This window comes from Ursus arctos, unplaced genomic scaffold (genome assembly GCF_023065955.2).
Source record: "Ursus arctos isolate Adak ecotype North America unplaced genomic scaffold, UrsArc2.0 scaffold_25, whole genome shotgun sequence".
Lineage (NCBI taxonomy): Eukaryota > Metazoa > Chordata > Mammalia > Carnivora > Ursidae > Ursus > Ursus arctos.
In genome coordinates this window covers 21,731,823-21,875,177 of record NW_026622930.1, presented here as the reverse complement: position 1 = coordinate 21,875,177, position 143,355 = coordinate 21,731,823, and the positions used below count along the sequence as shown (strand labels likewise).

Below are 143,355 nucleotides of genomic sequence, written 5' to 3'. Positions count from 1 at the left end.
TACATTCCTAATCATGTTAGAGGTCAGGCCCTGCTGACACAGAGGTCAGAAGGATGTCATGGAATGGGTAGAGGTACTGAGACCCAACAGGGTTGGGTTGGAACCCCAGCTACTAGGACTCTCACCATGTACGGGCAAATGTCACAGTCTCTCTGAAATTTGGCCTCCTCATCTGAAAAATATGACACCTTAATGACCTTGCCTTGCAAGGTAGTTTGGGGAAAAAGTGAAATAAAGTGTTTTAATTGTGACTGATACAGAGTAAGGGCTCAACAAAGTAAGCTTCTTTATTCTGAGTCCTTTGCTATTCTGTATACAGTAACTGCCTTCTAGAATTAGAAATCCTGCACTAAATTCTACACTATTAAGAAGACTTAGTTGTTGTCAAACAATGTTGGCAAGTCACGACAAATCGTAATAGACAAACTAGTCTTTTTCTGGTCATACTTTGATTGCAAGCATGACTGCAACTGGTAAGTATGTGGCATTGAAATATGGTAGCATGCATCTGTCTGACAGCACATTTTAAGCAAGTGGCCAGAAGTTGGGGTATGTAAAGGGAGTCTAGATTTGAGAACACTTGCCAGAGAAATTCCCAAATAATGGTTCATGTGGTAGACTGATCAAGACCTAAGTGGCATTTGCTCAGACACATTGGTTAGAGTCCATCAACAGAAATACTTTTTCACTGTCGTTCCATGAGGAAATGTTGAGACTACACCATCTCTTTTCAATGTGTTTAACTTTGGCCCTAGGCTTTGGAATATAAAAAGCTTAGTTCAGATCTTGGATCTGAATCCTTGGTCTATCCTTTACTAGCTGTGAAACTTTGAGTAAGGTGTGCAGTGACTCTAGTTTCATCTGTGAAATTGAAATGATATTGTCCTCCACTTAGTGCTATTCTATAATTAAATGAGCTGATGTGAATGTAAGTGCCTTCTTATAAGCACAGTGCCTGGCCCATAGCCCTCAAACAATGATAGCTAATATTGCCTTTTTAATCATTGGATATTGTCCTAGGAAAAAACAAGACAAAATTCCTTCTAAAAGTTTAGAAAGGATATATATTGGCGAGCCCCAGAGCAATGACTTTACTCTGTCACCTAAAATCATAATTGTTTTTATTCCCCTAGAGTTCAAATCACATTAGATTCTTTGAGCTCTTCTTGAGTGTTCCACCAGAAATGTGCATACCCCTGTAAAACCCATTATTTTAATCAACTCCTTCAGTATAGGGTGCATAAGAAAGATTCGAATGGTAGCCTGTTCCAGACCTCAAAGGACAGTATTCCATCCCTTCCAAATTACAGAGTTATCATGGCCTTAGACACCCTTTCAAAACCCTATGTTGGCTTTCCTGCCATAAACTTACTAAATATCACTATTTAGTATATAATCCAAGAACCACTTTAAGCATTTACTCTTTTGATAATTCAACCAACACTTACTGTACCATCCAATCTACTATTGGGTGCTGTTACTTTGTTTCAGTGAAGGCAGACAATGGATGTAAGCCTTTTGTCTGGTATAGATCTCTATGGCCTAAAGTTCTCTTCACTCTATTCAAGTTGAAATTTGATCTTTCTCCAAAGATATCCGAGCCCGGTACTTGTCCCAGTTCAATTAAAATGTTGACAATTCTGCTTGAAATTGGTTTGATTATTAATGTACTTATTGGACATTGACTAAATGATGACTGTATCTTAAATTGAGAGACTTAAGGAATTTACAACATACTAAAAGAATACAAATAATCATAGTGAATAAAGTTAGCTGCCAAAAAGTACAAACTACATTCTTTGGGGGTTCAGAAGAAATTACTTAAGGGGGGGCTTCAGAGAGGAGGTGATAGTTCAGGTAAAACTTGGAAAACTGGTAAGCAGAGATCAGGGCTACATGCCATTCCAAGCAAAGCACTGAAATGGAAGCAAGGAGGATTAAAACCATAATTTGGATGGATCACAGACTGTGAATAAAGTGTATTAGGGATGGTATGACTCAAGTTTTTTGAATTTTGTTAATGACAGGGAAGAATAATGAAAGGATGTTGAGAGGCTCTCAAGGTCAAGGGCTAGTTGCTGAGTACAGAGGACACAAGCATGTTTGAAGAGAAAGGTAATAACTGATACATTCTCAGAGAATGTAAAGGATAATTAGATCAAGTTTGCATATAGAGATATTACTCTGAACAAAACAAGGGAAGAGTATTCTTCTGATACAACAACAAAGGAGAGAGTGGGATAAACAAAACTGACATTTCAGTGCAGGTGACAGAAGTAGCAGCAAGTACAGTCAGCCTCAATGTTCAAGATGAGGTCAAAGTCACCTAACAGGAGACTGTGAGCACAGGCAGAAGTCTGCTGATAACCCTGTTAGGAAGACGGCTAATAAAAGTATCAGTCAGAGGTCAACTGTCATTATCTGGTATTAAAAGTAATACTTTATATTTTTGCTACGTTTCTTTTTTATGTCCTGCCTTGTAGTCTAATCTTGTGTTTCCAAATTTAGAGTTCTTTCAATTATGTAATGCTTTCTCTAGAGAAGCAAGCCATTTTGTACTTTTTTTTTCCAGAAGCATTTGGAGTGGAAGCTAAGGAAGAGGATGATAGGATGCTGTGTGTAACCTACTCGGGCTGCCACAACAAAATATTAAAAGCTGGGCGGTTTACCCAACAGAAATTTCTTTCTCACAGTTCTGGAGGCTGGGAGTCCCAGATCAAGATCTGGTAGGGTTTGTTTTCTTATGAGGGTTTTCTTGGCTTGTAGACAGCAGCCTTCTAAATCTGTCCTTTTGTCTACGCACATGCTGCGAGGCGCAGGGGAGAGAGATCTTCCTCTTCTTATAAGCCCCAGTCCCTTGGATCAGGATCCTACCCTTCTGACCTCATTTAACTTCACCTCCTAAAGATCCTTCCTCCAAATGCAGTCATTTGGGAGGTGGGGGGAGTTAGGCTTCAACATACGAATTTGGGGGGGGGGACACAATTCAGTCCATCACAGACGTACGTGGTATTAGGAATTAGTAAGATGAAGATTTCAAGAGCTCAAAGGATTAAAGGAACCCAGAAGCGACTCTAGCCTTGTTGAAGTGCCTGCACGGGCAAGGTAGAAGTGCGGATAAACCCAGGAGAGACTAAACCACAGGAGCAGGAGAATCACAGGACTGGGTGCCGGGATTGGGAAGCAGTGTTAGGGGTGTCTAAGAGAGAGGCCGTAGGAGACAGGCATAGCTAATGGGAACCCAGGCTTAGATTTGGAGGTGCATTAAGGGAATCGTGTGAGCCTCAAGAGGCTGTGAGGTTTTGCAGTGGGTATTAGGTCCATGGGTTCTCCGGTCAGAATCCCACGGCTTGTATTCTAGTGCTATAACTTGAGATAAATTATTTGGTCTACCTAAGACTCAGCTTTCATACCTATAAAAGGAAATTATAATTACCTGTCTTGTAAGTTTGTCAGGAAAGGCTGAATAAAAGAATTCATGTAAAATGCTTAACTTACGCCTGGCACATAGTAAACCTTAATCAATGTCAATCATTATTACAGTTTGGCTTTGTTACCTGACTCAAGCTGGATCGAAATTAGCGACTACCCGCATGGCTATCCAGCACCACAAAGGGCATACAAATCTAGAAATCAGGCAATCACCCTATTTCCCTAAGTCTTTCATTTTCCAAGAAAATACAAAATTCAGTTGCCTGCTCACTAGCAAAGCTTTCCCTTCACTGCCAGGCGTTCTCTGCTTCCAGGCTGCAGCTTGGATCGTGAGCCCATGCCAGCTTGCACCCTGGGACTGCCACTCCTCTCCTGCATTTCTAGCTCCCAGCTTTCCTGTACGTGGCAGCTGGTCAATCAAACACTGGGAAGCCAAGACACCTTCAGGAAACCTTATACCCCTTTACTGAAATGCATTATTTTGGTTTTGTTTTTAATTTGGCTTTTTATTGTGCTCAAGAGAATAGTATAATAAACCCCCATTTATCTATCATCTGACTTCAAGCAATATTAATATTTTGCTGTTCTTGTTTTATCTATGCCCATCTTCCCATGAAAGAATATCTTTTAATACTACACGGTGTTAAACAAACAAACAAACAAAAAAGGGCATTGAAGGAGTAGTTATTATTGGGTCTCTTGACCTGAGTCTTGTTCTTAATCAATGTGTTTCAGAGTACCTTTCTGATGGACAATGGCATGATTCCAGTTCTTTATTCAATGACAGCATAAAAGAGCAGATTAACTGCTAAGTAGACTCTTCATCGTTTAATGAGATCGCCTGAAAACTGAAAGGATTTTTCAGCTTGTGCTGTGTATTTCAATTCAACTGTGCTCACTTTCTGAAATGAATAAGAACGTCTATGGATTATATACAGTTGCTCTATCTTTTGTGAAATGTAACATCCTGGAACAGAATCTATGTTCTCCTTCAAGGGAGTGGGTGACGGAGAATACTACCCACTGGCACGTGTGGAAGCCAAGAAATACCCCATTTACCTCTACAACTGTCATCGCACATCTACTAGCGTATTTCCCTAGGGTTATATTCATGTATTTGCAATAAGTATAACTACACTGAATTTGCATGAGTCTACATAGAAGAGAGAGTTCACTAAGCACATTTCCAAGTTAAGATACTATTACGGCTGCACTGTCTGTTGATAATGGTGATTTTCTCTCTTTTGCTCGCACTCACCTGTAATTTTTGACCTACGATTTTCATCATAAAAGTATCATGAAAGAAAGAGAGAGTCAGAGAGAATGTTATTTATAGACTATTTGAAAGTATATTCTTCTCTGTCACAAAGTCATAGTAAGTCTTAGGGAAAATGGTTAGAACCACACAGACTTTGCTGCTTGGTTTCATGGGGCATGATGAAAAGTAGAATAATAGGTTTCAATAAGTAAACAATTTTCCTGTACCTACTCCGTGCTTAGCAGTTTGCCCCATTTCATTTACTTATTTATTTGAAGGGGGAGAACCTAGCAGAGCGCATAAATATTCTTCTTAGAACAACAGCAACATGAAGGTCGTCTAGATTTGCATGAAAGGAAAATCAGGCAGGTGAGGAGTGGGTGGAAGGTAACTTAAATTAAGGGTGCTATTAAAATCAAGAAAACTGTGATTTCTTTAGTGTTATGGTATTGTTTTCAATGTTCGTACGTCACCCAGGTACACGTGCTTATGTGCATGCATGGATATGAGTAACCAGATCTGTTTTGATGTCAAATTTGAAATGGGAAAACTAGGATAGCTACTCTTGATAGTCCAAACAAGGAAGGAAGGAAAGTGGGCAAGGGGAGGAGAACAGAGCAGAAGAGTTGCACTTTGGTTCCCGTTTGCGGTCTCTCTCTCTTCTTTCCCCCTCTGCTGTCCACTCCCCCTTCTCCCTCTTCATCCCAGAAAAGTGTCTGATATTAATAAGCTCTGCCTTTACACCCACACCCCCCCACACCCACCTCCACACACATACTCCACACCCACACACACCTTGTACTTCTTTTGTAAAAAAAAGAAGAAAAAATTTGGTGCTTACACTTTTATAGTTCTAAACCGTAAAATGTTTTAGCTATTGAGCTAGTCTTTTGTGCTGCCCTCGATGTGCATTTTCCTTGTTCTCTTTTAAATTAAAATTAAATTTAAAACTTCCTTAAACACTGATATCATGAGCATCATTTCCCTAAAATATATTGTAAAACCACAAGTCCCATGTCTATGTATTTGGACAGAACTTTTGTGACTTCCTCACTAGGCAGGTGACAAGCTACAAATTTGCCAACATATATACACGCCAGAGCAACAGCTGTTTTGTTTTGATGAATTCTAATTTTTCCAGCTTTATTGAGATACAACGGACATACAGCATGGTAGTTTAAGATGTGCAAGGTGCTGATTTGAGGCACGTGATGTATACAAAATGATTACTAGAATACGGTTAGTTAACACACCCATCCCCTGCATATTTAATTTTTTTGTGTGGTGAGAACACTTAAGATTTACTTTCTTAGAAGCTTTCAAGTATATAATACAGTACTATTAACAAAGTCATCATGCTGTACATTAGATCCCCAGAACACACCCATCATACAAGTATAAGTTTATACCATGGGACCAACATCTTCCATTTCTGCCACCACCCCACCTCTGGCAACCGCCCATCTACTGTTTCTAGGAGTCAGTTTTTAGATTCCACGTGTGAGACCATACGGTATTTGTCCTTTTCTGTATGATTTACTTCACTTTGCATAATGCCCTCAAAGTTACTGAGGCATCTGACGTGAGGTGAGATCAGAAGATGGGTCCAGAATTAGAACGTCTAAAATAACGAAGGTGTGAGGATTCGCAAGATAGCAATGGAGGACGACCCTAGGCTCCTCTCATTCCACAAACATAACACAACTATCATATTTTCCTAATACCCCAGAAATCGGACCTGAAAATGGACAGAACTCCACAACTAAAGGGAGAGAAGAGGCCACACTGAAGAAGACTGTATTCTAAATATAATCTACTCATTTTTATCCACTTCTAGCTCACAATAAAACCAGCTCTCCACCTTTCCTACTTGCTAGACAAAATGGATTAGAAAGTGAATCTCATGTTAATCTTGCTGGAGACTAGACAGTGTAACCTGTACATTCAGCTACACAGACTTCTGGACTTTTGACTGTATCTAAGGAGGGTATTTTGCAAATATTAAGCCAGTGAATTTCATGATGTTCCTTTAAAAAAAAATAAGTCCCCTCCCCTTCCCTGAGGTTTAGCTTTTCAATTCCCTGATGATTAATAATATTGAGCATTTTGTCATTTACTTGTTGGCCACATGTCTTTGAAAAAATGTCTATTCAGGTCCTTTATTTTTCACACTACATTTTTTACGTTAAACATTTTTACATTCAGATTGTTTTCTTGCTATTGGTTTAGAAGACTTCCTTATTGATTTTGGATATTAACCCCTTATGAGTTTGCAAATATTTTCTCCCACTCTGTAGGCTGACTTTTCATTTTGTTGATTGTTTCTTTTCCTATGTAGAGGTTTTCAGTTTGATGTAATCCTACCTGTTGATTTTTGTTTCTGTTGCTTGCACTTTTGGTGTCATATTCAGAAAAGCATCATCAATACAAACGTCAAGGAGTTTTTCTCCTACGTTTTATTCTAGGAGTTTTATGGCTTCAGGTCTTACATTTAAATCTTTAATCCATTTCAAGTTAATATTTGTAAGTAGTGTAAGTTAAGGGTCCAATTTCATCCTCTGGTATGTGAATATCCAGTTATCCTGGCACCATTTACTGAAGAATCTATCCTTTCCTCAATGAGTATTTTTGGCTCTTTTGTCAAATATTAGCTGAACACATATGTGTGCGTATATTTATAGGCTTTCTATTTTGTTCTGTTGGTCTCTGTGTCTGTTTTTATGTTAGTGCCATACTGTTTTGATTACTATAACTTGGTAAAAATTAGTTTGAAATCAGGAAGTGTGAAACCTCCAGCTTTGTTCTTTTTCAAGATCACGTGGCTTCAGAGTTTTTGGTCATTCCATTTGAACTTTAGGATTGTTTTCTCTATTTCTGTGAAAAATGACTTAATTTTGATAGGGATTGTATTGAATCTATAAATGGCTTTGAGTAGTATAGACATTTTAAGAATATTAAACACTTCTGATACATGAACATGGTGTATCTTTCCATTTATCTGTGTCATCAATTTCTTTCATCAATATCTTATGGTTTTTGGTGTACATATCTTTCACCTCCTTGGTTACATTGATTCCTAAGTATTTTATTCTTTTTGATGCTATTGTAAACGGGACTGTTTTATTTCTTTTAGAGATAGTTTATTAATGTATAGAAACAGAACTGATTTTTATATGTTGATTTTGTAGCCTGAAGCAATAATTCATTTATTACTTCTGACAGTTTTTTGATGGAATCTTTAAGAGTTTTCTATACATAGATCATGTCATTTACAGACAGTGTCATTTTACTTCTTCCTTTCTGATTTGGATGACTTTTATTTCTTTTCCTTGCCTAACTGCTCTGGCTAAGACTTCCATTACTATGTTAAAAAGGAGTTATGTGAGTACTTTGTCTCAGCACGTTGTCTTTTTTCTGACCTTCCAAGAAAAAAATTTCAACCTTCACTATGAATATGATGTTAACTCTGGGCTTGTCATGTATGACCATTCATATGTTGACATATATTCCTTCTACACCTACTTTGTTGATTCATGATGATATGTATGATGATATCATGAAAGTATGTTGAATTTTGTCAAATGTTTTTTCTACATCTATAGGGATGATCATAGGATTTTTGTTCCCCATTTTACTAATGCGGCGTATCACATTTATTGATTTGTGTATGTTGAAACATCCTTGAAAACCAGGGTTGGGGCGCCTGGGTGGCTCAGTGGTTAAGCATCTGCCTTCGGCTCAGGGCGTGATCCCGGCGTTATGGGATCGAGGCCCACATCAGGCTCCTCCGCTGGGAGCCTGCTTCTTCCTCTCCCACTCCCCATGCTTGTGTTCTTCTCTCTCTGGCTGTCTCTCTCTGTCAAATAAATAAATAAAATCTAAAAAAAAAATAGGGTTAAATCTCACTTGATCTCTGGCTGTTTTCTTGTTCTTTTCTTCTTTTATTCCTCTCTCGCTGTCTTCCTTTGTGAACTGATGTTTTTCCGTAGTGGTATGCTTTGATTCACTTCTGTTTATCCTTTGTGTAGCTACTATAGTTTTTTGTTTTATAGTTATCACGAGATTTACGTAGAACATCTTAGAGCTAAAACCGTCTATTTTATTTTTTTTTTTTTAAAGATTTTATTTATTTATTCGACAGAGATAGAGACAGCCAGCGAGAGAGGGAACACAAGCAGGGGGAGTGGGAGAGGAAGAAGCAGGCTCATAGCGGAGGAGCCTGATGTGGGGCTCGATCCCAGAACGCCGGGATCACGCCCTGAGCCGAAGGCAGACGCTCAACCGCTGTGCCACCCAGGCGCCCCTAAAACCGTCTATTTTAAGCTGACAACAATTCAGCTTTAATCACATACAAAACTACTTTTAATCACATTTCATGTTTTTGATGTCACAGTTTACATCTTTTTATAGTATATCCATTAATTATTTCAGCTATGGTTATTTTTAATACTTTTATCATTTAACCTTTATATTAGAATTAAGACATTAACACAACACCATATTACAGTATTGGAGTATTTTAAATTTGACTATATCCTTACCTTTATCAGTGTTTTATGTTTTGGAATGTTTTCATGTCACTAATTAGCATTTTATATCTCAGCTTGAAGAACTTTCAGCATTTCTTGAAAGGTCTAGTGGTGATGAAATCTCTCAATTTTGGTTTTTTTGTGTTTTTGTTTTTTTTTTTTTTTTTTTTTTTTTTTTTTTTTCTGGGAAGGTCTTTTTCTCACTTTCATTTGTAAAGGACAACTTCGCCAAGTAAAAAATTTTTGCTTGGCAGTTTCTTTCAGCAGATCTGAATCTATCACCCCAAGTTCTCCTGGCCTGCAAGGTTTCTGATGAGAAACCCTCACTGATTGTGAGAGTTCTCTTGATAGAAAAGCATCTTTTTTTCTCTTGTTGCTTTTAAAATTATTTTTCTTTAGTTTTAGACTGTTTTATTATGTCTTAGAGAAGATCTTTCTTGAGCTGAAACTTTCCAGGGATCTATGAGCTTCATGCACTTGGACGCTCAAATCTCGCTCTAGATTTGGGAAGTTCTTCGCCGTTATTTCCTCAAATGATCTTTCTGCCCCTGCCCCTTTTTCACTCTCTTCTCCTCTCAGATTCTAATATATGTATTGTTTCTTTTAATGGTATCCTATAAATCAGAAGATTTCTTCATTTTTTTTTCCTTTTTACTCTTCTGACTGGATAATTTCACATCATCACTCTTCAAGTTCACATTCTTCCTTGTCCTTGGTCAAGTCTGCTATTGCAGCTTTCTATTGAATTCTTTAGTCATTGTATCTTCAGCTCTAGGATTACTTTTTTTTTTAATTGTCCAACTTCTCATTCTGTTTGTGCATTGTTTTCCTAATTTCATTTAGCTGTGTATCTGTGTCTTGTTGTCATCATTGAATTTCTCTACGAGTCTTATTCTGAATTCTTTATCAGACAGAGCATAGATCATTTCTTTAGGGTCAGTTAGTGGAGTTTTATTAGTTTTCTTTTGTGGTGGTAAGTTTACCTGATTCTTTGTGCTCCTTGTGTTCTTGCGTAGGTAGCCACACAACTGAGGAAGCAGTTTCTTCTTCCAGGCTTTCTCAGCATTTGAGTGGGGTTGCTGACTTGTTTTCTTGCTGTGGCTTTAGTTGTAGAAGTGCTGCCCAGCTTCCTAGCATTTCTGGCCTTATTTCATGGTTTGGTGGGGCTGGAAACCATGCTTGGCAGTTGGGAAGGGCCAATGACTTGCTTCCCTGCATGTGTGGGTCTCTAGACTGCACTGTGCGGTTGGGACAAACTGCCAGCTGGGGACCCAAAGTGAGCAGATCTGGTGACTGAGCTTTCTGGCCAGAAGGAGCCACCAGCAGGGCAGAACCACTGGAGGGGCTCTCCAGTCATGCACTACAGCCAAGAGGAACATGGTTGGCCAAGATCCACAAGCATATTGCTGTGAGACTTCCTTCCACGTCTCTGGCTGGTTCCTGCAGTGACCTATGTGAGGCAGTCCCTAAATGAGCCTCCCAGATAGTGTCCCAGCATAGTGGAGAAGCTGAGTGTCCACCTTCAGCTCTCCTTTTCCCACCAGAGACACTCTAGACCCAGAGTAACCCCCTTAGCATGGTGCTGCACTGGCCTGGGGTAGGGGTGATGCAAAGTGAAACCACTATTCTTAGCCTTCTAATGTAGATTTTTTTCAGTTTTTATAGTCCAAAGGGGATACTTCAGCTTCACCCGTGGGTTCTTAGATCTTCACAAACGTGTCTTTTCTATGGATAGCTGCGAGTTTCTCTTTCTCTGAAGGGGACTAAAGTCAAGAACCACCTGTTCCACCATGTTCCTGACATCACTTCAGGTAGTAGCTTTTATAACTAAACAGGATAGTGCTATGTAGCAATAGCTGGCAAGCGTGTGTTATTAAGAACACCAGGTCTAGGTAAGTTAATGGTCTGTGAAAAAGAAAAATGAAGTTGGACCACTCCTTGACCATAGTTAACACTGAGAGCAGTAATTCTTGCATTTTTCGATTTAAGGATTTTACAGGCCAGCCCTACATTGACATGTGACTTTGATTACTTCCATCACATACATCTGTTGAGATGGGACTGTTGGGTTATTTAAGTCAACTTTGTGAAGCTCTGAAAGACAGATTCCAGAAAACTATACCCTCACCAAAAAGCCATCTGCATGTACACCAGCTAGGGAAAATTTCTGCAGCCCAATGCTCAGATGAAAGAGGGTTTTCAAGGGCCTCAGTTAACAAGGCCTCCAGTTACCTGGCCGGTGGGCATTCAAGTGTTGGCTTGGCAGGCAGGTGCTGGATGACACACAGAAGGAGCCCTGAGAGGCTGTTTCCCCTTATACCATCTCAAAGTTTGGATTTTCAATTTATTTTTTAAAAGCAGATACACAGTAAACATTGGAATGTGAGTTTTATGCTAAATACATTTTGGTTTCAGAGCAGTTATCTCTTGCTGCCAGAATAGCCCTAAGGATTAAGATGGTTTATTGGGATCAAATGCCTGGGAGATTTATTATAGTGCAGACTGTTTACTCATTCCCATTAAAATGCCAATTATGCTTATTTCTTTGCCTCTCTCTCCTCCACCTCCTTTATTCCCTTCTCCAAAACCCATACTCTATTATTTTATTTTCCAACTTTAAGATGAATCTACTTAGATTTTTATTCTTTATTAAAATTGAGTCCTTGGAAGCTCTCTGACTTTACAGGGGCCTGGGAGTGGCAATGGCATATATGTAGCTCACTAAGGTCCTGGGAACACTGAGTCCCTGGTTAGCAACCCAGAGCAAAAAAAAAAAAAAAAAGTATATTCAGGGACTGTCTCTGGTGACTGGAGAAAAGGGTGCACATTTGGAATTATTGTTGTGAAAGATCACAAGCACCCTGGCTATAATTATCTACAACTTAGAGCTATGTACAAGCAAAGAGAATTTACCACCAGATATATTCTTTACTTGGACAAAAACGGAGATTGTCTATTTCATAGCCAAATTCTATGTAAAACGTTCAACAGAGCAGGTGAGTTTGTACACAATATATCAGCTCTCAAGAAAATAGACACGAGACAGCAGAAAATATGATCATTTAAATAAGAAAGCGACAGCCAGGAAATAATCCTGGAGGGCTTGATAATGCACCTATATGTATAAGAAAGTCCATTAGGTATGCAGAATGATTTTATGAAAATGACAGTGGGCCAGGTAAATGTTTGATATACCATAATAACTTCATCTTGAATACTTAGTGACTACTACAATGCCTGGGATGTACGAGATGCCCAATAAACTTCTGTTGAAGAAACAATGGAATATAGCTCACCTGATACTCATTGGCTGTGCCAATATATTGCTATGATTTTTTTTTCCTGGTACATTTCCCCCCCCCCTTTTTTTGCTTGGAAAGATCTAGACCAGCCATTGTCCAACTTAGGCATGTACAAGAATCACCTGGAGGGCTCTTTACAACACAGATTGCTGGGCCCTGCTCCTCGAGTTTCTGATTCAAGAGGTGTGGGGAGAGGTCTGAGAAGTTGCATTTCTAACATGCAAAAATGATGCTGGAATGCTGGTGCATGAACACGTTTTGAGAACTACTGTAGCCAATAAAGTGATGAAAGAGTAATTATACACTTGAGGACACAAAAGTGCTCAACTCTGCTAATTTAGAAAGCATGACTTCCATCTATTCAACAGCAGTTACTGTCTGCTGCTAAGGTTTCTACTACAGTTGCAAGACGAAGGGTCCTCATGCTTTCTGTCTGAATGTGGAAGCCAAGATTCAATAGGGAAATATGGGAGGAACACATGGTGACCCACGAAAAAAAACATGCAGAGAATTTTTGCAACTTAGAGATAACTCTGTAAATAGTAAAGACCCATTTTATTTAGAAGAATCTAAAACTTAAATTTACATGAGAAACATTTGAAAATCATTCCCCTGCACACTTGCCTTCTGATTGATCCCACTTTCTAAGCTTAAAGGTTGAAACTAATTAAATTAAAAGAAAAAAAAAACCTGATTAGAAGGCTTTAGTTGCCTGATAGCTCAGGTGCCTCCATACTTAAAAATTCTTTGAGCCTGATTGATTATTTCAATCCCTATTAATAGGGTAGAGCCAAGGAAGCTGATCTACTATAAGCAAATGATAGAACAGAACACCGCAAAAGTACTCTGCACTGAGCACTCCCTGTTTGTCAAACTCTCTGCTAACCTCTTTATATACATTATTTCATTCGCTCTTCAAAACAATCCTTTGAGATCAGCATGGTTTCTCTTCCCATGTTACTGAGAAAAGTCAGGTGTAGAGAGTTTAAGTGACTTGCCCATGTTCACGCTTCTTACTGGGACCAGAACTTGATCCTTTCCTGACCCAAGAACTGGAAATATGTAAGTCAAGTTCCAAACAGGCCATGGTAGAGGAACCACTATTAACAGTAACAGTGCCAACCATTATTATAGCAATTGAGAGTAGTAGTCCTAAAAAGTCCTATGACAAAGTTATCTCTAGCCTCATTTTATGTTTGAGAAAACCTAGGGAAGTTAAGCAGTGTGCCTGAGGCTATATAATTAGCAAGAGATCAACTAAGGTTTATAGATTCTAAAGCCCATGTTGTTTATAGATCACCACCAAACCCTAATATCAAGCAGTCCCCTTCCTAGGCTCTTTAGTGATAATCCACAAGACAAAAATGCATTGGTTCCCCACTGACAGCAGAATACCGCTGTGACAAGCACCTTACATAGAATGTCAAACTTCGATGTGCATGTCCACAGGTTTACTGGGTAAGGGCATGTTTATTTTTATAAATGCTTTTATTTGTATCAAAGCAATATATACACACAGCTTAATAGGATGAATAATCGCTTTATAACCAGTAACAGCAGCCCCGCTCCCGCTTTTCCTCCCCTCCACTCTCATCCTGGTTGCCAGAGGGAGCCACTTCTCTTAGCTCTTTCACTGGGTATTTGCCTCTGCATTTCTAAATACAGCATGCAGCTATCTTTTGATTCACGGATTTGAAACATTCACTGACTCCCTAATGTGGGCCTATAGGGTTTTTCTCTCTTACACAAATTCTTTCCCCTTTTCACTTTTTCAATGTAGTTTTACATTTTGATTAAATATTATTTGGCATTTTCATGACTATGACTACATAAATATTCTCTGCTAAGTAGTATATGATTACTTTTAGTTTTCTCTGTAATTTTTTTGTTTAGTGTATGATTACTTTTAGTTTTCTATATAATTTTTTTGTATAACGTTTCGCTTATTTTAGAATTAACAACCTTTAATCCTTTCCATTTACTTGGGTTCATTTGGACCTTAGCTAAATCTTCTCAGTTCCATTAATGGCCTTTAAAGGTGATTTTCCAGACAAAGTTTTACATCACCAACTCTGTCCAATAATCTACTAGGGTGGGTTTTTTTTTTTTTTTTGATGTTTTGTTTTTAGTAAATCTTGGATACATTCCTGCCAGAATTCTCTGTTTTCTTGCTCCAACCTGAACTAGCTGCTCCTTTGTTATCAACTTGCTAGTTTTCTCATTCTTTTCTGTGGTGGATTTTCTATTTGCCGGGGTCCCTATCTTTCTCCTACTTACTTTATTCCCCTGTCAAGTTAAGCACATCCTCTAGTACCTTCCTCCAAAAGGATGCATGGTATGTAATCTTCGAGATTTTGCATCCCTGAAAAAGTTTGTATTCAAATTATTGGTGGTTTTGATAAGAGTATAGAAACCTATGTAGAAAATCCTTTTTCCTAAGAATTATATTCCACCATGGTCTTCTAGCTTCCGTGTTGCTGTTGGGTAGAACCATGCCATTTTGGTTCCCTGTCCTCTGCGTGTGATCTGGTTTTTCGGAATCTTCTCTTTATCTCTGCAATTTGAAATGCCATGATGACATGCTTTGGTGGCTGCTGCTGGGTCAACTACAATATGAACCTGACAATTTTGTCAGAGGGGAAAATAGAAATTATATTCTCCAGAATTTATCAAAAGAATTCTCACCCCACCCTTTTTTGACCAGCATTCGTACAATGCACATGCCTGTGAGTGAGACAGAGAGGGAGATAGAGACTGAGAGAGAGTTACTACTTGTACAAATGGTCACGTAATTTAACAAGAAGCTAATGCACAAATTCAACTTGAATAAATATTACATGCTTCCTCTTTGCAAGGCCCTTTGCAAGACACAGTTCCTCCCTTCAGGGTGCTTGGTATCTACTGTGGCAAGATGTGATAAGAACTTAAAACCAGAAGAGAAAATTTATAATGGCCTTATTAGAAAAGTGGGACAGAGCTTCAAGGGAAAATTAAGTAATTTCAGATAAGGAGCTGGGAAATATGCTAAGAATGAGGGGGTGTTTGGCAAGTTAGGAATATGAGGAGAGTGATAAAGATAGGTAAGGGAGGTAATATTTCAGGGGGGCTGAAGTCTGAGTGGTTAGTAGAAGTAGGAGAGGCATTTGTTTATAGGCAAGCGTAGGTGAAAGGCATAACGACGAGAAAATGAAAGACAAATCCAAGAATAACAAGTTGGCTGGATCCTAGCTGACGCATGGAGAAATTTGGGACTAAAGTCTGGCAAGCTTTGGTTACAAACTCATTTTTTAGGGATAATTTATTTCAATAATTTTTTTTCTCATTTACCAATTCATATTCACTGACTAAATACTGTGAACCAGCCCCTGTGCTGGGTGCTAGAGAAAATCTGAAAGAGATATGGTTCCTGACCTCAAGCAATTAACTACTGCATATGAAGACATGTTGTGTTGCACTTGTGTTTGTACCTACATTATACAAATGAAGTATGACTGAGATATACAGGGATCTTTAGGAGAACAGAGAAAGTAGAATCTAGGTTGCCTGGGGTCTTCAGAAAAGGCCAAAGAGAGGTGATGGCACGGAGAAGAATCAAACGAGGTATGCAAGTATGAGCGGAGCATTCCAGGCAGAGGAAACCACACCCTCAAAGCACAGAGATGAGAGAGAACATGGCATGTTCATTCATTTATTCATGCATGCTACAAATTTTATTGAATACTAATTATGTACCAGCCACCGTACTAGCCATGCTAGGGAAACTACTGATCTGTATTAACATAGAGTATGATGGTGTCCTTGTGAGGTTGTTACCTTCATGAGAGTAAAAATTAGATCGGTCTTATTTGTTGTTGGGCCTAGTACTTAGTATTTGTACAATAAAGATATGTAGAAACATGGTAATGGATGTCCCCAGGGAAGAGGAGAGCTACAAGTTGATAGATTCATGAGAGGTTTTGAGAAATATGAATAGATTATGCTGATTGAAACTAAGAGGATGGGGAACCTGGGTGGCTCAGTCAGTTAATCACCTGACTTCAGCTCAGGTCATGACCCCACGGTACTGGGATCTAGCCCCACATTGGGCTCCCTGCTCAGCAGGGAGCCTGCTTCTCCCTCTCCCTGCTGCTCCACCTGTTTGTGTTCTCTCCCCCCGCCACCCTGTGTGTCAAATAAATATCTTTTAAAAAATTTAAAACTAGGAGTATGGACAAAATTGTTCAAAATTTACTTTATACCTATATAAAAAGAATAACAGGTAAAGAACCGAATACATGGGAATTCAACATTTCTGCACAAAAGAAAGAGAGCACTATCATTAAAAAGAGTGGGTTTCTACCATGCCAGAGGCAAGTTTTATGTATTTCCACTCCATCTACATTCTAACTGGTAACATCAAACCTCTTGTGTTTGAAGAATTCTGTTAAGTGCCTCCTTCTAAAAACCTCAGTGCTTCCTCTCCCCTAGCCCTTGACCACTTGGTTCTACAAGTCGGCATCAACAAAAAAACCGAAAAACACAACCAAAAACAAAAACTGTCCCTGGAATTTGGCATTTCTACTTTGCCTTTTTTTTTTAAGATTTTTATTTCTTTATTCGACAGAGATAGAGACAGCCAGCGAGAGAGGGAACACAAGCAGGGGGAGTGGGAGAGGAAGAAGCAGGCTCATAGCGGAGGAGCCTGATGCAGGGCTCCATCCCAGAACGCTGGGATCACGCCCTGAGCCGAAGGCAGACGCTTAACGACCGAGCCACCCAGGCGCCCCTCTACTTTGCCTTTTTTAGTCATTAAATCTTAACTCGGATCATCCTTTAGACTCCTAGGCCTATGGACCTCATGAAATACAAAGTGATCTCTATGGAATATAGAGAATATAACCGTAGTCTCAGCCACTCCACCCGTATCACCAACAAGACAACCTCATTCTCTCTCAGGGGAGTCTTTTGACACTGGGAAGGAGAGGCCACATAAGCAACAGGTCAACCACTTTTAAAACATTATCACCAAAGCCTTAGGGAGGGCAGAAGCTTTAAGGAGGGAGAAGTTTCTTCTATGAAATGTATCAGAGTAGATAAGACCTGAGAAGTATATAAAATTCTAGGTATAAAGGCAAGGCAAAGTTCTTACACTCAAGAGACTTGCGGTCTTTTAAGGGACACCACTCTCTATAGAGAAATACTTAAGAGTTCCCGTACCACGCCTAGTGGAATGAGTAAATGCCCGTGCCACACATTCTCTCACTTCTGTTTCTTTGAATTGGGTTTGACAGCTAGGAGGTCACTGATGACCCAAATAAGAAAAGTGCCCCGTAGTAATAGAAACACAAGTCTAACAGCAGGAACTGAGGCTGCAACGAAAGGAGGTAGAGAAAATGGGCCAAAACAACTTATACTATTGTGGGAAGATCATGGTTTTACAAAACTGGCTTTCTTGATGGTATACACTTGAAAATTAAAATCAGAGTGCCCCGTGGTTTTATAATGAGGTAAGATTCTCCATATTTTCTACCCCCAAAGGACATACAAGACAAGTAGTTAGTCTGCTGGTACTCAGTAGCCTGAAAGCTAGTAAAGGACAAGGACCAGATTTTATTTATCATTAGATTTCCTGCTCTCAGCTCAGAGTTTGGTACATACTAGGTGCTCAGTTAATATTCATTAAATAAATTAATGTATAAAGAACACATAAATGATGTGCTAGCAAATTCTGCTTATCCTAGAGTATAACCAAGACAAGAGGCGTTAAAGAGTAACAGTAAAAGGTGGAAGTTGGATAAAATATATCACTTTGCCACATTTCATACATGGCGGCATTTATGAAACTATGTGAACTGTTGGTGATAAACGATTGAACCAGCAAATAAATGGATGAAACATTAGACAGAAAATAATTCAATATATGTATAACCTTTTGAATTGGATTATTTTAATGGTCAAAGGACCCTGCCGTTGTTGGTGTGCTTGCTTTGTCTATTCGTGGGTGTTTTTATTGGCCTATTACCTGCAACCATTTGCCAAGTGTTTCTGGGTGAATTTAGCAGAACTGACTGTAAGCCATCAAAAAAAAAAAAAAAAAAAAAAAGGAAGGTAATTGATTTCCAAAGACCACCAGCTTTCTACTTCTTATTTTTATTATTCAGAAGAAAGTGGGGAACATGGTCTCATCCCCTGGTCACCATTTGGAGACACAATCAGTAAGTGCTGCCATTGCTGTGTAGAAGCGGGAACAGATTGCCATGATTCCCTAACTTGGGTGGAAAGTAGTGCATGCATCATACATCGTGTAATTTGCTTTTTTGGCTCTTAAAGTGACTGGTACTGTGAGCTACATCATATCGTTTTCCCTCTGTTGCGTGTAAGAGTGCATAATCCTGGGTCTTCTGTTTCCCAGCTGACAGCGTGGGGCATTATCCCTCACCTGAAGTTTTCTTTTCTCAGCTCCTCCTTCTAAAAAGAAAAATGGTAGTAACCTGTCCCTATGGCCATGTCACCATTTTGCCTTCTTTGCAGAAGAGAATGCTCTGAAATAAGTATCAAAAAAGGGGATTTATCGCATTTTTTTAAAATGACAAAACCTGTCATATGGACTATAGCAAGAGATAAAAACTTCTTCTACACTGTCCCTTATAATTTATTTATGAGAGCAGCCAACACTCCATCCTGGGACCAAGACACAAGCAACGGCTAGCCCTGTAAAGAATCAAAATCATTTGCAGGATGGACAGGCATTTCTTTCCCATGCAAATATCCATTTCGTATTCTAAAATATCGTAATGGTTTTAGGTAAATGTATTCGCAAGATCAGGAAATATATATATATATTTTTTAAGATTTTATTTATTTATTTGACAGACAGAGAGCCAGCCAGCGAGAGAGGGAACACAAGCAGGGGGAGTGGGAGAGGAAGAAGCAGGCTCCTAGCGGAGGAGCCTGACGTGGGGCTCGATCCCAGAACACCGGGATCACGCCCTGAGCCGAAGGCAGACGCTTAACTGCTATGCCACCCAGGTGCCCCAGGAAATATATTCTTAATTGGAGTTAGTTGTTATCAGTTGGTAACTGGCTCAATTTGGCTCAGCTGCAGCACGCATCTAGGGCCACTGGTAACACGTATCAAAACCTGTGGGCTTCCTCACTGATAATCACGCTACAACTTCTGGCACCTTGGTGGAAACATTAGACGCTTATGTGTACAATGGGCTCACATTCCCAGAAGATGCAGGATAGTATTCCATTTACCTGAAATGCTACCTGCCTGACTGAACTATACAGTTATGGCTGCACCAATAGAAGCAGAAATTCTAGGAAATAACTATTTTCAGAACAGGGTTAGTTATTCTGTCAGCAGTTTAACAAGGTTATTAAGAAAGAGTCTTCCAGAAAAATGGCCAAAAAATTCCAAGTTGGGACATTGAGTCACTTTTTAAATTTAAGAGGGTTGGGTAAAAAAGAAGAAATTGAACAAAAATGAGTATGCATAGGGATACTTTTAAAGTAAGTGTAAAACAGAAAGGACAAAGTAGGTTCTATTTAATTCTTAAGAATTTCCAAGGCATTAAAAAAAAAGCCTCCTTGAAGAAAATTATGGCATGTAATTTTATTTTCCCTTTATTTGTATAAAAATCTATTTTATATTTCCTTTATATTACGCAGTGTACAGTTTCATGAAAATGGGATATTATTTTCCCACAAATTTTTACCTGTTCCCATTTTTAAACCTAATTTAAGTTTTCTGTTCCCGTAGCTAAAGTTGGACACCATGTGGATTATGGCAGGGGAGCAGGAAATAAGAAAGAAGATGTATTAACGGGGAACTTTGATTTACTAAGAGTGGGACGTCATGAGATCTGCTGTCTTTTCAAGGTGAGCAAAAGGTACCTTACCTGACATGAGGCAGGATGCCAACCACAGGATTACATCCACTATCCCAAGTTATGGGAATATTTTTATAGGTAGTTTATTTTTATTTACATTATTGACATGCTTGTTTTTAAGGTGATATGTGTAGAAAGCTCTAATAGGAATTCTAGTGTTTTTCATTATTTTAGGTCAATCAATTTTTTGGACTGAAGGTTGAAGTCTCCACACCCCTCAACCCCTGAGGGCTAAGGATCTATTTGTGTTTCTTTGATCTTAACTGCTTTCAACCTTCCTCCTCTCAAATAGCCTTGATGAGTTTCCATGTTTTGTCTTGGTGAACTTTTCCTGTATTTTCCTTCCATTTGCCCTCTCCAATCCAACTTCCTTAAAAAAAAAAAAAAAAGTGCTGTCAGAAATGAAAGCTTTGCACCACTGGGGCCTCACTGAATTCAGAAAGCAATGACTGGGGGCGCCTGGGTGGCACAGTGGTTAAGCGTCTGCCTTTGGCTCAGGGCGCGATCCTGGCGTTCTGGGATCGAGCCCCACATCAGACTCCTCCGCTATGAGCCTGCTTCTTCCTCTCCCACTGCCCCTGCTTGTGTTCCCTCTCTCGCTGGCTGTCTCTATCTCTGTCGAATAAATAAATAAATCTTAAAAAAAAAAAAAAAAAAGCAATGACTGATTCTTATACTTGTTCACTACATTCTAATCCCAATTTAGGGCAACTCATTCTACAATTTTATGACTGGCTGATAGTATCTCATGAATAACAATGAAAGAATAACCTATCACTGCAGACTCTCTGACAAAGTGGTGATATGTAAATGCAAAGATAATTGCCATTTGGAAATGAAGGCTCTCTCTCTCTCTCTCTCTCTCTCTCTCATTTTTTTTGGTAAACACAATCAGTTGAAAATAAAAACTAGTCAAGATACATGCATTCTACTGCTGGCATTTTTAAAGGTTGGCTTCAATTTGATTAGTGCAAAACGGATTTGACCCAAGAAGTCTTAGAGAGTTTTATTGATACATAGAAAAAAAAAGGTAAAAGTAACAAGACCCCTACTTAAAAATTAGCAATATACATTAGATGTAAGAGGATATCTAATAAAGGAGATAGGAACATATGCAGTTAGAGATTCAAGGATCAATTGTACTTTTAATTACTCAGCACATCAGGAACCTGATCTCAATTATCCAGACCATGTAGGCAAGTCCTAATTCTTACAGCAAAAATGATCTGGGTAGTTGGAATAATTAAAAATCACAGATAATCCCAAACCCTTATGACAATGATTCCTTAAAGTCTCCTCCCTTAGAGAAATGGTGTTATAAAAGCTACAAATCGTTACAAAACTGTCTGGCTTATGTCTCCTGCCCTTTGATTATCCCACTACAATCTCTTGGGAAGGCCCATCCAAAGCAGTGAAAAAGCCCAGAGTCAGGAAAGAAGAGGAAAGGGACAGAGCCTCAAGGAGAAGCCGTCGACCCCCCAACAGACTCAATATAAAGCACAAGACTCTCAGTGGTAAACCTATCCTGGAGAATAACTGAAAGTAGGATTCACATCATTCTGTTGAAAATAGCAGTGAGCAGTCAACCTACGGGAGAGGGTGTGTGCAGAGCCAAGTGGCAATGCCCCAACTAGAACATGAATTTTTTCTTTTAGATTTTATTTATTTATTTATTTGAGAGAGAGAGAGAGAGAGAGAGAGCGAGCACGAGCTGGGGAGGGTCAGAGGGAGAGGGAGAAGCGGGATCCCCACTGAGCAGGTAGCCCAAAGCAAAGTGGGGCTCGGTCCTGGGATGCTGGGATCATAACCTGAGTCGAAGGCAGACACCCAACCAGCGGAGCCACCCAGGAGCATGAATACCTTCTAGTTTGGTAACCATGTAGAGAGACAATGTTCTAGATATTATTTTTTCCTTATTTTCTACCCTCTTCTATTAGCCTCAGTAATACCAGCATGTAAGACTCTGTTACACTCAGGTCAGGGAGAATGCAACACTCTTTTACTTTACCTTTTTCTCATTGTTATTTTTTACTGGCACACCTGACGCCTTATCAGTCCCAACTTGGGCTGAGCCATAATCTGTAACAGACCAGTTTTCTAACTTCAGATTTACTTCAAACTTCAGATTCAATGAGTTTCTTGATAAATCATTACTTTTTTCTTCAAAACTTCATTTTACAAAATCTGGATAAATGTCTGCCAGTTCCTGTCTTCATGCTCTCCAACAAGAATCTAGAAGATTCTAAGCAGGCATCATCATTCTCTTTCTTTCTTTCAGCCGTCTGTCAAAATCAATGTATGCACCTGGCAGTAATTTTCATCAGGATGTTACAAATACATTTCCCATAATGGTAGATGAAATCATGCTTAGGGGTGCCAAAGGAACACAGTGACTCATAGACAATTGACTCAGGAGGGGTTTTCTTTTCTCAGAGGCATTCTCTTCGACCAAGCATGCAGTTTGTAGGAGAAGTAGGTGTAGATAGCACACCTGGAGTAGTGAGGAAAGAAGGAGTATAGACCTAACTACTGAGATAATCAGCTGAGTCAATCCGGGCAATCAATATGTAACAAATACTACAATCTCATTGTTGATGAATTCTGGCAAATACCCTTCCTTCCTTCCTTCTTTCCTTCCTTCCTTCCTTCCTTCCTTCCTTCCTTCCTTCCTTCCTTCCTTCCTTCCAAAAGTTATTCTTACACACTATCCCAAATACCGTGAGAAGTGCTCATAAAATAAGATGAGCTGGAGATTACACTCCAGTGGGAAAATCACACAACTATTAAAGTCAAAACAAGAAAATCAAGGTAAAATTGGTATATCCAGAAGTCAGTTATAACTAATTTAGTTTAGGGTCTGGGTGGTAGTCAAGGGAGACTTTCTAAGGAAGTGACTTCCAAGTGTGAGCTGCAGGATGAATAAGCATTAACCAGACAATGGCACAGTAGGGAGGAGGTGGGAAGGCAAGCAATAGGAGCTCTCAGGTAGAGAAAAATGGATATAGAGAGGAATCCTCAAAGAGCATGTCTCCTTTAAGGAACAGAAATGAGTTTGGTCAAATTGGAGGACAGAATGCAAAGAAAGAAAATGAGGAGTGATAAGAATACAGATGTAGACAGGAATCAGGTCTTGAATATTCTTATAAGCTATGTGTTGATAGTATAAAACCTCAGGCCATACAATTCAGACATGAAAGCTCAATTTTACTTTAACCCAACTTAACTTTTGATTTTGAGCACATTGTAATAAAGATTGACTAGCTATTTACCAAATCTGTTTCCCATTCCTCTTAGACATGTGGCTAGACAATGTTTTCCTGTCTCCCTTGCAATTAGCTGTGGCCATGTGTCTGAGGTCTGACCAACAGAATGAAAGAAGATTCTTTTAAGCTTGGCCAGTAAAAACCTCCTGCAGAGTTCTCTACTCTCTCTCTTCCACTGTCAGACCACTGGATATCAGTGCCCAAGGTGATCTTGTAAGCCATGGAAAAGAACAGCACTCCTCCCTCCCCCATGCATACGTACACACACACATACCACCACGTTCAGTGGATGTTGTAAGGAACATGTTCCTATTGTACTAAGTCTTTGAGATTCTGATGTTCGTCTATCACACCAGTAATTCTCAAAATGTAATTCTGAGAGGACAGCAGTAGCATCACCTTAGAAGTGGTAAGAAATGCAAATTTTTGAGCCCTACCCCAGATCTACCTGCCGAATCAGAAACTCTGGAGGTAGGGCCAGCGATCTGTGATTTATAAGCCTTCCAGGTAGTTCTGGTATGATTTAAAAGTGCAGAACATGCTTCCATCATTTTACATTACCTTAACCCATTCCACCCTGTGACAGAGTCAAGTTCAGTTAATTCAGAGGAGTCAATCAGTGCAGCATTTCCTTTGTCATTCAACTCACATACATTATTAAGGCGTGAGATGGGGTCCATCTGACCCTTAGTTATTAGCCTTTATTCACCTGCAGTGTCCTTCACAATTTGTGTGTGTGTGTGTGTGTGTGTGTGTGTGTGTATTTTTGACTGGTTCTCATTGTTTTTCCGTGATGATTGCTACTTTGTCTTCCTTATGCCGGCCTCTTCAGCTTGGGCCTCCAGCTACCTTTGCATCCTGTCCACGCAAGCAGACCTTCATACTCCCTTTAAGGAAATCCAAATTTCCACGTAGCTGTCTCTCCTACCCTTCCTATGCTGTGCCAGGAGAGGAGAACTCTTTAAGATTTCAACTTCCTCGGGCTTTCCTGGGGTCTTAGTAACAAGTGTTCTGTACTCTACATTTCATTCTCTTTCTCAAGCCAGACTCATCAAGTGGAAGGGCGGGAGTGGGACTTGGTTTTAGGGACAAAAAGCATAATTTAAATGTAGAGCTTCCTTTTTAACTATCTCTGCAAATCTCCCTTCTCTGGCCTGTTATGGGACTAAGAACACTGGCTCTTAAATATGGTTGTTTTGTGCATTTTGCTAAAACTGTTCTTTATGCTATCAAATTTGTGTCCTAGGTTTTTTTTTTTAAGTTTTTTTATGTTCGTTCTTATCTTTATCTGACACATCCATGATTCTCTCAACTTCCTAATAAAGAAGTTATTCTCATGAATTTTTCAGATTTCGCAGTTCAAAAAGCTTAGATACACTTCTGAATATGCCTTATTCCACTAATCTTTTCAATTTCTCCATGATTTCTATTGAATTTCCCACAAGTAAAATTCTTTTCCTTCATGAATATAGTATGTATTAATGGACATTTATCTTGGGACTTTTCTATTTTTCCATTATATTATTGTGGTAAGAACATGTAACATGCTGCACTCAACAACTTTTTAAGTGTGCAATATATTATTGGTGACTGTAAGTACAATATTGTACAACAGAGTTCCAGAACTTTTTCATCTTGCTTAACTCAAACTTTTTGCCTGTTAATTAGTAATTCCCTATTTCCCCCCTCCCTCTAGCCCCTGACAACCATCATCCTACTCTTTGATTCCATGGACTGAACTATTTTCAGTACCTCATATAATTGGAATCATATGGTATTTGTCTTTCTATGGCTGGCTTATTTCACTTAACATAATGTCTTCAAATTTCACCCATGTTGTCTCATATTGCAAAATTTCCTTCTTTTTAAGGCTGAATAATGTTCCATTATATCTATATACTGGCTTTTCATTACTCTTTCATCCACTGATGGGCATTTAGGTTGTTTCTACATCTTGGCTATTTTGTGTAGTGCTGCAGTGAACATGGGGGTACAAATATCTCTTTGAAATATTAATTTCATTTCCTTGGATATAAACCCAGAAGTGGAATTGCAGGGTCATATGTACTTTTTAAAATTTTTTTAAAAGATTTTTTTTATTTACTTGGCAGCGAGAGAGAGCACAAGCAGGGGGAGTGGCAGGCAGAGTGAGAAGCAGAGTCCCTGCTGAGCAAGGAGCCCAATGCGGACTTGATCCCAGGACGCTGGGATCATGACCTGAGCCAAAGGCAGACACTTAACCAAGTGAGCCACCCACGTGTTCCTGTACTTCTCTTTTTAATTTTTAAAGGATCCTCCATACTGTTTTCCATAGTGGCTGTACCAATTTATATTCCCATCAACAGTGTGAAAGGGTTTCAATTTTTCTACATCCTCACCAACACTTATCTTTATTCTTTTTAATAACAGCCCTTCTAACAGATGCAAGTTGATATCTCACTATGATTTTGATTTGTATCTGCCTGAGGATTAGTGGTATGGAAGACCTTTTCATATACCTGTTGTAGGTCTTCCTCTGAGAAATGGCTCCTCCCAGGTCTCTTGGAGGATGGGGCTGGTCAAACTGGGCTGGAGCTGAGTCCATAAAGGGAACGGGGATGCTTTGGGTCTGTAACTGGAATTATGTTCAGCAAGCCTGTTACCTGGGTGTGGGGCTGCTTTCTCAAAGCAGTTCTCCTTAATCTTGGACTTTATGGGGATTTCACAACCTCCCACCTGGATCCCCAAGCTCCCATAAAGGCCCTTTTGTTGACGGATGTCTGCCAGATTGTTGCTTGTGTTGAGGGATGTGAGCTGGGGACCTTTTATTTCATCACCTTTGCTGGTATCACCCTCCCCCTGCAGCATTTTTTACAGAAATAGAAAAAACAATTCTGCAATTCATATGGAAACAAAAAAGACTACATATAGATAAATCAATCCTATGTCTTAGTTTTAGTAATGTGAAAAGATACCTAAAAGAAAGAAGATGAAAAGATAAGCAATAAGCTGGAAGAGCACACCTGTAATACCTAGAGCCACAGAGAAGATCATATATATATACACACATATCTTTGTATGTAATATATTACATATATCTTGCTAATAAATAGAAAAAAATTTAAATATATATATTTGTATATAATATATGACATATATCTTGCTAATCAATAGAAAAAATCTTGAATATGTATTTACTTGTATATGTATATCAATATGTAACTTACTAATCAGTAGAAAAAAACGTATCAGTAGAAAAACGGAGGGAAAAGCAGAAACAGCTATGAACAGAGGGAAAATAGACATATGGCTAATCAATGTACTAAACCACATTAGTGCTTTGGAGAAGAAAATCAAGGCCATAAAGATAAGCAAATCAAGACCATACAAGATACAATTTGATTCCATTTAATGGGTACAGATAAAAAAACCGGACAACTCCAGAACAGATCAACAGGATTCCTTATACAGAGCTCACTAAAGCCATGAGTCAAACATTTTAGCATTATCTATAAGGATTGCATATCTAATAAAGTTGTCCTAGCAGTTCCACTCCTTCTTACCTAAGAGTAAGTAGATGCAAGTTATTGGTAAGGTAAGGTTTTGGTTCTTCGACGGTATTAGGTCAAAAATAAAACAAAACAAATGAGGGCCTTGTATGACACATTGATAGTATTTCATAAACCAAGGATCATGACTCATTTAATTCCAAGCATATAAGGTCCTTAAAAAAAAGAAAAATAATCTTTAGGCTTTTACAAATCAAAAGTCTGGTTTCTGAAACAGATGAGATTTATTTTTAATTATGTTATTATTATTATTATTGGTGGTGGCATTCTTGTTGTTATTTACTACTCTTACCAGCTTTACTTGCCTGAGGCATTAATGGATTCCATGGAGTAAAAGAAAATCATGACTGGGAGCAAAACAAGCATTTGGTTAATATATGAAAATATTATATCATGATTAATGATGAGATGGTTAGATTCATACCATCAAGGGCTTTTCATTTACGCAGCATTATAGGGTTTTTGTGAACCATCTGGAATCTTTTTTTTTTTAAGATTTTATTTATTTATGTGACAGAGAGACAGCCAGCGAGAGAGGGAACACAGCAGGGGAGAGGGAGAGGAAGAAGCAGGCTCCCAGCAGAGGAGCCTGATGTGGGGCTCGATCCCAGAACGCCGGGATCACGCCCTGAGCCGAAGGCAGACGCTTAACGACTGCGCTACCCAGGTGCCCCATGGAATCTTAATACATTAACATAGTCCATATTTTTCAAAAAGTCTGATTTAGAAAGATCAACCTGATTGGCTACTTTCTAGTCATTTACCTTGAGACAAAGCCATTATTCCCATCCATGTATAAAGCACAAATATGCACTATTTACTCCACTTCCTAAGGAGCATTCTAAGAGGAAGGGAATTTTCATCTTTCAAATAAAGCTGGTGTGTTGTTGAAGAGTGTCAGTAAAAGAGAAACCTGATACCTAAGCAATTTTATTTTTAAGATTTCATTTATTCATTTGAGAGAGAGAGAGGCAGAGAGAGCACAAGCAGGGGGAGAGGCAGAGGGAGAGGGAGAAACAGACTTCCCGCTGATCTGGGAGCCTGATATAGGGCTCAATCCCAGGACCTGGAAATCACGACCTGAGCCAAAGGTAGATGTTTAACCATCTGAGCCACCCAAGTACCCCCCTAAACAACTTTCTGGGAAGGAAGGCCCTTTATAACAAAATGACTGGGTTAAAAAAAAAAAAAAAAAAACTTTCCCATTCCAAAGCATCATTGGTGGGTCCCATTGCAGTTCTCATCAACAACATGAAACACATCCTTAAAATATAAGTTAGTCCTTATAATAAAGGATATTTTTTTGCATGTTTTTGAAGCATGAAAGCAATTTAAGATCAGTTTTTCAAAGTGGAAAATAGAGAAATTATAGAAATAGAGGAAATAGAACTAGAAGAAACATTCTGACATCATAACCCCTTGACAACCATTATGTAATGAACGTGATTTTGAGATAGACAATTAAAAAATCATCTTCATCGGTAAAACGCTGGCTATATTAATTTAAATTATTGAAGCTGATTATAAGTAATGTACCCTTAAGTCATAGACAAAAAGAAGTAATATGAAGTTCTAAATAAGTGGGTTTTTTTAAGATTTTATTTTTAAGTAATTTCTACACCCAATGTAAGGTGCAAACTCACAACCCAGAGATCAAGAGTTGCTTGCTCTCCTGACTGAGCCAGCCAGGGATCTCTTAAATAAGTTTTTAAAAGTGAATGGTTGGGGTGTCTGGGTGGCTCAGTCAGTGGAACCTCCGACTCTTGATTTCAACTCAGGACATGATCTGAGGGTCATGGGATCCAGGCCCATATCTTTGGGCTCCATACTCAGTCTGCTGGAGATTTTCTCTCTCCCTCTTCCCCTCCCCCTGCTTGTGCTCTCTCTCCCTCCCTCCCTCTCTCTCTAAAAAAATAAAATCTTTATTTTTTAATTTTTTTAAAGATTTTATTTATTTATTTGACAGAGAGAGAGAGAGCAAGAGAGGGAACACAAGCAGAGGGAGCGGGAGAGAGAGAATCAGGCTTCCCGCTGAGCAGGGAGCCCGACGTGGGGCTCGATCCCAGGACCCTGAGATCATGACCTGAGCTGAAGGCAGGTGCTTAATGAATGAGCCACCCAGACACCCCTAAAGAAATCTTTAAAACAAAAAGTGAATGGCTATCTGTGTAATAAATGCATATTATACTTAATATGCTTTAAATAAAGGCCCAATTTGTGCTTTGTGGGTTTTTATTTTTTGTTTTAGAAATAAGTTCTTTACATGAAAAGAAATTGCCTCTAGTTATGAATAACTATAGTTAACAAATTAAGCATCCAATTGTTTGTATCATTATTTATAATATTAAATAAAATGGAAAACATATTTAACAGCAGGGAATTATTTAACTTATGTTACATCATTAAAATAATGCAATTAAAATAATGATTTGCCTTTGCAGTACTTGTTTAAATCATTTTAAAGACGTTAAAATTCATGTGTATAACAATGTATCTATGAGCAAAAGCTTATGACATGATATTAAGTTTAAAAAGATATAAAACAAAAAATAAAAAATAGACATGATATTAAGTTTAAAAAGATATAAAACAAAAAAGTATATAAAAAAAATAAAAATTGGTGACAATTAGGTACAGCCACGGTTAGTGAAACAAAGACTGGAAGGCAAGTGCATCATGTGTCATTATTGCCATGTTTCCATGTTGGAACAGCAGGTGGTACTTTTCTCTATTACCAACATTTTTAATAAAAATTACAATGATTATTATAATAAGCATCCCTTGTGGGAAAATTTTTGTTCATATCATTCGTCATTACCTTACCACAAATCCTATAAATAGATGTGTTAGATCAAAGAACATTCCCAAAACTTCTTATCTAGTGCCAATTGCCATCCAAAAATATACAAGTATACAGTCCAGCAAGAAGTAAATAAAGATGCCCCATTGTAATTTTTAAAAAGAGAGAATAATGAAGCAAACCATCAATATTTGAGCCTCCTTTTTTCCAAATGCGGTTCTAAGGTCCATTGTGTTTTATGATTACTATAGAAAATACGCAAAGAAGTTGAGAAGAAATCATTGTCATGTGCTTCTGCTTTTCAGCGTGATAACAAGTGCATTTGGAAATTTCCCATTTTCTCTGATTAGGAAGCTTTGTAGAGATCCCCAGGAAATATAGTCCCATTAGTTTATGTAGTCAAGGCAAAAAAAAGCCGTGACTGCTCTGAGTGAGACCATTCTTCAATTACCCCCTTGAGGACCACTTCCAATCTCTGTGGGCTAGGTAAAGGAAGTAATTTATGTCTGGATTTTTCTCCCTTTGGAGAACAGTTTTTACTTTTATTCAGTTCTGTTTGTCTGGTTTTCCCATGCTAATGTTTAAATACTTTATGGACTTTAGCCAAATCCTTAGTTAAATCTTTTTTTTTTTTTTAAGATTTTATTTACTTATTTGAGAGAGAGAGCATGAGCAAGGGGGAAGGGCAGAGGAAGAGGGAGAAGCAGACTGCCTGCTGAGCAGAGAGCCCAAGAGGGGACTAGATTCCAGGACCCTGGGATCATGACCTGAGCTGAAGGCAGATGCTTAACTGACTGAGGTGCCCCTTAGTTAAATCTTTTAATAAACTGTAGGATTTTAAAACATTTAATCACACTATAATTACTTTTCATCTAGTCATTCTGTAAATCCTAGGATAACGGCAGAATACTTATTCAAAATGATGTATACAGCGTTATTTTATTTAATTTTTTTGTTTCATTGTAAATTGCAATACTTTGCTTTGGACACCCTTGCCTGAAATTTTCTGTAACTGAAACACTAATAAAATGTAAAGTTTAAGGAGACATAATTAAGTCTAGAACCAGGATACCCAGATTTGACTCTATGAAGCTCCAGTTCCTTCATCTAACTTGAGGATAATAATAGTAACTGCCTCTAGGGTTTTTAGGAGTTTGAACAAGATAACTTAGTGTAGAACATGTACACCTTTCTATACATCACTAAGTAGGTGCCAGGTACTAGTTCATTTACCAACATCACCACCATCATTAAACCTGTATAGTTTAATGAGTAGGTCTCAAATTAATGAGTAGGTCTCAAATACTGGAGAGTGGTTTTAAATGAAGATTCTTGGACTTCATGCCTAAAGATTCTGATTTAGTATGTGGGGCCGGGGCCAGATGATTCTGATGTAAGCGGTCAACTGACTACATTTGAAACTTCTGACTTGTAGCTACTCTAGGGACGCCTGGGTGGCTCAGTCGGGTAAGTGTCTGCCTTCAGCTCAGTTCATGATCCCAGGGTTCTGGGATCAAGTCCCGTGTTGGGCTCCCTGCTCAGTATGGAGTCTGCTTCTCCCTCTCCTGCCATTCTCTCTCTCTGACAAATAAATAAAATCTAAAAAAAAAAAAAAAAAAAAAAAAAAAAAAGAATTAAATTGACATGAGACAGATTAGTAGGAGAAAATAAAATTTAATTTTGTAGGTACAGGGAATGCCCACAGACATAAGTTTCCAAAGACAGGCAAAATGAAGTACATATGTTATCCTCATCCAAAAAAGGGAGAGGGATCTGGGACTTCAAGGAGAAAGAAAGCAATTCATGGGAAGATGAAAAAGTGTGTTTGGTAGACAAATGTTTGCTGAGCCATACATAATCAATGGGACAAAGAGAGGAATTTTAACAAAGGGAATTTGCTGAATTCATATTATACTGTAGTTATCTATGGTGATAGCTCCCTTCCTAGAGCAGGTCCTTTATCTAAATTCTTTTAGGCAATTATGGGAAGGTCAAAGTATCTTCCTGAGTCTTTTGGACCTTGATTGTCTTCAGCCTGAAGCATAATCTGCATGCCAAACTGGCACATTGTGGGTACCTCCCCCTTGGCCGATACAGGGGTCAAGGTAAGGAACTTAACTCTCTTACTTTTTTCTTTTTTTTAAGTTCAAACACGTGGAAATGGAAACAACCAGGAAAACTGTTTCAAAAGGGCAACTTGTTTCCAAATGGATTATCCCATCTTTGATGTGAATAACTATTGATAATGTATCAAATAGTACATGTCTTTAGGGAGAGATAGCCCTCTTGCTTTCCTCCTGATGCTTTCCTTCTGGGGAATTTCATTGCTCTGTGAAATCACAAGTGGGGGGTGGATTGGAACAGAAAAGAGAAGTGGACCCAGAGCGGAATAGCATCAGGAAGCACCAAAACCATGGTCGAGATTGGAATACTGATGCTGCATGGCCTCCGAACATTCTCTGGCTTCATCACTTCAACCCACCGTGCTTACTTTCTCATCTGTAAAATAGGGAACTAATAGTATCTGCCTTATAGCATTGTTGTAAAAATTAAATGATGGGACTTTGAAATAAGATGACTAAAGTTAAAGTGCATTTTAATTAATCATCTTTGTTCAGCTGTCTTCCTCCCTAAAGGTTGGCCGTCATTGATCAAATAATGTATCCTGTCTCTGCCCTCCCCAGCCAAAGATGCTGCATATGATACAGAATACGAATTATAAAAGGAAACATGGAACACTGGTCAAGCAAAATGTATTGCTCTGCCTGCAATTTCCCCTTCTGTACTCCAGATATTAAAAACTAATTCTCTCAGTTATTCATTGCTGGCAGAGATGATTAATTTAATCTTTATAGATAAAGTAAAATGTTTGGACGAAAGGAGCAAATACTCTGCTGAGGCTAATTGTAAGGCACATTCGGGTGAATAATTCATTGTGTGCAGTATAATAATATCATAGATGGTTAGCCAAGAACAAACATCAATTTTATAAAGAGAATTAAACTAAAACCAAGTCCGTTTGGCAGCAGAAAATGAATATAGTCCTTACAGCCAATATGGACCTCATTTTGGTAGATCCTACCAGGGCCCAGGCAGATTCCATTATTACCACTTTATGATAGCCTTTCATGTGTGCCTTCATTTCTCAGTACTGATTCTTCACTTCAGTAAAATATTTAGAGTATCACCTGGTATTTAGAAATATGTTAGAATAAGACAGACATTGGAAAAATCCCACACTGCTACTAAATGTGGTGGCTGTGCGTGTGACTTAACCTCCACGAGCTTTCAGTTTCTTGCCACAAAACTGGGGAAAACAAACATTGGGTTGTGATGAGGATAATATGAGATTTATTTAAAGCATCATTTAAGGGGAGACTGGGTGGCTCAGTCGGTTAAGCATCTGCAGTCAGCTCAGGTCCTGATCTCAGGGTCCTGAGATCTAGTCCCATGTCAAGCCCTACGTGGGGCTCCCTGCTCAATGGGGAATCTGCTTGTCCCTCTGACCCTCCCCCTACTGGTGCACAACATGCAAGCTCTCTCTCTTTCTCAAATAAATAAAAATCTTAAAAAAAAAAAAGCACTTAATATAGTGCTGGGCTATGGCAAATACTTGATCAGGGAGAAATATGGAGACATGTAATAAGTGTACATGTGCATATCTATTAAAGTACATATGCATATTATAAATATTTCTGTTTATCCTCCTACCATCCAGCTATCTTCCCTTTTGCCCCCCAGCTGTGCTCATTTCTGTCTTTTTTCAAGGTATTTTCCTTTCCTCCGCACATTTTATAATCCTCATCAACAAATACAAGAAGAAAACAGATGGAAAGATTCTTTTCCTCATTAGTAGTTAAAAATGCAAATTATAGCACCCTGGAAATGAGGATTAAAAAAAAAAGATAACACAAGCTGATGTGGCTAAGATAAGCTAGTTCCTTACTAACAATACTTTACAATCTTTTTGTAAAGCAGTATTTCAAAAGTAAGAGCCATAAATGTGCTCTTAGCCAGCATCCCTTGTCTTCTTTAAAAGTATATCCAAAAGAAACAATCTGCCAGAAGCAAAAATTTAGTGACACAATTAATATCTTCATGGGTAAATCTAAGATAGCAAAATTTTAAAACAAATACCCCAAATGGAAGGCTGAATAATTTATGGCACAACCAGATGATGGAATGTTACATGACAATTACAAATATAAAACATGTGAGGGGCTCCTGGGTTGCTCAGTCCTTAAGCATTGGCCTTCAGCTCAGGGCGTGATCCCAGCGTTCTGGGATCGAGCCCCACATCAGGCTCCCTGCTCCGCTGGGAGCCTGCTTCTTTCTCTCCCACTCCCCTTGCTTGTGTTCCCTCTCTCGCTGGCTGTCTCTCTCTCTGTCAAATAAATAAATAAAATCTTTAAAAGTATATATATATATATAAAACATGTGAAAACATGGAAAATATTTATGACAATGTAAATATAAATGCTGAATAAACTGTATATCAAGATTATGACTATTTCAAGTGTGCTTTGTGGAAGTTAAAGCAAAACATGAGCTTTCAATGAGGTAGAACTAGCAATTTTTGTGATGACAATTTTTTGGAATTTTTTTTTAAAGATGGAATTTTTTTTTTAAAGATGGAATTTTTTTTTTATCTTGGCTTTTTCTTCTTGAAAAATGAAGATCCAAGTCTGATCTACTGTGCAACAGCTTCCCGATGAACTAAAGTCGTACACATTTTCTTCCCTTTTTCAAAATAATACAATGCCATTTAGTTGTAGTTCTTATTCTGATCTTTACATAGCTTATTTTTCTCACTTCCACTTACTTCCCCCTTGTTCATTTCTTCCCAGAAAGCCTTTAAACCTTTTCAAGACAGAGCTGGGGTAATTACAAATATCTCGTAATACCTAGCCCAGACCAGGAATTCAGTACAGCTAAGATAAATTGAAGAGACTTGCCCACAAATATTAATGAATCACAGAAGTATTACCATACAGTTAGATAAAATTGCTTTATCAATTTGGGAACTGGTTAACCAAACCGTAATGCTTCTGAGGCACCGTCATGCGGTTCCTAATACAGGCTATGGATATGGAAAGGCACTTGGGGCTTGTTTCTCTTGATCCCTTCAAGGTTCACCTTCTTGTCTTTGTTGAAGTTCTGGGGTCACTAACAGCACTGCCTTCTGCTGCTGCTTTTTCTGTCCTGGACTCTTCCAGATGTGTTCATTTCCTCAATTTTCCCCAAACGCCTTTCGTACAATCCATTTGCATGTGTGTCAAACTCACTAAAGATTTAACAAAATAGACCCACACACGATGGGAACTTCTGAAAATGGAATATTAGATACTCCTGGTCGCAGTCAGGGTCTCGTGAGGGAAAGCAGAAAGCACACTAGACATTGAAACAGAGAGGACTTCACGTAGGGAATTAACTGAACAGGCCCCGGAGGTGAGCAAGCAGATGTGCAAATGAACACTGGCCTGTTGACAGTATGTATGACAAAAGAACTCTCACCCTTGACCTCTGTAGGAGCCAGCCCAGAATGGTCAGAACTTGACCAATGACCACCGGCTTCCCCATTTTTTTTATCCACCATCCATCCCCCACTCCCGCCGTCTCTGCCAACTTTGGGGAGCATATCCCCAAGCCAAATATGCTCTCCAAATCAGTCACATGATACCCTGCCTCTAGCTAGCCTGCCTCCAAGATTCCCCATTGCAACAACCCCCAGTCAGAGAACACCTGAAGCTTTCCCTTTTTCACTATAAAGATTGTCCACTTTTGCAGTCTCTGGCAACTGCAAGGGATGGTGGCTGACTCCCTTGCTCTGGCAAGCTTTGGGTAAATAGCTTCTGTTTTTTCTCATTTGTTCTTTGTTAATTTCCACAGTGGCATAAAAAAGGAGGTCACACTGAGGAATTAATACAAAGTTAATAATCACTGCAAGCCATTACCACCCCTAGTGTTGGAAACAAAAAAGGGAGATCTTAGAACCTAGAAGCTCAGACCCCACACAGTTGGGAGGGACCCTTGAGGAAGGGGTTACCCTCTGGCTGATGTCCGCAAATCAGGGTCTTGGGGAGGGCGTGGCTTCTGGCTGAGGCTGAGGCTGAGCCCTCTGAGGAAAGGCGGCTACCCTTCCAGTGCTGGCACATCGATGAGAGTACAATGACGCTGGTCCTGGAAATGCCAGAATATAGAGACTGAAGCTGACGGCTGCAGCTTGAATGAAGTCCTTTGTCAGGAGGATGGTTATAGAAACAGCAAATGGCTCCAGTGACAGAAGAGCAAGCAAAGAGAAAGGAGCAAGTCCCCAGACTCATTGTGGAGAAACTAACAAAGGCAAATGTACTTTGCAGCATCCAAGCGTCAGCACAGCAAAGCAGCGCACAGAAGGGCAGCAAAGGAGAAAGACCACCACCTAATAATTAACACTCTCTGTCCTTAAAAGAATTTTAGCCATCCACGCTACCCAAAGCCATTATTTTGCTTTTTCTTCCTTTGTTTTCTTCTCATTCCTTCCTGAATTATCTTTATTTCCTCCAACCTCACAAGCAATGTGACTCTCTCTCTTACATTGTATCCTTCTAAACTGTGTCCTGGGAGGCTCAATGTTTGCACCCTAAATCAGCCAATGGAGGCGTTTTGCTTTACAAAAAGCTGTTGGCTCTAGAGGAAAATTATACCACTCCCCTGGGGGACAGAAGCAGCTGCCGCCAGTTGGGACTTCTAAAAGCCTTTTTGTCCTTGTTTACTTTGGTATGCATGTTTCCACACTATCTGTGCAGGACATGCAGGCAGATGCTAGGGTCCCTGCAAAGGAAGTTTCTAGGAGGTAGGTATTTTGCAGTGTCTCACTGCAGGAGAATGCATGTTAACACAGGTGAGGGCATGAAGATTCAGCGGCTACTGAGGGTAAACGTAGGTAGGTATAAGGAATGAAGTCAAAGTAGGGAAACTCAGAGTCCATACCTGCAGAAGAAAGTTTTCTTCTGTTAACTTTTCAAAGTAATATAATTTGCAAAAATAACACGTGTTTGTCGTCAACAACAAAACAAAACAGCATATTGGTATGTAAGGAAATTTCCACCTCCAGGGTATACCCACTTTACAGCTTCGCGTGTATTTTTTTTTTATAAGTTTTATTTTGTTATATTAATCACCATACAGTACATCCCCAGTTTTTTGATGCAATGTTCCATGATTCATTATTTGCATATAACACCCAGTGCACCATGCAATATGTGCCCTCCTTAATACCCATCACCCCCCTATCCCAATCCCCCACCCCTCTCCCCTTGTGTGTATTCTTTGCACCTTTTTTTTTTTTTTTATCAATGGGTAGTCCCTCAACTCAGCCCTTGGGGGAGCTCGCCCGCACAGCCTGCAGATTGGACCTGCCACAAGCCTGGGGCTTTACCCTAACCCTATGTCGACTTCGGAGGGGCCCCTTCCCCAGGGGCCTGGCTCCAAAGCCCCACGGATTGGGGACATCTGAGCCGGGACCACAGGACTCAGCCTGCCACCCAGCAGGAAACCTTGCCTTTTGGGGCACTGCAAAGGATTCAGGGCAGGAGAAATCGGAGGGCCCCCCTGAGCCCCTCCCGCCGAACCCCGACTTTCAGCACACTCCCCGGACCCAAACCTGGAGGCTGATGCTCACCCTCACCCGAGCCTTCAACTCAGCCCTCCGGGGAGCTCCCCGCTCAGCCTGCAGATTGGACCTGCCAGGCTCCTGGGGCCTAACCCTAACCCTTGCGCATTGAGGCGTGCACTCTCCGGCTGCCAGCGGCCTTTCCACCGTCACGTGAGCAAGCCTCCGCTGCCGGTGTCCTGAAGGATGAGAGACCACGCGCAGCGGGCCACCCTAACCCTCCCTGCCGGTCCAGCAGAGTTCAGGCCATGTGCATGAGGTCATTCTAGACGAGCCTCAGCTGGGTCAGAACAACTTCCAAACCCCTCCGCTGAATCATGGGAACTAAGGATGTTTTAAGTAACTGAGTTTTGGTGAAATGGTTTGTTGCACATTATAAATTAGCTCATAAAGACGGTAAGATAGAACTATATAGATATAAATAGGTCTGTATTTCTTTATATAAATAACCCAGAGTTAAAAATATTTTTATTCATATTTACTTGAGTCGTATATGATTACGTTCTTTAAAAAATCACAAGACTACTCATGAGGTGAGAGAATCCCTCTCATCAGTAGCCACCATCCAAGTCATCCGTGGGTATGTGATCACCTGATCTATTCCTGCTTCGTGAATTAGAAACGAGAAAATCTTTACTTTCTTCACTTTTTACTTTATTCACTCAACAGTGTAGCTTGGAAATATCCCCATCCCGGTGAGCATACGTCTATTCCTACACACGCACGTGTGTATCACACTGCTTTACTACCTCGATCTTTAGAATTTGAAATCTGTTCAATCAAGTTGCTTTCAGTTTATTCTTTTACAAAACTGCCTTTACCTTTTTTTTCACATTTATCCTTTCACTTGAATTTTATTTGAAGATTTTTTTTTAAAGATTTTATTTATTTATTCGACAGAGATAGAGACACAGCCAGCGAGAGAGGGAACACAAGCAGGGGGAGTGGGAGAGGAAGAAGCAGGCTCACAGCGGAAGAGCCTGATGTGGGGCTCGATCCCATAACGCCGGGATCACGCCCTGAGCCGAAGGCAGACGCCTAACCGCTGTGCCACCCAGGCGCCCCTGATTTTTTTTAAAAAATAATCTCTATACCCAAACTGGGGCTCGAACTTACATCCTGGAGATCAAGAGTCACATGCTCCCACCGACTAAGCCAGCCGGGTACCCCTCTTTTGCTTGAATTTTAGATTCATCTGGTCAAGAAGGATGAAACATCTTGTGGGGAATTCTGGGGGATTACATTGAATTTAATAAGTTTGAAAGAACTAACAACTTTATTGTATTACATCTTCCCACGAACAAACATGTTGTATTTCTCTTCTACTCAGGTCTTTCCATCACCTTCAGCAAAATTTTATAGTTTTCTATATGTTATTATACATTTACTTCTAGACCCTTTCCTTATTGCTTTATATATTGTGTTTCCATCAGAAGAAGGATCTTTAAGTCTATTATATTCCACTGGTACGTAGGAGAGCTCTAGATTGGTTTTTATAGTTTTTATTTATTTATTTTTTATCAGGCCACAATACTGAACTTTCTTATTTATTCTAGGAAAACTAAGACAATCAAATGACAAACTATATAGGTAATCTTATCACTTGTAAATCATGGTTTTACCTCTCCCTTTCAGTATGTCTACTTCGTATTCTTTTTCTTATTTTATTAATTTGGAACTCCAATGTACAGTATGAAAGATATTAGCAGGCATCTTTATCTAGTTCCTGACTTTGATGGGAATGCTTCTAGTAACTCACCATTGATCACGATATTTGCTGTAGGTTACTGGTAGAAATTTCAAATCAAATTGGAGTTGTTTTTTAGTTCTCATTTTCTCGTTTTTTTTTTTTTAATAAAGAATGGGTGTTGAATATCATCAAATGCTTTTTCATTATCTATTGAGATCATCATACAGCTTTCCTTCTTATTTATGAGCCGAATTATCATAATAAATTCTAATATTAAACTACTCTTGCATTTCTGAAATAAATGCTAATTATGTTGTATTATTTTCTAAAACACTGCTATGCTTTATTAGTAGCATTTTTTTTAGATATCATGCTTCTGTTCACAAATTAAATTTTTCAGTAGCTTTATTTTCTTATTCTCTCCTTATCTACATTTGATAACAGGTAACAGCTGACCCTTGAACAACATGGGTTTGAACTGCAAGGGTCCATTTACATGTGGATTTTTTTTTTGATACAGTACTGTGAATGTATTTTCTCTTCTTTATTATGTTCTCATTTTCTTTTCCCTAGCTTACTTTATTGTAAGAATACAGTATATAATACGTATAGCCTACAAAATATGTCAATTAACTGTTTATGTTATTGGTAAGACTTTTGGTCCATAGTAGGCTATTCCTGGTTAAAGTTTTGGAGAGTCAAAAGTTACGTACGGATTTTCAGGTGCATGTGGGGTCAGCACCTCTAACTCTCATGCTGTTCAAGGGTCAACTGTAATACCAGCTTGGTGGTGTAAGAGTTGCAAATGAGATCTGTAGGTATAAGGTACTGTGTTTCTTTGTGCCTGTTTATATGTGTGTGTTTTCTTCTGCCAATGACATATCTATATTAAATTCGTGCAAATTCTTCTCTCCTCATCTATCTCCCTATCCAGCATCTCTCTCTCTCTCTCTCTCGTATATTCATCTATATATCTACTATTGTCTCCTCTGAGTAATTTTGATTCTTATCTTCTAAAATAGGTGCTGAAATGTTTAGCTGCATCTTCAGTGACTCTCATTTTTTCTTATGTTTTCCTCAGCTTTTTGAGAGAGCATCTGAAAATGGTAGTGAATACTTCCATAGCTCTTTATTTACGGGCACTGTTCTTAGTGCTTTACATGTATTAACTCAATTCAATCCTCATAACCACCTAGTTCTGGTAGAACATGATAAACTATATTCGTTGGGATTGATTTGGGGGAACAAAAACACCCCAGATATTTCAGCAGAGAGAACTTACAAAGGGGATTGGTTAAGCAAGTATCAGAACACTGAAAAAGCAAACAGAACAATGAGGTAACGTAGAGGAATATGGAAGTAATTGTGGCAGAAAGTGGCTGCTACCTGTAAGTGTGGGGAAATTCATGAAAGATTTTCAGAACCTAGAAACTCCATAGAATTGGAATATGGAACTCTGAGCAGAAGGTGTTACTGTAGGTCACGTTGGCAGAGGAGGGGTCTCTTGGAGATGAGGCAATGCCCACCGTGTGGATACTGGGGAGGGAGGGTGAAGAAGCCTGCTTTGGGAAGCCAAAGGAAGGTAGAGACTGGAAGCTACCGCTATTGCTGGGATTACCTCCTACTGTTAGGACCATGGTCGCCGTAACTCCAAGCAAACAGGAAGATCCTCCCTCTGCCTCCAGCATCTTAGTTGTGCTTTTGTGCTCTCTGTGGGCATAACTTTACAGTCAATAAAGTGACAAAGGAGAAATAAGTTTACAAATTCCTAGCCCCAGTTTCATAAAGAAAAGTATTGTAGGATATGTTTGGAGTTCAAAGAAAACAGCTTAATAACAAGCACAAAAAATTTAAATGATTTTTCCAATGTCACACAGCCAGTAGGTACAAACCTAATATTCAAAACCAGGCCATCTGTCTCCAGAGTCTGTGCTCTTAACCACCACATGATGTTGCCTCTCCAACTATTTAAATTCCAGAAAATTCCTTGGTTCTAGCTTACTAGTTTCTCTTGAACTATGGCCTTTCTTTTGTTCAACCCAACTACTGAGTGTTTGAAATGAGAGTTTTGTTTATTTTTAATTTTTTTAAATTTTATTGTGGTAGGAACACTTAACATGAGATTTATGTTCTTAAATTTTTAAGTGTTGTTAATTACAGGCATAATGTTGTACAGTAGATCTCTAGAAGTTGTTCATCGTCTATAATTGCAACTTTATACTCATCTATAGCAACTCCCCATTTCCCCTTCCCTCCAGCCCCTGAAGCCACCGTGCTATGTTCTGCTTCTCTGAGTTTGACCACTTTAGATAGCTTATATAAGTAAATCATGAAGTGTTTGTCCTTCTGTGGCTGGTTTATTCTACTTAACATAATGTCCTCAAGGTTCATCCAAGTTATCACATATGCCTTTTCCTTACGCATTCATCCACCAATGGGCATTTAAGTTGTCTCCACATCTTGGCTATTTGTGAATAGTGCTGCAATGAACATGGGAGTGCTAATATCTCTTTGAGATCATGATTTCAGTTCTTTTGGATAAATACCCAGAATTGAGATTGCTGGATCATCTGGTAATTTTATTTTTATTTTTTTTAAAGATTTTATTTATTTGTTTAAGGGAGAGAGAGACAGAGAGAGCAAGAACAAGTGGGGGGAGGGGCAGAGGGAGAAGCAGACTCCCCGCTGAGCAGGGAGCCTCATGTGGGACTGGATCCCAGGACTTTGGGATCATGACCTGAGCCAAAGGCAGATGCTTACCCAACTGAGCCACCCAGGCACCCTATTTTAATTTTTTTGAAGAACTTCCGTACTATTTTCCATAACAGCTGCACCATTTTATATTCTTATCAACAGTGTGCAGGTTTCCGTTTTTTCCATATTCTTGCCAACAATGAAGACAGTTTGAATTTCCATTATATATTAGGTTAATTTTATTATGGGTTAAATATCTTCTTACATTTTTTAGGATGTAAATTATATTTACTCTAAACTTTCTGTTACACTTATTCTTCTAAGTCTCTGTCTTCATGATTAAGTTAATCTTTTATTGAGGAACAACAAAGTATTGGTTTTCCTCAAATGACTGATGACTTTTTTTCCCTAAAACTAGGCCATTTTAATGTTTTGGGTTTTTTTTTTTTTTTTTTTTTTTTACAATAGAATAAATAGTATTATTGTTGATTGCAGACATGTAAGGCTGTTGGGTAGTATTCAGAAACATCATGGTAATGCTGGTTTTCTTGATTGACGTGTAGTCTTCAATAATTATAAGGAGTTACTTGTATGAAATTGACTCAAACCATAGGACCACATTTATGCATCCATCATTTTCAGGACTGCTGGTAACCCGTGGGCATATCTTCTCCAAATACTTTGCCTCCTTGCGTCACTGTGTCACAAGGCCCAACTTGCTGATATTCACCTCAATGACGGTTCCTTTGGTAATGACATTCAAAGTTGGGTATCGTGGGGATAGGAGACTCTTCTTTACACCAAGTATTGGTAGGCAAAATGCACCATTCAATTCAGGATGAGTTACATGGGCTTTTTGAAACATAAGCCCAGCCACAGATGTCTACAGCCATACCACCCTGAACACACCTGATCTTGAAACATAAGCCCATTGGCTTAATGAATCTTTCATACTTAGGTGGTTTTTCAGTAAAGCCATCTCCAACACAGCAGACTTTAGTAACCATCCTCTTCCATATTTTCTTCTTTCTCTTTCCTGTTCGAATAACTTTTAATACTTCTCTTTCTTCCCATGCAGGAACTTTGGGCAGAAATTTCCTGCTTTCATTTTTTTGTTTTTATTCAATCATTTCTTTAAGATTTTATTTATTTATTTTTGAGAGAGAGTGGGAGAGAGAGCACACGCACACGCGTGCATGAGTTGTGGGGAGGGTCAGAAGGAGAAGCAGACTCCCTGCTGATCAGGGATCCTCATATGTGACTCGATCCCAGGGCCCTGGGATCATAACCTGAGCTGAAGGCAGATGCTTAACCAACTGAGCCACCCAGGTGCCCCTGTTTAATCATTTTGGAAAGTACCTTAGCTCAGGACTGTCCCTCTTTGTCCAGTAGATATGCAGGTACTGCTCCTTGTGGAGTCTTTTTATCATTCTTTTGTTTGGTGTTTCTCTTTTCATAATCTTGATAGTCTTTTTCATTTGTATTTTCTTAGCATGGCACTGTTTGTGGTAGAGCTTAGCATTCAGACCAATCACCTTTTTGCCTTCGAACATTTGTGAGCCTCTTGACCTTCCTTCTTTCTCTTTTTCTCGTGGTAATCCATATGATATCCATAGTGCTTATGGTGTAGATGTAACTCAATACCTCTTTTTTTATGGCATGGTGACAACCACCAAGCCACCAGGTGCAGTTGCCAGGCACAAAGAACCTCTCAAGTTTTGGGTCTCAGAGACATATGAGCTGACTCCATACCACCCTCAACAGGAAAGAGACACTTCTAAGAGGACCAGTTCTAGAAAAAAAGCATGATGTGATTGGTGACTATTGGTGTGCTCTCATCTCTACGGCTGAAATACTTTGCTGGATTGACTGTCCACTTATGGCGAGAGGTGAGATGAACTGCTGTGGCCAGGGACCGAGCAGGTTTCATTCAGAGTAGAGAGGCTCGGGATATTCCACTGGTGCAATATGTAGCTTTTAGTGTTATCCCATTTCCATCATCCCAAGTTGTCACAGCCTGACAGCCTCCCACCCTCATAGCAACTGAGTCTGAAACCCCTACGGTTGCTCTCTGGCCTGAAAAGGTGTGTTATTCAGAAGCTGTCCTGCTTGATTCCCTCTCCTGATTACCAGTTGGTTACTCTTAGGACCACTCTTGAACTTAGGATCCACTGCCCTTGAGTATGAAGCTCCCTTGGTACTGCTCCCAACTTTTCTAGAAGAAAAATATGTTCTATGTCTTGGGAACTTTCATTCTTCTCATTTCCCACCTTTCAAGAATTTTTTATATGTTATGATCCATTAAGAATTCTCCTTCTTGATTTACATACAAGATGTGAATTTTAAAAATAAAATACATGATCATTTCTAGAGATTCTTTTATGATATAGAGTAGCTAAAGTGGTGCTAAGTCTACCATCTAGAAGGAAATTTTATATCTTTTTTTATAAAGATGGGATTCTGCTATTCATAATATTTTGGAAATTTTTTAATGAGTCAATTAAAACACATTTCCATGAAAGTAGATATCTGGCATTTTAAGGTAGCAATAGTGTTCTAGATATGAATATACCCCATAGACATTCCCCTGTGATGATCATTTTTGTTTCTTTTCAATTCTTACTGTTACAGAAAATACTGCAATAAATATGTCATATACTTTTGAAATTATTTCTATAGAATAGAATTTTCAATGTAGATTTATAGTCAATTAGGAATATTCATGGGATGTGGTTTTCAAAGGAAGAGATCACTCTTTCTTCTCCATGTGTTAGCCTCCATTTGCATTAGCTCAAGGTTCTTATCATTCTGGCTATTTCAGTCCAGGGAGTTGAGGAACAGGCCCATCATGCATAGGTATTCCCATTTAGTCAGAGCAATAGCACCAGGAGAGAGGAGGGCATTCAAAAACATGGAGAAGCATGATGCAAAAGAGAAAGCATCACTCATGAATTCCCAGAATGTTAAAAGGAGCCTACAATATCTAGTGATAAATAAATGAAAACACTTTTAATTAAAATGTTTACTAAACAATATGCAGAAAAATAACATGTCCTGAAGTCAAACAACTCATTTCTAAAAATTATCAGAAGCTTAACACACACCAAGAAACACTTAATCCTTTCCAGCAAAGACATCTTTCCTTCATATCCTAAATCCTTTTTCTCAATAGACTCAAATCCAATATCTGTCTTCATTGCACTTTTAAACATCTTCTTACCTGTTCTGGACTTCTTTCCAACAACTAACACTTTCAAGTTTGGTTCTTTTCTTTTATCCTCAAGTATATAAACTCCAAAATGTCTGTGTCGGAACAAACATCTGGTAGACCTACCAGAATAACCCCAGGTACAAAAGTTATTAATCTGAAATGAGCTGATGCATAGCAGATGACCAAGATATCACTAGAATTTACTAGAAATGTGTGCTCCATGCATGACTTGTTATTTTTTCTAGAAATTATAAGAAAGCACAGACTGGACATACACACACACACACACAAATACACACACACATACACACACACACACAGGAAAGAAAAGAGAAGGGAAAAGAAAAAGAAACAATCACTGTGGCAGACCGTGTTTCAAAAATTGTCCACATCTTTGTGTTTCCAGTTCTACAATTGTCTAACACTGACATTTCTTCCATCAGAATGTGGAGTCTAATTTTCACCCCTTGAATGTAGCCTTTGTGACTGCCCAGTAAGTAGAATGCAAAGGAAGACACGCTGTGTGACTTTTGATGCTAGGACATAAAAGGTGATATAGCTTCCATCTGGCTCTTTCTCTGGGACACTCACTTTTGGATCCCAGCCACCAAATTTGGAGGAATCCCAGGTTTCATGAGGAGGCCACGTGTAGGTGATCTGGTTGACAGTCCTAGATCAAGTCCTAGCTGAGAGCCATTATCAATCACCAGGCACGCAAGTGAACAGCCTTCAGATGATTCTAGTCCCTAGCCTGCCTTCGTAGTATCTTCCAGATGAGGCTTCGTCAGTATGGATCAGTGACAAGCCATCTCTACTGTGCTCTATTCAAGTTCCTGACCCATAGAGAATCTGTAACAAATGGCTGTTTTTGCCATTAAATTTGGGGAAATCATGGAAAAACCACTCTCACCCTTAGAAAAATAGAAAACTTGCCTTGAGTTATTGAAATAAATATATATGGGAGGATATATGTTTAAAAGATCAGGTTTGAAAAGGGCTGAACACACTCACACCCTTCCATCACCAATGCTAGTTCTAGTGTAGAATTAATTCTTTTACTAGATATACGAATCAATATTGATGGATCTCAAAAGTTTCAGGTGGACACCTTTTCCTGTCCTTCGGCATTTTCTCTGCTGTGTAGCTGAAAATGTTTAAAATTGCAGTAGATTCTCCTAATGTTTAATCGAACATTGCCCTTCCTATGTTTTAAGGCATTGTCTCTAAGGCTCCTATCTAATGTCAGCCTTGACCCTCCTATTGCCTACTATATACTCTGCTCTACACACTTCATTTCTCTTCCTTGGCACCTGCATTCTCTGACTCTTAGGTTTGGTCGAGTTGGATGAGAATTAATAATTTACTCATTTGGAAGAAATTGAGAAGTTTATTATTTAGCAAGTGTATTTCAGAATGCCTTAGGCTCACCTATTAATGATTCCTTCTCCATTAGCTCGTAAACAACAAACAAACAAACACAAAACAACAACAACAACAACAAAACCAAACCCAACAGCAACAACCAAAAACCAAACCCAAAACCAACCAGTAAAAGTTTTACCCAAGCCACCCTATTAGGTCACCTCTGCAAAGAGAAATCAAATTGGCTAAGACCTGGTTTTGTTTTTAGTTTTACTGAGCAAGAATCTTTTCCTGAACTAAAACCTTGATGCAACAGCTGATGGGAAATTTTATCTCTTTCTGATGATGTGCAAAATAGTCATACAGTTGAGTGTGAGTCTTCTATTCAATCAAAGATTAAAGCCCACATTCATTTATGGTATCTCCATTCTGTTTTGGTGATGAAATTTAGTGTTTTAAAAAAATTTGCACTGCAGCCCGTCCTAACACAATTGCTATCTGCCTACTTTATAACCTACACCATACCATTTATGGATAAAATCATGAAATTTCACAGAGAATTAATTTAATGTTCTCAGAGGAATTTTCCATATCTGTTTTTCCTTTAATTACCCAATATGGCTGTGTGAATAAGGCGGGGAAAAGACGTGGGAAACTAGATTCTATTCCATTGCTGGGATTTGATCTAAAGCAGCTAAGAGACATTCCTTTTTCAGGTTCCTCAGATGGAAAATGTTGGTCCTTTATTTTCCTAGGTGAGGCGTAAGTAATAGGATGCTGCTGTGGATTTGAAGATGAGTATGTTACAGAGGTGTTAGAATCAAATAATAATTTGCAAGTGTATTAAATAGTCTAGTATTACTTTTAAGTCACAAACTCATAAATTAGAATTGCCAAAAGTGATTTAAAATGGGACATTGATACACTCTACCCATTCTATTTTAAAAGCCAGACATTTTTACTGCTACAGCTAATTTGTTTATGAGCCTGGGTGTCTATGTATGTATACATGTGTATTTCATAAAATGAAACAAAAGACCAAAGAGGAATTGCATGCAAATAAGAAAAACCTTTGACCCTGAGGCCATTAATAACTTTCCCTCTAGTCCCCTTCAGGATTTTTCCTTCAGATTATTCAGAGCTGAGAGGATGTGACAGAACCCACCCATACAGGATGTTACACCTGCTTTTTCTGCCCCTTTAGTGGCTTATCATAAGCTTCTTTCCTCAAGCAGACTTCTTTTTGGCAGTTTCCAACATTTTTCCTGCCATTGTGACACAACTCTGTATTTAAGATACCTCTGAACACAGTAAACAAAGCTAGAACATCTTCATTCATTATGAGCTAAAATATAAGTGTGCTTATATAAAATGTATTTTTGTGTTTATTTTGGTTTAAACTAGGCTCCTCTGATACTGGGTTGAGCTTCATATCCTAGCCCATGAAAAGAATTTTCAAGAGGCATTTATTAGGCAATTAATCTAGTGCTTTCTAGTCATTGTGATAGAATTTTTGAAGTGGCCATAATTTTTTTCTTCCTCTTTATGGACCACTGCAAAATATCGTCCACCCAGTCAACGCTTAACTGTGATCTATGGTGTGTGACCAAATCTATTGGAGAAAATATCTGTTCTTTTTCAAAAAATAAGTGCATGCAGATTTTGGAGATAATTAGTTTGTACTCCACAGTCACAGTTATTTTTATTTTAAAGACCTTAGGATATTATTCTCAGACCATTCAGGGGACAAGTCATTCCGGTCCATTTCCCTGTAACAGCAATAACCACCATTAGTACTACTATCATCACTCTTTTTCTGTGGCTATCTACCAGATGTCAGACACTGTTCTACATGTTAAATGTATGTTATCTTCTTAAACCTTGTGAAGTAGACATTACCCTTATTTTACAACAAAGAAATCATAGTCACCATGCATAGTGGAAATAGCAAAATTATTGGTGTCAGACAGACTTAAACTCATTCTCTGCCACTTCAGAGCTGTCTTAGGATTAAGTCATGGGCTGTTTTTTTTTAATCTTCCAGTCTTCCTGTAATAAAAGATAAAAATGTTTGGTTTGAAGGAACCATGAAGCAAAAAGCAAATGAAAGAAAAATGAAAAGCAAAAAACAAAACAAGCAACCAAAAACAGATTTTTCCCTTCAGGTGTCTAAACTGTTGTAAAAATGACCACCACTTATGTTAGCTTCTGATTTTTTCCCCTTGAATTTTAAGAAATCAGTCATTCTCACGGATATGCTGAGGCTTTTAAGTTACCAAGGAGTGAATTTTATGTGTGTGCTTTTATATGTGTATTTAAATTCTAAATTGCCTAAAAGTATGATTTTTTGTCCTCATTTTAAGCTTTCAAGAAATTATGATTGAATCTCTGGTTAATCAAGAGTTCTGCTCATTTCAGTTTAAATCATTCTCTTATTGAAAAAAAAACCTAATAACTGGATTGAGGTTGATTTTAAGTTATCATGTCTCTTAGCACCCTTCCTTTTCAAATGAAGTTCTGTTAGCTTTTTCACTGACACCTTTGAACCAAGACATTTAACTGACACTAATCCAAATAGTAGAAAGAGAGACACTGTGGGGTGTTTTGAAATCTCAGCTATGGGAAAACAATATGCATATCCAGTCTTCCAGGATTAATGCACGGTCTGAAAGACGCCAGTCCAGATGTGCAATGGTCTTTGGTGAGATTTAAAGCCTTCATCTGGCCCAGGGTATGAGGAATTTTTGAAGCTTCCTCTGGGCAAAAGTATATACAGTAAAATACCACCTCTATCTGCCCACAACAGCTTCCTCACCTTCTAATTTGGCCAGGTCTCTGTGATATCCTTTGTCCAAAACAGATGAACTGTGTATTGATGGGTACTAAATAGCTTATCCTACCAAAGAGTCTTCCTTTTCATCTTCTAGTCTCAGATGATCATAGTAATCCAGGGAGAACATTATTTTGTGCGGAGGTGTCTTTTTCTTCTGAACACTTCAAAGTGAAACTATCATTAAACCTGAGTGGCAGTCATTATTTGCCTCCAAAACCCAAGTGAACAGATGAGTGGTGACTGTCTAAATGGCAAAGGGCTTAACCACTGACAGAATTCTAAACCTGGATTCTGAACCTATCTTTTGTCATGAGGACAATGAAAGGGAGACAGATTTTATACTAGGGAGGGTCAGCGGGAGAGAGATGTTCTCCAATGGTGGTCAGGGTCTATCAGTTCAAACATACTCAACGCACATTTGTTTAATGCCTACCATGTGCACTGTTGTCCATGAGCCATGTCACTCTCTGGGAACTCTTCCCTCAGAGGAGACAATAGCCCCACACTCATGAGCAAGTTCTTAACAGCTATGACCTGAAAGGATGGAAGTGTGGTTTCACACTAAAGTTTTCCAACTGGAATTAAATGCTCGAAAGGGCATGGGAGTCAGAGGCACAGCTAATCCCACATCCTACAGACAGATACAGAAGCCTTAATTAGAAAGACTTTACTAGAAACATGACTCACCCTAGTTTGAAATGTCTCAAAGGGAAATGTTCACAATTTTCCACGGAAGCCCAAATTCACGATCTGTTAGAAGTTGTTATCCTCCTGTTTCCTTGCATTTAAAGGAGAATATTTTTCTTTCTCTTTTTGATTCTTTCACCTCCTGTTATTTCCTCCTAACATAATGCTTACTCTATTCCATTATCATTTCCATGTGATTGTGGTTTGGAAGTTGATACCTAACGATTTCTAAGGAGTTGGCCAAGTACCCTTGGAAGGTGCCTTGATGATTATCTCAGATCCACAAAAATGTCTGCACTTTATGTCACATACAAATTAAAAGTAAATACATTTTTGAAGTATAAAACATAAGGCTGAAAAATCCATATTTAAATAACCCTGGGTGAGTCTTTTTTTGCACTCATTTCTTTAAAATAATTCCCTTAATAAAATTCAGGTAAATTAAGGCACCAAGGTTGTCCGGCACTTGGATCATTAATTATCTGCCTTCCTTTGCTTTATCATAAAAGACAGGCTTTGCCTTGGTTTTCTTTCCTTTGTCTGTTTAAAAAATGCTTTGCCTGCATACCTTTGACACATTGCATTTCACATCCTGCTTAGCCTTTGCTGGTCAAGAGAGCTTGGATCTTCTTTTTTAGAAAGTCCATTTGGTTAGAGACAAATTATATGAAATGATTAGTAAAGGTGGCCTTGGGTGATGACCATGTGCTCGTACTGTTAATGTGCATGCTCTTCAGCCCAGTATAAATTAATTTTTAATATATTAATAAAAACATTGGTTCCTTAGGGCAGAGATCCATCTCCCTTCTTCCCTCTTCCTCTCTCTCTCTATCTTCCATGGTGCCTAGTAGAGTGCTGTATACTTTGTGACCGCACTGAGGAATGGGTGCTGGCATACTTTGAAGACATAGTAATATAATAATAATAAAACCTTCTATTTTCTTTTCCAGTTTCCTATCTAAACTCTGTATCTTTCTATCAATCACTCTTATGGTTCCCCTCAGCTCCCTTCATTTCAATTGTATTCTTCCCGTAAGAAAATGAACAAACCAATGTCAATTTTCAGGTGGCAATCTCATGCATTTCCATGGCTTTATTTACTACATATGCAGGTGACAGCCCACTCATTCCATCAGTCACAGAGGTAAATTCCCATGAGTCCCTAAGATGCCTCAATTTATTATCCCTGGACTATTCCCTTTGAGAGATTTATCAAAGAAAGGGTGTTTCAGAGAAACCTAACAATCCTTGCATTGAGGTTCACTCAATCATTCAGACAGTCTAAGGAATCACATTTGTGAAGCCTCCTGATGCATAAAATAATGCAAAGAGAGGAATAAAGCTCACACTGAACTTGCACTAGTGCGAAAGCCATGAATGGTAGTGATTAAAAATGCAGACCTTGGATTCAGTCAGTCTGGATTCAAATCACAGCCCACCAATTACTGACTGTGTGATGAGGGCCAGGTCCTGAATCTCGGTTTCCTCATGAAGAGAAGTAAGAATATCTACCTCATAGGACTGCTGAGAAGATCAAATGAGATAATGGTTGTAAATGGGAGACCTAGTGAAACGTCTGGAATATGTTGCATTTTCCTAAAGCTGTAACTATAGTTATTCCTAAAGGCTGCAAAATGGTCAATCTCATTATGAGGAGGTTTGTCATTTCAGTTCCACAGATTCCTTTAGTTAAATCACATTTTTCAAAATATCTCTATTGAACATGGTAGGGAGCACGTATTATCAGACATCAGCAGTGCTGTCTTGCCATCTGCAGCATTATCAAGGGGCAGGGAAGCCATCTCATCACATTGTGAATTTGGCAGAAGGATTAAAAATGTATATAGCTTGAATCATAGGCTATGTGTTAATTAGTATAAAAGTGAAAGGAGTACTTGATTTTAAGTTCAACTTGAAATTTTCAATTTATTTCTCAGTTCAGTAGAACAGTGATATTAATGGCTAGGATTAATGGAGTGATACTCTGTGCCAGGTACTAGATTCCCTAGCACAAATATTTCTCAATTTAGGGGAATGCTCTGCAGGGTCCCTGGGACAATAATCCTTGGGTAGGCAATAATTATCTTGCTTTCTCCTCAAATGAATCAAAATTCAAATCAAGTTCTCCTTTGACTTTGGATATGCCAACATCTGGCAGCTACTTTGACATCTATGTCTCACCAGGCCATTTATAACTCCCTGATTTTCTCTTCATTCTGAAGGCTGCTTTTTCATGAATTCCTCACCAATGTATAAAAGCCTTAAAGTTCAGTGCTTTTTCACAGTCAGATGAAAAGTTCCAGGGACCAGTTGTGTTACGATGATGGGTCATTTGCAACATCACTAGGATATTCCTTATTGCCCAGTTTTTAATTTATTCAATGATAAAGCAGAGGACAGTTAAAACTGTTAACATGGAATGTTATATCTGAAAAACCTATAAATAGGTTAACTAAGGGGCTACGCAGGCCTGAAAGCAGTAATTTCATGGTAGGAAGAATGCCTGAAGGTCTTATCTCAAATTCTGATGACGCAGCGGATCTAGACACTAGCATTTTATAGTAATGCCTGAACTGACAAACATTAACCAGAAATCATTGCCCATGATACAGGTGGCGATCTATCATGATAAATGTCAGTATGGGGAAGACTTTAAAAGCCAAAAAACAAAAAGGATCAGACACAAAGCTCATCCAATTGGACTTTGCTCTCTAGAGAAATTGTAAGTTCAGATTATAATTGGGTGATCTCTGCTCTTTATAAATTCACAAAAAGTTCCCTAGCTCTGGGTGGTACTGTTTATGGCCCCGAATGATTACGTATCATATCCCCTTAGGAGAGGCAATATTTGCATGACAAAAAGATTTCTGGATTCTAAATGATTGGCCCGTGTAGCCCATGTATTTCAAGCTATATTCAAATCAGTAAAATTTCAACTCCAATGATGGAATTGGATCCATCCTTTGTGATCAGTATTAACAAAATTTAACTCTCAAGTTTATTATTTTTGTTTTGCAAATAATAATGATCTTTCAGGGGCGCCTGGGTGGCACAGCGGTTAAGCGTCTGCCTTCGGCTCAGGGCGTGATCCCGGCGTTATGGGATCGAGCCCCACATCAGGCTCCTCCGCTATGAGCCTGCTTCTTCCTCTCCCACTCCCCCTGCTTGTGTTCCCTCTCTCGCTGGCTGTCTCTATCTCTGTCGAATAAATAAATAAAATCTTAAAAAAATAAATAAATAAATAAATAATGATCTTTCAAATCGGAAAGCTAATCAAAAGAAACCAAGCAGAATATTATCATTTTAGATCTAATATCCTTGATTCTACCAATGATATGATAGAAATCTCCTATTAATGTGTTTTTAAAACATAAAACTTAAGTACAACACTCCACTGATTAAAAAGATACGGGGTCTCTTGTGCCAGAAATGAAGACTAAATCATCAGCAAAATACAAAATCTTTCAAAATGACCCCAACTTAACTTTCTAATCTTTCCCCTACCATTCCTACTCATCTCCAAATGTATACCTAAACCATAGTTACAAAGACCTATTGCAGTTTCTCCAATGTGTCATAGACATTTATCTGTTTCTTGCACTTAAATGACCCACTTCCCTTCTCTGCGTGAACAATTCCAAATCAGCCTTCAAACTGCAGCTCAACTACAGCTCACAGAGCTGGTTGCCTCTTCCTCAGTCTGTGCACAATCTATCAGAGCATCTGCCACATCATGCTGGCCTCTGACCACATCACGCAGAGTGATAAACTCTATTTTGCCTTTGCATTTGCAGCACTCAGAATGTCATTTAGGAGTCAGTGGACAATAAATAATATATTTTTTTTTCTGAATGAATCATTCCCATGGCTGCTGCGTATATCTGTGCAGGTTGTGTATGACATAACTCTAGGGGCCAAAATTCAGATAGATTATGATGTGAACAGGAGCCCTGCAGTTGTGAAGTGCATATCATGACAACAAGAGGCAGACTCAGACATTCAAGCTCAAAGTTTTATACTCCCTCATGCTACATGTTAGTGTTTTGTGCTACTCACACCCTCTTCCATCAGTTTCCAAATCGTGATAAGTCAGGATAAGCTAGGTTTTGCTGTAGTAACAAGCAGTCCCAAAATCTCATTTATTTGACACAAGTGACTCACAGTACATGTCCGATACAGGTTGGCAGAGGAATTCTCCTCAATATTGTCTTTCAGAGAACCAGACTGACAGAGGTTAGATCTTGACACATGCTCATGATCACTGAGACTAAAATCAGAATATGGCAGATCAGGTGCTGGCTCTTTGAGCTTCTGTTTAGACGTGGCACATATCATTTCCAATCACATCTCAGAGGCCAAAGAAAATCATGTAGCCATACCTAATTTCTAAGGGGGCAAAGAAAATGCAATTTTACCACATGCTCTAAAGAAGGGGAAATATACTCATAAATAGGAATATCTCCTATTTCTACTTCATTTGTCTGGTTTACCTCCTTCCTACCTTATCCCTGGACTACTACTGTCACCTCCCTGCTTTCTTTTTCTTTCTTCATCTTGCCCTCAGCCCTTCTCTCCATCAGTGACAGATCGATCTTAAAATAAACTCCTTCTTATTTCTTTCAAGAAGAAATTTTTAATTAAAAACCTTTAGTGATTCCCCCACTGATTACCAAAGTAGGCCCCAATTTATTCATCTAATTCCTCCTCTTTCATTCATTCCATGAACAACTTTTGAGTTCTTAATGGGAATCGGACACCACATGGGACACTGAGGAACAAAAAAAAGATAGTTCCTGGACTTAACAGTGCTTACAGGCAGACACAAAGGGGAAAATGAGGGTATTTCAGAGTGATGCTGTAGTGGTAGAGCTCAGGGGTAAGATCAAGAAGGAAATAACTTTGATTGGAACTCAGTAAAGGCATCTCTGAGGGGGAGATGCCTAAATTGGTTCTTGGATTTTGAATACATGTTTTATAGGCAAATAGAGTTGGGGATGGGTGAATTGGGGAGGGGTGAAGGCCGAGGGAAGAACATGGATAAAGACAGAGGCATGAAAATTTTTTGTGTTAGAAATGTAAATAGTTATGTAGGCTAGAAGAGAAGGAGCTCATGTGGTAGGATGGGAGTAGTTCTGAGGGGTTGGAAGTACACTTGGAAAGAGAGATTGAAGTCAGTTGAGAAATGGAGGAGGCTTAAAGTTGGTTTTAAGGAGTTTGGCCTTTGTCCTTTGGGAAAGGTAGAATAACTACCTTTTAAGGTACCTGTTTTAAGCAGAAAATGATGTGATCTGCTTTGCACTGAAGGTTCACTCTAGTGGTAGTACGAATGAAGAAGTGGAAAGCAGGGAAAATCTATTTTGGGGTGACTTTTACTGACTATGGTGATTAATTTTATGTGTCAACTTGCCTGGGCCATGGGGTGCCCAGATATTTGGTCAAACTTGTTCTGGGTGTTTCTGTGAAGGTGTTTTGGATAAGATTAACATTTAAATTAGTAGACTTTGAGCAAGGCAGAGGAGCCTCATCCAGTCAGTTGAAGGCCTGAATAGAATAAAAAGACTGGTCTCCCCTGAGCAAGGGAGAATTCTCCAGCAGACTGCCTTCAGACTTCATCTGCAACATCAGTTTTTTCCTGGTTCTAGAGCAGACCACCTTTGGACTCAACTGGAACTTTGGCTCGCCTGGGTCTCCACCCTGCCAGCCCACCCTGCAGATTGTTGACTTGCTAGCCTCCATAACAGTGTGAACCAATACTTTATAACAAATCTCTTTCCCTCCCTCTCTTTCCCTCTTCCTCCTCTCTCTCTCTACCTCCTCTCTTGCTGTCTCTGTCTCTCTTTGTCTTTCTGTCTCTCTCTCTCTCGGTTCTGTTTCTCTGGAGAACCCTGACTAATACAAATGTTGGTACTGAGAGCGGCTCTGTAAGAACAGAATCTTAAGGCTGAATTTTCTGAGTTGATTCTAGGGCTTCTAGAATTGGCTTTTTAATCTGATTAGATTTAAAGACATTAATGACTCTATTTTAAGTAGTAAATAGAACACTAATAGTCCATGGTGTGATCTGGCAATAGTACTACGCAAAATATCACCAATGTGATAATCATCACAGGCTAGAGGTAAGAATCTGTGTGGCCATGTATATAATACTTGGACATATTTGTCAAAGTAACAATCTTTCTTTTTTTTTTTTTAAGATTTTATTTATTTATTTATTTATTTTAGAAAGGGTGTGGGGAGGGAGAGGGAGAGAGAGAAATCCAAGTAGACTCTGCACTGAGCCCGGATCCCTACTTGGGGCTCAATTTCACAACCGTGAGATCATGACCTGAGCTGAAACCAAGAGTCGATGCCCAACGGACTGAGCCACCCAGATGCCCCTCAAAGTAACAATCTTAAATGCTTAGCATTTACCAACTCAGGAAATAGCCTAAGAAATGTTAATTGCCTTGCCCAAGGCACCAAAACTTAAAGTGAAGGAGATGTGTCTTGAACTCACATTTGCTGTTGTAGTATCTGGTATTTTCACCCATTACTCCAAAACTGAAGGGAAACCTTGACTTCAGTCCAAGGACTTTACATTTGAATTACAATTTGCAGTTCTCTGGAAAGAGCTTGGCATTTTTCAGGATGATCATAATGCAGATGCTGACTAATGATTTATTAACAACGGAGGTGGACATAATCTGATGGGATTAATCAGGTGTGGGTCAAGTTGCCCCAAAAGTAATTTCCATAAACTACACAGAGAACCTAATTATGTAAATCACTCCAGAGATCCCCAACTGACCTTCTTGACAAGAACTAACCAACAGTAATGAGTGGAGAGAAAAAAAAATATTGAAAACTGGATCATTTCCTCAGATAAATCCAGAGTTGACTACAATGCTTCTTGAATTTGAGAGCTGTAGTTGCTGACTGGGGGCTGAGTGCTGATTCAAATTCCCTGAATGGGACTTATAGATTCACTAGGAAGGAAACCAGAGATGTTTTCTATTTCTGTATGACCTAGCTTTATATTTATTAAAACTTGAAATGTTTCTCAAAGTGATGGTAAACAAACCTCTTTAACTGGCAAGAAAAAAAATCACTCGGTATTTTCTAATCAAGGAGGATTAAAAGGCTGTGAAACTATATCCAATGTACAAATGTTGTAATTACGATAAATATTTGTCCTTTCTGTTTTTACTACAAACTCAAAAATCCTAGAGTCTGTGTTTGGCACATGCAGGAGATTACAGCCATCTGCTGAGAGACAAAGCTGTCAATTATAAAACAATCTGGCTTTCCATTTCATTCCATTTCCAGGTTAAATGTGGCCCAGCTGAGGTAGGATCTTACTGTTATTACTATTAAAATTGAGAAGTTCTTGATGCCCTCTGCCCTGTGACCCTATTCTCAAGATCCCCAGAAATTTGCGAATCTCTGAACTTAGAGTTTCAGACTCAAGGCCAGCATATCTTGTGCAGGCCATTTAATAAGGTGGACCACACTAAGGGAAGGCTATGAGATTTTTATCTAATTTGAATACAAAATGATGGTTTCGTTCAATTAAAATGTACTTTAGGCTAAGGAGAGAAATTATGGCGAACAGAAACAGCAAAATGGAGCTAAGACTGTTGTCTGTCAGCTGGACTGGTGAACATTTAAAGGGTAGCTTTGAGGTTAATAAATAATAATAAAACAATGAAACATGGGGGGGCACCTGGCTGGCTCAGTCAGAGCATGTGACTCATGAGTTTAAACACCACAGTGGGTGTAGAGATTACTAAAAAAAATCAATAAGCTTTAAAAACACATGCACACACACACACAATGAGGGGGGCCTGGATGGCTCAGTCGGTTAAGTGTCTGACTCATGGTTTTGACTCAGGTCATGATCTCATGGGTCCTGGTCCAGCCCTGTGTTGGGCTCTGTGCTCAGTGGGGAGTCTGCTCGAGATTCTCTCCCTCTGCCCCTCTCTCTCACACTCTAAGATAAATAAATAAATCTTAAAAAAAAAAAACAACCCACACACACAGAATGAAACATGGAAAGCAGATGGCCAGTTTAATACCTTAGGACTCAGCAACATTGAGGAGGGACAATTCAAAACCATAACAGAGACATTTTAGTGGAAGAGGCAGTGGCGCTAAAATTGTGGCCATTAAACACCTAATGGAAATGAGTTAGCCTTTGTTTTGGCCAGATTCCATATTAGAAAAGTCACTCTGCTTTCTTGAATTTTCCTGCAGTTTTACTGGAAACAGTTATCTTGTGTTTTGTCTTAGACAGTTAAATTGCCTTTTAAAGACTGTTCAGAAACTCTTCTATTCTTCAGCAGCAGTGGAGGAAGAATTGGCTTTTAAACAGACACCTAAGAGTAGAGAATAACCATTTTCCCACCTAGATCTGAGTGTGGGTCAGGCCTGAGGACACTTCCAGGGACCATTGAGAGCTTATATTAAGGCTCTGTTTATGTAATGCTAATCATAGTGTTTTCTGGAAGAGTTCTTCCTCAAGGCTGTTAGTGACCAGGGGGAAGTGAAAATGAATTTGAATTTTCTCAAGTGCATGATTCCTCCCCTCCATTCAATTTAACAACCATAGTTTGCATTTCATAACAATGACCTAATCTTGGGTCAATAATTTCACCTACTGACTCTTGAAATCAAGGCAAAAGAAAAAAAAAAGACTATCTTTTATAACTGAAGAGCCCACTGAAACATAATTCATAAATCTAATGCTTCTCAGTTAAATATAAAAATGCTCACCTAAAAGGATTCAGTTTAAAGCAAATTGGGTAACAATGAGGGCCTCTGGCTCTAGCCCGCAAAAGCAAATTTGGCCTCCCGGTTTCAGGGAGAAGGTTAAGTTGGATTTCAAAGTTACCTTCCACTTTCCAGCTGGCTCTGTCCTCCCATCTGGTGACTGCTTCTCCTAGCAGCATCCTCAATGTCAGCATTTCATTTTCACTTCTCTGCGCCTCTTGTACTCAGCCTTCAACATTGTGTGTCCTGGGTCTCATTCTGTCAAGTGGATTAAATGTTAACCCCATGGTAAAGAACAACGGACTAACTTTACTGTCTAGTACAGCTGTTCTGAGCTTTCAGTGTCAACACATCACAATCAACTGTGAGGTTTGTTATAATTAATTTAATACCTATACACAGACTCCTCTACTTAAAGACTTTCAACTTCAGACTCTTATAGAAATAAATATAATTTCATTATAAAATTGTCAACTTTTCTTTCCTTGACAAATGGTAACATAGGGGGATCCTGCAGGTAGGTGTTGAAGGGGGATTGGGATACGCCACCCCAAAATATGCCATTTTGACATAAGGATTACCTTGAGTTGAAGGCAATTGAGAACCAACAGATGCAGAAAGAGTTCTCTGCCCTTCCCCGTTATCTGCCTAAAAGCAGAACATAAATTTCCCTTTGTGAAGTTGACCCCATTTTACCAGGAAGAGAAGAGTGACTGTCACCTGGATAGAGAGCCAACACCACGGTGAGTTTGTACAAACAAACCTTACTAAAATAACTCTTATCTCCCATCAGCCGCCTGGTATATTTCTAGTCCCTTCCCATAAATTATTGTCCTTTGAAGCCCCAACTTTCTTTCCTTTGTTGAAGTGGCGGATAAGCCCCCGAGTCTAACCATTTTTTTGACTGTCACTTTTCGTTCTTTATTTTAAAAGATTTTATTTAGTTAGTTAGAGAGAATGGCAGGGGGGACAGAGGAAGAGAGAGAAAGAATCTCCAGCAGACTCCCCGTTGAGTGGAAAGAAGCCCAATGCAGGGCTTGATCTCACAACCTTGAGATCATGACCTGAGCCAAAATCAAGAGTCAGATGCTTAGCTGACTGAGCGACCCAGGTGCTCCTTGACAGTTCATGTCACCTTGACATGAACTCCTGAGCATATAACTATTAACAAAAATTCTGTGCTTTTTCTCCCCTTGAGCTATCTTTTGTTAAATTCACAGACCCCCAAAACTGAATGTAAGAGGTAGAGGAAGAGATTTTCCTCTCCAACAGTGGTCAGAAGTTAAGTCTCAACACTGTGTGCCTAAGGTTGATACAGAAGAAGGACAGGAATATGTCTGAGACTATAAATCCTACATGTAGTAAAGGTACTGCCGATGGGAATTTTTCTGGGGACCATGGATGTTGGTTCATACTCAAGACAATGTGCATCTGCACATTCTCAAGGTCAATGGTAAGAAGGAAAATGAAGATACCCAATGGAGTTCATGGAGTTTATTAGTGACATATGTGACACCTACTGCTTGTTCTATTTTCCTCTCTTTTATTCATAATTTGAATTTTTTATTCATAATGAATTTTTAAATTTATAACCCTTACTTCCTTATCAGCTCTGATTTCATTCAGGATAGCAGTGATAAACAGTTCAGGCCAATTAAAAGAACTTACCACCTTACACCTCCCCGAAACTAGGGGATTACGTGGCCCAGGTGTGACTAGTGAGGGATGGGAGGTCTCCAAGTGGAGATTTTGAGAACAATGTTATTTTCCTGTCAAAAGGGACAAACTCAGCCTGTATGAATCTTTTGCTATTTACTCTTCTCTTTTCCTCTTGCTGGAATATAGATGCAATATCTGAAGTGCAGAAGCCATCTTACAATCATGAAGTTAAAAGACATAGGCTAAGAATGGCAGACCAAGAGGTAGAAGGAGCCTAGCTTTTGATGACTTCCTAAAACAACTGCCCCCATTTTGGACTGCCTACCTCTGGAGTTCCAGTCATGTGAGAAAAATCTGTTTAAGCCACAGTTGAGGTTTCTGTTGTATGAAGCCATCCCAATTCTAGGTGACGTAAATGGCTCCAACAGATTTTAATATTGATAAAAAAGTGGTCTATTGGGAGGAAATGCTTGAAAGGTTATACTTTAAAACTTTGAGGACTAGCTCAGACTTCTATACAGGAGAGTGTATTGGTTGAGCAGGTTAAATTTCTTTCTGCAGCTGTAGATTTGCAAAGAGAGATGAATAAAAGGACTTACACACAGACATTTTTGGCTGTGCACTTTCTTTGCCAAGGAGCTAGCATTAGTAAATTATTTCTCTTTATGTAAGTTAAAATGCACTGAATATTATTCCTACAACATGCCTCCTTCCCTCACTTGCGCATTGAAGCTCCCTGCTAGCGGACCTCTCGTACTCCTGAAATCAGACACAGCCTGGACACACCCTGGGACTTTGTCCTCTGTGAGAATCTCCTTTGCTATATTTGTCCAGGGAACTCTTTAAAAACTGCTGGAATAACACATGTAGCTATGATTAGTTAGCGAGATTAACACACTGATTTTAATGATCCTTTCTGAAAATGCAAAATCTTAACCCAACAGAGTCCTGTACGAGAATGAGAAGGTGGGTATTTGGAGAATTGGGCCCTTTGAAGCATTCCTCAAAATTGGTTCCACATCCATGGGTAAGCCTCTTCTAGAACATGAATGCTAGGTGGAGGAAAGGTGGCGGAAAAGAGGGGAGAGAAGAAAGACATGGCCTCCATCACAGTACTTTGCCTATGCCTCTCAGTAGATCCGTTTGCACAACAATCATTCCTTGGGGTTCCTTCCACCAGATAAAGATTCCATGATTGGGTTTGTGATTTGCAAAGCTCCCTGGCTGCCTCATTCTCACTGGAGGGACCAAACGAATCAATCAGCATCACTTTCCCAAGGCTCTGTTTGTAATCAAAAGGGCCAAAGGTTTTCTTGTTTATAATTAGAAAAACATCCTGCTAGAACTAGATCCACACAAAAGGCATGCCAGCATCACGCATCCTCATCCCAACATCCAACTCATAAAGAATACGCTCTCTGTGTTGTGCAGAGTGGTGCTCAGCAGCTGGTTAATAGCACAGCAACTGTACACAGGACTGAAAAGCAAAGGCAAATACCAGATTTGATGGAACCCGCAGGGAAAATTTCAGGTGGCATAATGTAATTACCTGAGTTGGGCTATTGAGGTTAAATAACACCTAGGCTCTCTTATCTAAAAGTCTCTAGGATCTCTACCAGCCATAAATGACTTGGATCTTGGTTTTATAACCCAGTAGTGGAAAGGGAGGCAATTCTCCAGAACACAGCAGTCTCTTGTTGGAAGCCCTGTTCCTCATCCGGCACCACCTGTGCGTCCCCTTGGCCGCCCCCCAGCACAAGGCGCCGATGCCGCCAAAGCCACTGAGCCTGTGAGAGTGGCCAGAAACACAGCAGAAGGTGTTGGCTTCCTGGCCTCTCGTCGAGGCCATCTGGACTCTCTAACACACCTGTTTGGGAGGGTTTCCGTAGCTTGGTTTACAAACGTTTAAGCGCCGCTCACAATGTTCCGGTCCAGTGCTGATCATTCGCCTTTACTTTTTGGGATGTTAATTATGCAAGAAGATCATTTCTGTGCCCATTTTACTCCTCCGTTATAAACTTTAGATGGCAAAATGTGCTTCTCAGTATTTTTTTTTAGTGGCATGAACAGATGTAAAAGTGTTTTCAATTCCTTAATAAAGGTGACATTAGGCCAGATTTGATATTACACTAAGTCCCACATAACATTTAAAAATGAGTTTTTTCAACCATAAAATTACTAATTGATCTGTCTTGTAAAAAGATAAAGGAAATGAATGCCTATTTGAGTTTCATTTCTGTCAGGCTCCCGATTCCTTATTTTATGTAGCGCAAAATGAATTTTAATGAAGCAGCCTCCAAATTTCAAAATATGCCATTACCCTTCTGAAGTAATTGGCATATTTGACTGCTTTTTCCTTTCTTAGAGTCTGTCTGACTTTCTAATCTTAAAGTCAATGTTCCATTCAACATGTTCTTCTGCATGCCATCTGAAAGAAGTAAGTTAAAACAAGAGGAGGGACTATACCAGAAAGAATTCATTCATTGAGCCACTCAACAAATATTTATGGAGCTCCTGCTGTAGGTCAGGCACTGTTCCAGGTGCTGCAGAGAGAGCGAGGCTTAAGTGAAAATCCCTGCTCATGGAGTTTCCATGTCAGTGGAGTGAGACAGTATGATAGACACACAAATATATAATATTCAGGCGATCTGCACTATGAAGAACAGTGAATATTAATGTGTAGAAAGGGACAAAATGGAGAGTCTGTAGATGCTGTTTTTTTTATAGGGGAAACCCAGATGAGCCTCTTTAGGAAAACGGCATTTGAGCAGAGACCCAAATGAAGTTAAGAGTGGGAGCTGTTTTGGCGATGAGAATCAGCAGATAGAGTAGGCTTTCTTCCTCCTCCCATATTTTGCCTACTCATGTACATGTAAGACACTTCTGGTTGCTTTGTCTTCTCTGAGAGGCTACAGAGGGGATGAGGAGAAAGGCAATTTTGATTAACTACCTGTGCCACAATATGTAAATTTCCATTTTGTGAATCTCTATGACAACCCTCTGGCCTGATAATCTGACCCTCATTTTACAGCTAGGGAGGCAAAGGCTCAGGGACATCGGGTGGCTTGGTGTATGAATGTCCCAGTTATTTATTGCTGCATTACAAACTCCTGAGTTTTGTGGCTTAAAATAACAACAATTCTTTATTTTGCTCATACAATTTGAGCAAGACTCAAAAGAAAAGGCTTGCGTTTGCCCGATATGGCATCATTTGGGGAGCACAATTTAGGGTTAGGAATCTATATCCAAGATGGCTCATTCCCACGGATGGCAAGTTGGTGCTATTTATCCAATGATAGATAGCTGAGTCTGAGGGTCTGTGGCCTCCTTTTCTCTCTGTGCAGACTGGGCTTCCTCATAGCATGGTGACTGGGTTTCTAGGACAATGTCCTAAGCACAAGATAGAAAAACATGGCATTGTGATGATGTAGTCTTGGAAGTCCCATATGCCCAGGGCTGCCTTTCACTAGTGTTGGGTCTTCAGCAAACTGACATCACCCTAACCCCCAGAAAGGCATTTTCCCAAATAACACATTTCTCTGCATCCATTCATTTAGTCAACAAGCATTCCTGAGTGCCTCTAGCACAATAGTTAGAACTCCCCTTTGGAGTCCAATTGCTTGAGTTCGTATCCTAGCTTTTCCCACTTGCTTGCTGATGAAACTAGGGAGATTTACTCAATCTCTCTTTCCCTCAGTTTTATTAAATGTAAAACATCAGGATTTAAGGAAGGTCCAGAGAACTTCTCATGCACCTAATAAGATCACTAATTTCTACCCCTGTAATACTACCAGCTCAGCCCCATTGCCTTAAAAAAAAAAAAAAAAATCAATCCCAAGAAGGAAGGTAAAATTAGAATTAATGGCCTACCAGGGCACCTGGGTGTCTCAGTTGGTTAAGTGTCTGACTCTTGATCTCAGATCAGGTCTTGATCGCAGGGTTGTGAGTTTAAGCCCCACATTGGGCTCCATCCACAGTGGGCATGGAGCCTACTTAAAACAAACAAACAAAATTAATGGCCTACCTTCTCCAAAAAAACTGCCAAACACTTTAACTCCACAAGAAGTCCGAGACCTATATGATATCCTTTACAAGAACTCCTATTCCCCGATGTTTCTGTATGATGCTAAATCTAACTTAAGCTCTCCTCTGTCTTACCATGACTATCACCCCTGCCCCAGCAAAGCACCAAACTTTCTACTTTGCCCTTTGGAATTCATGGTCAGCATCAGAAAAACAAAAACATAAAAACAAACAATTTTCTAAGCAATGTCCTCACCTTCTTTCTCTAAAGGAAAATTGTTTCCTAAAGCTCTTTCCTGTGATAGCTGTTTTGGTTTTTTTACCACTACTACCCTATGTAGTAAAGGGCTTTGTGGTAGGATAATTGTCTTTCTTGTTCTTTCTTACCGTGTCTAAATCATTTCTTCTCTCACCATCCCCAAATCCAATGTTCTTTGAAGCAAATGCCATAAGACTATACTGCCTACATCCCTTCGTAACACAATCATCCATCAATACACTGCTTTTTCCTTACCCTTCGCATGAGACTTAAGCGCTTGGCTCATTCAATAGGTGTTCCTTTACTACTATACCTGTCACTATGTTATCAGGTTTTACCACACATACAGATAATCCATCCACTATCCTGCCTTCTAACAATAAATTCTCCTTCCCTCTTCCAACAATCTTGTCTACCACCCACTCTTACAGCCATATTTGGAACCTATATCTTTTTAGCTTACTTCCTTTAGCATGGGTTCCAATAATTCTTCAGTTCATCTAGAATTTTAATCCACTTTTCTCAAAATTCCAATCTTCCTACTTCTTCCTTCCTTACCTTGCTAGGTAGAATTCTACAGTCCATTACTAAAGACCGCTCCTTTGCATATTTTTTCAACAACTTGAACTGTGCTACCTATGGATGAGTTTTTATTGGTCCCACAACAAATCACTACAAATGTAGTGGTTTGAAACAACACTCATTTATCTCACAATTCCATAGGTCAGAGTCTGGTGGGCTCTTACCTGGAGGCTCTGAAGCATCATCCACTTCTAAGCTCATTTAGGTTGTTGGCCAAACCAAATTCCATGCAGTTGTAGGACTGAGGTCCCATTTCTTTGCTGACTGTTGGCTGGGAGACACCCTTAGCCCCTAGAGGACACTTGCTGGTCCTTGTATGTGGACCACTACATTTCAGAGCCAACAAGTGTTGAATCCTTTTCATATTTTGAATTTCTCTGATCTCTCTTCTGCCTCTTTACTTTTAATAGTTCATGTGATTACATTGGGCCCACCTGGATAATGCAGGATACCCTCCTTCCCTTAAACTCAGCTGATTAATAACTTACATCTTCAAATCCCTTTACAGTAGGACCTAGATTAGTGTCTAATGGATAGGATCTTGGAGGGACATCTTTAAAATTTTGCCTACCACCATCCATGTAATTTTTACATGATAAACTCTAACTCTGCTTAAACCTGGCTCTTGACCCTTTTGCAGCTCCTCCATAGCCTCTCAGTGTGGCTGAAGAAAAACATTCAATGTTCTAACAGGAACATTCTGAATTTGTGATGGCAAACCTCAAGTAGGACTCAGCACACCCCAATAATCATTCTGTATTTCCCTAGGAGGCATCAGCTTGTAGAGATATTTAAAACATTGGGAATAATGAGCTCAACTGTAAAGAGAATGTTGATAGAGAACAGAAGAGAGCTGATGACTGAGTTCTGAGGAAGTCCAATGTTTAGAGGTCAGGAAGAAGGAGAATCAACCAAAGAAACTCATAAAGAACAGCCACAAGTACAAGTACAAGAAAACTCAGGAGAGTATAGTGGTCTAGAAGATAAATAAAGAAGGTGTCTTAAGAACAAGGAATTCATCAACTGTGTCAGATGCTGCCGAGAATGGGGAATTGTTCATTGGGTTTGGCATAGTGGAGGTCCATGGTGACCTTGAGAAGTGGAATATCAGTAAATGGTAGGAGCAAAGCCTGACTTGGATGAGTTCAAGAGAAAATATCTATTAGGGAAGTAAAGTTAGCAAAAACAAACAACTTTCTAAGGAATTTTGCTATAAAGATGAGCAGAAATGGGGCAATACTATAGGTTTTCATGGGATTTAAAAGCAGAGAAAGATTGGTAAGGATGCCGAGGAGAGCATTTGTAATGACTACTAGCTGGTGTGAAAATACGAAAGAATCCACTTAGAAATTTTTAATTTCAGCTTTTCACTGTTAATATTTTCAAGTTATTGAAAACTGAATGCAGGGATACTTCCTTAGGTTTTAATGCATTACTGGACAAGTTCTAGCACAGCGTAGGGTAAGAAGGCTATATAACACATCAAATTGTACCCGAAAGCCATATATCTTCGCCACAACAAAATCCAGGAAGGATTTTTTTTTTTTTTTGATGGGAGATATTTCTGTATTTTTGTATGACGATGTTAGTGATGTAGTAAAGAGAGAAAAAGGAGGCAGAGGAGAAAGTGTATTTGCAATTGGAAAGTCATAGAACAGGCAAGAGGGGATGAGATTGAGTGCATTCTGGGAGGCTAATATTAAATTAAAGCAAGGAGTTAAATAGGAGCAGGGAAGCTGAGTATATGCATGAAAATGCAACAGATAACTAGATTCTATAATGGGGAAATACTTTAGTTTTCTTCTGATTGCTTTGAATCTTCCTCCCGGTGAAATAAGAGTTGAAGCTATCATCTAGACGTAGAATATGAATAGAGTTTTGAGGATCAGAAAAACATGTAAAATGCCATCTGGGGTAGTAGAAGCAACCCATCCCAGTCAGGCTTTGCCCCTACCATTTGCTGATATCCCACTTCTCAAGGTCACCATGGACCTCCACTAAGCCAAACCCAATGAACAATTCCCCATTCTCGGCAGCATCTGACACAGTTGATGAATTCCTTGTTCTTAAGACACCTTCTTTATTTATCTTCTAGACCACTATACTCTCCTGAGTTTTCTTGTACTTGTACTTGTGGCTGTTCTTTATGAGTTTCTTTGGTTGATTCTTCTTCCTGACCTCTAAACATTGGACTTCCTCAGAACTCAGTCATCAGCTCTCTTCTGTTCTCTTCCAACATTCTCTTTACAGTTGAGCTCATTAGTCCCAATGTTTTAAACATCTTCTATATGCTGATGGCTCCCAATTTTAGATTTCTAGTTCTGACATATCCCTTGAGGATTAAACTCATTTACCAATTGCTTACTCAACATCTCCTCTTGGTTGTCTAATAAGGTTCTCAAAATTAGCATGTCTAATACAAAACTCATGCTCCTCTCCATTTCCTCTCTCCCCTCCCCACCACAATTCACTTCTTCGTCTATCTATTCCATCTTTGTCAATGTTACAACAATTCACCTCCCTGCTCAGATCAAATTGTATTAGTCGGGGTCTTCACAAAGCATAACCAATAAAATATATAAACATATAGAAAGAGAGATGTATTTTTAAATAATTATTAGCTCATGCAACTGTGAGGGATGGCAAGTCTAAAATCTATAGGAAAGGCCAATAGGCTAGAGACTCAGGGAGGGGTTGATGTTGTAACTTAAGTCCAAATGCAGTCAGGAGGCAGAATTCCTTCTACCTTAGGGGACCACAGTCTTTGCTCTTAAGGCCTTCAACTGATTGGAGCATACCTACTCACACTATGAACGGTAATCTGCTTTATTCAGAGTCTACTGATTTAAATGTTAATCACATTAATCATGTTAATGTTAATCTAAATTAAATTTAAATTTAAATGTTAATTTAAGAAGTATCTTCACTGCAACATCTAGCCAAGCTGACATAAAATTAACCATCACAGTCCACCCCTTATCAATTTGACATCCATATGCATCTTCTTAAACCATATTTAATCTCTAAATAAAGTCCATAATAAGGTCATAATTCTAACATGATACAGAAATCCTATGTACATCCAAAATACACTCATATTTTCCCTAGGAAAGGATGCAAAGTCCTTGGGTGATATTCAATTTTCTTCTTGATATCTTGTAATTAAATACTGCGATTTAAAGTGAACACATCTTATATGATAAAGAGAAAAGGGAAAAAATCAAAGATATTATATATACATATATATACATATATAAACACACACGCATATATCTTTGGTGTTGATGCAGAGCTTGTGTCCAATAATCCTCAAAAAGTCATTATTTTCAGTCCTTCCTCAGAGGAGGCTTGTAGGCAGCAGCCATGGCACCCAGCTGGAATGGCATGATCCTGAAGCCCCACTTCCACAATGACTGGCAGGGGCACATGGCAATGTGGTTCAACCAGCTGGCGCCGGGAGATCCGCAGACACAAGGCCTGGCAGGCCAAGGCATGCTGCATTGCCCCATGCCTGACATGTGGACCCACCTAGCCCATTGTGAAGTGTCCCACAGTAAGGTATCACGCCAAAGTGCGAGCTGGCAGGGGCTTCAGCTTGGAAGAGTTAAGGGTGGCTGTCATCCACAAGAAGGTGGCACAGGTCATTGGGATCTCAGTGGATCCAAAAAAGTGGAACAAGTCCATGGAATCCCTGCAGTCCAACATGCAGTGGCTGAAATGGATACCAGTCCAAGCTCATCCTCTTCCCCAGGAAGCCCTCAGCCCCTAAGAAGGGAGAAAACTCTGCTGAAGAACTCAAATTGGTTACCCAGCTAGCAGGAGTGGTCACGCCCATAGGGAATGTCTATAAGAAGGAAGAAGCCAGAGTCATTACAGAGGAGGAGAAGAACTTCAAGGCCTTCACCAGTCTTAGCATGGCCAGTGCTAAGCATCTGGGTAAAAAGGGCCAAGGAAGCTACAGAACAGGATGTTGGAAAGAAAAAAATAGAGTGCCATTGGCAACTTGTAAAAAAAAAAGTCATTATTTTCTTTTTCTCAATGCACAGTCATGTTGGTAAAAGGCCACATATCCCTTTGGAATAGACTGGGGGAAAGAATAGCAGTATACAATTTTGGCAGTGTAGTGGGGTCCTTCAAGGGGAACTGGCCTCCCCTTCAATCAGTTCAAGGGGCCCTGAGCCTATAAAGTGGCTCAAGTTTAGGAATTAATTACGGTCATGACTCTCTGCATTTATGATTCAAATTTGACTTTTGTTCCTTTGACCTAGAACTCTCTGCTTACACAAATAAAGTAAGAATTTAGTAGACTTACCATGTATTTTACTCCTAGAAATATCACGAGCAGCTAGCCAATGCTGTAGCCCTCTGCAAATCATAATATTGTAATGGCTGTTTTGATTCTGCTGTCCATTAGAGTAACTGTGCCCACCTTGCCTTTGGTGATTAAATAGCACCACTTGGCCTTTGACACCTTGGGATTCAATTACTTCCATTGCATTTAGGTTTTCCAAGTCAGTGACAGCTGTTCCCACTATAATTTCTGACCTACAGAGGAGAACAATCACAGAGCTCTTCAAGAATGTTGGGCCTCCCCTCACAAACTTACTGCTCATAGTTACATTGAAAAGTATATCCTCTGTACCCTCCTTGAGTGGATGAGGAGATCTTAAGTGATACATCCATTCTAACATTCTGATCTCCCTAAGCTTTTGAATCTCTTCCTCTATAGTTTATCAAGGCCGTTCTGGCATTTCAGTTCATTTAGTGTAGGCCACCTGTTGGTTCATGTTTTAGGGTAGCCAACGGTCCCTCCAGTTAGAGCTCTTTCTAATCCCCTAAACTGCAACATGAAATCCAGATCTCTGCTTAGTGGGTCCATATCAATAAATTCTGCCTGATCCAATTTTATGGTCCCTCCGCCATTATGCCACACCCTTAAATATTGACTTCCACCCATATTTCCTGGATTTTTATTTATATAAATTGGAAAAATCATGTAGTTCTTGTGGAGTGTACTACACCTCTTGATGGGTCACATTTTGTATGTCACCATCAGGGGCCTGCAGGAACTTGAGTCAAGTGATAGATCTAGAAGCAAAGACAGTGGTGGGGGGTGGTCCTGAAGAGAATCATCAGGGTCTTACAAGGCAACTACCTCAGGGGAGGCCATTACAATTTCTTTAAGCAGAGCAAGGTTAATCTCCTCAGATGAGGATGGAGTGGCTGCTGTTACCAGCAAAGAAGACTCTTGGGAGTTAAAGGGTTCAATGTCCCCAGCTTTATCAGGATCCTCCCATATGTCCCTATTCCAATTTTCGGGATCTCATTCCTTCCCAATTTATGCCCTCACTTTAATAGCAGACACCCCATGAGGTTGAAAATTCAATTTGCATTGTAATTCAACCACTTGCAGGATGAGACTCTGAGTTTGGTTTTCAGCACTCTCAGCTCCTTGGCTACAGGTGATAAGGGTTTCTTTCAAGACAGACACAGAAACTTTCAGGTCATTTATGTAGCACATGAGCTGGGAATTTGATTCCTAAGCTCATCCTTCTTTTTCTTACTTGGTCCAGTGCAATTAGGAGCACCTAGCCAATCTCATACTCATTATTTTGATAAAAATGTTCTAAAATATTAAATACATGGTCACTCAGAAACTTGCCTCATAAGTATTTGATTAGGAGTATCCAATGGTGATACTTTGTGAATCTCCATTGTCACATCACACCACAAACTATCCATATTCTCTTCACCAGTGGAAGCCTTCACTAGTGCCTTTTAATCTAATAAGATTGGAGAACCAATTCCAAACACTGGGCACCATGGTCTAGCCAAGTTGACACATAAAATTAAGCATTCTAAAAGTCTACAAGTCATCCTTGGTGCCTTTCACTCTTACTACATTAGATCCACCAGCTCTGCTTTCAGAGTATATCCTGCCTCTTATCACTTATCATATTCAATATTACTGCCATCCTCATCAAGGCTATCATCATCTCTCACCTACACTCTTGAAATAGTCTCTTTTTGCTTTCTTTGCTTTCACTCTGCTTCCTACCCCACTGGCCCCTTACCATCTGAGTCCATTATTTATGTTGCAACCAAAATGGCTTATTTAAGACATAAATTTAATCATTTCACTCACCAGTCCCAAAACTCCAGTGACCCCATAAACTTAAAATAAAACTCATACAGTTGCTATAACTTTATGTAGTCTGACCCTACCTCTCTCTTTCTTTGATTTTATTTCCATGTTCACCAGCATTTTTACAAATTCCCTAATGTCCAACTGAAGGGTTTTTTTTTTTTTTTTCCCCTTTTGCCTGGAAACCTCTCCCTGATGCTCTTATGGCTCCATTCAGATCATTGCTCAGAAGTCATCTCTTCAAAGTCCTTTCAGGATCCCTCTATTTAAATTAACTGCATTATACACTATTCTCTCACTCCAATTAACATTTCTTCATTACTCTTATCACCATATAGCATATCATATATGTATTTGTTTAATGTCTGCCTTCCTAACTAAAATAAAACCTCCAAGAGGACAGGGGCTTGCCTGCCTTGTGTCCTGCCAAATCCCAGGACCCTAGAACTACATCTAATATGCAGTAATGCACAATCATATTTATCAAATAAATGAATAGTATGTATAGAGTACCCTAAGGTTAGTACTCATAAGGTTGTTTAGAGGGTTAAATTTGTTAATATACATATGCCAAAGACTGCCAATTATCTTCTAATGGCAATTCTTCCTTCCTTCTTTCCTAAGAGAATCCCCAACTTTTATTTAGTCACATGGCTTACCAGAATAAAGACTACATTTCCATCCCTTCCACATGGTCACGCTGAGGTAGGACCCACACCTGGGATCAGGCTGCAACCTCTGTCGTTCCTGCCACCTCCCATTGCCTCTGGACAATGGATCTCCACAGACTGAATGTGCTTTAGGCCTTGGTGAAAATGTGTAAGCAGGATCCAAGCATTCTGCACATCAAGGAAATACGCTTCCTGTGCGAGTGGGTGGAGAGCATGGTGGGTAAAATACCACCTGCTGTTCATAAAACTAAATCAGAAGACAATATCAAAGAAGAAAAAACAGATAGTAAGAAGGTGGAGGAAAACATAAAGACAGACAAACCATCAAGTGAGGAAAGTGGTCTAGAAATTGACGATGAAAGCGTGATTGAACCAGATACTGATACCCCTCAAGAAATGGGAGATAAAAATGTAGAGCATACTGAGAAAATGATGGGTCAGGTAAATGAGAAAAAACAGTGGCTGCCATTGATACCCTAAGTGATGGTGAACTACAGAAAGCCATTGACTTGTTCACAGGTGCGATCAAGCTGAATCCTTGCTTGGCCATTCTCTATGCCAAGAGAGTCAGTGTCTTCATCAAATTATAGAAGCCAATGCTACCATCTGAGACTGTGACAGAGCTATTGAAATGAATCCCGATTCAGCTCAGCCTTATGAGTGGTGAGGGAAAGCACACAGACTTCTGGGCCATTGGGAAGCAGCAGCACATAATCTTGCCCATGCTTGTAAACTGGATTATGAAGAAGATGCTTGTGCATGCTGAAGAAAGTTCAACCAAGGGCCCTGAAAATTGCTGAATATGTGAAAAAGGATGAGCAAAAACGTGAAGAGCAGGAGATCAAATAAATAGAAAGAGCTAAGAAGGCTTGGGAAGAACAGGAGACAGCCCAGAGGGAGGAAGACGCCAGAGGACAAACAGGAGCTCAGCATGGCTCCTTCCCAGGTGACTTTCCTGGAGGAATGCCTGGAATGGCAGGAACACCTGGGCTCAATACAATTCTTAGTGATCCAGAGGTTCTTAGAGCCACGCGGGATCCAGAAGTTACGGTGGCCTTCCAGCATGTGGCCCAGAAACCAGCAAATACCTCAAAATATCAGAGCAACCCAAAGGTTATGAATCTCATTAGCAAATTGTCAGCCAGATGCCCTTCTAACTAATAAAGCCCTTGCCGAAGGAAGAGCAACTTTGATCAGCTAGTGGCCATCACAGTACTACAAACCAGTGTACCTCTCACCTTCTCCTAGAGAAAGCGAGGGTGCTGTGAAGAGAATCCCTATCCCTCTGCCCCATGTGCAACTGAAACATTTTATAGTGGTTTTCCATTAGGTTATTCACTGAGATAATGTTCTCCTACTAGGAATTACAAACTTTAAGCCTTTTTAACCTTCAAAATATTTAAAAACAATTTAAAAGGGTATGTTAATTCCTGCATTTTTTCTTTTTTTTAACTGATCATTTCAGGTTTTTTTCCTTTAATTGAGCAAGGAAGATACTTCAGTATGGAAGATTTATTGCTTAGTTTGAGTGAAATGCAGGTTTATCAGTGGGAGGCAAATACAACATTTAAATACATAAAGTTTTAGTTGAATATATGGTTTGTGAGGCATTTTGACTTGTCTTTATAAATGCTTTATTTTTTTAAAACTGATTTATTTCAATAAAGCCATCGGGACTACCAGTATTGCAGTAGGACCCGGATGGGTACTGGAAGTACTTGGCAGGGCAGCACCAATCTTTCTACTACTTTTATACAGGATGTACCCTTGCGCAGACGCATTTAAATCTTACACTGTGGTGAAGGGATGATTTTTATAATGCTGCAGTAGAGTTGGATTACTTAGCTGTGTTCTTGTCTGATATAGAAAATAAATGTTTTGCATTATTACCGCAAAAAAAGACTCCATTTTCCACCATGCCTTTCGGTCAAGAATGATCATGTGACTAGCTCCAGCCAATATGGCACAAGCAAAGCTCCACCTGAAACTTCCGAGAAGAGATCTTAAAATAAGTGAGTGGAGGGAAGGAGTTTGCTCCCCTTATCTTTCTTTGCTGACAGCAATTTAGGTATGATGGATCTCCAGCAGCTCTAACGTCCATCTTGAGGCATGAGATGACCTTCAGAATAGAGGTTGACGATGGGGATCACAAGATACAAGGAACCTGGGTTTTGCTACCACAGGGTGACGTATTATGTCCAGACCTACTGCCTCTGAAGTTCTTGAATGTGAGCAAAAAGTAGACTACTTCATTTTTAATTCTTCGTTATTTTGAGATTTTCTGTTTCTTGCAACCATACCTACTTCCAACCTTTTTAACATGTAAATTAACCAAGACAAACTTTGGACCATAATAAACCCTCAATAATTATTATCTTTTACTTAGTATTATTATCATTGCTTTAATTTTTTTTTTCTGTTTTTGTATCTCCTTCTTAGCATTGTGGTTGTTAAATGTTATGTACTATACCAAATTGTAGGGATATGGACAAGGATAAGCTAGAGCTTTGAGTTAAAGGACATTGTGGTTTGGAGAGGGTAGAAATAAAATTACAATACAATGTGTAATGTGCATTAATGTTTTAATAAGAACATGCTATGAGAACACATAGGAAGAATATCATAAGTCTTCCAGGAGGAGTAGAGGTAGATTCATTGCAGAAAACAAGATGTAACTATGTGTAGTGACTATCATGAGGACAGCAGGTTGGGGAGGGAGAGAGAAGAGCAAGAGGAATGACTGCATATGAGCTTCCCTAATTGGTGAGCAGGAGTAATTTGGATCTTACCAAAAAAAAAAAAAAAAGAAAGAAAGAAAGAAAGAAAGAAAGAAAGAGAGAGAGAGAAAACAAAAAGATAAAAAGGGTTTTTGGGGGGTTTTTTGTTTGTTTGTTTTGGTTTTTTTGGCCTCTAAGAAAGCCAAGTCTCTTATCTTACCCAATACTTCATCGCAAATGTGAGGTCGCTGTATTAAAAAACCAACCAACCAAACAAAAAACATTTGCACCAAAGAGTTTGAGTGAAAGGTGGGTTAATATCTTAGAAACCAAAGAGGTGATCTCCAGATGGAATGTAAATAATCAGGGCTATTAAAATAAATCATAATGACATATCTTAGGTTGGAATTATTGGGGAATAGAATTGGGGAGAGGAGGTGAGGAGGTGGCAGGGACAATATACAAATGCATAATTGTATAAATACACAAATGTATACGATTAGAAAGGTCTTCTGAGGGGAAGATAGCCACTTAAGGTTCTTAAGGCAACAATTTTTAAAGTACTTTCTAGAAATTATACTGCTAGTACTCCCTAGTCTATTCCTTATATTGACAAGCAATAAAGGGCTTAGGATAGTATTCAATTGACTTTCGTTGTCAGGGCAATTTCTGCATAAATTTCAAAATCCTCATCCCACCTCCACTGTATGTTTTGTAGTGCAAGTCAGAGGGTAAGGGAAGGAGCACGAAGATAGCAAAACAAGGATGGACAGTTTCGAATTTCCTCCTTAAGACATCTTCACTGCTGTAACCTCAGCGCTTCCGCTGATTCTTATTTTGGACCCTCAGGATTCTTGACATTGTCCACTTAACCTCCTGAAACTAAGCTGACCTTAAATTTGCTCCTGAAATTTCCCATACCTCTAACACTAGATTTAGCATTTACTCACAGCTTCTCTAATACTGACTCTTGATTTTTCTATCTTAATACTCTCTCCCGCTGGCAAATTATTTTAAATGTAATTTTTAACATGCCTTAGAGGCAAGTGCATTTCTATGCAAACAACACACCTCTGAAAATACAATGGGAATCTCTTGAAAACTATTAGTTGATCTATAAATGTCTGATTTACAGATTTTAAATGTCAAGAATGACTATACAATAAAAACGAAACAAAATAAACAAAGCAAACAAAAGTACTCCACAAGGCAACACTTGAAGGCATTGATTTCTAGGACCGAAGAGGAAAGGGAAAATAACATTGCTTAATATTAATCTATTATAATGTATCCTTCACCTCCGCTTCTCTTTGCCACACTCTAAAGCAGCAACCCTTTTTACTGACCATATAATTCAAATCTTTCTTTGGAGAATTATGCAATAGTTGGTAATCGCATGCATTCCAAAGCATCTCATTTTATGCCCCCCAAATGCATGATTTACTTTGAATGATAAATATGGCTATGAAATGGAGTGTTTCTGGCATTCACAGATCAAATGTAACTAGGGAGGGATAACTCAGATGCATCCTGATGTTTTATATTTCCATGCACTAATATTTGCTTCACACCATATGTCACAGTAACACAAAAATGTGATAAAGTAGAACAGCCCAGTGGTTTTCTCTTCCAACAGCTGGTCTTCTGAGGAAGTCTAGCACTTTAGAGATTCATGTTTAAATCCCCAGATAGGTGGGATAATCAAATGCCTCGGTGAGAGGAAGCAAAGGGAGTGCTGGAAAGTCTTCCTATTATCAAATTGGCATCAGTGAATACTGTGATAATCCCAACTGAATTAAACAAACAGACTTAGTGGTTCAGTGGACCCTCCCCGGAAAGCCACACACAAAGTCCATTCCCAGAGCAGTAAAGAGAACCAGATGTCAACCTTTCAAATGGTGGCCATCGTCAAGCTTCTGACTCTTCGTTTTGTTCAAAGCTGTCCAGCCCTGGAGGGACCACAGCTACCTAAGGAACAATGGCAAAATCATCTTCCTAAAGCTGGCTTGGCCAGGCTCCACAGAGAAAGACCAAGACCACATCAGCTAAATTGATGGGATTTGCAACACATGCTTGTGTCTCCAATCCATTTAAAAAAAAAAAAAGGAAAAAATATGCTTTCATATTTCCTACTCCCCTGCAGGAATAAATTAGCTATATTTGTTGTCTTCATTTCCTCACATGCTCCTTGTATTTTATGTGGACACAATATGGCTACCAGCCCGACTATTTCAAAGAGCTACCCACTGAGTTCCCAAATGGCCACTGTATAAGCAAAACTTAACATACGGGTCTATCTTTATTTTGTGTCACCACAGCATTTAATATTGTTGGCTGCTCTCTCCTCCTTGGAAGGGTTTTTCCTGCATGAAATGTCCACCTCTCTGCTTTTCTAATCACTCTGTTTAAGTCCTTTTTATTATTATTATGTCTTTACTTTTTCTAGACACTTAAATTCTGACGTTTAGCAAACCTTGCTCTTAGGCCTTCTTTCTGTCTACATCTCTTCCTGGATGATCTAAGTCTCTATCAAAACTCCAGGTACTAATCTTCCGTATGCTGCTTGTGCTGATATCCTCTTTTGCTTCTCAGGTCTGTGGTCCACTCTTCTCTACCCTGTTCTGTGCTGCAGGAAGCTGATCTCTTATGAACTGCATCATCAGTTCTTTGGTTGGCGGTTTCCTCTCGTCAAGGAAGACATCAGCAGGAAATTAGATACCAGGAAGAGAGAGGTAAGATACTAATATCTTTCTGGCTCCTTCCCTGCCAGGCTCTGGGTTAGCAGTGGATGCATTTCTTTACCAGAGATCATTCCTCTTAGGCTTTCTTCTATAACTGTAGGTCTTGGAGATCCCAGTAGCTTCTCCTTTCCCGTTCCCCTCAAGCCGAGAGGTAGTAGCTGCTTTCAGTTGTTGCTCATTCCAGAGTACTTCTCCACTCTTGCTGTGTTCCTGAACCCAGTCAACAGCTTTGTAAATAGCATTAAGGTCTTTTCTTGTGACCTCTTTCCAATATGCTGTCTATTTGGTGACAAAACTCTGGCCCACACTTTGAAATTCCCCTCATCTGTATCTCAAGCTCATCCTTCTTGCCTGAGATCGAGATCCAAAAAACTGACCACTGTGCCCACTAACAGGCCCATTTGGATTTTCTAGAGTATTTAAATACCAACATGGACATCAGTGAACACATGAGCTTCTCCTCCTCTTTCTCTGTATTTCCCTTTACAAGAAATGTCACTTGCTATTTTCAAGCCAGAAACATGGAAGTCATCTTTAATGCCCTCTTTCGTTCAGCTCTAATTTTCCAGTGAAATACTAAGTTTTACTGAGTCTGCTCTATTTCTTGAACCTATCCATTTCATTCATTCTCATTGTTTTTATGCTAAACTAGACTAACTCCAACTGTTGTCTGGTCTCCCCTATGATACATTTTCCATAGTGAAGCCAGAGTGATCTTTCTAAAAGTGAAATTTTATTATGTCAAAACTCTGTTTAAAAACCCTTAAAATGGATTTCCATTGCCTTTGGATAAAGTTCCCTTTCCATGATTATGTGCTTACACATGCTTACACGCCTGATCCATGCTCTGGTGTAACATTTATTACACTTTATTGTAATTTGTTATTTAAATGTCACCTGCCTCCATTAGAATGAAGGTCCACAGGTTAGGTGTTCGGATTGAATTGTATTCCTCTAAAATTTATATGTTGAAGTTCTATTTCCCAGGTCCTCAGAATGTAACCTTATTTGGAAATAGAATCATTGCATTTGTAATTAATTAAGATGAGGTCATACTGGAGTAGGGTGGGTCTCTAATGCAATACGATTGGTGTCCTTATAAAAAGAGTAATTTGGACACAAACACTGACACATATACAGGAAGGTGATGTAAAGAAACATGGGGAGAAGTTGTTCATCTACAAGCCAAGAAAAGAAGCCTGGAACAGATCCTTTCCTCACAGCCCTTAGAAGGATTTAATGCGTCAACACCTTTATTTTAGACTTCTAGCCTCGAAAACTATGAGACTATAAATTTCTGTTGTTTAAGCTACCCAGTTGTGATACATTTTTACAGCAGCCTTAGCAAACTAATACAGCAGGGAACATGTCCATCATAATTATTGTGGTACCCCAAGTCTCTGACAGTGTCTTGAACATACACAGTAAGTATTCTATAAATATTTATTGAATGATTGAATGAATTCCTGTAATTATTGTGAAGCAAAATTACATATTGGGCAGGTAGGTCAGACCAATTTGATGGAGCTTAATTATTGAAGTATCAAGAATATCTCATTAAAACCTGATCCCAAGTTGAAAATTTAAGGGTGATGCTTTAGTCAAGCCCCATCACATTCAATATTAATTAATCAAGCAGGAAAATAGAATAAATTTTCCATCAGAAAAAGAAAAAAATGCTGAGGTTCAATACTCAGCTAGAATAATAACTTATTTTTAAAAATACTGTATCAAGTAAAATAAAATAAAATGTTATATCAGCTTTACTTTATTCTTTCATAAGCCCCTTAGATTTTACTTATCTAAATAATAGAGAGTCATTATAGTCAATAGGGACTTAAGCATAGAGGGTGGAAGAGTTTGAATAGGTCCTTTGTCATTTTTACTTATGTCTGAGGCACCAGGCAAGGAAGGTTATTTAGTTGCTACTTTTTGAGTTTATCTTTTCCTAAGTCAAACCTGAGAGTTTCAACACCCTCAACATAGTACTTATGGGCTGAAGTTCAGAAACCCTGTTAAAATTTCATGAACCTGAATCAAATATATTGGTTTATTCAGCTTTCCTTGGTGATCCTAAGGTTCAGATGGTTCAGCTGAGGCATGGCATGTGGATTTCTTAATGAATCGTGAATTCCGTAAGTTTGTATGTACTCTAGAAAGCATATCGCTTAACCCAATATCACATGTTAAACTTAGCTAGTATCTTGGAAATCAGAGCCCCCTTGGTATTTGGGGCACCATGGGTTGGCATTTCACAAATGAAATAGTCCTCTTTAATTAAAGACTAATCATGATGATAAGTGGTAAATATAATTTGAATTAAATTATATTCTGAATGGTTAAGTCTAGAAAAATCAGCAGCCTAATAAAACTCATTAGTATTGACTTTGTACCTTTGACATCAACAATCTCTTCCAATTTTTAGTCTTCAGGTATAAAGTCACATACATGACATTGGTACATCTCTTATGAAATGTCATCAAGCTTTTGCCTTCAAAGAATTGAGAATACTTGAATTTGGCCACTTCTAATAGCATTTCTTTCTTATTAACTGCTATTTTGTACATCCAAATCATGAATCAAGCCATTAAGTTCATTTGATGTTTACCATGTCATACTAAGATGACTCTGTAACCCCAGTCAAGTCCTTCATGAAGAGAAGTTAAATGATCAGAACCTTGCACTTCCTTTAAATAATGAATCTGTTCACACCATGTGGCCAACCTTCAAGCAGAGAAGTCCTCACTCACTGGCATATATTTGGCATATCTCCTGAACTCTGTCACCTCATCTGAACTGGAATTCTTTTTCCTAATATGTTATTTGAATCATCATTTTTCTTGAGCACTTCAGGCCCTTGCTCTGATGACTAACAATGCTTTTCTGCCATCACATTCGGCTTCTATCCCCAGCTATGCCCTTCACATGTCCCCTCATATGGTATCAACCTTCTTCTAGCCATGCAGATTTCACTCTTACCTTGAACAATTCAGATCTCTACACCTCATCACACCATTGGCCTTGTAGCCAGAGATTTCTGCAATCCAGGAAATGGGAGTCAGATCATAATGAAAGATGTGTAGTTTGCCTTTGTTACTAATCTGTGGCTTTCTTCTCTATATCCATGGATGCTTAGAATCCTGGTTCACAAACGCATGGAGAGATGTTGGTGCCATGATGGTTGCTCCATGGACTCCTACCTGAGTCAGAGTGTATCATTTAAAAAGTTTATAAATGTTTTAGGATGCTTCTTCCATCATCAAAATATTTTATACTCTCCTCCCTGTTTCAGTCTTCTATCATCATAGCAATTAGAAGACTGATTAGTACCAGTGCTACCTGGAACACAAATTCAGAGATAACTGTCCTAGAAAACCTCCTGGTTTAATCCTGGTTTGAGCCAGTAGAAATTTGGTTTTCTATTACTTGCAAATATATGATTTCTAGCAAGTCATTTAATTCAATCTTTCTTATCAAAGAACCTTTTACCCTATTTTAAAATTTTAAGACTTAGGGGTAGAAGACAAAGGCAAAGGAGAAGAGCAAAAAAGGAATTTGAATGACTAATTGAAAATGTCTTGTGTCTCTAAATTACCAGGGCCAGTTTCACAGACTTTGCAATTTTGTCACATTAATATCCTCAGGTCCTCATGATTCACTTGGTATTTTCGGGTAGCTTGTCCAGGTATCCATGAAGCAATCACTAAATCATTGTATCTAGTCAGCATGAAATAAAATGATTGTTTTTAAAGATCCTTAAATAATCTTAATTCTGAGCATTTGGAGTTTAAAAAATATATCCAAAGAATAAGTTGTTTTTGAGTTTTGATACGAATTATCAAAAAAGAGACTCTAACACCGACCTAAGTTATTAACAAAAAGATTTAAGTATCAATGAATAAAAGTGGTGTATATAAGGATGTTTCTTATATTTTTTAAAAGAAACCCTTTCAGCTTATTAATCTTTCTAATCAAAAACATTCATAAGTGTCTCTAAAAGAAAGGACAAGATTTTTAATAATCATTACACTTTGAAGAATTTGAAAGAGAAAACATTTTCTAGTGGAGCAAATTCTTCAAACTGCAGGTCAATGAGATCTAGCAAAAACGTTGTGAAACTCAGGCCTTTTATAAATACACATATATTATGTAATATTTACCTCTTAATAAAATACTGAAGGTCAGGATGACAAAATGTGCTATAACTACAGTTCATCTTTAGAGGAAGAAAGATCACATCTTTGCATGTTTCCTTTAGATTGACGTTGGATAATACACTATATACATACGGCTTGATAGACTATCAAACCCTAGTTTGGTTGGTCAACATTTCTCTCAGTTTTCTAGAAAAAAAGCACAAAAAACACAAGCAGTTTTCTCTCTTCCATGTTGGTTTCCAAAATAATGTCTGCATGGAGCCTGCAGGGAAACTTGGGAATTGGAACTCTTTTTCAATTAGTAAAGGAAAATCAAAGAGGATTTCCAGTAGTGACTCAATTAATCCAAGTACAGCAGGGAGTAACATCCTAATAGTTGGAACAAGAAATAGTGGGAGGATGCCTCAAATACATTCCTAATTCCAAAGCTTGAAAACTGAGAGGCCTAAGGCCATTCTACCTGCCTACTGGTCCTTCACGTTTCCCCATTGATTAAAAATAAACAGGTAAAATTTAATTTAGTTCCATCATGTAACAAGTGTTTGGAATATTTACATGTGCTACTAACAGTGTTCATAGAGCAAGCAGAGAAGAGCCTAGAGACTGACAAGGCTACTAATTGCTAGTTACGTCCTACATCATGTTTGTACACCGCGGGTCTTCTTTGATGTCAAGAATATTTTCACATTTGTCTTCATTCTCAGATATTTCTACTTTTCCGGATGGGGAGATATTTATCCGTGTAGCTGAGACAGTTTTGATAGAATCAGTTTCAGTTTTAAATCTCTCTTGAGAGGCTCTCACATCTTGTAGGTTCACCTAGGCTGATTCCAAGGACGTCTCTCGAGTAACTATCCTCGGGCCATGTGCATGCATCTTACCTTCTAGCTGAGATTCCACTGAGTGAACAGTTTGTTAAAATTGTTTTTAGAAATATGTTCCTGAGTGGCAAAGCTCCAAATAACATCTAAATTATCATTTGTGAGGCATGAAGGGGAGTGTGGCTGTCTCCCCCATATCCCTCACCGGCCAAGGCCCGCCCTGACAAAGCACAGGGTGAAGCTCTCATCTCAGAGGAAAGACACAAGACCTCCAGCTGCTTCATCTCAGCAGCAAATATGGCAGTGGAGCTCCAGGGCAGACACAGCTCATTAGGACAGTGCACTTTTGCTTGCTTCCTCTTGACTGATGAAACAATACGCATCTTTTCTTTTTTCCAATCAAAATGCAGATTAAATTTCATCATGAACTACAGGTGCTTTGAAAGTGCAAACTCGTTCCAAAAAAACCCTACTGAGTAATATTATTAGTTTATGCTTATTGCTATGTAGAAAGAGTCATGTTAATTTTCTGGGTTTGACTCTTCACACATACTCTTTCTTCTGTTTTCAACTTGGATAAAGCCCAATTCTAAAGGAAGAAAGCCTTCCTTGGGAACCCTGTGCTCTCCCCAGCTAATCTGAGTGCCCATCTATGGATACCCAGGCCCTCCTGTGACTCTTACATCATAGCACTTTTCCCACCCTAATACAATGTTTGGGTCACTTTCTGGCTCAGTAGACTGTAACCTCCCTGAGGTAGAGAACAGATGGCATCACTTGGTATCTGCAGGGTCTTTAAACACAATTCCTAGCACAGATGTATACTAAAATAAGCATATTTAGTGAATTAATGTACCTAGTGCTGTCCAACAATCAATGTTCTCAATAAATAACATACTTTAGATTTACATATCCTATGTAATCACTTCAGCACTTCCAGCACACACACTTGGTTGCAGATAATGGATTATCTCTATCTTTTAATTTTTTAAAATATTTGATTTATTTATTTGACACAGAGTGAGAGCACAAGCAGGCAGAGCAGCAGGCAGAGGGAGAGGGAGAAGTAGGCTCCCCACTGAGCAGAGAGCCCGATGTGGGGCTAGATCCCAGATCATGACCTGAGCCGAAGGCAGACGCTTAACCAACTGAGCCGCCCCGGCATCCCGTATAATAGATTCTCTTTAAACTCTTACTTTTCTTAGATTGTCCTCTGACTCAAGGGTGCTTTCTTGTAGCCATAATTTCTTCTCATTTATCTTTTTTATTAGACTTTGAAAAGACGGACTGTGCCGTGCTTCCTATCGCTAGCAGGTGCAATAATAAATACTTTTTGAATAAATAAACAACCAAGTATGAAAAGGTGACTGATGATGCCCATGGCTAGGCAGAGGGCATGGCTATTGAGGATTGACTCAATCGCTACACAGTTAATCAAATAGAGGTGATAACTGGAGCTAAGAAGGGACAGTAGGGTTGGAGCTAGGATAGGGAGAGTTTAGGAAACTAATAATAAAACCTTCCCATAGTCCAAATGACACTATCCACAGTCAAGATAAAAGAAATGATCTCCTATATAAAGATGTTGCCATAGAAATAGGAGATGTGGTCCTACAGTGTAGAAGAGTTAAAACTTTGTTTATTAATGAAAGAGCTTTTTTATTAAGCTTAGAATTAGAAAAACAACCTTGAGTCATACCAATGCAGGGAACGGAAGAGGGCAAGTCTGCAGCACAGACCTGTAACAGGCAGTTTTCCAAGGAAAAGGACACGTGGCTTTGACATGGGGCTAAAGGGAAGATATGGGGACATGATCAATTCTACCCATGGACAGCTACCGGAGAATTACAGGGAATTAAGCCTGGAAAATCCCTTTTCCACCAAACAGGTATGTTCATTTCCAAGTGAGCTGGCTTCTTTTTTCAATCCTGGCCCCTTGCCTTTTAGAAGAGAGAATCATTTCAGAGGCCTTTAGCAGCCAGCCCAGAAGCTTTGACAGTTCTGGCATGCCCCATCATTTCATCAAAGCACCCAGACATGAGAGCATTGTATCGCACCAGCCGGAGACCAGCCTTTTATCCTGGTGCTTATGTGTTCCTAGGATACACAAACACTTGGAAACCACTGAGGGGAATTACCAGCCACGGTACCACATCATGGAGCCAGCCATGATTACCAACGGAGCCCTACTAACACCAGTGCATGTTTTGTTAAGAAAAATTAAAAAGTTACTCAGCTGTGAAAGCCACTTCCCATTCAATTGTTGCCAGTCCCAACGTACAGTTACATAGATCCAAGTTAACAGTAACATACACACATACACACACCCTTCAGTTAAAACTCAGGAACCACATGACTTAGCATTGAGCCTGACAAATAACTAGAAGTGGTTTTTCTTTCTTACCCTCCTTCTAGTTGGCCGACAGGTATAACAAGTTGACTGAGTCTGCAATCAGCTCCATCAGAGAGTGTGGATAAAAGAGCAAAAGGCAGAAAGATTTTCTGTGTCTAGCCTACAGAGCATCCCCTGGGAAATCTGCAGAAGTGGAAAACATCTTTCAGAATTACTTCAATATACTACCTGTTCATCGGAGGTGCTCACAACGACTGAAATGCCCTAATTAAGTTTCCCAGCCACGTTGGGGATTGGGATTGTAAAGGTCATTAAAGCAGGTACTGACCTGCTAGTACTGACCCAACACTCATGCATAGAGCCCTTGTGTCACCATATTTTTTTTTTTCATTATAGTCTGTATAGCCAGAGAGAAGCCAAGTCAAGCCTATGTTCAGCCACCTGCCTCTTCTTTAAAATTTCAGGGATATGGTAAAGCCTATGGTGTGTGTGGGTGTGTGTGTGTGGTGGGCAGGGGGTGGGTAAGAGGACATGGACTGGCAGGAAGGGAGTATGAAAACTGAGGAGGAATGGGATGGTGGGAAAAGCTCATGGCCTTTCTTACTGACAGGATTTTAGTAATGATGGCAGTGAATGAACTACCTGGGTAGTGTACTCCAGTAATCTTAATGAAGAGATGAATCAATATCGTTCATTCTTAATAGGTATTTAAGAAAATGGCTAGATTTCAGGAAGTCAAAATGTTTGTTAGTTTTTTTCCTAAGAACCATCTCTAAATGGATGATTTAGAATGCCTCCACTTAATCCCCGTATTTTCATATGGGCATTGCCTATTGAAATGCTTCCTCGCTCTCTGATGGATTCTGGAGATACTTGATAGATGGTCCTCCTCTCCATGCATCCTTCAGGCCTGTGTTTGAACATCCCCACCACATTACCCATGCCTGTTGCATTCTTCCAGGACCCTTCATCCAATAGGACTGCACTTCTGCTTGAGATACCATTGGGCACTTACTCTTGCTGGCCCTGATTTGGGGATGGACTCCTCATCTACAAGAGGGATGTGAAAGTTTCCTAAGGGAGAAAAAGGAAAGAGCTTTGGCATTAAAGTCCTTTTATTTCCCCCTTGAATGTAGTCCTGATTGTTGAACCAATTATGGTTATTATCTGTTCCTGTAACATGCAGTCCTTGTAGACCTCCTGCTCTATGTAGCTCCCAACTCCATTTCTGACCACCTGGAGCATAGGTTTTGGTGCCAGACAGCCTGGATTGAATTTAACTCTCAACTCCCATTTATGACTTTGGATAAATCACTTTCTCTCTCTCTGTCTCAGTTTCCCACCTGTAAAATGGAGTTAAGAAGCTATTTTTACTTCATAGAGTTGGTATGAGAGTTAGGCTTTCTGGGTTTTCCACAAGCCTCACATCCCTTTTCTCATAGGCCCAAATGCTTGCCTTATGACGTGCGTGGTCCCTAAAGGTATTTGAGTTTATATTTAAACATTTTCAGAGTCCTTATTACCTATTAAAAACGTATGTTGAAGAAATAAGTATTGTCACTGGAGATGTTAATATTAAATAAATAACTGGTAGAAATATTTATTAAAACTAGAGATTTTTCTTTCCACATCTGTTATGAGACATTTGGAACCCAAACCACCAGATAAATCACTGTCCCTCTTGCCCAGCAAGGGAAGCAACAACAAGAAAGCAGACCTGGCCGTGGGGGAACTTTTAAGTCAATTACTCCAATGACTGTGATAACACATGATCTACTTAAGGATCATAAAGACCAGTTGATTTAAAACAAATTTTATATTAGACTGCATGACTATCGGGAGTTCAAGGTGAGGAAGGCCAGTGTGAGCTTCAGCAGGCAGGAAGTCTCCTGGCCTTGCTCAAGTTCAACAGGAAAGGAGGAAGGAAGATGAAGAGCTCTCACCTGGACAAGTATGGGGAGGTCAAGGGCAGCATAAATAGTTGTGCAAGTTTTGGTCTAATTAAATAAACTTTTGCTTTGTAAAAAAAATCTTTTTAATGCCTTCATGTTCTTTTTTTTTTTATAGATTTTTATTTATTTATTCGACAGAGATAGAGACAGCCAGCGAGAGAGGGAACACAAGCAGGGGGAGTGGGAGAGGAAGAAGCAGGCTCATAGCGGAGGAGCCTGATGTGGCGCTCGATCCCAGAACGTCGGGATCACGCCCTGAGCTGAAGGCAGACGCCTAAGGACTGAGCCACCCAGGCACCCCTAATGCCTTCATGTTCTAAGTTTAAATTTGGAGAACTGAAACACACACACACACACACACACACACACACACACACAACACAACATACTTTTTAGTTCTTGTTGACACACCGATTAAATATCATTACAAAAACCAAACAGTAAAATCCCCTCAAATCAAAAGGCTCCACTAAGGGCTGGAGGCAGGCAGGTCTATCTTCAGGGTTATTAGATAGAACTTTTTGGTTTTTTTAACTGGCTGATGCTTTACAAATTCACTTATAATTTGCTGCTGCCTGTTCTTTGTCTCACTGGTGTTACTGCTTTCAGAGTTCTACCTTTTCTAGGTCAAGCACGAGATCTCCCTCCGCCTCCACCTTTAATGTTTATATTGCAAGCTAAAAAGATTCATTTCAAACACCTGTATATCTTCTAGCAAGTCATCAATAAAACCATTAAGTAATTTAGTAACTAATGGAGCTGATCTTGATGCCCCCCCTGAGCTGAGTGGCTCCACTTTCCTCTCAAGCCCCTTCCTGTCCCTTTGCCTATTTGCCACACTCTGCCACAGGTTGCTATTTATCAATGATTTTTACATAGAAATCTGTTAACTTACATTTGATCCATAAGCTCATATATTTACAGAATAGATATTATTTTGAAATCGCCTTGTAAAGACTGAGGAGAGCAAGTAAACCGGGGAAAGCTTTTTATTGTTAGATACAAAGAGACTGAAAGATTAATTCCTTTGGGTATACACCAACATAGAAGGCTATATAAATTTGTGAATGCCTCCTGGGCATTATTTTGTGAGACAGGGCCCTGAAACATACAGGAAATATATATTTTGCTGAATTCCTTGCTACTCTCTCTCTTCCCTCTTTCTGCATTCTCTTCCTTTCCACTGTTTGTTGGACTAAAACTCTCCAAGCCTGGAACCCTCTCTGGAAGAGACTTTCATGATTTATTCTGTGCATTTATAAAAGTGTCTATTTTTTGGTAGCATCTACAGGTATCTCCTGCTTTCCAAAAGTTGGCATCATACCACTTTGTTCTCACAAAAGACCTATGTTAGTGGTTGTTTTCACTAACCAAAAGAAATCCGAAGATCATTTTTGTTCTTATGAAAACTGCTGTTACCATCTTAATGCAGGAAGTGGGGGATACTCTTGCCAATGTTTCATAGGAATGCTCTACTTTTGAATAGCAGGGGAAACCTGGTATTCATTGAATTTTGAAATTAAACATAAATTATGTAGCATCACAATGGGTAGTGTTACACTAATTGCTGCTGTCACCACTGGGCTCAGACTGATCTGGGAAGCTACTGAAAATGGGGAAAACATATCAAACAGCCAATAGCTAAACCAAATAAATGTGCTATGCATTAGAACCCCATAAAGGCAGGTTTCGACGGAAACTGGAGGTAAAGGTTTTGTGAAATTTTGTTTCAAGTACCACAGTTACAGGTGAGAGTCTGTGTTGTGTGAATAGGGGTCTCCGTCCTCGGATTTCCCACGGGAAGATTTAAGTGGGGATCTGGGCTTGAATAAAGACAGCCAGAAGGAAAGTAGCAAGCACAAAGCAGTTTACTAAATCAAAACTACACTCTCAAGGTGGGGGAGCAGGGCAGGTTCCTCCAGGTAGAACCGAACCCTACATTGTTTTCAGATTGTTATGGGTCTCTCTGGGCTGGGAGGAGCTGTGACAGACAGTGGAGTGGTCTCTAACGGAGACTGTTTCCAATCCTTTTGGAAACTCCTCCCACTGGTTGGGAGGAGGACTTTTTCATCCTGCCAAGTGTGTACTGGAACCATCCCCGCAGCCTTTCCTCCATGGTGTTGGGGGGAGGGGAGCTGTATCCACAATGCAAATGTATTTCAGTGAGGGTAGGGATCACCCTGGGGCAGAGGTGGAAGAGGAGAGCCCTGTCTGCTCCTGTTGCTCTTTGAATTGTCAGCCCCAAAGTCTTAGAAGCCAGGAAGTCAGGGTATTGTACTCCTGGGCTTTTAATGTGTAGCTTTTTAATCACCGTCCTTGCCTGCAGCTGAGGTCTCATCATTCCCCTTCAAGGACTTGGGACTCTGCCTCAGGGCATTCCTTCCACTGCTCAGGTCTAGCTTCTACCTAACACCACCATCTCTTTTAAATGGCAATGGATATTTTAATTCCCAGGATAACTTAAATAAGATAAAGATCAGCGTGTCTCTCCGAAACGAGAGTGATTGAAACAATCAGATGTTTGACACCGTAGGGAGAGACGAGCACTGTCTAGGTCATTGCAGGTGCAAAAGGCAGACTTTCCAGGAGAATATATGGAAATTTTGGCTTTCCAGTCAGGTGGGAATAAGTGTGACAAGATTTGTTCTCCGATGTAAACAACTGGAAGTTAAGCAAAATATATAAAACAACTCTTTTCAGACACTGGACCACAGGCAGCACAGGACTGATTCCTGAGAGAAGGAAAGCGAATCAGGTTTTCTGCTTAGAATCACCTGCTAGAGTGTGATGGGGAGCAAAGGAACCCAAACAGACAGATCTCAGTGTTTTTATTGCATTGCAGAGATGGAGGTCAGAGCACTGGGTAGCTAGTACTGTGGATGGGTACCAGAGAGAAGAGAACTACATAGAGACAAAGCTTCAGAAATCTGTACCAGGCACCTTGGAAGCTGCTACTGAGTACTTAGCTACACATGCATAAAGTGAAAAATCTATAAACCAGAGAAAGAATTCTCAGGAAGAACAATATCCAGAGTTCAAATGAATTCCAATCAGCCAGAGTGGAGCATTCAATAGTAGAGTAAAACTTGGCCTGTAGTAAAAACCACAGTACACTATTAATAATAGTGCTTAAATAGTAGAATTAATCTTCAAGTAACTTTAAAGACTGCCAAAACATTTTTTTAACACTCTTCATAAGAAGACAAAAAAGTAAGAGCCTAAATAATATAAACTTTATAGTGTAACATACAAACAAAAAATTACTAACCAAGAAAAATGAAGGACAATTTGACCAAGAATCAAGCGAAAAATCCGTCAATAGAAATAGACCAAAGATATGACAGAAAAAAAAAATGATCAGAAAACGTCTTTAAAACTACTTTTATGAATATGTTCACTATGTTTAAGAGTTAAACAAAGAATATGGATATAACATGAAGGGAAAGGAAAGATATCAGAAGTTTCCAAGTGGAAATTTTAACCATGAAAAATAAAATACCTGAAGTAAAAAAATTCAATGTATGGGAATAACAGCCAATCAGATTAATGTACAAGATCAATGAACTTGAAGACATTGTAATTGAAACAATCCAACCTGAAACACAGAGGAAAGATTAAACAATGAATACAGCTTTGGACCAATAACTTAATGCGAAGTTGTCTAGCAAATGATATATGGAGTCCCAGAAAGATAGGGAGAGTGTATGGGGGGTAGAGAAATAACACCCCCAAATTTTCTAAATGCAATGAAAACTAAATCTCCAGATCCATGGAGTTCAGTGGACCCTAAGCAGGATATATACACATACACATAAACACACACACACACACAACCAGATCAAGACACATCATAAATACACTTCTGAAAACCATGATAATGAAATTCTAAATCTGCCATAGGAAGAAAGACATAGCACATACAGAGGAATGAAGGAAACAATTACTACAGACATCTCAGAAGAAATCAGACAAACCAAAAGAAAATGAAAAACCACCTTAAAAGTGGTGGAAAAATATTTACCGGATTACCATTCTAAATCTAGCGAAAATATCTTTAAACATGAAGGCATAAGAAAGACATATTCAGGCAAATAAAAGCTGAGAGAAATTTGTTGCCAGCAGTCCTGAATGTTAAAAAATGATAGTGTTTTGGGCTGAAGGAAAATGATTCCAGAGGGGAACCTGGATCTAAAAATAGGAATGAAAAGTACCAGAATGACAGATATGTGGCACATATGTAAGGCTTTTTAATCTCACGTTCAGCTTTATTTAAAAGTTATTGAGTTTTTAAAGCCAACATGATAACAACAAAAGGTAGGGTTTGTAAATGTGGTACTAAAATGTTTCACAACACTTGTACGAGCAATGGCGAGAAGGGAATGGAAATAGACTGTTCTGAGGCCCCTGTATTCCATGTGAAGCACCGTTATGTTATTAAAGTAGACTGAGGTAAGTTAAAGACCTGAAGCAATCTGTGTGTTAACAGAAGCACACAAATAAAAACACAACAGTGATGTATCTAATAAACCAACAAAGGACAAACGCTCTCAGTCATTCTCTGTGCGGTATCCATTCATCAGATGACCTGAGTTTTCTCCCTCTGCCACTGGCTTAAATAATAGAAAATCCCCTGTAGGTTAAGACCCAGTGTGATAACAAGTGAGACAGGCCATGGCTTTTAGATCGAAAATCCATGATGGTTTAGACACTAAAGCATTTGGCAATAGAAATTTCCATGAAGGATCAGCCTAACAAAGTAAGTGAAATCTGTTTTTCTTCTTTGTTATTAATAGTATAGAGAAGCTGTTGCAACAAAATAATTAAAAAAGAAAAAACCACACACACCACAATAATACTTCTCATTGCACTCCTATCTACCCTCCAGAGCCCTCACGTAACTCCTCTTGTGACCTTTCAGCCCGCTCATCCAGAAACTGGTGCTTTATGCCGTTGTTAACGTAGCGGGCACCTACTCATTGAACAAGGTTTTTGAGCTTCTACTATTTACCATACCGGATTTTTATAGGGAGTTCCTTTCCCTTTTCTGTAATGTGTTCACTTTCCACTGATTCTTCAAGCTCAATTTCAGATGTATTCTTCTCTTCTCCCTGGTCACAAGAACCCTTCCCTAAAAAAATCTTCTCCTGAAGTCTGTAATCTGTTGTCCCTTTCTCACAGCACCTCACTATCTACCCTGTCTGGTAACAACAGTCCGTTTCCATGTCTCCATCTTACTCATTTGGTTGTATGTTGTCCATATTTGTACTTGCTTCTTTCCCCAGGGCAGGGCCCTGCACATAAGGGAGCCTTCATAAATGTAGTGGGAGGGAGGTGGTGGGAGACAGGCTTTTGAGGTTATTTGAGCCATCATCTTGCCTTTTGGTTATGTGGAAGGCAAAAATGTCTGAGGATCAAGAAAAAAAGTATTTTTACCAGGTCACTTGCAAATATAAAGATAAAGATCTGTTTTTACTTTTGATGATAAAACCTCATGTAAGAAGCTCAAGAACAATATGTATCACTTACGTAGAAAACAGAAGCCAAAATAAGCCATGTTAGGGAAGTAAAGGGTTTGAACCCTCTCTTAGAGAGCTTAGATACTCCAAAGTAAAATTGCTAGAGGAAGTCATGGGAAATGAGCAAGCACTGTGAAATCAAGTGTATTACTCAGAGAGGTAGATCAGGAAATTTCAGTTTTATCTTGGTCTGGTCTCATGAATGGAGAGGATTTAAAAACTTGGAAACTGCAACGTGCCCACGTTGTGTCACATGGGTTGGAGAAGTAAAAGAAAAAAAAGCCAATTTTGAAGAGATAGAATGAAGTCGTCATGACCAAGAGAAGCAACAATAAGAGAAAGAGTATTCCTACTCCCTGGTTCCAGTACTCCAAGACAGTTGGCTGAATGTCTGCCCCATGACTGATAAATCATAAATGGAATTTTTTAAATTTCTAAATTTTTTGTTTTGAAATAATTTAAGACTCACAAGAAGTTTCAAAAATAGTACAGAATTTCCTTATACCTTCACCAGGCTGTATCTTCCCAAAGGTATCATCTTACATAACTACAATCCATTATCAAAATCAGAAAACTGACACTGGTATAATATTGTTGACTACAAACTTGATTCATTATTACCTACACTTATTTTGTGTTTGCTTATAGTACTATGATAGCTTATCTCACGTATAGATGTACTGAATCACGTAACCACCACCACAATCAGGACATAAGACTATTCCATCACTACAAAGAAACTCCCTCGTGCTACCCCTTGATAGTCAGACCCTCCCCCCAACCCTAACCCAGCAACCACAGACTTGTTCTCCATCTCTATAGTTGTACTATTTAGTACTGTTATAGAAATAGAATTATAAGGTATGAAATTTTCTGAGATTGTTTTCACTGAGCATAATGCCCCTGAGATCTATCCAAGTTCTTGCATGTGTTGATGGCTCATTATTCCTTTTTGTTGCTGTGTAGTATCCCATTATATGAATGTATCAGTTTGTATATTCACAGACTGAAGGACATCCGGTTGTTCACATCTTTTGGCTAGTATAAATAATGCTGCAATGAACATGAATGTGAATGTATGAACACAAGTTTTCATCTCTCTGGGATAAATACCAACAAGTGCTAATGTTGAGTTCTTTGGCATATATGAAATTTTAAATGCATCTTTCCTTTAATTTTCCCACTCTCAAGTTGTTTCCTTTCTTACAAACCAAGTTTCTGGAATAACACTATGTCTGTATTCCCTATCAGAAGAGGAGTCTTCCAAGGCAGGGGTCCTGTCTTAATCATGGTGGCATACCCAGTGATTGTGCTCACCACAGAGTAGACATGAAGTGATGTGGCTTGGTTTTTCCCTCAAAATATCCAAGGCTGCTTGGAGTAATTTCTGAGAGATCACTCACTCACATTTACAAAGAAGTCAATGACTTACCTTTACAAAGAAATTATAAAGCGTGGGAGCCTATGTGGTATCATTCTGAGTAGCAATTATCTGGGACTAGAAGTCCATGCTTCAAATGAAGCCCCCTCTGCTCATCATAATCACCATCCTGATTTTCTCTTTAATCTCTCTATCCTACCAAGGGGAGCCAACAGGTACCCCAACTTGGGGGTGGTCAGTTGATTTCTAACTTTTTTATTGCAAAAAGCCAGTCTTTATGACAAAATCTCAAGGGAAGTAGAGAATATGCTATATTAGAGAAGAATAGGGAGGACATTTAAGACACAGAACAGGGTAAGCACAAAGGAAAACAATCTTTACAGGAATAAAAAGGGTTACAGAGAACTTGACTCCTAAAACAGCACCAATTTAATGAATTATTTTAATAATAAAGGCAAACTAATGATTTAACCTTTCTTTTGACCTTCCAACTGGCTGAATAGATACTATTCTTCTTAAAATATAAAGCATATCCGTTGCTTTTGCTACCGACAATGCTCATTTGATATCCCACCTTCTTTGCCAAATCGGAAATTATGTAGACAGGCATCCCCATTCCCATTTCCTAAGTTGAGCATGAGTATTTGGGTGTTTGCATAGCAAGAGTTTCTCATACCTGATGCTTGATGTGCTATGTAGCATATGGCCATCAGCACAGGTTACTGGCCTCAAGGGGTCCTGCCATGGCTGCCTTAGCGCCAGGAAGAAGTTACATACATGCGCCAGACGAGAAAATTTTGGAAATGTTGTCAACTTGGTGGCAGTTAAAATGCCAGTGTCTTCCATTCATCATCCCTGTGTAGGAACTTGGGAAATAAAGTGGGTGGAAGAATCTAGGGAGAGAATGGAATGGGTGGGGACAGTGCTTGGAATCAGCACTTTGCTATCCTTTTGTAGAAGAAAATGCCGCTATTTCTTTCTCTCTTTTTCTCTGAAATTGCTTGTCACATTTCAGTGATTTTTCACTTGAAATGGGTATTAGGGAAGTGATGCTATTGTCAAAAAGTCATACAAAGGCAGTTTCAACTAGATTAAATGGAAAGCAAACAAAAAAACTGAAAGTGAACTCAAATCTTTTTATTTATGAAAGTGATAATTTTCTCTCTATGTGTGAGTTGAGTTGATCCAGAGATAGAAAACCAAAGACTTAAATTTCAACTGAAATAAGAGTCTTGTTCCCTCATACTTGGGGGATTACTCATTCAACAATCCTCCCAGTTTACGCCTGGTGTTAGAAAAGACTAGTTTCAGCTGCAAGTCATAAAGATGCTCAAATAACCGCAGCTTCAAATGTATTGCTCTCAGATACAAATGAACTCTAGAGATAGACATTTCCGAGCTTATCTGGTGACTCTGTGATTATTAGAGACCCAGACTCCTTCTATTTTATTGTTCTACCATCTTCAACATGAAGCTTTCACCCTGTGGTTCGAGATGACTTTCTAAGTGCCATAAGGTCCACAAGTCAGCAGGAGGATGGAGAAAAATCTGTGAAAGTTCTTAACCCCAACTTTTAGGAATCCTAAAAGCTGCATATGACATTTGTATTTATATCTCATTGGAGGGAGATTAGTTACTTGGTCATATCTAGCCTCAAAGAAGGCTGGGAAATGTAGTTTCTATTTTGGATGGTCATGTACCCAGCTAACATTCAGAAGTTCTATTATTAAAGAACAGGGGAGAATGAATCTTGAGAAATCAATAGCAATTTCTGTCATAGGCTCTACACAGTAGAGATCTGTTATTTATGGCTGCTCCAATCCTTTGAACCTGTTCTCTGGGTTTTTTTTTGGGGGGGGGGGAGGTGTTTATTTATCTGTTGTTTGTTTTTTGTCGTTTTCATCATTGCAAATCCCTAGTGAGAGCAGTTCAGAGGCCAGAAATGAGGCTGGAGAAAGGCCAGAGGACCAATCATGGAGGGCCTCATTCATTCCATCAAAGAGTTTGGATTTATAGGGATTAGATACGGGTTTATCTGGAACTTAGATACAATAGATGATAGATATATATAGAAAAATATAATGCTTTTGATTACTACACTACTATGTGTGGAGGCTGAAACAAAATTAAAATTGACATCCGTTTCTCTTTAGGATTTTATAATTTTGTAGAAAAACATATATCCATAAAATCCAATGCAGAGTTATAGAAGGTTATAGCCCTTTTTAATTTACAGAGAACTTCTACATCAATGATTGAGTAAAGGATTAAAGCAAAGAAATGAAGTCTGAAGAGGAAAGGAGATTTTGGGGAAATGAATAGTTTGTTTTGACTGCCTGGAAATATATATAGGAAATAGTGGGAAAAGCCCAACAGAATAAATTGAGACTAGATTGAGAAATAAATTAAGTATATATTCCCTGTTTCCAAACATTTAGAAATAAGAAATTTAAGATCTAAGTATTCCTGAATATATACATTGGGGTTTGTTTTCACTTATCAAGCTTTTACTAAACCAGATACTCTATCAGATACCAGGAATTCCAAGCCTCAAAAGATTCACTGAGCCCCAGACATGTAAATATCATTGGTGATTCATAGTCAACTCCATAGGGTTAAGTACAGAAGGTCATAGAAAACTCTGACCTGACTGCTCTGACCATTCCCCTGGCCCCCACATAGTGACCTGGGATATATACAGTCTGTCTCCAAAAATGCCTTCTATTTCGATAATCTATCACTGTGTAACAAAGCACTCCAAGAGTTTGTAGCAATATCAATTTATTATTGAACAAGTTTCTCTGGGTACTTCTGATTCACATGGTGTCAGCTGGGGATCTAGGAAGGGTAGAAGGTCCAAAATGATTTCAGTTTTGTTGTTGGGAGTTGGTACTGATTGCTGACAGGGAGCACAGGTGGTGCCATCAGCCAGGAGCCGCAAGCCTCTCCTTGGGGCTGTTTGGACTTCCTCACAGAGTAGGAGTGAGGATCTAAGGACTGTTCCGGATCTAAAGAGTGTTCCAAGTGGCAAAGGTGGAAACTATAACATGGTTTAAGGACAAGCCTCAGAAGTTACACAGCACAATATTTGTTCTATTCTTTTTTTTTTCAAAAAAGATCATATGGTTATGTTAAATTTAAGGAGAAGGGAAATATACTCCATAGCTTGATAGGGGATCAGCAATATTATACTGCAAAGGTATGTAGGGTAGAAGATAACGTTGCAGTCATCTTCGTAAAGGTGATCTATCACTGTCCTCTGCCCATAACAATTCATATTCCTCTCACATGAAAAATATTCTTACCCTGTTACCCCCAGATTTATCCCATTTTAACACCAGGTTCAGACTCAAGGTCAAAGATTTTTTTCATCTAAATTAGGTACAGTTAAGAATGAGTTTTCTTGGTTTCAGAAACCTCTGAACTATCTACCCCATTCCTATTCCCAACAGTGAGAAGATGGAGATAGGATAATCATAATACACATTCTAATTCAGAAAGGGAAAATAGGTAGTACTTAGCAGTCACTTGTTTATGGAAATTCTGATCCCCAGCCAGGCATACATTGCTTATCCTTCCTGCTCCAGCACTGGGCAATGTACATCAATTAGGACCCAGGTCTGCTCCCTCTGAGTGATTCCCCTTGGCTTTTGGCTCTACCTTCTGAATTCTAGGTTTTGCCCACTGAATCATCTTTTCTTTTCTATAAGAAATAGTCCACACTTTCAGTTGAGAAGTTTTCTCATTCTATTCTTGACCATAGAACGTTAGGGGTCCAGAAGCCTTGATTAATTTCAAACTATTTCAGTGCCTTTTAGTCCAAATAGACAGTGCTTCCTTCTGGTATTTCTCTTAGAAACTTTGTAGGTTTCCTATGACTCTTACTGGAGTAAGCATCCTTGGCTGGCAGCCACATACACTTTTTGGGGTTAGCATCTGCAAACCAAAGCTATATTTACTCTTATAGGGCACTTCCAACCTTGGGGCAAGGGTTGGTTGTAGAACACTGTCCCTAAAATTTTTGCAAGTTCTCTTTTCCACCTGAGGGATCTATTAAGATGCATTAAAATGCACACCCTTAAAATTTTTAGAAGCTTTTCTTTTTAATCTGAGAGTGTAAGAGACATGGACTTTAATTTTTATGAGGTCTTAATAATCTTACAGACACATCCTTGACTTGGCTTTGACCTGAGACCACATTATACTAGCATCACCCTGGGTTTGATTTTTTTCCCAGAGTCATTTCTTACTTTGCCAACTTTTTGCCATCTGGAGAGGCTTGGAACGAGAAACAGTTTTATTTTCCAACCTTGAAACTTTTGGATTAGAAAATCTCCTCTAAATTTTGCTTGAAATCCAAATTTTTTCTTGGGTCTTCTTTCTCTTTCATCATTCCATTATCAGCAGTTAAAAGAAGACAACTGACATTTTCAACAATCTTCTTGCAAATCAGTTTTGCCAAATCCACAAGTTCACCAGTAATATTTTCTATCATCCATGTTATAGTAGGTGACAGTGCTGTTAAATCTTCCATCACTACCTAAGACTGGTCACCTTTCCTTCAGTCCCCAGTATGAATTTCCTCATTGCCATTTCAGCCTCCACTGAGTCTCCTTACTCCTCTTCATTCCTCCCCACAGTCCCATCTCAAAAGAAATACTATGTGTTTTAGGTTTTATATTATAGCTGTACCCTATGTATACTTCTCCAAAACTTAGTACTTAAAGCAATAACAGTTTATTATACATGATATACAGTTTATTATACATACTCTGTCAATTGACTATGTGGTTTTTCTGTTTCCTATCGTGTTGGTTGGAGTTCCAGGGTGAATGGAAAGTCCAAAATGACATCACTTACATGGCTGACAGGTGGTGCTGGCTGCTGATTGATAGCTCATTTAATGGTATTAGCTGGGGGTCTTGGTTATCCTCAACATGGGCCCCTCCATATATCTGTTTGGGCTTCCTGGCATTTAGTCACATTTATCACATTTAATTTATTTCTTATGTTAGCTTTGTGATGTAGATATTATCATCTTCAATCATTCAGCAAATAGTATCAATGATTAGCAGCTGTATGCCAGGAGTCATGGTTGATTTATGAGAATATAAAGTTAAGTAAGACACAATTCTTGCCCTCGAGGAGTTTATATCTAGTGGAGGAGTTAATCAATGATTATAATGCAAATCATATATGGGAAACAGTAGTTCAAAAAGGTTAAATATATTGCTTTTCATCTAAAAGCTGACTCAACATATGAACCTAGATCTGCCTGATTTCAAAACTACGTTTTCTCTGCAGCAGTATTTAGAAAGTTCATATGTGTCCAGACCAATGGTAATGAAGATTCAGAAGTTAGAAATGAGGGCAGGATCAAATGCAAAATATTGCCCTGGTAGAATAGACAAGACTTGATGACGGTTTACATGAGTAGATAAGGCCAACAGAAGAATCGAAGGTGAGCCCTTAGGGACTCATTCCAAATCTTAGAGCTTTGAAGCTGGGAAATCAGAAGGAAGTTACATCAGAAGGTAGTTAAAAATTATTCCATTTGTTTTATCCATGTTTAGTTTGAAGGACTGACCAAACATACAGATGTTATACAGCAAGCAGGATAAAGAGAGAGAACTTGCATTCATTTATTCAAACATTTTTGAGCACCTACTGTATGTCAGGTACTGGGTAGGTGAATAAGAAACCATATCCCTAACTTCAGTGATCTAATAGTCAGGGTGCAAAGACAGCCTTCCAGGCAGATAATTACACTTTGACATGACTAGAGCCACAGTAAAGTAAATATACTAGTAGGTGCAAAGGAACAAAGAAGAAAGTAAAGATGACACTAGGGGAATTAACTATATGTGGATGGCCATTACACCAGGGTATGGATGCAATTGGTAAGGGTCATGGGCGGGGGGGGCGGGGGAGGAAGAAAATGGCCAAGGAAACTTATTCAGATGGGGATTTAAAGAAGGAGACAGGAGGAAATCCTGAGAAGTAGGAAGAGAACCAGCTACCGAAGCCAAGGGAAGAGGATATTTCTACAAAGTCACCTTAATCTTGGAAGAGTCAGAGGCAACCCAGTGGAATGAGATGTGGTCAGGAGCTTTAATATGCAATTGATGTAGGGCAGTCAAAGAGGATTAAGACCAAGAAGAGAATTCTCTATTGGGATTGAATTCAGTTCTTTCTGTTTATATGGAAGTCAGATAAGCTATGATAATTCAATCTTTCAAAGACATTAAAATGACTTCCAGATAAACAAGTCTATTGGTTATATAGCTCTATCATAATGACTCATATCCCAGGAAGGGATAAATGAACTATAAGCTGAATGAGAAAGAAACACTTAGCTGAGATAATTAAGTTAGCTAGGCTTAATTGAGGGTTCAGAAGCTCTAAGATTTGGAATGAAAATGGTAGTGGATAAACTTATTTTCAAATATGGAAGAAGAATTTCAGGTTAAAAACTGAAAAGAGCATTTAGTATCTGAGCTGTCCCATTTTGACTTCTTGCTCTGTCTGAAAAGAAATGTCATAGTAAAAGCAGAAATAGCTATTTGTTTGGGAAAAAAACAGGACTACTCTTCATTTTTAAATTTTCTATTCCCTATAAGAAACTTCTAACCAAAATATAAAAGTATTTATAACAGGATGTTAAAATGGGGTTTTCCTATCTCAAGTTCAGCTAAGACCCCAAAGAATGAGAACAGAACAATAGGTGCCAAATGCCCCACGATCTAAAATGAGAAGCCAGGCCATATACGCATGACTTGCAAAGGAAGTATTCTGGAAATTTGTTTTGGCAACCCTTAGCATAATGATTGCCTCAAGGATATTTGGAAGTTTGGAGAGGCCAAGAAAGAGGACTATTTTTAGAGGAAATTTTTTTGGAGAAAGTTATTGGGATGCTATGGAATTCACTACCAATTCTTACTCAAACACACATACTTCACCACGAGGGAAGAGAGAGGTGTCCTGACCCCTTACCTCAAGCCAAGTAAGTGGATATGATGGAAACTACCCAGAGTTTCACCTTTGTCCCTAAAAGTCTGTGAAATACATAGACTGATACCATACATATTTCAAGAACAGTCTAAATGTGGGAAATGGTGGAGGCTGCACTGGTAAATGGCAGCATGCAACCACATGTTTCCCAGTGATTAATTGCAGGGCTCAAATTGGAACCCAGCATGGATACTCACCCAAGAAGGCTTGCTAGAGGGAAGATAGGACTCCCAGCAGAATAGACCACTGGATGTCCATGGTCCAAGGAGAAATTATAAGCAGACACCTAGAGAAGAAACATTGCCTTAACCTCAGACATGTATCTGGAGGTTCCCAGTGGGGAAATCTTTGAGAAACACATGAAAGCTCCCCAAGAGATAATGAGTCAGCTTTGGATGTCTGCCAAGCTCAGAAATCAACAAAGTGAGATCATGACTATGTGACATTACTAGCAATGTTAAACCTTTCCTGCCTCCTGCCCCTAATATATCTTCTTCCTCCTACTCTTCCCCTTCCTCACCCCCTCTCAAGCTGCTGCTCTCAAGTTGGATGAGTCAGAGACAACTTATTGTAGTAAGGTGAAATAAAAAACTTTAACCTCAAATAAAACTTTGAGTCTTGATTATTACCATGGACTGGCCATATTAATTCTGAAATAAGATTGTTACTGCATTTAGAAATAAAAGAGGTTTGGTTTTTTTTGTTTTTGTTTTTGTTTTTTTTTCCCTTTTGCTAGCTGCAAGTCATAGGGCCTAAGGTTTTACTGAAGGCCCAGGGAAGAAATAGTCTACACAGATGATTTAAGGGGCATGTTTTATTTTGCTTTCTTCTCACACTCTAAGGAGTCTCAGTTGTTTGTTGTAATGTTTACACCTAGATGTTGTTCTTTGTAGTGCAGTATAACATAATGACTGATGGTGCCACTTGTAGAGTAAGACCTAGATTCAAATGCCAGCTGTGCGAACTGGGGCAACTGACCTAGTCATTGTAAGCTTTCTCTCCTGGAGCTTGGGGATGATAAGTATACCTACATTATAGGATTGATGTGAGGGCTAAATGAAATTATGTAGGTAAATCACTTAAGTACTTTGCCTACCATAGTTTGTACTCTATAAATAGTAGCTATCGTTATTATTTACAAAATAGCTGCAGTTAACAACTTTTTCCTTGTTCTCGAGAGCATATTGGTTGATGTTTGTCTGTACAGACTATTCCTAATCTCCCTCACTACTCATTAAACGTAACCTTTTAAATGTAGATTTCTAGCCCCCCTCTGAAGTAAAAGTTTGTAGTCCTTCCAAACAGCTCAGCAACACTGTAGGACGGGGAATGGAAAGTATAACCAATTGAAAACTACAGGCAGAACTTGAGCAAGTGGAAAGTGATTACTTTGTCTCGCATCTCCCTAGTTCCCTGCAGAGCAAAAAATCCTCTGTACCCTTGCTAGGAATGGCCTAGGATTTTGGAAGATTTCTGGGCCATCATAGTGATTTTCCGCCACTCTTTAGAAAATAATTTCACTGAAAGTCTAGTTGCATGGGGCACATGACATTTTGATATTTTCCAATATTTCAACATATTTTCTTCCTTATTTGGGGGGGAGGAAGAGTCACATAATTTAAGCTAAACATTCTTGAAAATTGAAAGTAGCCCACCTTAAAGAGCATTAGGTACTCAATCTTAGATGTTTCTTCTTTCCTCCAAAATCTTAAAAGAGCCCATCCAAAACATGCTTGGATAGGTAGGGCTACTCAACCACAACCACAACAAAGAAAAGAAGAGAAAAAATGAAAATTAGAGTAGTACAGAAAAAGGGAGTGGTATGCAAATTAAACAGCTGTTGTTTCTGTCTAGCTGTATTGAGACATCATTGTGCTACAGGATTTTATAACTGAAGAAGCCTTAGGGATTATCTACAGTATCAACCCTCTCTATCCCCTACTATCTCTACATTCCATCCTAACTCTTTCAACTGATGCTCCCTAGCTTCTGCAATGACTTGTTTGAGTTTCTGAATAATTATCTTATTTTAGTTTGTTTCATTTTAGAGATATAATACCTTTACATTGCTCAAAATTTTAAAAGCCCAAAAGAGTATACAGTAAAATGTTTCCACCTTATTCTTATTCTGGGCAACCATTGGATCTTTCCAAAGGGAACTGATCTTATCAGTTTAATACGTAAAATATCAGAGCACAGAAATGGAATCATGAATGTGTGTGTGCACACATGTATCCTTTTCTATTATACGAGTTGCAATTTATTACATAATAGATTTTGTACTTTGATTTTTAACCTAAAAACTTATTTTAGAAATTCTTCCATATCCCTGGGGGCACCTGGGTGGCACAGTCGTTAAGTGTCTGCCTTCGGCTCTGGGCGTGATCCTGGTGTTCTGGGATCAAGCCCCACATCAGGCTTCTGTGCTAGGAGTCTGCTTCTTCCTCTCCCACTCCCCCTGCTTGTGTTCCCTCTCTAGCTGGCTGTCTCTCTCTGTCAAATAAATAAATAAAATCTTAAAAAAAAAAAAAGAAATTCTTCCATATCCATAAAGAGCTTCTCAATATGTTTATAGCTGCAGCATTTTCCTTTGTACACATGCACCATAATTTATTTATCTAGTTCCCTATTTATGGACATTTAGATTATTTCCAGTATTTGGTATCTCAAGTAATGCTGCGATGAGTAATTTTGCATAAAGTGCTTCAAGTGTGTATGAAAATATCTGTAGACAAAATCTTAAGAGTGAAATTATGGAGTAAAAGGATATGTATGTTTGTAATTTGGAAGTGTCCATACGAAGGTAATGGACACATGCATGCTCATACCACATGCTATGGAAGAAAATTAGGCTTATTGGGAAAACTCACAGGTGGTAGGGCCAGCAGGATGCAAGGGTTCACTGCCCTCCTGACATCCTGAAAAGAGACATGCTGGGCTGGGCACATCTGGATGCACCAGGGAAAGTGTTCTAGGAAAATGACCCTGTCCTCATTATGCTCTTTGTATTTCTAGGGTGATCTCATGGGGAATACCTCCTTAATTCTGTAACAAGTGAGACTTCCTGGCCTGGGAAATGCCCTTGTAGGATCAGAGCTAAGTTAGAGTCTTTACATCTCAGTGCTGCTGGTGTTAAGCAGAGGTCTTGTGCTAGCCCAATGATCTAACTCCATCCTGGTAAATTAGCTCATTGTGAAGCTACCAGAAGGAAAAACAAAAACAAAAACAAAAAAGCTGGAAGTAGAGAGCTGTGAGGGGTACCTAGAAGTCAGAAAAATGCCCTCTCCTCTGCTAGTCATAGTTAATTCATTCTCCATAGAGATTACGGTAATTTACACTCACACCAATGAATGACAGTGCCTATTGCTTCATATCCCCATCATCAGGACATGATCACAGTTTTTGATCTTTGATCATATGCTGATGAAAAGTGTAGGCTCATTATAGTTTAAGTTTACATTTCTTTTATTATTATCTAGACTAAGCATCTTTTTATGCTTTAGAATAGCTCATTTTCCTCTTCTGTGATGTGCCTGTTCATAACCTTTTCTGTTTTTATATTGAGTTATTGGATTTTTTCTTATTGGCTTGTAGGAAATTTTTATCTATTATATACATTAAGGAATTAATGCTTTGTAACATATTGTAATCCCAATTTATTATCTGATTTTTGATTTTGCTTATGGCGGATTTTATCTCGTAGAAATTCAATTTTTCATGTAGCTGAATTTATCACTTTTTGTTTGGGGCTTTTGTGCCTTATGTTATATAGAAAGGCCTTCCATACTCTGAGATTATTTAAAAAACAAAACAAACAAAACTTATCCCGTGGTTTCTTTTAGAATTTTTGTATAGTACTTATTTCCTTTTCTTCTTTTTAAAAACAATTGGATCTTTAATCTGTCTAATTGTCTCTAATTGTTCAAGTTGAGGACCTGTGGTATACATCTGTATATCATTTTTGTATCTAGAGAATTAGGAGGAGGTGTATAAAGGTGTAGCACTAAAGCTTGTTTACCTATTCTTTTTAAGGACAATTTCTTCAGTATACTTTAGCGTGTTAACCGCTCAGTCAGTGGGTTTGCCTAGTTTTGCCTTGTTTTCCTACAACTGTGAACTTTCTAAGGATCTCAAGTTCCCACAGACCTAGAACTCCTAATTAGATAGAACTGCTAGACCTCTATGAAACCTGTATAGACATTTTTCCAGATTTTTAATTTTTTTTCCTGTTTATCTAAGATTTAGCCATTCTTGTTGGGTTTTAATCAGTATTGCATGACTTTACCTGAGTTGTTTATAAAACATTTTTTAGAAGATCTGTGCACAAGAGGAATTGTGTGTATGTGTGTAAGATTTGACAAACTGATTAAAAATTTTACAAGGAAAAATAAAAGAAGATCAGAGATGGGCAAGACACTTTAGAAGAACAATATGGGGGACTCATCTTTCTAGAGATCAATGGTTTTTATAAAACTAAGTCAGTGTAGTACTGTTATAGAGGTAGACCCATAAATGAAATAGTTTTGTACAAAACCCAGAATCAAATCCACACATATATAGAAACTTGATTTATGATGGAGCTATTATTGAAGAATAATGAAAATTGTCTAGAAGTGGCAGGAGTTTCAATACAAATTGAGACAATTGATAATACATGTAGAAAAAATGAAATTGGATGTGTACTTCATCTTATGAGCAAAATATAAATTCTCGGTTCATTTAAAGGTTGAAAAGTAAATGTCAAAGCTAAAATATATGGTAGATAAAGCTGAGAATGGGGTGCCTGGGTGGCTCAGTGGTTGAGCCATCTGCCTTCAGCCCAGGGCGTGATCCCAGGGTCCTGGGATCAAGCCCCACATCAGGCTCCTCTGCTGGGAGCCTGCTTCTTCCTCTCCCACTCCCCCTGTTTGTGTTCCCTCGCTCGTTGGCTGTCTCTCGCTCTGTCAAATAAATAAATAAAATCTTCAAAAAAAAAAAAAAGCTGAGAATAACTTCTTCATGGCGTTAGTGTGGAAAAGAATCTCTTAAACAGAAACAAAAAGTGTGAATCGTGAAGAATGCAATTAATAAATTTAACTATAGTAAAATTAAGAACTTAAGCTCATTTAAAAAGTGGAAATAGGAAGACAAGTAGCAAGAGAAATTTTGAAGCATATGATTGACAAGGGATTAGAATCTAGGCTGTATAAAGAATTCCTACAAATTGAAAAACAAATGAGCCAAAAAATAAATAAATAAAACAAATTGAAAAGGCACTTTATAGAAGGAGAAATGTGAGTGGCCAACAAACACATGAAGAGAAGAAAACTTTACTGGTAATGATGAGAGTGAAGATTCAAACCACAATGGTTTCCACTTGAACCAACTGGTAAAAGTTAAAGGGTCTAACAACTTTGATAAGGATATGAAGCAAATGAAACAGTGTCTATGCTAGAACCCTATCTATACCCTATCTATACCATAAAAACCTAACTGATGCACAGTTCAGAGATAAAACATTCTTTTTTTTAAGGTAAGAAATGAATAGAGACAAAAGGCAGGTGGTGGTTATCTTTCTTGAGTCAGGTGACGGGGGTGATATCAGAGGGAGAACTTCAAATATTATAGGAATGATTTCTATTTCTTCTATTTCTTTAACAAGGTAGTGGGTACACAGGCATTTACTGCATTGTTATTTTTTTTAATACGCTGCATGTATCCGCTTCCTAGGGCTGCTGTAACAAAGTACTACAAGCTAGGTAGCTTAAAATAATAGAAATCTATTATCTCACAGTCCTGGAGGCTAGAAATCTGAAACCAAATGCTGTTGGATACAAAGAGCACGGAAATATACCACAACAGACCCTTCCTGATTATTGCCCTTGTTCATTCTGGGGTGCTATAGCAAGCAGAATATATTCAGTCCCAAAACATGGTATCTTCCCCTTTCCCCAGCTGACACTAGAGAAAAATTCTTCCTTGCCCCTTCTGAGCTTCTCGTGGCTTCTGGCATTCCTTGGCTTATGGCAGCACAACTCCAATCTCTGCCTTTGCCTTCACGTGGCTGTCTTCCCTGTGTGTATCCTTCTGCCCTCTCCTCTTCTTGTAAAGACACCACCAGTCATTGATTTAGGGCTATTACACTATCAAGGCTATTATTCTATTTAGGGCTCGCACTAATCCAGCATAGCATGACCTCATCTTAACTAAAAACATCTGCAATGACTCTATTTCCAAACAAAGTCAGGTTAGGGTTCTGAGGTTCTGAGTGGAAATGAATTTTGGAAGGACGCTATTCAGCTCAAAAGAATGCATTATGGCTCTCGGTGACAAGCCATTTAGGGACCATGTCCAGCTTGATGCATAAATGCTGTTGGGTACAAAGAGGACTCAAATATATCACAACAGATCCTTCCTGATTATTGACCTGGTTCATTCTGGTGTGCTGCAGCAAGCAGGACATATTCAGCCCCAAAACAGCCCATCTTCCCGTTTCCCTCCTCCTCCTGCTTACTACATGTGAATGTGGATGATTTTAAATGATTTTAAATGGATGATTTCATCATGCCTTCTCTAGTTTGCCACTAGCATGGAGAGCATAGTACAGGGGGTCTCAAAGTGTGTTCCAAGGAGCAGCAGTGTCAGCATCACCTGGGAACTTGTTACAAATGCAAATTTTCAAGTTCCATCCCAGACCTATTGAACCAGAAACTCCAAAGGTGAGGATCAGAAATCCATGTTTCCATAAGTTCTCTTGATGATGCTAATGCGTGCTCCATTTGAGAAGCATTGGAGTAGTGGAGAGAGCACATAGTCTGGAGTCAGAGCACTAAGACTCGAGTCCTAAAAATTTTGTCACTTTTTAGCTATCTTAACCAGACCAATAACTTAACTTCTTTGTTTTCTCTTCTATAAGAGATCCCTATTGTGTGGATAATAGCACATTTCTAAAGTGGTTCTCATGAGGATGAAATCAGTTAGTCCATGTAGAATGCTTAGAGCAGGGCTTGGCACACAAGTACTATATAAATGTTGCCTAATTAAATGTTTGCTACTGTGGGGAGGAAAGGAAAGGAAACCTGCCTGATTCATTAACGTGCATCAGCGTCCCAGCTCCTGAAGACAATCGAATTAGAAATGCTGGTCTAGAATTTCTTGAAGATACTTTGTCCTCTTTTGGAAATTAAAACATTTGTTATTTCTCAGCCTCCTACCTGACATTTTCATCATTTCTCCAAGAAAAGGTAAGGTGATGGTTCTATAATTGCATCTGCAAGTTCTGTATGCCGATACGTAAATCAATTGAGTAAAGGGTACTTCTCCTGGGCCTAGAAATTAAAATTAATTTAGACCATGAGGAATTCTCTTACCAAATCCTCACCCACTCCAGGTTTCACTTTTCTCCTAATGATATTTGTTTCTCTCCTATTTGAATATCTTTGTCTTTAATAGGGAATATGAAAGAACAAAAAAGTTCTTTCTTCATTAAAATCAGGTCATTTAAATTTTCCCTAACGATGGACCTCTTACTTCATTGACCTTCTCATCACTGATACTCAGTTAAAATGCATTTAGTCATTTATTTAAGTATTTATTGCATACTCACCATATGCAAGCAGTGATTTGTATGTTAGGAATACAACAGCGAAGAGAATACACAAAAATCTCTGTCCTCATGAATCTTATCTCTAGTTGTAGTATATAGCTAATATAAATAAATACATTAATAAATAAAAGTATTTATTGGGTCAAAAATAAATGCCATGTTAAGATAAGGGAGGTTGATAGCGTTAGGGGGTAGAATTTTAAATAAGGTGTTCAGGTTGACCATTTTTTTATTGACTTAATGTTTTATTTCATGATGGTTTCTTCTCTTAAAAATGGAAAGCGAGGAGTGAGACTTGATTCCTTGGCCTTGAGCTTTCTAGAAAATCTGTTCCATCTGGGTTTCAGTGAAGGTGGTTTCCAGGATCTGGTCCAGATCAACCAATTCTTTATAGGTTGGTATATTTGTATCCCAGGGCCACTGTAACAAATTACCACAAACTGGGCAGCTTAAAGCAATAGAAATTTATTCTCATTCAGTTCTGAAGACTAGAGTCCAGAATCAAGGAGCTGATAAGGTTGGTTCCTTCTGGAGGTTCTGAGAGAAAAATCTGCTCCATCCCTCTCTGAGGCATCCAGTGGCTGTCAGCAATCCTTGACATTCCTTAACTTGTGGGCTCATCACACAAGTCTCTGCCCCCATTTTCCCATCATCCTCTCTGGGTCTGTGTGTCTTCTCCTCTTCTTATAGGGCATTTGTTATTAGACTGAGGGTCCACCTGGATAATCCTGGATGATCTCATTTAGAGACCCTTAACTTATTTACATCTGCAAAGATCTTTTTTCCAAATAAGGTCACATTCACAGATTTCAGGTTGACATATCTTTGGGGGGGGGGGAACCATACAGCACAGTAGATGAGATTGGAGAGTTTAATTATTGTGGTGATAGTTCCCTGCCTGCAATAGTAGATACTGGTTAGTCAATAGTTGCAGCTAATTTGAGGAGAAAATTAAATTCAAGATTAGGTCTCTCCATCATAAAACTTAGGCCAATTCAACACCAACCTGTGATTCGACTCATCCACTAAATGCTAGTCCAAAAGCTGTTACTTATCTGTGAAGAACTAAGAATAGAAATTGAGAATAAGCCGTTAGAAACTTCTATAGCAATTTGACAATGTCTGTTGAAGCTAATAATAAAAAAATTGGGGCTTATGTCTCATGTTTCTCTATTAAGGCCTATTTTCTGGTAATTAATTGTTACTGTATTTTTATAAATATTAGCTGGTGATTAATTTAAAAAAACATGGATTATTTGAGAAGCACTGATAGAGGCTATTGTTGCTAACACAATTTATAGAAAGCAATATCTTTCCATAATTATGTCTGTCCACAGGAGTGAAAACATTTCAGTGCCAGAAATGGAGGGGATATGTGTTGCAGACAATGTGCCTTATATCACAAATAACAATATCTAATCATTCCCTTGGGGCATCTCAGAATCTAGCTTTAATTTTGTTACTATTATGGTACCCACTCATCCAAGGCTGGTGCGGAAAACCTCTACGGGTCAGGAGAATTGAATCAAGCTCTAACAAGTTGTCATCCTCATGATTGTAGACAGCTTTCTTTGCCCCTCTAGTCAAGTTTTCTCACCTGTAATATATATTTCTTTTTGCTTTGACATCCCATACTGCACCAGTACCACCATGATTAAAAAAAAAAAAGTATAAGACAAAATAGGGACTATCTCACCTAGGGTTTGGGTGGAGAAATAGACATTGTTTTTCACAAAAATTTTCATACATACAGCAAAGTTGAACAAAGTTTGCACTTGAAAAGTTCTAGAACCAGTTCTACTGTGGGAAGTGGAGGAGAAGTTCCTCACACATTCAAACAAGCAATGCTCCAACACCAGCTGGCTGTCTTATGATTCAGCCCAATTTTGACACTCTCTACCCAGAGGAAGCAGCACATCCCACAAGTGAATGGCTCAGCCCTACAGGACTGGCCTCTGCTTCAGATGCCAATCACAGGTCTACGTTGTTACCTGTACTTCTGACCGACTTTCTATCAGAGGTTCCCACAACCCCCTTGTTGAGTTGTAATAATTTGCTAGAGTGGCTCACAGAACTCAGGAAACCCATTTACTCACTAGATTATCAATTTATTACAAAGGATGTTAAAGGGCCAGATGAAGAGCTATATTGGGTGGGGTCCTGAACAAAGTTGCTTCTCTTCATGGGTTTGGGGCTATGGCACATGAAATGGTTCTGGTTCCCCAACCTGGAAGCTCTCCAAACCCCCTCCTTTTGGACTTTTATGGAGGCTTCATTACACAGGCATGATTGATTAAGTCATTGGCCATGACTTGTTGATTCAATCTCAAGACCTTCTCCCCTCTTAGGAAACTAGAGAGTGGGACTGAAAGTTCCTACCCTGTATTCAAGGTTGGATGGCCTATCAACCAGCCTCCATCCTTAGGTGCTCTCCAAACATAAACTCAGTTGTGGATAAACAGGGCTCATTATAAATAAGAAGACACACCTTTCATCTTTATGGTTCTGAAGTGATTTCAGGAACGGAGAATAAGAGACCAAATATTATAATAATAGGTGCTCCCATTGCTCTTACCACTCAGGAAATTCCAAGGGTTTGGGGAGGTATAAGCCAGGAGGTGTGGACCAGACCAAATATATATGAAAAATACAACTTAGTGATGTGAATGGCCAAATACATATCATTTATAAATCACAATATTGCAGCAATGAATACCCGTATAGATTTCACCATTACCATTTTCTTATACATGTTTATCACCTGTCTAATTCTCTCTGTAATCACGAATCCATACATCTTCTCCTTCTAGGTTAGATTTTTTCCTACATTTCCAAGGAAATGGCAGACATCAGTGCACTTTCACTTAAATACTGGAACAAGCTTATCATTAACCAGAGCTCAATATTGGAATAGTTTTCTTTTGGTATAAAATTTATATATGAAGAAATGAACAAATCATAAGCGTATATTCACTGAGATTTGACAAATGCATACATTTATGTAATCCAAACCCTACCAAGGTTTTCAACATTTCCATCAATTCAGAGACAACCTAGTACTGATTTTTCTACCCAAGATTAGATTTTTCTATTTTAGAACTTCATACACATGAAATGTTATGAGATGTTCTTTTTTTACGTAAGGCTTTTTTTACTCAGCATGATGATCCTGAGATTCATCTATGGTATGCATATATTAGTGTTCCATTTTGCTGAGTAGTATTCCATTTTATGACCATGGATGAGTAAACCACAATTTTGTATTCATTCTTCTATTGATGGACACCTCAACTCTTTCCAGGTTTGGGCTACTATGAATAAAATTTCCATGAACATTTTTATATAAATCATTCTGTGAACCAATGTTCTTAATTTTCTTGATTAATTTGTGCTTCTATGTTTATGTCTGTGGTCTCTTTTGAATTAATTTTTGGGTATGGTACAAAGTAAGGGTAGAGATTCATTCTTTACATATGGATATCTAGTTTCTCAGCACTAATTTTTTGAAGACTACTGTCTTCCCTCCTTTCCCCATTGAATTGTCCTGGTATCTTATTTAAAATTTAATTGACCATATACATGTGTTTCTTTCTGGGTTTTCTACTCTGCCCTATTGATTTATATGACTATCCTTACACCAATACTACACTGTCTTGATTACTATAGCTTTATGGTAAGTCCTATACCTTTGTTCTTATTTCAAAATGGGTTTTTTTTTTGTTTTGTTTTGTTTTTTAACTTTTCTAGATCCTCTACCTTTCTGTATAAATTTTATAATCAGATGACCAATTTCTGCCAAAAAGAACCTCTTGAGGTTCTGCTTGGAATTGCATTCAACCTATAGGTACATTTGGGGAGAAACGATATCTTTATTAACATTGAGTTTCCATTTTGCAATTAAGGTCATTTAGTGGTTATTAAATTTCTAATATTGTGTTTTTCAATTCTGGAGTTTCCATTTGATTCTTCTCTTGAAATGTTATTTTCACTCCTTTTTTCCATTCAGTATGAGTATACTGCCCTTTATTTTATTGAGCACAGCTTTAAGGAATGTTTTAAAATACTTGTCAGCTACTTCTAATATCTGTGTCAATCATCTCGGGGTTATACATTCACACTTTCTATCTTCTTATGCCAAGTAGTTTTGGATGGTATCCCACACGTTATGGAAGTTACATTGTAGATGCTGTGGATTTATGTTCCTCTAAAATGAGTTGATAGTGTTGTTTGTTTAGTTTTTACAGGCAACAAACTTTGTTAGATTGCAAAGACCATTCTTTGGATGCCAATTCAAATTTAGTTCAGTTCTTTTATTCCCGATTTTCTTGGAGTCTGACTCATACATACATTGTTCAGGTGCCAGCGAGAACTTCAGGCAAAGTTTATACACAAAATGGGCAGCTTCTCCTCTCCGGTGCTCTTCTTTCTGGGATTCCCCCCCGCCCCACGCTTTTGCTTTCTAGAGGTTGTCCCTCTCCAATTTTGTCCTCTGGTGTTTAGGCCAGAAAGACTGTGAGTTTTCTGTTAGATTTTCACCCTCCCTAAGCTAAAAACTGGCAAAAAGAAAGAAGAAGCAGGAGGATGAGAAGGAGGAGGAAGAGGAGGAGGAGATGGAAAAGAAGGGGGTGGAGAAGGAGTACAGGGGTGAAATATATTCAGCACCTTTTACTTCTCCCAAGTGTCAGCTCTCCTTCAGAATCAGCTTATGTTAATTCTCTAGCACTTTCAGGTACTTCCTTGTGTTTTGTCCAGCTTTATAGTTGCTATCTGTGGGAGATCACGTTAGGTAGGAGCCTACGTGGCCTTACCAGAAGCAGTGAAAAACAGAACATTTAAAAGAAGCTTGTAATTAGAGCCTATTGATAAAAAGAGGGCTGCATTTCTCTTAAAGAAAGAATGCTCAGGAAAAAATGGTCCTTTTGCTTAATATAAATATTAAGCCCAGGGCTAGAAGGGATAAGAGGTATTACAAATGAATGGGCTGCAAAAATTGATGTGCATAATAAAATATAGGAATATATAGGAACATAGTTCCCTGGGGATGAGCAGGGGTTGTTCTGAAATAAAGTATAGGGAAGAAGGGTGATACCAGAGTACCAGCAGAACTTGGCTGGAGTCAGGGTACTAAGAGATGAAACAGCTAAGAAAATAAAAGAATCTCCCATGTGGAAGAAACTTAGTCAGGACTGTCTGATATCCAAGTTTAAGTTGAATATCTTTTCTTGTTTTAAGCCTTCTCTTTATCCCAAACTGACAGTATATCCTACTAATTGTAAAAGAAAAAAGTGGGAGCATATTTTCTTCTTCACCTGATTACTTTCTTGTATTGATTACATACTACTTCTCTAGCAGGTATATTATTTGAAAAAATCATCACTAAATTAACTGGAGGACAATAGCCTCCTAGAAAGATTAATGATATATAATTTACCTTTATGAAAGAAGCAAGCATCCAATAAATTAGAAAACGCATACCATCACCCAAGTAAATTGTTAAATATCCCAAGTGCTTACCTTATTGAGTATTTGACAAATGGATTTCACATTCATTCAATTACATCAGTGTTATTTTCATGTCACTTGCTCTCTTGTTTGCATAAATGTATGTCTTTTCACTAACGATGTTATGTGTACTTAACGCCATTCACTCTGTGTCAGGGAGGGACACTGAGCAAGGATAATCATGTGTAACAAGTACTACTACTCAGATTCTGATTTCAAGGACAGTCTTATTCTGTCTATATGGGATGCCAAAAGTTTAAATATTTTTATACAAGGGATTCCTTTATTATTTTCTACAAAACCCATGATTCTATAATCAGAAATATTTTTTTCCAAAGCAATCATTTTCTTTCTCATTTATGTAGGAAAAAAAAAAAGAGTAATTGACCAGCAGAATTTATGCTCTCGTAAGAACAACAACTATGTTGAAAGAATTTCATCTAGACACAAAATCTCTGTGTTTTGGTTACTGTACTAGTGTTTTCATAGTTAAGTACATGGTATTTATTTTATTTTTAAAATAATAAAAATGATTCACAAAGCCTACACCAAGATATTTGTTTTTATGTCCTCCCTTACCCCCAACTTCCATTCTTCTTCTAATAACCATACTTTTCTTGTCCTTTGATAAACAACCTCTCCACCTTTATTCACTTCCTAGGGGGCCCATAAGAAAGTACCACAAACTAGATGGCTTGAAACAACAGAAATGTACTATCTCACAGTTTTGGAGGCTAGAAGTCCAAAATCAAAGTGTCAGCAGGGCCATGTTCCTTCTGGAACCTGAAGAGAAGAATCTTTTTTTTTTTTTTTTTTTTTGCTTCTTCTTTTCTGGTAGTTTACTGGCAATCTTCAGTGTTTCCTGGCTTGCAGCTACAAAATTCCAATCTCTGCCTCCAATACATTGTCTTCTTATAAGGACACCAGCCAGGTTTGATTAAGGACTAACCCTATTTTGGTATGATCTCATCTTGATTAATTATATCCACAATCACCGTATTTCCAGATAAGATCACATTTTATGGTACCAGGGGTTAGGATTTCAAAATATCTTTTTGAAAGCCACAATACAACTCATAAAACCACCATTTTCAGTCTTCTGGATGGCTCTGATGCTACATTTGGCTCAAGAGATGGGCATGGGCCTTAGGTCTAGTCAATCAAAGCATATTCATCTTACCCAAGCTGCTTGGTTTCTGGTTGTGCATACGTATGAATCAGAGTGAACAAAATGCAATGGAGATTTTTCTGGGATTTCAAAATACGAGACACCCTTAATTTTATTTCATCTTAGGGGTGTATGAAGCCTGGCTTCACTTCTAGCAGTTCTCTTGCCATGAATGGGTGCTTATGTGTAGAGAATATGAAAGAGAGAGAGGGAGAGGGAGAGAGAGGGGATAGGAAGGGGAAGAGGGGGTTTTCCAGAAAAACAGAACAAAGAAATTGGGTCATGCAATTATGAAGGCTGAGAAGTTCCAAGATCTACAGTCAGCAAGCTGGAGACCCAAGAGAGCTGGTGGTATACTTCCAATATGAATGTGAACACCTGCAAAATGGGAGAACTGAGGCTATAAGTTCCAGGCCAGATACTGGCAGGCTTTAGACCCAAGAAGATTCTATTTTCAAGTTCCTGCCAGAAGGCAGGAAAAGATATATCGCAGCTCAAATAGCCTTTACGTGCCATTCAGGCCTTCAACTGATTGCATAAGTCCCACCCACATTCAAGAAAGTGATCTGCTTTACTCAAGCTACTCATTCAAATGTCAATCTCATTCAAAAACGCCCTCACAGAAACACCTGAAGTAATATTTGCCCAAATATCTCAGCACCCTATGACCCCATCAAATCAATACATAAAATTAATTATCATAGAGACAGAGAGACCAGTTTCTTCGCCACGGCTTGAGCTCCTAAATTCATCCAAGCATTCATGAAGCTCTACCCTTCGGCTTTTCAAGAAATGACCAATATATTCCCTTATTTCTTAAGTCATTTCAGTTGTCTTCTCTAATTTAAATATCCCTTATTATCTTCATAATATCCCAGGACCCATCATCTCTAAGTGGAAATCACTGGCAAATACCATAGCTGAGATTATAGTCTTCATCTGCCATCATCCTCCGGCCTTTGGGAGCAACCTTAGCTCTATGCTCCATGAGGCTGTCGTAGAAAAGCTTGCACCACAGTCACCTATTCCTTAAACAACAGAAATAACATGCTGTCGTGTTACTTTTCACCTCACGAAGGAAAGAATTTCTTTCTTTGGGCTAGAATATGCTTGCTACTTATGATATTTCAGAACCTTTCTATTATTCATAGTTGTGTCCTCAGACCAAAATATCTCACTGAAATATTAAAAACACAATCAGCTAATAGTCCAGGAGAGCAGATAACTCTATGTCTTAGCATAATGATTAGAGGATTTATGCAACCCAAGCAGAGATTCGAAATTCTCTACAATTTCATGCAGTCTATAAGTTGACATTTTTCTAGCCCTTGAGATGTCTGCATTTATGCTCTATAGAGAGAGAACTCAATCAACCAAGCAATACAATCAGTCTGTTTTCTTTAACACTTGCTTTCTGTAAAGTTTTTTGATTGCAATGACACACAAACATAAAGAAAAAAATTGCTCTCCACGAGACAGAAACTATACCAACTCAAGGATAAAATAAATCATCTAAAGGAAGTAAGAGTGCCAAATGTTGCTAAAAAGATTTCATTTTACTCAGCGGATATCTCAAAGTTTGCCCCACCCTGTTTGACTTCATTTGGGGTCCTGCTGCTGTTCTTGCAAGTTAATTTCATTACTCAAGAATGAGGTTGAACTTCTGCATCATGGGCTCACGGCCACCCAGGCATATATAGATGTTTCTGGAAAGTTTCTTATAAGTTGAGTCATGTCAGAGGTTTGCTAGAGGAAATTGTTATCTAAAGGAATTATATAAGAAAAAAAATGTAAAACCAAGGCATCTATTTGGTAAAATAAAATGTCCTCAGACTTTATATATAAAATTTGTTTTTTCTTATTTTGGACTTGCTTTAAGTAAGTCTAGAGTTCTCTTTCATGAAATCGAGCTTTCAGACTGCACTAAAGCAAGCAAGAACAGAGCAGGTTGTACCTAGCTAACTGAGGACTGTACATCAGTGAAATCAGTGTCTTTCCCTATTTTCCCTTTAAGGCTGATTTTAAATGTTTAGATTGAAATTTTTATTTATATAGGGATAATATATTTTTATTTGGTAAACAAGTTTATTTTTAAAAGTTGTATGGAGAGAGAAAATAAATCCTAGCTAGAGAGTTTTGGACACATTCTACTGCAAGTGACAGAAACCCAATTCAAAGTAGTTTGAGAAAACAGAAACAAACAAGGATAATTTACCAACTCATTGGATGGTTAGTAGGTTAGGAATATCTAGTTTCTCAAAGTCTTGCTGATAATCAGAACACCCAACCTTTCATCAATTTTTGAAACATAAAAAAAATGTATTAAAAAATGTCCTCCCCTTCATTAGTGATACTGAAATATTTTCATGTTTATTAGCTAAATTTGGTTCATTTTCTTTTATTGATTGCCCGTTTGTTCATTTTAATTGAAATGTTTCTATTTTTATTTATTTTTATTTATTATTATTATTATTGTTTAAGATTTTATTTATTTATTTGACAGAGAGAGAGAGAGACAGCCAGCGAGAGAGGGAACACAAGCAGGGGGAGTGGGAAAGGAAGAAGCAGGCTTCCTGGGGAGGAGCCTGATGCGGGGATCGATCCCAGAACTCCGGGATCACGCCCTGAGCCAAAGGCAGACGGACGCTTAATGATTGAGCCACCCAGGCGCCCCAAATTGAAATATTTTTAAATTAGCAATACTGATCCTTTTGTTATCAAAGATTATATATGTTTTCCTGTTGTCTTTTGACCTTTAGTGCGGATTTTATTTTGCTTACCATTTAAAATTTTTTACATAGAAAACTCCATCAGTTTTTCCTATGTGGAATTATGGGTTACTGGATACAGAAAAGCCTACTTTTGAAAAGCCTTCAAAATTATTTTTTTTTAAGTTTTCATTTTTTCCATTTAAATATTTTATCTGGGGTTTTCTTGCAGACGTCTGTCTGGCAAATTTTTCACATTTTACATCGTTGGTGCTGCAATTGGTCATAAAAAGTGACATGGGAACAGAGACAAGGAGATGGCAAATTTGACCTGGCAGAAAAAAAAAAGAAGGTATATTTGCTTATTTTCTTTTGGTTTTATTAACTATTAGTCAGGATTCTTTTGGTGTAGTGAGGTAGTTATCTGTTGCTATGTTAAAAACAATAGAAGCAAAACCCAAAAACTACCCCTTAGAACACAATGACTTAAAAATACACTATTTCTACCCTCACAGTTTCTTTGGGTCCTGAGCTTTGACTTCTCTGAGTGCTTCCGCCTCCAGGGTCTCCCATAAATTGTAGTCAAGATGTATTGCTGGAGCTGTAATCATCTGAAAGACTGAGCTACAGGTTCTCACCCAAACGTCTGCCAAGGTGTGGCCAGTGAGTGCCCAGCTCCATCTAAATGGGGCCTCTCCTCGGGACCACGTGAGTGTCCTCAGGAATGGTACTGGTTTTCACCAGACCTAGTGACCCAAAAGAGAGCAAGCTCAGTGCAAAATAGCCTTTCTATGATATCTGCCCTTGCAAGTCAAATTACATCACTTCTGTCACATTCAGTCTTTTAGACGAAAGTTACTCAGGTCTTAAGTAAAGTTGTCAGGAGTGAACATCATCTCTGAGCTCGGCTTTCTATGTTGATTTTAGTCCGAGACAGTCCTTTTCTTGGGTTGTAAGACGATGCCAACTTTGGTGACCACATGCTATCAACCTGATATGCTGATTTTCTTAGTTCTGGGGTCACATGTTCCACTGCTAAAGCTGCTGGTGAAGCCAGAACCAGGCCACGTAAATTAAGAGTGAAGAAAGAAACCCTGCACAGAAAATAGAGATATGTATGGAAGAAGGTGGAATTGATGCTGGTGAGGGGAAAAAACAAAACAAAACATCATCTACTCTATATCCAGGTTTACACACACCTGAATGACATAGGAGTATGGTTTAGATTATAATTCCTATCGGGCAGAAATTATGTTTCTCAAATTTACTTTAGATAGTGCTAATTATGGTATCATACACAAAGATGTATCTACCCAGTGCTTCTGAATGATTATTGATGAATGGTTTCGGATTATTTGACCATAGATGTTTCTAGCCAGGAGTCATATAGAAATACAGAAGATCAGAATGCAGAGAGCACGACTAAAGGCAGCCTGGGTTTAATGGGTATTGAAATAAGAACTGGGCATTGCTGGGAGATCTTTACAGCAACAGTGGAAACAGCACCGTTGAATAGGTGGCAAAGCCTAGCTTTTGTTGTCCCTATAACCACTGAAGAAGAATAATGTCAAATCCCACCATGAACACATGCCTCAAGTCAATTTAAAAAATTGAAAATACGTGATTATCTATGCCCTTTTTATTGCATACGTTCCCTTATGTTTATACAAATTTAATAGTAACATGTCACAAACTTACACTACAATCTCCCCAAAGTTGACAAATATTACAGAGATTTGCTAATGTTATACTGTCATGAAAATTCCTCTGTGCTGCAGACGACTCTTGACAACCAAGCCACAGAGATTTCTTACCTCTCACACCATCATTCAAAGCATCTATTTAGCTCACTGGCTGGGAAGAGATAGCAGTGAAGGACCACACACAGAAAAGAGGAGGGAGTACCGTAGTTTCCCACAGACATTACTGCATGGGGAATGCCCGTGTCAACAGCAGCTCCAGCCGAAAGGTGAAGTCACCCAAGGGGATCCAACAATTAGTACGATTCATGTCAGTTCACACTGTTGCTTTTTAAACAAGTTCCTTGCGATGCAGCTGCATATGCTCAGACACAACTGATTGTGTGTTTAGCCACATTGTTGGCATAACTTGAGGCATTCTAAAGCCAGTTCTGTTCCCCAAATGCCCCTTTTACTCCACACAAAGGCTGAAGTCCCATAAGAGTGATGCCTTCAGATAAGGTTTTTGTCATAATGCTAAGGAAAACAACAGAAAGTGAATAGCTCCAGAATGGGTTCTTAAGCACACAACAATGCCTAGGAAATGGGCTTACTAGTTCCCTTCTAAACTGCTACCTGTTGCACAGAAGAGAGGCAGTCCCATGGCATTTTAAATTCCTGCATGGTCCCATGATGGACACATAAGGATACATGGCCCCTGGTGTGGGAGAATGAAGATGATGGTATAGAAGAAGACGTAAAAGAGAGAGAAGGATGGGATTGAGGACAAACATTATTTATTTCAGTAATATGGCCAGGGGAAGCCCCTACTCATTTGCTAGGAGGTAGGAATTGAAGCATTAGCCTATGATATCAGATTGGTTAGTCAACTGTGGCCTTTGATTCCATCTTCACTGTATTAATCAGGGTTCTCCAGAGAAACAGAACCAAGGTGGTATGTGTGTGGAGATTGATAGACAGGTATAGATAGACTTTTAAAGATTGCTCATACAACTATGGAAGCTCGCAAGTCTAAGATCTGCAGGGTATGCTAGAGACCTAGGAAAGAGCTGATGTTGTAATCTTCTGGTAAAATTCCTCTTGCTAGGGAGAGGTCAGTCCTTTTTCTTTTAAGACCTTCAACTGATTAGATGAGGCCCACCTACATTCTTAAGGGTAATCTATTAAAAGTCCACTGATTTAAATGTTAATTTCATCTAAAAATACCTTCACAGAAACATCTAAAATAAAGTGGGACCAAACATCTGGGTACTGTGGCTTATCCAACTTGACACATAACATTAACTATCATATTCTTTGTAGCCACTGATGGAGAAAAAATGGTTTCAGGACCATATCCTCCAACTCTTTATTGCCTAACAACAACAACCAAAAAAAAAGGCTCTCTGGGTGAAGTTTTCAATCACGGCTCTCAAACACTATGGTCACAGAAATGTGACATGCAATGAAGATTTGGCAAAATGATGGCCTTTGTCTTATTTAGGGCAGTTCATTGAGCCACATAATTTGAAGACATAAAATATTTTGCCCCATGTCAAAGGTAATGCAGCTCACACAGATGCCAATTTTCAGCCACTGGGGTACAATAATTAATGTTCAACGATCTGCTGACAGGCACAGACCTTATAGATGTTCACTTTTATATAATCATATTTATTTGTTTACTCAGTCTATAAAAATATTTAATGCCTATAATGTGCTGGTATGTGAGTTAGATGCTAAATATATGGAGACTAATAACTTGAAAATCCCTTTCTTCACAATTACAATGAAGAGGCAGATTCCTATGGGCCCATTCCTCTCCTCCAAAAGAAAATGGAAAGTGTTTTGGAAAGCCCTAATTCACTCTGGAGGAATTAGGTAAAGGAATGATTTTCTGAGGTGATTCCTGAAAGTAAAAATAATAATTAATAATTATTAATAAGTAATAATTATTAAATATTATTGCTAACAATAAGTAATACTAATAGAAAAGTAGCAAAGATTCCTTGAACACTTTTCATATACCAGGCATGGTTACAAACACTTTACAGGTATTCATTAATTTAATGAGTAATCCTTTACCAGAAGCTTGGGGTGGGATGGCATTCTAGGTAAGAGGCACAGCACCTACAAATGTGGTGGCCTGAGACAGATGGACCCCCTGAAAAACTGCAAGTAACTTAGTAGTGGAACATACAAGGCTCCTACGCAGAGTATCAGTAAATAAGACTGAAGAGCCTGCCGGCTGGAGATCCCCACTACCAACAGGCATTGTCCCGCTTAGCCACTAGATTCTGCACCCACACTCAGTGCTTCGATTATGCAGTAGTTCACCCAACCCAACCGACTCAGATGCTCTGAAGGTAGTTATCTGTGTATTTATGGTGTCAATTGCTTCAGGGTCTCAACGTGTTTCCTTTGTTACCCAAGTCAACTAGGAGCACCCAGAATCATTGCCACCATCACTGCTACCCTCGCCTTTGGTGCATGCGGGTTAGGAATTGTTAAGAACTTCTCTCTTTGTCAACTGGATTCTATATATTCTATCAATGTGTATATACATATACATACAAATCATATCAAAGGATTTGGAGTAACAGGAAAGGTCATTACATGCTGACTCTACCATTATGATAATTTTGGCTACTGAGTCGATGCCTCGACCATTCATTGTTTTCAGGTTTTCTGATGATGTTGGTTGCACTGGACTCATGTATTGAAATCCTCCTGACCTTGGAAGCAGTGACTCCATTTGTTTCCTCATCTCAAGACTTGAGAGGCTGTTTATTCTGTCTCTGTACTTTGAGAGCAGAGAGAGACAGCATCGGAATCTGCTGACTGTCCCCCTAGGACCATAAATCTTCTTTCTTGATGGTCTTTGTCTAGTGTCCTTTCAAAGACTCTCCGTCAGTTCCCTGCTGAGGATCAAAGGATAGAATAGAATGGCTTAATATGCAAACATGGTAGCTTATAAACTGCTGACATCCCAGGCGAGAAGCCCTTTTGGGTACTTTAACATTCCTTTTCATATTCTTCCTCTGTTCTCTGTGCCTTATGTCTTTGTCAGGGTCTGGGTGGTGGCAGGCCAAAGCTGTTCAAGAGCTCAGGGACTCAGAGACAGTGTGGAAGACAGAGGAATTTCTAAAGTCAGAGTGACGGTCATAACAGAAGTCCAGGAAGTTGGAAAAAAACCCTAAGCAGATTCATCTCTAAGGTCAGTTATTGAAGGAATGAAAAGTCAAGATATTTGAAGTAGAGGAACTGCCTTGTAGGAGAGGGCAACCAAGCAGAATGTCAGCCCAAAGGGTCTCAGATTTCTTCTCAAGTTCTCTGGGTTTTCTATCAGAATTTCTGTGATTTTTGCCTGAATGTAGTGTTTTGGGGTTACTGAGGGACCCAGGCCTCATCTTCCCCTTACCCTTGGTTTTCTTTCTTGTTCTGCTTCCTGCATATCGTTTAAAACTATGTTTATTTTCTTTCCAAATTGTAGAAACGTTGCTCTGACATCATTTCCTTAGTTGCTGTATCTTACTACTTTAGTAAAATGCCATGCTCCAAATCCTCCAGGACTGATTTTTTTTTTTTAAAGATTTTATTTATTTATTTAACAGAGACAGCCAGCGAGAGAGGGAACACAAGCAGGGGGAGTGGGAGAGGAAGAAGCAGGCTCATAGCGGAGGAGCCTGATGTGGGGCTCGATCCCATAACGCGGGGATCACGCCCTGAGCCAAAGGCAGGCGCTTAACTGCTGTGCCACCCAGGCGCCCCTCCAGGACTGATTTTTAAACCAGTAAAACACACTCTGTTTCCAATAGCATTTTTTAAAATCAAAGTTTGATTGATACAAAATTTATATACCACAAAAGTCATGTAAAACATACAATTCAGTAATTATCTTCATGGGGTTGTCCAACTATTACCACTATCTAATTTGAGAACACTTTCATCACTCCCATAGCCATTAGCAGGTGTTCACCATTCCCTCCTTCCCTCAGCCTCTGGTAATCCTGATTCTATTTTCTGTTTTTATGGATTTGCCCACTCTGGATATTTCATGTAAATGAGATTATACAATATGTGGCTTATTTCGTGACTGGATTCTCTTTCACTTGGAGTAATACCTTCGAGGTTCTTCCATGTTGTAGCATGTGTCAGTAATTCATTCCTTTTCATCGTTGAGTAGTATTCCACCGTAGAAACATACCACATTTGGTTTTATGTTCTTTAGTTAATGGACATATGGGTTCTTCCTGACTTTTGGCTATTATGAGTCATGCTTCTAAGACCATTCGTGTATAGATCTTATTGTAGACATAGGTTTTCAATTCTCTCGAGTATATACCTACTCGTGGAATTATTGGGTGATGTAGTAAGTCTGTTTAACCTTTTGAAGAACTTCCAGTCCATTTTGTTTTCATGTTGACCAGTAGTATACAGATTTCTAGTTTCCCACATTCTTGTCAACAGTTCTTACATGTCTTTCTGCTTATAGTTATCCTACTGTGTACAAAGTGGTATCTCATTGCAGGTTTGATTTGCAATTCCTTGCTGGCTAATGATGGGGAGCATCTTTTCATGTGCTTATTGGCCATTTGTGTATCTTCTTTGGAGAAAGTCTATGCAGAGACTTTGATCATTGCTTAAATTGGGTTGTCTTTTTATTGGCGAGTTGTAAAAGTTCTTTATATATTCTAGATGTAAGTCCCATATCAAATACATGATTTGCAAATATTTTCTTCCATTCTGTGAGTTTTTTTTTTTTACTTTCTCTATGGTGTCCTTTGAAGCACAAGTTTTTAATTTTGACGAAGTTCAGCTTAACTATTTTCTTTTGTCACTTGTGCTTCATATTTGGTTCTCAATATACCTCAGGTATTGTTGGAATTTAGAAAAACCCTGCTTTCTATCCACACAGATAAAGATTTTTATCTCACTGCGGACTTAGGAAAGTCCAAATTCAAGGCTGAAAAATGTCTAGTACAAAAAGGCAGTAATCCTTTATGGAAGGTCTCCTTTTGGGTTTAAGAGACAGAAGAGATTGCTTTTTGCTGCGATGGAAAAAAGACATATCAAAAACATGTTTTCAACTTACATAAGGTTTAGATGGAGAAAGATCACGGACCTACGCAAAAGACACAATGCTGAAAGGACTGGTTGAAATCTGAGTCAGAGCTGGGAATGTGTGGTGAAGGACTGAATGCCAAGGCAAGGATGAATGATATTCTCTCATGAAGGAACCATTCAATATTTTTGGGGGAAAAGTAGAACATGATTCCTTTGGGGATTTATGAATGTTAATTAGACTGCAGTCTGGAGAAATTATTGCAAAAAAGACGGTATAGAGGGAAGAAGGCCAATCAAGAGTCTATGGCAATGGGTTAGGGGAGAGTTAGTACAAATGGCAAGGTTGTTAGTAAGAGTGGAGCAAGGAAAGAGGATGGCACAGGGGCAGCAGTGGTGTCTCTATGGCGTCCCTGGCAGCTGCTGGGATGCCAAGTGGGGGCTGACAACAGGAGCAAGAAAACAAGCTAGTTTAAATAAGAAAAATCTTCCTGATTAAATAGATAAAGAGCCATTTTGAAGTAATCGTGGTGCATTGTTCGGATGTTCCAGACAGTTTGGAGCTTCCTTAATCAAAAATAATCTGAATTATATTGTTTTTGAAAAATATTCCTGTAAATTTTTTTCTAGCCCCCAGGACAGGATACTTTTGAAAAGGGGAATTTGTTCATATTGCCATTTTGACTCTAGCTGTAATGAAGAAAGGAGCCTGAACTCTATTTTCAGCTCCTTATGGAAACATCTTAAAATTCTCATTTCTCTATGCAAATTAAAGCCACCTTAAATGGTAGTATGTGTTTTCCTCTTAAAGACAGGAAAAAAAAAAAGTTGTACATATGTGACTGCAATAAGATATGAGACAGTGTTCTTCAGTATATACTCTCGTACTTATATATTGCCCCACTGTAGGCCCTGGGGGTTTCTAACAGACATTACATTTGTACAACAGATCTAAAGGACTGAAAAGAAATTCATTCTTTCTGGTTCTTCTTCCCATAAGCTCTGAAGCACAAAGATAGCTAGCTTAGCTTCAGATTTAAAGAATTCAAGAAAAGGTAAGCAATATATATATCTATAGACATTCAATTAGACATTATTTACCGTATTTCCCACACAGATGTATGGTGAAATCAGCTTTAGGGCTGATTCTAATTGTGCTCTAGATGGCAGCTTTTTGCTTATATGTTTGTTTGTGTGGATCTATTTTCGTCACAGGAACTTACAGGAACATGACAAGTGCTGTGGACTCTTTCCCGGAAAGCACGCCAGATTTTGCATATACGTTTAGGGGGCATGCAGGTTTCCTTAAAACCCAATCTCACTCTGTGAAGAGGCCTCTAGTAGCATCACACTCGAATACTGCAGATACTCTGAGATACCAGTCTCAAAATGGTTACACGGGCAGGCCTGTCTAAAAACCATGCACAAATTACATTACAAAATAATAAAAAGTCACCAAAACAAGGTGAGGCATTAATAAGACCCCGGATAACTTCTAATGTTTTCATCACTTAACAAAAATCATGTGCAGTCAACTCTTTATTTTTCCCAAATAATATAATAAATTCTATAATAGGACATAAATCAAGAAGATGTGGAGATGTGATAAGCTACCCTATTCTGTTTGTCTACGCCGAACTAGGCTGGTACAAGATACGTGCCTAAACCAAGATCTAAGTAAGCATGAATTATTTTCAAAACTGTACTTGTTCTTTGGTGGGAATTAAGTGCTTTAATTTAAGAGCACTTTTACTAGACTGCAGATAGAAGTATTACAAAGGTGCTGGTCCTACAAGCATATAAAATTGGGGGGTACTTGATCAGGCCTTAAACTTTCAGCCTGGCAACAGGGCAGTCTGTGGATTCCTGGTTGCTAGTGTCTATTGGGAGCAGCCTCTGTCCCAGGATCGAGCTCACAGTATCCAGATGGATGAGCCCAAGATTGGAGATCACTGTACTGGCTCCCATAGCCTCTGATATGAAAGGGGTCCAGAAGCACCTCATGCCTTCCAAAGTGGAGAGGTTGGTGAGGGTAGTGGGTCAGCAAACACCTGGCTCTGAGCTACAGAAAGAACAGAAGAGGGGAGCTTTATAAGAGGCAATGCTCATGGCAGGACCTCCAGGAATGATTATACGGGTTGGCCCTATGTCAAGGAGCTCGCTGAAGGGGTGTGCCGCTACCGTCTAGCTCGCGTTCAGCCTGCAGACGCATGCCCTCCGGTACGCCTTCTGTGTGTAGCTGCGGGAGGAATTTCTCTCTGATCCTGACAAATGCCCTTGTAGGCTAGCGATGGCCCCGATTCAAGGACAGTGGCAGAAACTGCGGTCCTCCTGAAGTCAGTGGAACAGACTGCATCACCACCCAAGTCAGCACTGAGGGAGACTGAGTCTCAGAGGGAAGAGGAAGACAACATGAAAATCAGGCCAACCCCAAAGCCTTGAGGTCAGCTCCCCTTTGAACCCAGACTCTACCTCAGGAGGTAAGAAGTAGAGCAGAGTGTCAGCCCTGGCAGAAAATCCAATTTTCAACTGCCTGAAGATTTACCCAAACGAGACTAATCAACCTCAAACAAATGGTAGGAAGTCAGAGTCTGCCATAACTCAAAACGTGTCCCTACTTCCTCCTCCAGCAGACACACGCAGCCTTCGAAACTTGTTAGGATGGGTTTCATATGGGAGGTGATAATGCTTAGAGAAAACAAAGATCCCTAGTCCTTTTTGCAAGACTTAGTGGAGTATGTGACTTTTTGACTTGTATATCTGTTCTCCCGTAATGTCTATAAGCCTCCCTCTCCACATTTGTGTGTTTACTTGTATATTCCCTGAAGCTCTCAACATGCTTTGTCCATAGAAGACGCTCAGCAAATTTGCATAGGGGGTGCTTCATCAATGGCTGAGAATGTAATGAGGCACGTTTCCCTCTTTCACAGAGACTGGCTGCCTTTCAGACTCCAAATAACTTATGTCTTTGTTTTCATCACATTTTATGTCTTTGTTGTCAGTGTTTTGGGTTTTGGCAGAAGAAGAGAAGCGGCAAACCTGTTAGTTGTGTATGTGTAATATATACACTCAAATGTTGGCGTATCCACAAGCTAAGCCTGATAAAAATCTGTTCAACAATCTTACTAAATTGGTTCTTTAATCCTGTGAAAGGAGAAAAATACTGGGAGAGGAATAGAAGTCTTAGAAGATGCTGGCTTAGCAATTCTGAAAGCTAATTCTGAAGATTTCTCTAATTAAGCTGGAAACAGTAAGGCACATTTCTCCCCAGCGTTCCTATTTCCAAAGCAATGCTGCACTCATGGCCCTGGTAGCAGTACGTGATCTCTTTAGAGGACGGTATTACTACCTCCTACCTTGAGTTTGTGAATAGTATCTATGACACACCCGGACAGAAGCAGCTAGACGAGGCGCCAATATGAGAGGCTGAATCCATTGTCTGCCTAGAATATACAACATTGACCATGTAACATTTTACTCTGGGGAAATATCTTTGGATATTGATTGATTTCTTTGAAATTAGTGATAATTGGAGATCATTTTCCTTTTTAAAATGAAAATCTTTATCTTCCTTAGTTCCCTTTGGTTAACCTCCAATACTTAAATTTCAATTTTTAACAGTTCATTCTATAAATATGATACTTTTTTTTTTTTTTGCTACATGTTTTTCACTGTGTATGTAGCCCCACGCCAGTACACACAGGTTGCCGTCATGGTTTTGAAAGCTATTACACTGCACAGTCCCAATATAAGTGTCCATCAACACAAAATGGGTTAATACAGTTTTTCCCTCTTTAGTGTTTTTACAATCAATGCTCTTATAAACATCTTAAACACATATTTTTGTCCATTTTTCAGTAAATTTCTCAGGGTGTCTAGAAATAGAATTGCCAAGCCTAATTGTATGCGCCTTTAAACTGTTGATTTGTACTGCCAAGCCAATCTAGTATAGTTACACTACTCTAGACGCAGATCTGGTTACTCCCCATCCTTTGTTAAATCGTGACACATAGAGGAAATGATAGTATTTACATGGCATGAAGTGAAACAGAGGCAGGTGTTCTCAGCCAACCAGCCAGCTACAGCTACCTTTAAGGTTGGAGTACCAGTTCACTCTCAGCCCATTTTTGAACCACCATTCAGGAAGTGCTGTTCTAACAGGATGTCCAAGTTTATTATCGATATTTTTAAAAATCTCCAATCTAATTTGCAAAAAAAAGTCCACATTTCTAATTTTGTAGTTCCTTAATAATCAGTGATGTTGAACAACGTCTTCTGTACAACTTGCTGTATTTTTCTAAGAATTAGCTCTACACGGGCTTTGGCCATGTAGCACCAACCTGATGTTGCTAACCCCCACACTTCTGAAACTCTTTCTGCTGGCTAATCTCTCTCCCCACATCCTCTGAATCATAGTTCCTGAGAATTCAGTGCACAGTGGGGTTGGGTATGCTTAGTAGTTACTCCTCTGTGGTTGCTGTCCTGCTCAGCACGGCTGTCCGCCACTCTGGACAGTCCTCCTTTACAGTTCCAAACACGGTGTTAACATAAGTCTGCTTTGAGTTGTAAATGTTTTAGGAAATCTGGAGATCATAGGGGCTTACATCTTGGACTAGCCAATAAATTAAAACGAGGTATCAGACTTCAGTGTTCCTGAGGTTCTTGCCCATGCTACCCCAGGGGGAGACCCTGAGCTGTCCTGCATCTGCCCTTCTCTTGCCCAAGCCTCTTTCACATCTTTTCCACGTCTCTGCCCTTCGCAGAGTTCCAGGTCCTACAATCTCTCTACAAACCCTAAAGTTCTGTTAGTGGAAATGCAAGGCAATCTCGATCTCATACCTAAGCTTTTCAATTAGGCTCAACCCAGAGAGTCTTTTTCTCAGATGAGAAAATCTATCAAGGTGTTGCCTGAACAAAAAACCCACTCTCTTCCATGATAAAGGATAAAAAGACTTTTTTATCTTTATCTTTTTAGACTTTTTTGTCTTTTGCTCATTTGTATTGTGTTTTTACAGGAGCTCTCCTCCCATTTCTCTAGTGGGGTGTTTGTTTTTCCTTTTCACATGTGAAAGTTCTATAGATCCCATTTCTACCACATAGAAGCTGCAGGCTCTGGATAATTATTTTAACTTCTCTGTGCCTCAGTTTTGTCATCTGAGTCTCGAATAGCACATACTTCATGAGATAGTGGGGTAAGTGAGTTAATATAAGTTTATTACCATGTCTGGCACCTAGTAATCACTGTATATTTAATAACCTGACATTTCTTATTATTACTAAGAATATTAAACTCTTCTACACATTACAAATAGTTTTCACAGTTTGTAATCTGTGTTTTTAATTTGGACAGTCTTCTATTCTGTGAAAATTCTTGTGTGAGCTGTCAAGTTTTTTCCTTTATGGCTTCTGGCTTTAACTTCATGCTAAGACAGTCTCCACCTCAAGTTAATCTTTAAAAATTCATCTGTACTGTTATATTTACTGTTAAATTATTATTCAACCTGTAAATAGTTGTTTAAAGTGCCAGAGAGGGAATATAGCACCCCCACGCCCCCAAGGAATATTTTTATATCGACATTATGAAGGTGTTCCTTAAATCCTAGATTTAATAAAGACAACAAAAAAGTCACCTTAGAATGACTGGACTTTGTCATCCCATAGCATGGGTTGAAATAATCCAAAATTATAAACCTCAATCGGCGGGTTCTTACTTTAACTCCTAGACTGTCCTCAGGAAGGTATTTACGAAAATGAGCCCCGTTGCCTGGAGGACGTTATCCTCGCAGAGTTGGGTTCTCCTCTGTTCCTATTCAGCTTGGTCCTCGCTTAACCGAGGGCTCCACACTCTCGCTGTGAATTCAGAGCAATTGTAGCAACAAGCCTTAAAGTCCTCGACATGAGTAGAAAGTCCTTAGTACAAGGGGGTAACTGTTCCACGCAGACCAAATACAGGCTCTCCCGCAAACTGCCCATGACCATCTGCGCCTGGTTCCGCTCGCGATCGCAGATCCAGCCGCAGGGAAACCTAAGGGGACCTATTCTCGGCTCCAGTCAGCGGCGTTCCTGCTGCGGCCGCCAGGGGCTCAGCCACAGCTCCTGTTTCTCGGGACTCAGGGTCTCTCCGCTTGCATGGAAAGTAGCAGTAGAAAGACAGCTTCTCAGCCGGTTCCTGCAACTCTGCCCAGCCTTGCACGGGTCCATGACGCTTGCTGGGTCACATTATCACATCCGCCCCTCAGAGATTTTTAAAGCGCCAGCTTTACTGTGAAACTATTTCATGCCCACTGGGGCTAGATTGCATTCTCCTGTGTGGGGGCACACGAGGAAAACGAGGTGTGCAAATTTGTACTGCATAGCACCCAGCCCTACATGGAGTGAGCGGAATGAGCAAGTGTGTAACAGAGAGGTGAGAAATCACTCTTGAATAGATGGTTACAGAGCCTGGAACTTCATCCTCCTCTTCGAAGGAGGCTTTCTTGAGAAGACAGTGTTTGCATTTAAATGAAATTAGGCATAAGCATTTTTCAATTTTAAATCAGAAAACTTAGTATTTTGTTGTTGTTGTTTTTTAGATTTTTATTTATTTATTTATTTGACAGAGAGAGACACAGCCAGTGAGAGAGGGAACACAGGCAGGTGGAGTGGGAGAGAAAGAAGCAGGCTCCCAGCAGAGGAACCTGATGTGGGGCTCGATCCCAGAACACTGGGATCACGCCCTGAGCCAAGGCAGAGGCTTAACGACTGAGCCACCCAGGAGCCCCAGAAAAATTTAGTTTATCTAGTAAATCAGTGCCCACTAATGCACTAAATCAGTGGAAAATAGTAGGGAAGGGACCACAAGGAGAAGACAGAGTTTAGGGGGGAGGAAAGACAAGCCATAAAGTGTTATTGCAAGACTAATGGGTTGCAGTCAGAGCGGTCAAGGTCATTCATTCATACAACAACTATGACCACTTACTATGTGCTGGACAATGAGCCTGGCACTAAGTACGCGCTGGTCTTTGGGGGAGTTTACACAATGAGAGGGAAAGCTGATAAGATACATAATTACAGGGCACCTGGGTGGCTCAGTTGTGTCGGACTCTTGGTTTTGGCTCAGGTCATGATCTCAGGGTCGTGAGGTTGAGTCCTGTGTCAGGCTCCATGTTCAGTATGGAGTCTGCTTGAGATTCTCTGCCTCTTCCTCTGCTCCCCATCCCTCCCCTCTCTTTCTCAAATAAATAAATAAAATCTTTTTGAAAAAAGATATATAATTACAAATGGTGCCGGCTGCCCTGTGGTCAAATGAACAGTAGGCAGGGATGGGAGCAAACTTCAGAGGCGGGAGTTTTTCTTTAGGTAGATGGGTCAGGGAAGGTCTACGGGGACTTTAAAACCCAAAGGGGGATCAGCAGCCATCGTGTGGATGAACCGGTCAGAGAGTCATGTGTGAAGACTCAGAGGTGAAGAGGTCAGTGAGTTTGAGGAAGTAATGGGACCGATAGGACTGGAAGGCACTGGAAACAGCAGAGAGAGACACGAGGTGAGGCTGCGGGGTGCATGGGGTTCACACCACAAAGGGCTTTCCTGGCTACCGGAAGGACTTTAGGTCTAGTGGAAGTGCAATGGGGTCACAGGTAGACTTTAAGCAGGAGAGGATGTGGCAGGATTTGTATTTCAGGATTATTCTCTGGCTGCTGTGTGGAGAACAGCCTGTTCTTATAATCCTGCCTCTCCCTTAACTTACTCTTAGAGCCCCCGTAATGGGTTGTAAATGTTCTCCAAGTTCCCTTTGAGTTGTGAAAGCTCAGACTGTTATTAATGCTAAGAGAGCTGTGATGGAAAAGGTGGAGGGAAGACTCTATGTTGGTGGTGGAGAGGATACTACATAGAAGTCAGTGAATAGTTAGGCATGAAAGTAAAAATACGTGTTAGTAGAGCCATAGTTTTGTATCTTCTTCCCAAGCCTTCAGATTCTCACCGACTGCAATTTGATCTTATTGTGCTAAGAATCTTCACTGGTCTTTTATTAAAATGCAAATAATTCATAGCAGCTTTTTTTTTTTCTTTTTGAGACTCTCAGCCAGTTATTAGCATTCACGTAGTTCCTGTAAGTATGTTTCCCTGAGTCGTACCTCCGCGGTGGTGGGGATTTGGGCAGCTACGGAATACTGCAGAGGCAAGTTTGAGAAGCACATAGGAAAGAATGTGGGGAAATAGTCTCAAAGCAAGGGGGATGCCTAGAAAAGGCGGGGGGACAGCCTCTTGTGGAGTGCATGTAATTAGAAGAATACTGTGAAGGCCTTGGGTATGTGGTGTAGGAAGAAAAAGAATAACCTGGAGTAAGGGACAAGCACTACAAAGGCTGGTTGGAGTTTTCGGTTCACTTCTTCATTGTCTTAGATGTGACATTTTCCCTCTGTAAGTGATCCTAGCTCAGCATGTCGTCTAGAAAGGCACTTAGCCTCTCTGGTCTCGATCTCTTGTCCTAGGACAGTTAGAGCAACTGACATGAAAAGTTTCTTTCTTCTCCAACATTCCATGGACTCCCTCACCATTGAGGAAGGTGAAAGCAAAGGAAAATTTCTTTATTCCATAAAAATACACAGGTACCCAAAGGGCAAGGCAAACTGCCCACAACAGAATTCATGCCAACTGCACAGAATCTGCAGTGTCACCGCTCAGGTTGGGAGACTTATCGCAGAATAACATTATTCTTTTAAAACATCACCTCAATTAAAATGGGGAGTTGCCAGGGGCATGGAAAGAGCTGCAGGTGAATATTTTTGTTGTTTGGAAAATATTTGCAACATTCCTTAGCTGAATTCTTACCATGTATAGTACAGAATCTGGCGAAAACAAAGAGACTCTTGAAATACTCTGAATAAGAAAAAATCTGGGGGAACATCATAGAGTCAGGGGTCACCCTTCATCCATCCCATAAAAATCATCTATTACAATTGTTTCACGATATGTATATCACCAGGAAAAAATATGTTCCTACTTTAGAAATGTGCTATACAGACATACAGGGAGGATAAGGGGAAAAAAAGGAATTTATCTCTAATTCATACTGACATCCTCACTCTCAATTTTTTTTCTTTTTCTGGAAATTTGGCAGCTACAGAAGAGAAAAATTCTTAAGGCTATGCAAACTCTGCTTAGAGGAGCCACCAACACTTACTTTTAATTCACCTCCCTCATTTGCACTTGAAACTCACTCTTAGCCTCTTTAGACAACAGAAGACAGAAGAACTTTTTGTAACTTCGTCTTCATTTGCAGAACCGTGCGTCACACAGGGGAATGTTGCAGCCAAGGGGAAGGCTTTCTCTTGCTTGAGGACAGTGATGACGAGGGTCCCCTCGATGTCAGAAACCAGTTCCACACTGTTTTCTCAAGTTGGCTCCGGAACCACCTTTTACTTAAGGAAAGGAGAATCAATTTTTCGAAGTAGCTTCTTGGCTAAATTCTAATCTTAAAAATAATATATGAGAAGACTTCCTACTTTATGATTTTTTTAAATAAACTCAAAGTAAAAGGAAGTTGAGAACCTATTCGTAGAAATACAATTTATCCGTACAAGCTAGCCCTTAATTTTTTAATTTTTTTGAAGATTTATTTGAGGGAGAGAGAGAGTGGGAGAGCACACAGGGGCAAGGGGCAGAGGGAGAGAGAGAAGATCAGACTCCAGAGTCCAACGTGGGGCTCCATCCCAGGACCCTGAGATGACCTAAGCCAAAATCAAGAGTCAGACCCTTAACGGACTTAGCCACCCACGCGCCCCTACCCCTTTATTTTTGAGAAAAGGTTACTGGGTGCTTTGATGCCCCATTTTCTTATTACTTGCAACAGAAGCAGAATGGTCTCTTTCTCCCTGTCTCCCTCTGTCAGGTCCAAAACTGCTAATGTGCCTAACACGCGAGGTTGTTAAGAAAGCAGCGGAATGATGAGAATGTAAGCTCTTGAATCAGAGATTACCTTGATTAGAACGTTGGTTGCCCCACCATGTAATTGCGTGGTGACCACTTGTAGACCCAGCACAGAAGACCCCTGTCCTGGGCTCGGTGGGTAGTTTTTGCATATCAAAACATGCAAACTATGTTTACTGGAACCCCAGGTGGCCTCTGTCCCTTGGGATCCTGTGCTCGTCATGGACACATAACACTCAAATCCGTTTTCACGATTAACACGCTTCAGGACCCAGAGAAATGCTTTTCCACACCTCTTGCCCTAGGTCTTCAAAAGGAAAGTCACTTCCTCTCAGACACCAGGAAGGTTTGCTGGTTGTGCCGCTGGGGACAGGAAAGAAGAGCCCTGCTTTGGAGAGCAGGGAGGGCTGGAGCTGCCGCAGAGGCGTTGAGATAAAAGACAAATTAATTAACTTGTCAAAACTTCCTCTCAGATAGCATAAATGCAATAAATTCTTACATAATGAAGTGTCATTTCCAAGTTGTACTGAAACAAATGGCTCCAAAGGCGTCCACTAATTAGAGCAGTTTCTGCAACAGATTATATAGTGTCTGAGGAACATTCTGTCCCATTCAACATTGACCAATTCATATACATTCAATGTATACATATGTGTATGTTGAATGTAACATGTGAGAAGTAGGATGCCATCTCTTTACATCAGTGTTTATGTGGGAGGAACACTAGAAATAAGAATGGTTTTATTTATTTTTTTTAAAGATTTATTTTAGAAAGAGAGAGAGAGAGGAGGGAGGGGCTGAGGGAGAGAGTCTCAAACAGACTCCACACTGAGCACAGAGCCCGATGCAGGGCTCCACCCCAGGACCCTGAGATCACGACCTGAGCCGAAACCAAGAGTCCGACGCTTAAGTGACTGAGCCACCCAGGCGCCTGAGAATGGTTTTTTTAAAAAAAATTTGATTAAATTTCAAATATTAAAACATCCAGCTTTATTTAATTATTTTGATATCCTTCAAATATACTTGGTATTTGGCTCTTTACTAATTTAAAATATTTTAGAAGAAGGTAAATTTAAAATAAACTTGAAACAATGTTTTGATCCTTCATATTTACTTTAATTTACAGTTTTGATAAAATATATTTGATAATCACTATTTGAGTTTTGATAAAATATATTCATATGTTGCATACTTTCAATACAATTATGCTTTATTTTTTAATCCTTCAGAATACTATAACTGAACCCAAATTATGTGAAAAATCTTGTTTATAAAGGTGCTGAAATGAAGGTAAAGCTACATTTTAAGGAATGTGTGTATTTATGTAAGAATATTCATTTTCTGCAGCAACCTCTATGACATCGGCCAAAGCAACCTTTTTCATGACACATCTCCAAAGGCAAGAGAAACAAAAGATAAAATGAACTTGTGGGACTTCATCAAGATAAAAAGCTTCTGCACAGCCAAGGAAACAGTCAAAAAAACTAAGAGGCAGCCCACGGAATGAGAGAATATATTTGCAAATGACACTACAGATAAAAGATTGGTATCCAAGATCTACAAAGAACTTCTCAAAATCAATACACGAGAAACAAATAAACAAATCATAAAATGGGCAGAAGATATAAACAGACACTTTTCCAATGAAGACATACAAATGGCTAACAGACACATGAAAAAATGTTCAAAATTATTAGCCATCAGGGAAATTCAAATCAAAACCACACTAAGATATCACCTTACGCCAGTTAGAATGGCAATAATAGACAAGGCAAGAAACAACAATTGTTGGAGAGGATGTGGAGAAAGGGGATCCCTCCTACATTGTTGGTGGGAATGCAAGTTGGTACAGCCACTCTGGAAAACAGTGTGGAGGTCCCTTAAAAAGTTAAAAATTGAGCTACCCTATGACCCAGCCATTGCACTACTGGGTGTTTACCCCAAAGATACAGACGTAGTGAAGAGAAGGGCTATATGCACCCCAATGTTCATAGCAGCATTGTCCACAATAGCCAAAGCGTGGAAGGAACCGAGATGCCCTTCAACAGATGACTGGATTAAGAAGTTGTGGTCCATATATACAATGGAATATTACTCAGCTATCAGAAAGAACGAATTCTCAACATTTGCTGCAACATGGACGGCACTGGAGGAGATAATGCTAAGTGAAATAAGTCAAGCAGAGAAAGACAATTATCATATGATTTCTCTCATCTATGGAACATAAGAACTAGGAAGATCGGTAGGGGAAGAAAGGGATAAAGAAAGGGAGGTAATCAGAAGGGGGAATGAAGCATGAGAGACTGTGGACTATGAGAAACAAACTGAGGGCCTCAGAGGGGAGGGGGTTGGGGGAATGGGATAGACCGGTAATGGGTAGTAAGGAGGGCACGTATTGCATGGTGCGCTGGGTGTTATACGCAACTAATGAATCATCGAACTTTACATCAGAAACCGGGGATGTACTGTATGGTGACTAACATAATATAATAAAAAAACATTAAAAAAAAAAAGAATATTCATTTTCTCATGTTGTTATTCATTCAAATATTTTTAGCTCAGAGATAGAATACCCAATATACAATAATAATTAAATTTAATCTTTAATATTTTGTCAACTTTCAGCAATAAAAAAAGATAGCTTTCCACCTATTTTTTCAATTTTGCTTTATGGAAGTATATGTGTTGAGGTAGAGGGATGGGCTATATTTATTTACCACTATGATAGTTTAAATAATAACTATTGAGTATGTCACCATGTGGCACAAAACACTTTATAACCTTGTCCAGATCCTACACTTTCTATGAATGGGGTTGAGTGAATGGAGTTTTAATTTTTTCATATGTAAAATCAGAATGATAGCACTTCCCAAGATGATGATAAAGATGATATGAAATAATGCCATCAAGCCTTTAGCACGGACAAAGATGGTAAGACTTCAGTTGTGGTGTTTATAATTTCCTTCCATGAAGTAACATCTCACTAGCTTCTGATATAACACTGTCTGATTAAATTGTATGAAGAGACGCATCATCTCTTTACATAAGCACTGAAATGTATCGAGCCCTGGAAAGTGCAAATAATTTTACTTTTATAAAAACATTGAATGAGATGTTATTAAATTTCAAAAACTAAACTGAATGTTTCAACTTTATTTAAATAATTTTGATGACCCTTCCTCAAGTAACCGTAAAGATGAAATGAAGTGGTACTCATCAAGCCCCTGGCACAGTAAGTACCTGCAAAATGGTGAGAATTCACTTATGGCCTTTATTCTTTTCTTGCAGGAAGTGACTTCTAACTTACCTATGACATAGCATTGTTCTGATTAAATAACCATCCCAACCAAAAGTAGCTTCCCCCCCCCACGAAAAATATGAAAGTATATTTTGAGAAGTTTCTGCTGCTATAGAACATGGCTATTTTATTTTGTTCTCCTCCCTTTATTCACACAGAGGGAGCACACATGGGGTGTTCTTGGACTCAGGTATAATTTTTTTTAAGGGGTGCCTATTTGTCTCCTCTGGTCCTCTTTCTTTTCCTTTTCCATTTTACTGGTTTTTTGTATGGAGCTCCACTTTTATAACATCCAGCATAGCGCTAAGTGTAGGCGTTTAAGAAACACGAATTTAATGTTTGAGTACTCCTTACTTTTACTTTGATGAAAAGTGTTGAGTTGGTTAAACAAACAAATAAACAAAAAAAGACAAAAGAAAAAAAAGATACCAGCATGGACTCTTATTAAACTAAAGCCCCTACTTAGTCATTTCATGGATTTCTGGTCATGAAATTAGTGGCTCTTGTACTAATCATGCTGCCTATGGAATTAAGAAGAAAAAATTCATACTAGAAATCGTAAGAGTAAAACAGAGCTCAGAAACTAAAACATAAAAGCAGGCAGGTCAACATGAAAGTTGGATGAAAACAAAGCATAATATGTATGATACGTTCAGCTTATAAATAAAATTATTTTAATAAACATAAGGTTTTGGAAAGAAATGTTACCAGTAATTTCATCTTCTACTATCTAAATGATATAGCAGAAGCAGTGGACACATCTCCCTAATGAGAATTGTTAGGGTAGATGTAGGACTTTATTAACAACAACAACGAAAGTCAAATCTGAAAATAGGCTTCATTATTTCAATTAATGTCAAAACTTGACCAGAAAGCTTTCCTAATCCACTAAAAGTACTCAGACTTGGGCCTATATTTCTTATCATCTGAAAAATTCAAATCCGTTTAGTTCCAAGTGCTCTACCCTTCAGTCATTGTCACTTCCGGAAGGTCTATAGAATGTCCCCACAACCTTCCATGACTCCCTACAGCCTTATTCTGACATTTGAGATCATCCAAAATATACTCCAATCACTCAGACAATATTGCCTTTTTCCTACATGTAGTCATCAAATGACTCAAACAAATTCTACCTTTCTTTACTACCTGAATATTCGGAATCATTTTGCTTTTGATCTCTATTTGGAATGATAGCCTGTCTCCTACCTCCTATAATGGAAATCCAACCTGTCCCTTGAGGTTTACTGTTCCTCATCTCTCCAAACACTAAGGGAGTTCTTCCTCCTTTGAACCATTCTACCCTCCATCCCAAAGCATTTTATACTCTTTATGATATTTTTAATATTATACCTTGAAGACCAGGTTTTGTTTGTTTATTTTTTGGTTTTTCTTTCTCAAGGGTGACTTATATTTGTAAATTTCCTTTCTGGATTGTTTCTACCTCAAAGCAAGAGCTGGTCTTTAATCATCTTTAGAACAATGGCAGCTCTCATAAAACTGTTGAGTTAAATATTTATGTTGACTCCTTTTCCCCTTTTCCAGATTTGTAAGGTATTCCTAGATATATCTGAATTTTGGACTTGCAGAAAGAACATTACAAAAGCTAAGGGATGATGGCTTAGTTGAATAACCTCTTGTGTAGAATCATGTCTATGTTTACTGTTCAAATTATTAACTGTGGTACTATAAGGAACTGTCCAGTGGGTTTCTGCCCAATTTCTGTAATCAGGAATTAAGTCACTGCAGATATATCTGTTCATTCATTCCCCCCCCCCAAACATTGTAAGCACCTATTAAATGCTAATTTCAGCAAAAGAAAAGAGAAAGTCACACATATTGGTGTATATTTATCTTTGGCTTAGCAGTCACCAAACAAAGCCAAATTCCTTTCCAAAATGGTGTAATTTTCTTAACCCTGATGCCCCAAAGTATCTATTCTTTTCTATCCTCTTTTATCCTCAAATGTTTTATTTTGCACTGTTTGAATCTGTAAGTTCCTGTAAGTCCCTTTGAACAAAGATGAAGGACAAATAGTGAATATTAATACATCTGCTAATACCATCATCTAAATATCTCAAAAGGTTCACAGATCATATCGACATCTACAAAAAGCACTCTGAGCTATGTCCTGCTCTATTTGGAAACAGAATGATGAATAAGCTAATCTCCTCAAGTTTTTTTTTTCTTGCTTGCTGCTATGAAATATCAAGAATTCGGGCACTGAGCACGTTTAGTCATTAATGGTCCCACAGCACAAATTGCCCAAAACGAGATGCTCATAACCCAGACACCTTGGCCTAACTCCAAAGAAAGTAATTACGTTCAGTCTACCTGAAATTCCCAGTGCAGCGAGAAGTGGAATCAGGTTTGTATCCTGCTTAGCTGAGCTATTATGCGGCATCATATTGTTTGGCAATAAAACAGCTGCTACATTTGACTCACTTCTACTTTCTCCCAGTTTGAGCAACTAAAATCCTTACACAAAATTCTTTGAATGAGAACTTGGGCAGATAAGACCTAGAGATTCTTTCTCTGTTTTCCAAGAACCAGGAATTTTGATGCCAAGAGAATTTATTAATGGGGTTACAGACTCTCAGTGTCACAAAGAGCCCAGTTGCAACATAGCATAGACACGCTCAAAATCACCATTAGGAACTCATTCTTCATCATCTTTATCAGCAAAAAAAAAAAAAAAAAAAAAAAAAAAAAAAGACATTAGCATGTTCTCTAAAGACCCTCTAGTTTATTTCCTTTAACAACAAAAATTTATACTCCTGTAAGCAAACATTTCTTGCTCATATTATTGTTTAACCAGTGATCCTAAATCCAGTGTATAAGGCATCATGATGCCTGTTATAGGTGGTTCTTAGTAGCACCATATTTTAATTTTGTTTTGTTTTGTTTTCAGACCAGGTTTATTAATTCTTAGAATTATAAAACTTTTATATATTTTATTGAGTACCATTTACTAATTAGATAATTAGGAAAACTACAATGGAAAGAACGCTTAACACTTTTCCTCATTCCTAGGTTTTTATTTTCTTTTTCATAAGTTGCAAATGAAATTGGCCAAGTCTTTGACTGGGCTTATTGATGAGAGACCAAGAGAAAGTGAGGCAACATCCTCACTAGTGCTAGTTAATAATCCCTAGCACTTATTGGGGAACTTAACAGGACTTAAAGATAAATAACTTGCCTAATTTCACAGTTAAAAAGTATAGAATCAGAACTTAGGTCAGATAGTCTGACCCCAATTCCATAATAGAAATGTTGGGGAAATATCAAACCTCACAGTAGTATAGAATGAAAATAAAATTTATGAAATAACTTGGACAGAAACTAAGCAAATTTCTCAAGCCCTTTTGTAAATAAAATTGGCATTAAATCTCTTTTTTTTTTTTTAAGATTTTATTTATTTATTTGACAGACATGGCGAGAGAGCACAAGCAGGGGGAGCAGCAGAGGGAGATGCAGGCTCCCCACTGAGTAGAGAGCCTGATGCAGGGCTCAGACCCGGGATCATGACCTGAGCCAAAGGTAGACACTTAACCAACTGAGCCACACAGGTGCCCCTGGCATTAAATTTCTATCCAATTTTTAAATGGCCAAAAGGACTATTTAAGCATATAAAATAATAATCATTCAACTACTACAGTTTCAAGTGCAGGGGCACTTGAGCAATTTTGCTTCTAGATAGTTTGATCAAGCACAGACCATCTTAATCAGGACATTCAAATAACTTGTATTGTTTTGATGCTTAGTTTTGAGCAAAAAGGAAAAAAAGGGAAAAAAGAACAGAATTTATTAAAACACGATCTTTCTAGCAAATGTTTCTTCTTTACTCTAAAATAACCAGTAATTATTAGAATAATATGAGAAGACCAACAGCACCTGTTTACCCAAAAAAGGTTCATTGAGGTTCACTTTTCTTTACTGACACATTAAAGTGAGTGAGCAAATACAATCAAACACTTTTGTTTGAATTTTGTAGACCATCTAATATGTATTTCATTTGGGGTTCTTCTTTATTCCTTTTGTTGTGGTTGTTTAACTCTTAGTTACCCAGAAAATTCATTATGGAGGACAACTTACTTTTTGGGCATCTCAGTTAATTTAGGCTTTGTTGTGTTACTTGATGGAATAGAATGGGATAGCAAGCTAGCAATCCCATAAAGGGATTTTAAAGTGTACTCTTTTCTGACAAGGGGCTGGATGGGGGAGAGGTTTTGTCGAATGAGGGAGGTTTCTTTTATCGTCTATGTCAAGTATGACAAAACCTCTGATAAATGTTTCGTGTTACTCAAAAGTAGCTCTCTTGTTTTCATGGTAGTGGCTTACAAAATCTGGAGTGCATCAGAATCACCAAAGCATTTGTTAAAACAGATTGCTGGGCCCCATCCCCCAGAATTTCTGATCACTACTTGTAAAGTGAGACCAAGGATTTGTATGCCTGACATGTTTCCTGGTGATGCTGATGCCTATGGTCTACAGATAATATTTTGTGAGATACTTTCCTAACATAGGTGGAGGCATCCTTTTGCCAAGCTCACACCTTTGAAATCTGTAGTAGACTTTTTTTTTCCCCTATGTACCGCCCCTTCTCTCATTGTTGTCACACTTTCCAGAAACTCGAACCATGCAGCCTCCCCAGTATTAGTATATAGATTGTCATCATGGGTGGCTTGTGCAAGACAATGCAACTGTTCGAAATCCTGCTAATCAGAGGATTTTCCTGGGACTTTTTCCTTTTTAATCTTTTTTTTTAACTTGAGACTGGATGTGTGAGAATCTTTCTCTCTAGTGCAATAATCCCAAGGTTTGAAACATAGCAGCTCTTGGTATCCATATTTCCTTCATGTGATGAAATGTAGACCGTAGGGCAGAGGTTGAAGCAGCGTGCAGTGAGAAGTAGACATGAGAGACCAAAAAAGATCCCTGGAGGGTTGAGTTCCAGCTCTTTGTGAAGTATCGTTGCACTTCTATCTTGCCTGTTGTTGGGATAAATGAAGTATCCTCGTGACCTGCCAGATACATGGTCTTTTCTCCCTGCCGGCAGAACAGACTTTTTATCACTTACTGCTGGAAAGGTAATAGCCCTTCCATCTGTACTTCTCATTGCATGCAAGTTTATTTGTTTTAAGGAGTTAAGATTATGTAGAACCAGTAGCAAATCACCTAGATTTTTGTGTATAATTAAACTACTTAAGGAAACACATCACAGATCATTTGACAAAGAAACCACGTTTCTAGTAACAGGATGTAAAAGGAACAAATGCTCTTGTCCATATATGACCTATCCAAGGTCACCCTGGATATCTGGAGACCTAGACCCAACGTCAGTCTCTGGCTGGCAGCCAGACCCCCAGGAACCATGAGAACTATGACAGACTGGGATGCCCATGTTCTTCAGCAGCCAGGTTCACATATATGCCTCCTAGAACTTGGCCTGTTGTTCACTTTGAGGCTCTCCAGTGACCAAGTCCTCCCAGTTTGACCAAGACTATCCTGATTTATAAATGGAAGTCCCATGTCCCAGGAATCCTTTCACTCTTGAGCAGACCAAGACAGA

The 143,355-nt window shown here is 39.0% G+C and overlaps 3 pseudogenes; 2 read left to right on the top strand and 1 right to left on the bottom strand.

The window, feature by feature from the left end:
* Positions 1–42,627: 42,627 nt before the first annotated feature.
* LOC123002150 (ribosome biogenesis protein NSA2 homolog) lies at positions 42,628–65,609 on the bottom strand (annotated as a pseudogene).
* A 3,162-nt stretch (positions 65,610–68,771) lies between these two features.
* LOC113270413 (60S ribosomal protein L13-like) lies at positions 68,772–69,491 on the top strand (annotated as a pseudogene).
* Positions 69,492–72,326: 2,835 nt separating this feature from the next.
* On the top strand, positions 72,327–73,385 carry LOC113270412 (hsc70-interacting protein-like; annotated as a pseudogene).
* The last annotated feature ends 69,970 nt before the right edge of the window (positions 73,386–143,355 follow it).